Here is a 144,179-nt window from a genome sequence, read left to right as displayed (position 1 = left end):
ACTTCTATGGCTCTCCTGTTGTAGCTGAGTGTCTCACAATTCTTAATTTATCACCAGAACACTCCCATGAGGTGAGGAAGTATCCCCACTTTAAAGATGAGGAACTAAGGCAAAGGTTAGATTGAGTGACTTGCCTAAGGTCACAGAGGACATCTATGACTGAGACAGGAACTAAACCTATGTCTCTAAGACCTAATGCAGTGCTCTCACCACAAGACCATCCTGCCAACCCTCACTATTTGTGGTTCTTACAAAAGTCTATCTAGAACACTTTTTAGACTATTCATTGTCATGGCATAGGGGAAAATAAATTGCTTTAAAGAGAGTGCAATGTAGTGTTGGAAAGAAGATACTGGGTTTCAACTTCAAGAAGCTCATTCAAAAGATGGAGGGGAACTAGTATAGATAGTCTCTTCTAATTCTTAAATTGTTTTATTTTCCATCTAAGATCTTCTAACCAAATCACATAATTAGGCTAAATCCATTCCTCATGTCACTCAATTTTACTGGAGATACACTCAGCAGGCTAAATTTGCCATAATAATTTTCAATTAGTCTTTCAATTTCACATTTCAATCTGGCATAATTTCAATTTTAATAATTTAAACTGTAATGTCAATTTGGAATACATTTTCCCATTTATTCTTTCCCATTACTTTTTCAATTCCTTAACACCTTCATTTCATTTGCCCTGAGAAATATAGCAAGAATTGTAGTATTAAATTCTCTCTTGGGAATATCTATTCATTTCTCATTCAAACAAATCAATTATTTGAAAATTTACTGACAATGATTTCATTGTGATTGGTAGTTTCACTTATGTTTTCATGTTATAATGACTTATATTATTTGTAAACTCATGTAAAGGCACAATCTGCTCTGCACAATTTCATAGCCTCCCATGGTTTAACATGGGAGAATATGCAGACCTTTCACTTTTTATAGTAATTTAAAAGAGACAAACAAATTTAAATAACAATGTTCACGCTTCCTAAATATATGAAGCAATTAAATGCTTCCATGTGTTATATACACAAAAATCATGAACTTGAGAAGATGTGTAATCAGCAATTTTATTACAAAGGTAGACAGATGGAATATTTTTTTCCATCTCGGAGCCTGTGTCTCTATACTGTACTTGGTGGACTGGCAGGGGAACTCAGGCCCACCATGAATTCTGGCCCAGGAACACTGTAGTCTGAAACACTGAAACTCCTGAGGTCTGTCTATTGGGACCCATTGCTGCCCTGGCTTCTTCTTACCTCATCTGCCTCTAGGCCTTTCCAGATTCACTCCTCCACAGATCCAAAACAAAAATAGATCTATTATGGGGTACACGGCAAATGTGAAGATCCCGTGCTAGACACAGCTGCCCCAGGAAGGCTCTAGCATCTAACAATCTCAGGATACCCCTTGTCCCCAGCCTTCCTTCAGGGGTTAGCAGATGCAGTCTAACTCCTGGTCAGCCGCTCCTGAGCTGAGCTTTTTATCTTTTAACTTCTCCCTTTAGTCTTGGCACCTCTGGAAGGTGTAACAGAGAAGAGCTGACAATGCCCACAAGCTCCCATTTAGTTCTTCCTTTTCATTTTGGGGTCTGTATACCCAAGAATACTGTAGAGTTATCTATACCATGATCATGTGTGAAATAAAGGTGTGATAGACAGGAGTGCTGTTAAGAAATTGCAAGATCATTTTTTTCCCTAGCCACCTGACCTGGGTCAGAGGTCCAAAGATTAATGTTAACATAATCACAAAAAGGAGGTTCAGGGGTGAAGTATGGAGGAGATTATCTGAAAATCCTCAGAGACAAAAGGAATACTCACCCTCTGACTGGACGTTTGCCAGTAACTACTCTCTCTGAATCTCAATGGCTTTCTGATCACACTGTCTCTTCATGTTCTCAAAATACTTATTTTTGCTTTGGCCTGTTCAGCTGCTAAGGTTGTTTCGTGACCAATAGCCTCTGTTTGCTGCTTCTAGTGTTCAGCAAGGCACTAAGGACATAAACTAATAAATGACACAGGGTTTTTGAAGTTTTAATTACAACTGAATACATATTAAAAATGCTAAGCACCATTTAGATTTTGCATGTCTCACGCTAATGCTAAATTCCATTTACCTTTTCTACGAGTAATACCTCATTATCTTCAAAGAGACTAACTTGCCTGAGTAGGGTTGGGCCTGAATCAGTTTCCATTGGTAGATCTCTGTAAATACAGAAGTCAACAGAGAGGGAGAAAAATTGAAAAAGAACATTTCTTTTTTTTCAAATGCTATATTTTTAGTATGAAGAAGAATCAAATTTATTTACAGATTAAATCAAATGAAAAGAATACAACCCTGACAGTGAATAGGTAATCCTAGTTTGTTGTGAATTGTTAGTTATCTAAAAGATTACTTTCTAACAAACACTGTTATAACAAACCTTTCCAAATGAACTTTGAAGCCCCTAATTTATTGTACAGAAGCAAAACCAATATATAACAGATGGAAAGAAAAGCATTGCCCTATAAAGCCAAGGGAAGAAAAAAATATATAAAAGATCAGAAATATTGGTGGAATGACTAAAGACCACTCAAGCCATCAAACTCATCCCCTTTTAGCACTCCATGTCTCCTAGGATGCCATCTAATTGCTGCAAGAATGGCTCCAATGTTTTTGCCTCAACAACCCTGCTTCATAGGCCATTCCACATTTTTATGGGTCTCTGCATGATCAAATGTTTCTTGACATCTGTTTTCTTTTTTCCCCCAAATCCATTTGTGACCCATTGTTTTATTGACACTGTAGCACTGAAAATAGCAACACGATCTTAAAGTCTTCATAGCTTGCTTTTTATTTTTAAATGAAACTTAGTTTTGAAAAGCACTTCCTTACTACCTTTGTTAAATGTTATAGAACATTTCATTCGTTTATTTTAATCTTGTTGCTCTAGCTCATCAATTATTTTCTCTCTTATTGGTCAGTCTTCATAATTATATCTCTAAGGTACTTCTGAATGCATAGTAAACTAGGCTCACGGAGGCTTTACAGACATCTTAAAAATCTTTTTGAACTCTATAAACTGTTTTATGAATCTATAATTCTGATACTGAGAGTGACTATGGGCAAACAAGTGTTTCTACCAACTAGAATAGGATCGTTGAGAAATGTTTAAAATTATGAGTATGACACATTATTATCTAACAACATACAGTAAGAATGAACATGGTATGAATAAGGAAACTGAAGTAAAGCTGTTGTGGCAAATGCTACAATGAACTTTCATTACAGTAACAACAGAAAGCAAGAGAACAAGGATTTCCGCAGGAGCTGCTGCTAATGCATTATGGGTGTCTTGTTAGGGGGCTTATTCCTTCAACCACTTACTTCCCTGGTCCGTCTTGCATGAACAGAGAGCAACAATACCCGAAGTCCAAAGGTGCAAACAATTCGATGTTTATTGAGGTGAACTTCCAGCAAGCATGATTCCAGTTTCCTTCCTTAGTGTCCCCCTTCCCAGCTCTGACACCCAGAGCCTTACCTGTGGCCCTGTTCCCATTCCCCCCTTAGCAAAACATGATTCCAATTCCCCACCCCCATTCCCTGTTCTCATTCCCCCCCTTACTTCCTGATTGACTGCAGACTATATAGTAAAACTTGAGTTCTGCTTAGCTATACCTTAACCTATTATTTTACTGAAATTTAACTAACCAATCCTAACATATTGTAACATGAATATTTAACCAATTATATCCCACCACCTTAATTAGTTTACACCCAGCAAAATTAATTATACAGCAGACAGAAACAATCACAGAACCAGACAGACACCATGCAAATAAACAATAGCAAAGTGGGAACTATAATGACAAAACAATACAGAAGTGAGGATTTCACAACTACATCTATTGATAAGTGAGTTCTTGCCAGACAGGATGCTATCAAACTAAGTTTCCTTTTACATTTTCTAGGCACTTCCCTTTCTCTGGAGGGGATAGGCAATATCAGAACAGGATTGTATTCCTAACAGCCCAATAGCACCTTCTTTCAATGTGACTAGTTTGGAATGTGAGGAGGTGACCGGTCGCTTCCCAGCTTATGACTGCCTCTGCTGCTTAGCCAAAAGCCTTAGCCTAAGAACAGAGCCTCAGACTGTCACAGTAAGAGAAGGCCCTTACACCGGCAGACAGTGATTTTGATTCTCTCTTTTATACCTCTATAACTAGCTAAGTGATAAGAATACACCTAAATTAGAGTATAGGCCTTTACAGACAGGCCTGAATATCTATATCCTAACATGTCTTTGGACAGAACACTGGATTTTTGGATCTAAAAGCAAGCCACAGATTTTGCAAAAAGATCAGATTCTATGGAACTCAGGGCATGATTTTGTGAGATACTGAACACTTGCAGCTTCCACTGTCAGTGCAGTATTCCTGAATTTCTGTTAAAGTCAGTGTTATGTTTACAGCATACAAACAGGGAAGTGAGAGTAGTTTATATTTAATTCTTTCTGGACAACTGAAATGTAACACCACTTTATTTTTTTAAAATACAAAACTTTTAACACACAAGAACTAAAACCAAAGAGACAAAGAATACTGCTTCCTAAAACACGGAGGAACACATCATACCATCTCACTCCAGGCTGGCTCTCTGAAGACTGCCTTCAGTTCTTAAAGACACAGATTTCACAGTTTCCTGTAGAGCACCCAAGCCTGCAACCAGGATCAGGAAACCCCTTACAAATTAAAGTGATAGCTTCTCATTTTAACATAGTTTTCAATACATCTCACTCAGAACATGCCTATTACATACAATATGGAGACATCCCAGAGGGCAAACAGAGGGTCTGAATCCCAAAGAATAAGCAATTGAATCAACTGATTATATACAATATTATTGTACTATAAAAGTGCATTGATTAAAGTCTTTTATGAAAGACATACTGGTCATGAATATCATTGTGTGGCATAGGTATAAAGAGATCTGTATGTGTGCTAGAATATATTCATACAATATGCTGTGCAGAGAGTTGATAAACCAGCCTGATTTAGACAAAGAGATGTAGATTTACCTGTCTAGGTCAATCTTTGAAAGCCAGAGGACACTGAAAGTATATTTATATATGTCAAGGTTCCTTCCCCACTCTGAACTCTAGGATACAGATGTGGGGACCTGCATGAAAGACCCCCTAAGCTTATTCTTACCAGCTTAGGTTAAAATCTTCCCCAAGGTACAAATCACCAAGCGATTTAAACAAAGAACAGGGAAAGATCCCACTTGGAGAAGCCTTCCCCCAAAATATCCCCCCAGGCCCTACACCCCCCTTCCTGGGGAAGGCTTGATAATAATATCCTCACCAATTGGTACAGGTGAACACAGACTCAAACCCTTGAATCTTAAGAACAATGAAAAACCAATCAGGTTCTTAAAAGAAGAATTTTATTTAAAGAAAAGGTAAAAGAATCACCTCTATAAAATCAGGATGGTAAATACTTTACAGGATAATCAGATTCAAAACATAGAGAATTCCTCTAGGCAAAACCTTAAGTTACAAAAAGACACAAAAACAGGAATGCACATTCCCTCCAGCACAGTGAATTTTACAAGCCAAAAAACAAAAGGAAATCTAACACATTTTCTAACTAGATTACTTACTAACTTTACAGGAGTTGGAAGGCTTGCATCCTTGATCTGTTCCCGGCAAAGGTATCACACAGACAGACAAAACCTTTTTCCCTCCTCCAGATTTGAAAGTATCTTGTTCCCTTATTGGTCATTTTGGTCAGGTGCCAGCGAGGTTACCTTAGCTTCTTAACCCTTTACAGGTGAAAGGATTTTGCCTCTGGCCAGGAGGGATTTTATAGCACTGTATACAGAAAGGTGGCTACCCTTCCCTTTATATTTATGATAATATATAAAGCAAACAAAGCAATCAAGCTAGCAAGCAGCAGCTTGGTGAGCACACCAAGTGGGGACAGAGTCTGCCTCGCCACAAAGTCTTCCTGGCTCTTGAAACAAAGAAAATGCACTTTGGAAAATATAAAGGCGATCAAACGGACATTTTAGTTAACTAGTGTTGTGGAAAATGAGTTACACCATTTCTTTGGTTTAAACAGTTTGAGTTTTTTTTATTGAATACAAGCATGCAGGGAGAAGGAGACAGAGATGGTTACACACAGGTGCCACCCTGTTTGTTTTGTTTTGTTTTTTGCCCTGCCCCTATAGTACCAGACTTATATAGGTTTAAATTTAAGCCAAATGATACATTTTTTTTTACCACTCAAGCATTATTAATAAAGCCTTATAAGGAATTAATGAAAGGACAGTTTTATAACTAGCACAGTGCTGACACACCATGTTATTATCAAGATCTTATTAATGTAAGGGGACTGTTGCCCCCTTACTAATATTCATTGGGGGTGTTTTGGTTGGCCAGTACTAAAAGGGGAAGGGTCTATGGGAAATCAGGACCCTGAGACTGATAGTCCCTAGGAACAATGGGGAGAGGCCACTGCTCCAGGTCAGCCTGAATGACAGGGCGGGCAGGCTAATCAGGGAGTCAGGAGGTCAGGGAGGTCCCGTCCTCCGTGTGAGCTGGATTTGCCTGGGTCAGACAGAGTGGGGCCGAGCTAAGGAAAAAGCAGGGGCCCGAGCTGAGCTGGGGAACAGAGCTGTGCCAGATCCAGAGAGAGCAGACCCTGTCCTGGGAGCAGAGCTTCAGCCCCAAAGCCAGAGGTACAGCCCAGAGAGAGCAGACTTGCCCTGGGAAGAAAGCTGCAGCAACCAGAGCCAGAGGGGCCAGAAAGGCAGCCCAGGAAGCAGGTCAGTGCTGGGAGCAGAGTCACAGAAGCAGCCTGCAGAGCAGACCTGTCCTGGGAGCAGAGCTGTAGCAACCAGAGGGGCCAAAGAAGCAGCCCAGGGAGCTGGAGGCAGAGCAGCAGTGGCAGCAGTGCTGAGACAGAGTGGTGGAGCTGGGGCTGGAGCAGTCTGGAGCTGGGTGCGGTGAGCAGCTGGGGAGAGCAGCGGGCCCAGCACAGGGAGATGCCTCAGCCAAGAGGCTCTGCAGGCCAGGCTTGGATCGTAACCCCAACAGGGCGGGGGGGCGACACTGGGCAGAAGGGTCCTACCACTTAGAGCCTGAGAGCATGAGGCCACCACCAGAGCAAGTGTCCAACCCACAGCATCCCTGCATCACAGCCAGGGCCTGAGAAGAAGGCCTGGGACTTACAAGAAACAGACTGTGAACTGCCCTGACATTCCAGAGACACTGTTTGTGATGTTCCCTGCCGCAGAGCGGGTTGATGTGTTTCCTTTTACCTTTCTCATTTTCTCTTATTCTTTTTAAAATTAATTGTTGATTACATAACTTGCATTTGCTTTAACTTGTATGTAATGGTCAGTGGGTCAGATACAGAGGGACCTAGACAAATTGGAGGATTGGGCCAAAAGAAATCTGATGAGGTTCAACAACGATAAGTGCAGGGTCCTGCATTTAGGACGGAAGAATCCAATGCACCGCTACAGACTAGGGACCGAATGGCTAGGCAGCAGTTCTGCGGAAAAGGACCTAGGGGTGACAGTGGACGAGAAGCTGGATATGAGTCAACAGTGTGCCCTTGTTGCCAAGAAGGTCAATGGCATTTTGGGATGTATAAGTAGGGGCATAGCCAGCAGGTCGAGGGACGTGATCATTCTCCTCCATTCGACATTGGTGAGGCCTCATCTGGAGTACTGTGTCCAGTTTTGGGCCCCACACTACAAGAAGGATGTGGAAAAATTGGAGAGAGTCCAGCGAAGGGCAACAAAAATGATTAGGGGTCTAGAACACATGACTTATGAGGAAAGGCTGAGGGAACTGGGATTGTTTAGTCTGCAGAAGAGAAGAATGAGGGGGGATTTGATAGCTGCTTTCAACTACCGGAGAGGTGGTTCCAAAGAGGATGGTTCTAGACTATTCTCAGTGGTAGAAGATGACAGGACAAGGAGTAATGGTCTCAAGTTGCAGTGGGGAGGTTTAGGTTGGATATTAGGAAAAACTTTTTCACTAGGAGGGTGGTGAAACACTGGAATGCGTTACCTAGGGAGGTGGTAGAATCTCCTTCCTTAGAAGTTTTTAAGGTCAGTCTTGACAAAGCCCTGGCTGGGATGATTTAATTGGGGATTGGTCCTGCTTTGAGCAGGGGGTTGGACTAGATGACCTCCTGAGGTCCCTTCCAACCCTGATATTCTATGATTCTATGGTAAGTGCCCAGTGCAGAGAGAGTACCCTGTAGCTGGGACACACTAGCCCCTGTCCTAGGTGACCAGAGCAGGGTTGGGGGTCGAGCCCCCCAGGAATCCTGGGCCCAGCCTTGTTGGGGTTATGAGGCGTCTGCCATCCAGGAGAGTGGAAGGGGAGTCCTTAAGGGCAGGGAGGCCACTGGGGAAAGGAAATGGGAGCAAGGACTCAGATTCTTTTGCTAGCCCACTTCACCAGGGTAGTGCAGAAGCCAGGAAAGTTCTCCACAATAGCGGGACTATTCCCCCGCTTACATAATGATCTGTGGTTTGCTGTGGCAGCATTCTGAGTAGGGACTTTTGCAGGGTGGAGGGTGCATATAATGGACAGCTAGGGACTCTTCTGGAGGTCCTTTTGGTTTTTTTTTAATTAGAGATTGGCCTAGTTCATTACTTGGGTCAAGTGCCACAGCCTAGCATACGTAAATGCTTTAGCTTAAGCCAAGTCTTACAGGATACAGGCCAGTAGGCCTCTTGCGTTACAGTTTTTGCATATAGTGCATAGATTTTTGCCACAGAATGGGATGGGGTTAGTTTTAACAGCAAGGTTAACAGCAATTTTGCTCACACCAGGAAACAAAGGGAACAATACTCTTTGATTCCGTGAACATTGTGTCCCCTTGCCTGGAGGGCTGGAGATACTGGTAACTAGATGTGAGAAAGATAACTGCTTAGGCAAAGAAAGTTTTACTCACTAGAAAGAGTGTTTTATTTGTAACCATACCTATCTCTTTTTCTCTTGCTTAGTATCACTTACATCTCTGCTCTTTGTTAATAAACTTATTCTTGTTTTATTACAAATCCATCTCAAAAAGAAAAGGAGTACTTGTGGCACCTTAGAGACTAACCAATTTATTTGAGCATAAACTTCTGTGAGCTACAGCTCACTTCATCGGATGCATACTGTGGAAAGTACAGAAGATCTTTTTATACACACAAACCATGAAAAAATGGGTGTTTACCACTACAAAAGATTTTCTCTCCCCCCACCCCACTCTCCTGCTGGTAATAGCTTATCTAAAGTATCACTCTCCTTACAATGTGATAATCAAGGTGGGCCATTTCCAGCACAAATCCAGGGTTTAACAAGAATGTCTGGGGAGGGCATGGGGTAGGAAAAAACAAGGGGAAATAGGTTACCTTGCATAATGACTTAGCCACTCCCAGTCTCTATTCAAGCCTAAGTTAATTGTATCCAATTTGCAAATGAATTCCAATTCAACAGTCTCTCGCTGGAGTCTGGATTTGAAGTTTTTCTGTTGTAATATCGCAACTTTCATGTCTCTAAGGTGCCACAAGTACTCCTTTTCTTTTTGCGAATACAGACTAACACGGCTGTTACTCTGAAACCTGTCATTATGCAAGGCACTGCATTTAGCCATATGGAGTGGAAATCTATCAACTGCATGAAAAAACTTGTACAGGTACAGACAGACATCATCTTCCTTTCCTAATGCAAACAGATGGACATCGTACCAAAAGGACTGAAGGTAAAAAATCCATTACAATCTACATACCACACAGACTATGCTGACAGCTTGTGCCACACACTCTCAAAGAAACTGCGGAACTACCTGATCAATATCCTCTACAGCAAACAGGGAAAGAGAAAGAATGAGCTCTCAAAAATGGATACTCTCATAAAAAAAACAACCTTCCACACAAACTTCCTCGTGGCTGGACTTTACTAAAACTAGACAAGCCATTTACAACGCACACTTTGCTTCTCTACAAAAGAAAAAGGACACTAAACTTTCTAAATTACTACATGCCACAAGGGGCCACAGCAATGGTTCCCTCAACCCACCCAGCAATATTGTTAACCTATCCAACTATACTCTTAGCCCAGCAGAAGCAGCTGTCCTATCTCGGGGCCTCTCCTTCTGCCCCTCCACCCCCACGAACATGATACAGTTCTTTGGTGACCTAGAATCCTATTTTCGACGTCTCCGACTCAAGGAATATTTCCAACATACCTCTGAACAACATACTAATCCACAGAGACCTCCCTACCAACACTACAAAAAGAAGGATTCTAGGTGGATTCCCCCTGAAGGTTGAGACAGCAGACTGGACTTCTACATAGAGTGCTTCTGCCGACGTGCACTGGCTGAAATTGTGGAAAAGCAGCATCACTTGCCCCACAACCTCAGCTGTGCAGAACACAATGCCATCCACAGCCTCAGAAACAACTCTGACATCATAATCAAAAAGGCTGACAAAGGAGGTGCTGTTGTCATCATGAATAGGTCGGAATATGAACAAGAGGCTGCTCGGCAGCTCTCCAACACCACTTTCTACAAGCCATTACCCTCTGATCCCACTGAGAGTACCAAAAGAAACTACAGCATTTGCTCAAGAAACTCCCTGAAAAAACACAAGATCAAATCAGCACAGACACACCCCTGGAACCCCGAGCAGGGGTATTCTATCTTCTACCCAAGATCCATAAACCTGGAAATCCTGGGCGCCCCATCATCTCAGGCATTGGCACCCTGACAGCAGGATTGTCTGTCTATGTAGACTCCCTCCTCAGGCCCTACGCTACCAGCACTCCCAGCTACCTTCGAGACACCACTGACTTCCTGAGGAAACTACAATCCATCGGTGATCTTCCTGATAACACCATCCTGGCCATTATGGATGTAGAAGCCTTCTACACCAACATTCCACACAAAGATGGACTACAAGCCGTCAAGAACACTATCCCCGATAATGTCACGGCTAACGTGGTGGCTGAACTTTGTGACTTTGTCCTTACCCATAACTATTTTACATTTGGGGACAATGTATACCTTCAAATCAGCGGCACTGCCATGGGTACCCGCATGGCCCCACAGTATGCCAACATTTTTATGGCTGACTTAGAACAACGCTTCCTCAGCTCTCACCCCCTAATGCCCCTACTCTACTTGCGCTATATTGATAACATCTTCTTCATCTGGACCCATGGAAAAGAAGCATTTGAGGAATTCCACCATGATTTCAACAGTCTCCATCCCACCATCAACCTCAGCCTTGTCCAGTCCACACAAGAGATCCACTTCCTGGACACTACAGTGCTAATAAACGATGGTCACATAAACACCACCCTATACCGGAAACCTATTGACCACTATTCCTACCTACATGCCTCCAGCTTTCACCCTGACCACACCACACGATCCATTGTCTACAGCCAAGCTCTGCAATGCAACCACATTTGCTCCAACCCCTCAGACAGAGACAAACACCTACAAGATCTCTATCAAGCATTCTTACAACTACAATACCCACCTGCGGAAGTGAAGAAACAGACTGATAGAGCCAGAAGAGTTCCCAGAAGTCACCTACTACAGGACAGGCCTAACAAAGAAAATAACAGAACGCCACTAGCCGTCACCTTCAGCCCCCAACTAAAACCCCTCCAATGCATTATTAAGGATCTACAACCTATCCTGAAGGATGACCCAACACTCTCACAAATCTTGGGAGACAGGCCAGTCCTTGCCTACAGACAGCCCCCCAACCTGAAGCAAATACTAACCAGCAACCACATACCACTCAACAGAACCACTAACCCAGGAACCTATCCTTGCAACAAAGCCTGTTGCCGACTGTGCCCACATATCTATTCAGGGGACACCATCACAGGGCCTAATCACATCAGCCACACTATCAGAAGCTCGTTCACCTGCACATCCACCAATGTGATATATGCCATGTGCCAGCAATGCCCCTCTGCCATGTTCTTTGGTCAAACTGGACAGTCTCTATGTAAAAGAATAAATGGACACAAATCAGATGTCAAGAATTATAACATTCATAAACCAGTCGGAGAACACTTCAATCTCTCTGGTCACGCAATTACAGACATGAAAGTTGCGATATTACAACAGAAAAACTTCAAATCCAAACTCCAGTGGGAGACTGTTGAATTGGAATTCATTTGCAAACTGGATACAATTAACTTAGGCTTGAATAGAGACTGGGAGTGGCTAAGTAATTATGCAAGGTAACCTATTTCCCCTTGTTTTTTCCTATCCCCCCCTTAGACGTTCTTGTTAAACCCCGGATTTGTGCTGGAAATGGCCCACCTTGATTATCATACACATTGTAAGGAGAGTGATCACTTTAGATAAGCTATTACCAGCAGGAGAGTGGGGTGGGGGGAGAGAAAACCTTTTGTAGTGGTAAACAAACATTTTTTCATGGTTTGTGTGTATAAAAAGATCATCTGTACTTTCCACAGTATGCATCCGATGAAGTGAGCTGTAGCTCACAAAAGCTTATGCTCAAATATATTGGTTAGTCTCTAAGGTGCCACAAGTACTCCTTTTCTTTTTGAGAATACAGACTAACACGCTGTTACTTTGAAATCCATCTCAGTGTTGTCTATTTAACAGAAGTTTGAGTCTTCAGCTAAACTAACAGATGATATGTGCTCTGTCTCTTTGGAGGCAGCAAATAATAATAATTTTGGAAAGTGTCCAGTGAGAGAGACTAGACACTACAGGGAGATGCCTCGGAAGAACTTGGGACTGGGGTTCACTGATTGTACCTTAAACGCTAGGTTCAGACTGGCAGAGACTTGAAAAGTTTGCTGGCAAGGCAGACAGGCTGGTGTGTCATGAAGATGACACATAGCTTAGCAACACCAAAGCGCTCACTGTGGCTAAGGCAGATTGGTAACAGTGGAAAAGTTCTGGGTGTCCTGAGCAGGACATCACATCCCCAAACCTGCAAACAGGAACAAAGAAAACATCACACTTGGAATTTTCTTACTACACACAATAAAGAGGAAACAATACACTTAAAGAAATCATTTTAATACCTCATCTTTACTGTCTTTAAAAAACACTGACACTACCCTAGCCTACTGATCTTTTGCAAACAATTCTCTCTCCACCTACCAGAAAAAAACAATAATGGAAAGCAAGCCTATAAGCTTTGTGAACACATTCTGTCTAAATTTTTCTTCTTGACTAAAATGATGCTAGCCCATTCATTGGCTCTAGATTCAGCCTCTGGGAGAAATATGTTTTCCTATTTATTGAGACAGTTTACGCTGTTAGGAAGTATGGGGTATTTTTTCTCTCTCCCTGACAAGCCCTCTTGAAGCTTAAAAGCCTGTGGAAAAATCCTGTTATGAAAATTATCACTTTTCTTCAGAAGAGACAAAAGCCTCTGTTTTTAACAGTGGCCATGCTTTCGCTCCTCATGCTTCTTTTAGGTGACCTGCCAAGCTTAAATGCCACCTTTGAATTACTGCATTTTCAAATACAACTGAGAAAGTCCCTTTGAAGTCTGATGAGGAGAGTACTGGGAGAATCTTTTACAATGTTTCTTTTATAGATTTCTCTTTGGATAATTGATCCATATTCACAAAATGGAATCCCCCTGTTGTCACAGTTCATGCAGTGCTTGCCATTAATTGTGTGTCATCTTTCCTAGAATTCGAAACCATCTCTTCCAGACAGAGCATGTTGCATGATTATTATTTTGTAGCTTGACAAAGATTTGTGGAACCTACTGTGGACCAAACTCAGTGACATCCCTGAAAATGAGAGCACAATGTATAAGGGGATTCAATTCTGTAATGCTTTGAAAATGAAGTCTATTTAACTGCTTTCAATGATTATATTTGTTGTAATGCAGTTTATTTTTTGTAAATTAAAAAAAATATGGATGGAATTTTTGAAAACACCCAATTCCCATTGATTTTCAATGAAAGCACAGTTATTTACTTCCTTTGGCACTTCTGAAAATCTCACCGTTAATCTTTGTGGATATTATGAGTTTTGCTTTGTTTTCAAACAACATATAAACCCTCAAGGTCTCTTAGACATGGCAGCTTCAGGGTGGAATACATTGTACACACTGAATGGAGGTGGGGATTGTGGGAAGCAGCGGCCAGCACATCCCTCAGCCCTCACAGTTCCCGCAGCACCACTTGGCCTGGAAGGGCGAACCACGGCCAGTGGGAGCTGCAATCACCCGAACCTGCAGATGCTGCAGGTAAATAAACTGTCCCAGCCCGCCAGCGGATTTCCCTGGTGGGCCGCGTGCCAAAGGATGTCTATCCCTGTTCTAGGATATTACTGCCTGATAAAACATGATCCTTCCAGAACAACCGTAAAGAGCAAATTAAATGATAAAGATCACTTTGGCATTTAGTTTTGTTTATGATCCAAAACTCCAACATATGAGGAGGAAGATTAGATTGTTGCCATTGTACATTAAATTCAAATGTTAAATTCCCAACATTATGACTGTACTTGTATCTTACATTGTGCTTCAGTGATCCATGTAAGCTGTTGACATGTTACCTTTGTATGAGGAAACAATTTATTTGGGGCCATTTTAACACAATCTTGTTAACACATCTAGTTCTCAAGCTCCAGTTAAGCGGGGATAAAATTGTGTGATTTCAAACAACATGTAATCCTAGAGCACCTAGCAAGGAAACACCATGACTACTTAATTGTTCATTTATCAGTCTTGGTGGGCAGTACAAGTTAGATGGTGAATTGTCATAAGGCGCACATGTACATGTAAGCAGAGTCAGGATGAGCTCTACCCTGACATCTGGTGGCGAGTTGTGGCAGGTTGTGGAAAAGAACTTCAGGGGCTGATCTCATTTGCAAAGGAACACCCACCCCACCTAGATGGTCACTTCGGCTGCTGTAGGAGCCCCAGTTTCTCTGTTATTGGGGCAGGAAGAATAAACTGTTATTATCCTGATTATGTTAATCAAGGACAGTGGAACTGTACTTGGCCTTTTGTTATGAAGGAGGGACTCACCACCAACTAAGCTGCACTCACTAGGCAAGGGTCATGGGTCCAAAACCCAGTGAATTGAGAGAGGCTGGGGACAGTTATTATTACTGGGTGGTATGGGCCCCAAATGCTAATTGCACCCCCCTCTTCTTTCCCCCCACCCCCCACTGTGGAATATCAGAGCTAGTTTTGATTCCATTAGCAGTCTAGTTACATGCTGCTGAGCTGAATTCACTTTGGGTCAATGCTGCACCAGCACTGAGGCTCCCCTACTACAAGCTGAAATCACTAAAGAGCTAAAATTACTAAAAGCTGAAATCACTGAGTGCTGTGTTAAGTAGTGGGGGGGGCTGAAGATATATTGTGGAGCAGGTCACAGGATGGCTGGTGGAGCGGAGCGGCTGGCGGAGCAGAGCGATTCGTGGGACACTGGTGGAGCAGAGTGGAGTGGAGCCCCATGGAGAGGTGGGGCAGTCGGCTTTGAACCACGTAAGGTGCCCATTAACCCCCTCCCGTTTCCACCCAGGCTGGGAGGTAAAACTCTGCAGATAAACTCTGGGGCTGCACTGACCAGGGACAGAGACCTTTGGGTTATTGGACTTTTGGGACTTTGGGTGACTTTTGGGTTACTGGACTCAAGAACCAAAGGGAAAGGACATGGCCCAATTTGCTTGGGGAGGGTTTTTGCTCATGGGTTGTGTTATGAATCCTGTTGGTGGTGTTTCCCAACATAATGTCACATTGTTTCTCTCTGTTATTAAAAGGCTTTTGCTACACTCAGACTCTGTGCTTGTGAGAGGGGAAGTATTGCCTGTTAGAGGTACCCAAGGGGGGTGGTATTTATTTGTGCCAGGTCACGGGCTGGGGGCTCGAGCAAGTTTTGCATTGTGTTATTGGAATGGAACCCCTAGATACTGAACCTGGCCCTTGTTGCTGCCAACTCTGACAGGCAGAAGGGTTACATACATGTAAATCAGGGGAAAAAAAGTAGCAAAATCGACTGGGACTGTAATCCGCAATAAAGAGCGACTTCTGGCAGAGACATACTTATCGCAAGGTTTCCACTGAATTGGTGTAAATATTGCTGTCTTTACAGTCATAGTATAGTGCTGATGGCAAAGGATTGGCAAAACGATTGAACCCTAAGATTAAAAAAAATATATAAAGTACATTTAGCTGGCTAAATATTCAAACTACCAGGCTAGTTGAACGTAAGAATGGCTATACTGGCTCGATCAAAGGTCCATCTAGCCCAGTAGCCTGTCTTACAAGAGTGGCCAATGCCACATGTTTCCGAGGGAATGAACAGAATACATCATCGTCAAGTGATCTGTTGCCCATTCCCAGCTTTGGCAAGCAGAGGCTAGGGACACCATTCCTGCGCATCCTGGCTAATAGCCATTGATGAACGTATCCTCCATTAATTTATCTAGTTATTTTTGAACCCTGTTAGACACTGTGGGGGGTTAGCAATGGCCCCTTGTCCTCTGGGTCAGTGGAAGGCCACTCCGCCTCACTACGTCATGGGGTGTTGCTCATGTTTGGGGAATTAGCTGAGTCACTCTCAGCCTGTAGCTCTGGTCGGCAGTCCAGGTAAAGAAAAAGGCAGTTAGGGTCTCTTGTCCATAATCAGTGCAGTGGCTTGGACCTGTATTCAGGGGCGAGTGGCAAATAAACTGTTAGTAAGCCAAGCCCTTAGTCGGGCCAGGGCGGTACAGAGTCTGGGTCTCAGGCCTGCACACAGGGTCGAGCAGCAAACAAATTGTTGAGAGTCCAGGCCCTTAGTCAGGGTGGGGCAACAAGTCCTTCAGACTCAGGCCATGATAGAGCACCGGAACACAGACTAGGGCAGGGTAGATCACCCAAACACAGTCTAGGGGAACTTAGGTAGGGTTAGAGCCTAGTGTCCTCACTCGGCTTTTGGTAGATGGATGCAGATCCTCTGGCTTATGGAGGGGGAGTACTGCCACCCCCGGGGTGGGGTGGCAGGGGTGATGCAGGCCTGCCCAACTCCACCATGTCCCAGCCCAGGGCCCTAACAGTGGCAGAGGGATCCACCACTGGGTCAGCGGGATCCTCCCACAACATGCTGACCTGGTCGCGGGCCAGCTCTTAACCTGACGGTTGTCTAGTTCCCCTGGGCTACTTTCGATCTCCCCCTTGGGGCATACCTGGGTCTGTAAGGGATCCTCTGCATCATCCGGGTAGAAGGCTAGGGGCAGTCCTGGAAATTTCTCCTCAGCTTGGTCACTGTGTGGCTCCGGCAGCATTGGCCAGTCCTCAGCATCACAGGGGTCCATGGCAGTCTCCCAGTGTGGGAGATGGCAGGAAGTGACTGGGTCCTTCAGCGGCTGCTGCCCAACTGAGCTTGCAGACCAGCCTTTTGTACTTCCTGTCCCGCTCACTGACTTCCACTGGGAGGGGTGAGCACGGCCTGGCTCCACCCACTGGGACTTTGTGAGTTGTCCCTCCCCTTCTGGGACAGTGGGTCCACTCTGCCTCACTACAGATACCAAAACTATTTGCAAATCAAGACAACTTTGCAAATTTTTCTGGTCGGAAAAAAAATGGAAATATTGAAATGGTTCATATTAGCATTTCCATCATAAAACACATTGACTCTGCTTTTCAGAAAGAAATATAGTTTCAGAATTTTTCCTCAATATTGTTTAAAAACATAAAAAAAAATTAAAAACGTCAGAATGAAACATTTATTTTCTGGTTCAACCTGAAGCAAGACTTGGACATTGTTTCCACTGAAATTTCAAACAAACTGTAGTTTATTATTTTTTTGTTCTGCCATCGAACTGAAAAAATTGATTATTCATTAAGTTTTGTCAGGAACCCTGAAAACCTGCCTGCTGCCTCCACCAGTTTATACACACTAGCACCTTGTTCTCTACTTGAGGATGGATCAGGCAGTGTAGAGTCCCCCTAGAAGTGAGACCCTATTCCAATGTGCTCCACATTTCAAGATTATCATTTTAAAAGTAGGCCATTCTCCAGTTTTCTGGACAGGAAAATCACTTAAGAATTTTCTGAACTTGTAAAACACATACACACACACTCTGGCTTATATATGAATAACATTCAGGTAACTCTGTCTAAGCCAGAGAATATTGAGAGCACTCAACAACTTTACAGCATCAAGCAAACAGACTAGCAAACACACGGAGAGGCATACCTGGAGATGTAGCTCTGAACTTGGTCTTTAATATAAAAATAGGTATTCAAGTTTGCTAAGGATTTGTAAGAAACAGAGTGCCACCTAAATGGCTTCCTTCTAATAGGATTAATGAGTGCTGAACTTCATTAATTTTAAATATTTGCTCTGAATTAAGAGCTCTGCTCATACGATTTGTAATGCAAAGCTCACTGTAATCCTTAAGATGGAACATTTTTTCTTTACTTTATATTTCTTAGATCTAAGATCCGTGTGTATTTTCCTGCCCATAAAACTTTATTTTTTTAGTGCAGTACATATTTCAGCACCTTCATCAAGATTAATAATTATAATTAAACGTGTTGTATGCACTATCAAACAACTGCTGGCAAAAATTAGGTAGACTGGCAAAGACTGTAGAGATTTCAGATGTATCAACCATAGCTCATGGAACTAGTTTGTGACTTGATTCTGCAACAAATACTATTCTCAGTGAACCAAACTCTACACTCAGCAATACCAGTGTAAATTACTTCAGATGAGTTAGATTTACATCACCGAGAACACAATTTGGCTCAATAACTTTATTCTTTGTTCTTCAGTGTAAGGATATTCTGCAGGGCTGGCCCTTGACTGGCTAGCATGTTAGGATACTGCTTGTCTGTGTGTATGGTAGAAGGTAGGGGTGCCCTTTAAGGGGTAGATTTCATATTAAGCCGACACAGTTGGAACTCACTCCAATGATAGACCAGGAAAGATTAAAATCCAGGCCACATTTCTAGAGAAAATAGAACAACCACCACCCAACTTTTCTACACTCCCTGCAGGGAGTCCTTTGTGAGATGAAGTCAGAATACTGCTGCTGGCTCCCATTCATGGCTTCCCAGTTGCTGGAACACTCCCATTCCCCCTCTCCACCTCCCATTCCTCTCGATATTCTAGCAGATTTAATTACCCTTCCTCTTTGGTCCCACCACAAGCCAGGAGCCCCACCAAAGCTCATGGAGCCCTATCACTCCTCCCAAGATATCAGACATGCCCTGTATTCTAACACCCTTCCACTTCTCAGGCACCTGCCTGACCCATTCTCCTCCCTAGCTTTCAGAGCCCTCCCATTCTATCCTGGACATCAGCCTGGATAGGGCCATTGCAGCTCATCCCAGAAATCTGTCCTGCCACACCCAAATAACTGGTCCAGCTTCCTAAACTCATAGTTGTGTATGTGCACTGCACACCAGCTTGTGGGGTCTCCTTCTCCTCCATGGCCCATACCAGAGAGTCTCCTCCTTCCTGCTTCTTGACCCTTCACTGGGCAGAGTGATATTCCCCCCAGAGTTCACAGATGGAAGATTTAAACAATTATTAAAACACTAAAATATAGCCATAAGGTAACCACATTTCAGCAGCACTAAATTCTGGCTCATTAAGCCCTGGTCTACACTACAGGGTTAGGTCGAATTTAGCTGCGTTAGGTTGATTTTATAATGAATGCATCTACACAAGCAACCCCGTTCCGTCAACCTAAAGGGCTCTTAAAATCAACCTCTGTACTCTTCCCTGGCGAGGGGAGTAGCGCTAAAATCAACCTTGCTTGATCAAATTTGGGGTAGTGCGGATGCAAATCGACGTTATTGGCCTCTGGGAGTTATCCCAGAGTGCTCCAATGTGACCGCTGTGATTCAACTCTGATTCACTAGCCAGGTACGCAGGAAAAGCCCCAGGAACTTTTGAATTTCATTTCCTGTTTGGTCAGTGTGGCGAGCTCAGCAGCACAGGTGACCATGCAGTCCCCCCAGAATCAGAAGTGAGCTCCAGCATGGAGAGAATGGGAGACACTGGATCTGATTGCTGTATGGGGAGAAGAATCTGTGCAGGCAGAACTCCGATCAAAAAGAAGAAATGCTAATACATATGCCAAAATCACACAGGGCATGATGGACAGAGGCTATTACAGGGACACACAGCAGTGCCGCATGAAAGTCAAGGAGGTCAGGCAAGCCTACCAAAAGGCAAAGGAGGCAAGTGGTCGCTCTGTGTCAGAGCCCCATACATGCCACTTCAACGATCAGCTGCATGGCATTCTAGGGGGGGACCCTACCACTACCCCACCACTGTCCATGGACACCTGCAAGGAGGGAGTCTCATGCAACATGGAGGAGGATTTTTTGGATGAGGAAGAAGAGGAGGAAGAGGAAGAGAATGCGCAGCAGGCAAGCAGTGAATCCATTCTCCCTGGCAGCCAGGACCTTTTCATCACCCTGGAGCCAATACCTTCCCAAGGCAGGATCCCTGACCCTGAAGGCGGAGAATGAGTGAGTGCACATTTGTAACTACAGTACAGGGTTTAAAAGCAATAGTGTTTAATCTTTCATTTGCCCTGAAGAATTGGGATGCATTCGCGGCCAGTATAGCTACTGGAAAAGTCTGTTAACGTGTCTGAGGGATGGAGCGGGAATCCTCAATGGTCATCTCCATGAAGCTCTCCTGGAGGTACTCTGAAAGCCTTTGCAGAAGGTTTCTGGAGAGGGCTGCCTTATTTCGTCCTTCATGGTAGGACACTTTACCACGCCAAGCCAGTAGCAAATAGTCTGAAATCATTGCAGCAGAAAGCATGGCAGTGAATGGTCCTGGATTTTGGTCGCATTCAAGCAACATTCAGTCTTTATCTTTCTGTGTTAGCCTCAGGAGAGTGATATCGTTCATGGTCACCTGGTTGAAATAGGAGAATTTTTGTAAGGAAACAGTAAAAGGACTCCGTTCATGCTGGTTTGTTTGCGCTTGGCTAAAAGGGATCATCCCATAGCACGCGGTGGGGGGAGGGGATCATCCCAAATAGCCACGCAGAGAGGTGGGGGAAGGTGTGTGCTGCACATCCACCCAAAAACCACAGTCCCTCCTTTTAAATGGCAAAGCCAACTGGAATTGCTTGCTATGGGAAAGGAGGATGCTGCAGTTTGAAACATTCCCACATGTTATGAAAGCGTTAGAAGCCAAACCCACGTACCCTTTGGCTTACCATGCCTTCCTGGAAACCAAATTCTGTTGCCCAGCTGTGTGTGATGTGTCACCATACTGGCAGGCGCTCAATATAAAAGGCAAAATGTGACCTTGTACCTAAAGCATATGTGCTGTCTGCTGTGAATTGCTTGATCCACTATGAAAGAGTCTCCCTTTTGTTCTCAGAAATGTATCATCTTAAATTTTACTCTCCCTTTTTATCCCCCTGCAGGTGCAAATGTTTCTATGCTCCCCCTATCATCTCCATCCCTGAGGTTATTGCAGATTAGAAGGCGAAAAAAACGCACTCACGGTGACATGTTTTCTGAGCTCATGCAGTCCTCCTGCACTGATAGGGCACAGCTTAATGCAGTCCAAGAAAGCATTAAATGAGCACGCTGAAAAGAGGCAGGATGCAATGCTGAGGCTAATGGGGGAGCAAATGGACATGCTCTGGCATCTGGTGGAGCTGCAGGAAAGCCAACAAGACCACAGACCACTGCTGCATCCATTATACAATCGCCTGCCCTCCTCCCCAAGATCCATATCCACCTCACCCAGATGACCAAGAATGCGGGTGCGGGTGGGAGGCAGGCTCCGGGTACCCAGCCACTCCACTCCAGAGGACAGCCCAAGCAAGAGAAGGCTGTCATTCAAAGAGTTTTGATTTGTAGTGTGGCTACCAAAAGCAATGTGCCCTTGTCCTTCCCTCCTCCTCCACCCGGGATACCTTATCAGTTATCTCCCTTTTAAAAAAAAATAATAAAGACAGAATGCATAGTTTCAAAACAATAGTGACTTTATTCCCTTTGCCAGATGTGATCAAAGGGGGAAGGGTGGTTGGCTTACAGGGAATTAAAATCAACAAAGGGGACGGGTTTGCAGCAAGGAGAAACACACACAACTGTCACACCGTAGCCTGGCCAGTCATGAAACTGGTTTTCAAAGCCTCTCTGATGCGCAGCGTGCCTACCTGTGCTCTTCTAATTGCCCTGGTGTGGGTATTCAAAATTGGCAGCCAGGCGATTTGCCTCAACCTCCCACCCTGTCGACCCCTTACTCTCACAGATATTATGGAGCACACAACAAGCAATAATAACAATGGGAATATTCGTTGCGCTAAGGTCTCACCTAGTCAGCAAACAGCGCTAGCGAGCTTTTAAATGTCCAAAGGCACATTCTAACACCATTCTGCACTTGCTCAGCCTATAGTTGAACTGCTCCTTACTACTGTACAGGCTGCCTGTGTATGGCTTCATGAGCCATGGGAGCAAGGGGTAGGCTGGGTATCCAAGGATAACTATTGGCATTTCTACATTCCCAACAGTAATTTTCTGATCTGGGAAATAAGTCCCTTCTTGCAGCTGCTCAAACATCCCAGAGTTCCTAAAGATGCGAATGTCATGCACCTTTTCCAGCCATCCCACGGTGATGTTGGTGAAATGTCTCTTGTGATCCACCAGTGCTTGCAGCACCATTGATAAGTACCCCTTGCGGTTTATATGCTGGTTGGCAAGGTAGTCCAATGCCAAGATAGGGATATGTGTTCCGTCTATCGCCCCACGCCAGTTACGGAAATCCATTGCAGCAAAGCTATCCACTATGACCTGCACATTTCCCAGAGTCACTACCCTTGTTAGCAGAACGTCAGTGATTGCATTGGCTACTTGAATCACAGCAGTCCCCTCAGTAGATTTGCCCACTCCAAATTGATTCCCGACTGACTGGTAGCAGTCAGGTGTTGCAAGCTTCCACAGGGGTATCCCCACTCATTTCTCAACTGTCAGGGCAGCTCTCATCTTGGTATTCCTGTGCTTCAGGGCGGGGGAAAGCAACTCACAGAGTTCCAGGAAAGCAGCCTTATGCATGAGAAAGTTTCGCAGCCACTGGGAATCATCCCATACTTGCAAGTCTATGCGGTCCCACCAGTTTGTGCTTGTTTGCTGGGCCCAGAATTGGCATTCCACTGTATCAACTAGCCCCACTGCTGCCATGATGTTCCAATTGCCACATCCCGTGCTTTCAGGAATGTCTGTGTCCATGTCCTCCTCACAATCATCTTCATACTGTCGTCTCTTATACTGCAGTATAATGGGCAAGGTGTTTACAATGCTCGCAACAGTGAGCTGAGCGGGCTCCATGCTTGCTGTGCTATGGTGTCTGCATGGGTAACCCAGGAAAAAAGGTGCAAAATGATTGTCTGCAGTTGCTTTCATGGAGGGAGGGAGGGAGGGAGGGGAGACTGACGACATGTACCCAAAACCACCCGCGATAATGTTTTTGCCCAGTCAGGCATTGGGAGCTTAACCCAGAATTCCAATGGGCAATGGAGACCACAGGAACTGTGGGATAGCTTCCCACAGTGCACCGCTCCGTGAGTTGATGGTAGCCACAGTGGTGAAGATGCACTCCGCTGACTTTAATGCGCTTAGTGGGGACATACACAATCAACAGTATAAAAAAGATTTCTAAAAATCGACTTCTATAAACTCGACCTAATTCCATAGTGTAGACATACCCTTAAGACATTTTCTGACCTAACTTTATTGCAGTGTTTGTAATTAAACCTTATAAGGAAATTAAACCCAAACTTGTCTTTCAATTTATATTTAGACTCAAATTTAAACTTAATCCTAACATGTAAACCTAAAACTTGAGAGAGAGAGAGAGAGAGAGAGAGAGAAAGACAGACAGAGACAGAGACAGAGTGATCCATTCAATGCTGAGACTCAGCTTATATGCATTTTCTTTTTTTTAAATCACAAGGACAAATTCTGCCCTCAGATATGCCCATGTACCTCTTGCTAATGTCAACTGGAGATGCAGACAATTATCCAAGGACAGAGTTTGGTTCCAGGGACCTGTACCAAAGGCCGGATGAGCTCCTTGTTTTGCAGTCCATTTAAGAAGATTAGTTTGGAGGTAAAATTAAGCCCCAAATGCCTTATTACATCATATGAAATATCCAATATGAAAATAAATAATTTAAATTGTGGTATTATGTCTCATAATATTATCACAAGCACTTCAGACAGCATTGAATACGTTGTTTATACATCCCACACAATGCTCCGTTGAACCTCCATAAACTAACTCACAGTAGGAGAAGAGAGGAGAAGGAAGATGTTCCTTCCTGCTCCTGCCTAGGCTCCAGATGAATGCTAGCAATGTTGGTGCTATCTCAGTCGATTTGGTATTATCCACTGGTCGCCCCGCTCACAACCAATTTCTGGATTATACTCCAGTGGCTGGGAACTATGGGCATAATGTGTCCTTTACGTCCAGCCTTCCCATTGCCTTTACATCTCATTATAATCATCGAGGCCACTTAGATGCCTGGGCATATCTAGGTTCATGGTACAGAAGAGATTCATTTTTTTCCTCTCATAAGACAACAAGAACTTGGTGACATTGTCTTAGATCAATTGCTGTGTGGAGTAGCAATAGGATGTGATCACTTTGTATCTCGAAAAGCTGCATAGAAAAAAGAAATAAATTCCTTCTTCTATTTAATACCTTATTCTACAAAGCTTTCACATAAAGGTACTTGTATAAATGGGGGTATCTTATGTAATGTTAGCTCCACAGAGGGTTTCACTGTCTGACACACAGTTATTCTTTAATCCTTTTTCTGTTCTCTCATTGATAGTCAAACTGTATGTCCCTGTCTTCCCATCCTCCCCATATTTTTAATTTGCAATAGACATCAGTATAAAACACAAACGAAAGAAATAAAATGTGCACTATCAGAGATAGGACTGCTGCATGAGGTACTGTATAATGAAGCTAGTCTAAACCACAATGAAAATTCCCTTAATCAGCACAATGGGAGGTATATAAAAACAAGGAAGGTTGAATAAATGTATTCACTATTGTGGAAATGCCCTGAACTATATCAAATAGACGAAGCTGCCACTTAACACAAGTGCACCAGATAAATCAGAAAAAACAAACAACCCAAAAACCTTTGTATAAAATAATATAAAACAACTACTCAGTTAAGATTTAAATCATGGAAGGACATGGAAAAGATTAGTGAACAAGAAGTTATGACTCTGTGGACAGAGACCCTTATTTTCCACAGCCACAAAATCTGTGAAATCCATCTTCACAGAAGAGCTGTACTTGAGAACATTAGCTTTAATTTTAAAGAAAATTAAGCTTCCAGTCTCTAGTTCAGTGGTGGGCAACCTGCAGCCCGCAGGCTGTACACGGCCTGTCAGGGTAATCTGCTGGCGGGCCGCCAGACAGTGCTTACATTGACTGTCTGAAGGCATGGCCGCCTGCAGCTCCCAGTGGCTACAGTTTACTTTTCCTGGCCAATAGGAGCTGCGGGAAGCAGTGGCCAGCAAGTCCCTGTGGCCTTCACCACTTCCCGCAGCTCCCATTGACCGGGAATGGCTAACTGTGGCCACTGGGAGCTGCGGGCGGCTGTGCCTGTGGACGGTCAATGTAAACACTATCTAGATTTATGAACAACCTTGATGCCCTTAAGTACTGGTCACAATAAACTCATATCATGACATAACTGTTTTTATTCAAAGCTGCTTCTTTAGGAAGTGCTTAAAATCACCATCCAGTTCTTACTGCTTCAGCTTCAACCTCATCAGCTTGTAGAGGTTTCTGTTCACCACAGTTAGGAGGGTTGGGATGCAGTTTGTGTACAGTGCACTACATATACTTCATGTAGCCACAGGTGCAGTATAATGGGCATAGTCATGGCCAGGGGGGTGTTGTCAGAATTCTGGTATTCCTGACCATCTGGGGCTCCTGCACTAAATTTGTTAGTCTCTAAGATGCCACAAATACTCCTGTTCTTTTTGCGGATACACACTAACACGGCTGCTACTCTGAAACCATAGACAACTCTGTCATTTAGTATAGCTAGAGCACAGAAACTCACCCTCTCCTGATCTGCCCCAAGCCATGCCTCCAATTGGCCTCTAAACTGGGGTTTGTATGGTCACCTATGCCAGTTGCTCTCAACCTTTCCAGACTACTGTACCCCTTTCAGGAGTCTGAATTATCTTGTGTACCCTCAAGTTTCAACTCACTTAAAAAAACTACTTGCTTACAAAATCATACAAAAATACAAAAGTGTCACAGCACACAATTATTGAAAAATTGCTTACTTTCTCATTTTTACCATATAATTATAAAAATGTATCAATTGAAATATAAATATTGTACTTACATTTCAGTGTATAGTATATAAAGCAGTATAAACAAGTCATTGTCCATATGAAATTTTAGTTTGCACAGACTTCTCTAGTTCTTTTTATGTAGCTTGTTGTAAAAGAGAGCAAATATCTAGATGAGTTGATGGAAGACATTGGCGTACCCCCAGGGGCATGCATACCCCTGGTTGAGAACCATTTACCTGTGTTATCCCTGGGGAACCCTTCTGCGCTGAGGGAATTCCCAAGGGCCCTGATCCACCTGCCATTTAACACTGCAGTAGTGGCATAAAGGGGCTATACAGAGGGAAACAAACTCAGGATGAAAGCATGAAATGCATTGATGTGCAGACCCCTCCCCCATCAAAAACTGTGTGTGTCACTGAAGTCCCACTTAATCTCTGTTTTGAGGGCTTAAGTGGGACATAAATAAACCACAGACCTTGTGTGACCTGTGCTTTGGGGATAAAAAAATAAATCTGTAGACATTTGGGCTCTGGCTGGAGCCTGGGATCTGGGATCCTCCCCCTTTCCAGGGTCCTAGAGCTCAGGCACCTGTCCGAATCTGAATGTGTACACAGGAATTTTACAGCCCCAGAGCCTGAGTCCGACTAGCCTGAATCCGCTGACCTGGGCCAGCACGGGAGTTTAATTGTTCTGTAGACATACCCTTTGGGAATGCCCCTCATGTGACATGGACCAGAGAAGAGACTATCATTTAATTTTCCAAACAATTTCATACTTGAAGTAACTTTTAAACCATGCTAGGATTTACAGTGCTATTAAAAGCTCTATGAAGTCAGTGGCAGTGCTGACCCATATTTGCAGCAATTAAGAAAATACAATTAAACACCAATTTTAATTAATCCTGCCTCCCCTACATTTCCCACATATAGCACAAGTACAATTATTTTATGGTTCTTTGAAGTAGGAGAAAACACATTAACCAAGAGGGAAAATATAAAGTACAGCACAGTAGCTACACGCAGAAAGTCATTTTTGCATGATTGTATAGAAAACCTCATGGCAAAAGCTGAGATATTAAAAACACCTTTCATTAGATTTCTCAATTCACTTTTATCTTTAAAAGTCTGCTTTCTTCCCCTAGGACACTTTACAAAAAGATCAGCAAAAATTGTGCTTATTTGGAAACCAGCTTGTAAAAGTTTCAAAAGGCTTGCTTGGTGTGAAGCTAGGTAGATCTTAAAACAAAACAGAACAAAATAATCCTACCACCTTTAATTATTCAGTCAAGTAAATTATAATCAGCAAAAAAAAAAATAGTGGGGAAATTAGGTCAAAGAGAACAATAACAGAAAAGACAAAAATAAAAAAGTGCAAAGAAAAATGTGTTATCTGAATATGCTGCGTCAGTGAATGAGCTGCCAACAGGCTGAAAGGGTGATCTTAAAAAAAAAATCACTAAAAACAGAAACAAAACAAAAAACACTGGCAACAATGTTTTCAATATGAAGCCTCTATCAACAATTTGTATGGGAAAAGGAAGAGTTAATTGTGCTCAGCATTTAAATAGTAATGGAATCACCTTTCAACTGATTTACTTATGGAGCAAGGACTACTAGAAAAGCTTTACCAAGAGTAATTTAAAATTTCTCCATGCCCCTCTGAAGTAGTTATTATTTTGCCCATTTTACATATTAGGGCCAGAGTGACTTACCAGGGTTACTCAAGTGAATCACTGGCAAAGTTAGGAAGGGAATCCAGAAGTTCTGAGCTCAAATCTCCTGCTACAGGAGTAGTAGCAGCCTGTAACCACTAGACTATGCTCCCTCCATTGATGAGACAACATAATGAAAAAGCTCCGTTCCTGGACTGAGGATAAACACAGTTCAAATGAGTAACTGAAATGTGGAGGTGGATATTGCAAATTGATCAGCAATAGCAGTACACACATCCAGCATACTAGAATCTTCTTTTGTGTTTGTTCTAACAAGACCAGAGTGGCGGAGATCCAACCATCAAAATCGTTACAGAGATGGAAAATTCCCCTGGGCAATGATAATCAAGAGTCAGAAAATAGTTGAGGTCAAAATGTGAGGTTCTAGATTTCCTATAAATTATAGGTTTTATGGGTCTTCCTCTCCCTTCTCTCCAATACATTTGTCTAGAAGTTTCTGGTGTTTTCTTTTTAGATCTAATTAGTTAGCAATATTTTCCTGGAATTTTTTTCTCCCCTGTCAAAGCATGAAATCCAAATCATGTGTTTCTGTTACAGAAACTGAGATTTATATTATATATATTTAACATTTGCATCTCAACATACAGGGCAATATTTTCTTAAAAGTAGACATATTTATCAGGGGTTGCAGATCTTCAACACCAACACATGTTTTCATCGCCAAATGTTACTTAGTAAAATCTTAATCAAAGGAGAAAGAAAAGAGTTGGATCCGATGCAATTGTATGAAAATTGACTGAGTTTCAGAATAGTGCCATTTAATGTTAATGAAGCAACTGTACATGTTACAAGCAGTCAGTCATCCAGTGGAAGAAAACAGAAGTCAAATTAAAGGGAAAGGGGAGGGACTTGGAAAAAAATGGCAAGGGCAAAAACACAGAAGATGGATGGTAGGAGAAGAGAAAAAGAATCTGGGGGTGGGGGTGGGGAATGGAGAGTTGGATAAATATTCAGCAGCAAAAATAGACAAAACAGAAGAGTATGGGAAAAGTTTCATAATTTAATGAGTATAACACAGATCTATGGCACATATGCAAGTGTGAAACAATAGTAAATTTAATATAGTAATTAACTAGATCAGTAATGGTAAATTTAATAGTAATTAACTATTATTTATCTAGTTAATTAATAATAATGTCATTATACTTGGTACTCATTTTTACCCTAAGACCTCTAAGTATCTTTATAGTAATTAAAGTATGGTTCTACTCCATAAAATTACCCTCTGAAACTGGCACTGAATTTCCATGTTCACAGTGACTCACAAAATTTATGTCAGATTTACTCAGTGTCGAGATAAATAAAAATGTGTTTCTTCTAAATGCTGTTTACTCATGTTTGGTTCTCAGAATCAAGCTGGATATTTTCCTTCATCCTTTATCAAGTCTTGTTAGACTTAGTTCAACTTTTTCATCCATTCAAAAGAAAGAAGTTCCATTGAAAGAAATGATTCATGAGAACAAATAATTTTTTTTTTTTTTCAAAATTAAAAAAAAATCATTTTTGTGTAAAATGAAAATTTTAAATTTTCCATTTCACTATAATAAGGTAATTTCCAGAGTGGGGGTGTGTGCAAGGGTTGTTTTTTTAAAAACAATTTCCCTCTCTTTTCCTGCTGGAGAAAAAGTAAAATAAATATTAGAAGAAATCGAGAAAAAAAAAACACTCTTGCTTGCCTACTTATTTGTTCTTATTGGAAAAGTGTGAAAAAAAATAAAAGATGTGAAACAAAGTTTGTTTCTCTCTCTCCACATTCTCCCACTGAAAAACAAACAAACAAAAAACCAAACATAAAATCCATTTTTTCCCACTAAAGTGAGGGGAAAATACACATTCAAAATGGAATTTTTCAAAGAGAAACATTTTTTGAAAAGTAACATTTTCATTTCTAAACAGTTTCATTTTTCAAAAATCGAAAATCTAAAAAAAATAATCTGAAAATGTTCAAGTGAAATGAAAACTTCCTGTTTTTTTTCACTGCTCTCCAGAACCTAAAATGGAACTCAAGATTCCTGCATCTCAACATTCCTCTGCAGTCAGCAAACAGCCATAGAAGATAAAGGCAAGGAGAGAAGGTAGTCAATCTTTTTTTCAAATAAGTGAAATTCACAGAAAAATACTTAAGAAAATTCAAAGTACTCATGTTCTATTATTCCTGATCCCTGCCAGAATCAGATTCTGTCTAAACAGTTGCCACTTAGTACCCTGAAAAAAAGTGATATTCAATCTAGTCATCTCTTCCACTATTTTCAGTTGGTTAATCAATTGTACAAAAAAAAATTAAAAATAATAATTTTACTATAGTAGAACCTCAATTGTATGAACATGAATCTTACCAACAATTAGTTTTGCAAGCCATTTTTCCTGACCCCAGGGGGCGGGGGGTGGGGAGAAATAATAAAGAAAGTTATGTTGCATATAAAGAACAAGTCGCATCCCTGGATATTCAAATGCCTCACAGACTCATAGACTTTAAGGCCATAAGGGACCATCATGATATTCAGTCAGACCCCTGCACATTGCAGGCCACAGAACTCACCCACCCACTCCTGTAATAACCTCTGGCTGAGTTATTGAAGTCCTCAAATCATTATTTAAACACTTCAAGTTACAGAGAATCCACCACTTTCAAGTTATCCATGCCCCATGCTGCAGAGGAAGGCGGGGCGGGGGAGAAACCCAGGGTCTCTGCCAATTTGACCTGGGGGGAAATTCCTTCATGACCCCAAATATGGCAGTCAGCTGTAACCCGAGCATTTTGGCATGACCAAATAGTGCCTTCAATGAACTCAAAATATCCTTGCAGTGATGCAAAGGACAAGAAGAAAGCAATGCAGTGCACCATACTGGCACTTATACATTGTTTCTATTGTAATTTTAAGATGTTCAGTGTTATGACCTTTTCAATTTTATGAATTTATCAGTCCCCAATTAGTTTGTAAAATAATGGTTCTGTTGCAGTTAAACAAATTCATTTGTAAAAGGATTATTTATATGTTTATGCAACACTATGAATACAACTATTGATGGCTGTTTGCCATCTTTTGGTTATTTATTAATTATTATTAGTAGTAGTAGGACAGCACTTATGAGCCTCAATAAAGCAGGAGTTTGTTCAGTACTATACAGACCACCAACAAAGAAGAGAGTTCCTAACCCAGAGAGTTTAAAACCTACACGCCAGACAGACTGCAATATGAGGAGGAAACAGAAAATGAAGGGGGGCTAGGTTGGGAGGGTGAGGTTACCACACAGCAAACAGAGTTTAGCACAAAAACCAAAGTTTCAGCTCACCAACTGTACAGCCAATGTCAAATAGGAGATGTGGGCTCAGAGCCAAGAGGATCCAGCAGATTCAGTGTCAGCCCATTGTGCTTTTTGGAAAGTCATTCAACCTCAAGCAGCTCATATGAAAATCTCCTGCTTCCATAGCGAGGTACAGAAATTCATAAAGCAATTAAAAATGCCTGCAGATAAGACATTCCAAACCCTACAAACAACCTTTAGCCAGTTGTTTTACAATGGAAGGAGGGAGGTGGAGTATGACAATGAGTAAGAAGCTGCTGAAGCCACACCCAAATGAAAAACAGAAGTCACCAATTACCTGCCCATTTCTGTCATGCAGTCATTCCCAAATGGCACAACCATATTGTCGTCTAAATGATCAGAGCCCAGAGGTATTTTCTATGTCATGATATAGACATAATATAGACATGATATAGACATAATAGCCCTTGGCCATTATCTTTGAAAACTCGTGGCGAACGGGGGAAGTCCCGGATGACTGGAAAAAGGCTAATGTAGTGCCAATCTTTAAAAAAGGGAAGAAGGAGGATCCTGGGAACTACAGGCCAGTCAGCCTCACCTCAGTCCCTGGAAAAATCATGGAGCAGGTCCTCAAAGAATCAATCCTGAAGCACTTACATGAGAGGAAAGTGATCAGGAACAGTCAGCATGGGTTCACCAAGGGAAGGTCATGCCTGACTAATCTAATCGCCTTTTATGATGAGATTACTGGTTCTGTGGATGAAGGGAAAGCAGTGGATGTATTGTTTCTTGACTTTAGCAAAGCTTTTGACACGGTCTCCCACAGTATTCTTGTCAGCAAGTTAAGGAAGTATGGGCTGGATGAATGCACCATAAGGTGGGTAGAAAGCTGGCTAGATTGTCGGGCTCAACGGGTAGTGATCAATGGCTCCATGTCTAGTTGGCAGCCGGTGTCAAGTGGTGTGCCCCAGGGGTCGGTCCTGGGGCCGGTTTTGTTCAATATCTTCATAAATGATCTGGAGGATGGTGTGGATTGCACTCTCAGCAAATTTGCGGATGATACTAAACTGGGAGGAGTGGTAGATACGCTGGAGGGGAGGGATAGGATACAGAAGGACCTAGACAAATTGGAGGATTGGGCCAAAAGAAATCTGATGAGGTTCAATAAGGATAAGTGCAGGGTCCTGCACTTAGGATGGAAGAATCCAATGCACCGCTACAGACTAGGGACCGAATGGCTAGGCAGCAGTTCTGCGGAAAAGGACCTAGGGGTGACAGTGGACGAGAAGCTGGATATGAGTCAGCAGTGTGCCCTTGTTGCCAAGAAGGCCAATGGCATTTTGGGATGTATAAGTAGGGGCATAGCGAGCAGATCGAGGGACGTGATCGTTCCCCTCTATTCGACACTGGTGAGGCCTCATCTGGAGTACTGTGTCCAGTTTTGGGCCCCACACTACAAGAAGGATGTGGATAAATTGGAGAGAGTCCAGCGAAGGGCAACAAAAATGATTAGGGGTCTAGAGCACATGACTTATGAAGAGAGGCTGAGGGAACTGGGATTGTTTAGTCTGCGGAAGAGAAGAATGAGGGGGGATTTGATAGCTGCTTTCAACTACCTGAAAGGGGGTTCCAAAGAGGATGGCTCTAGACTGTTCTCAATGGTAGCAGATGACAGAACGAGGAGTAATGGTCTCAAGTTGCAATGGGGGAGGTTTAGATTGGATATTAGGAAAAACTTTTTCACTAAGAGGGTGGTGAAACACTGGAATGCGTTACCTAGGGAGGTGGTAGAATCTCCTTCCTTAGAGGTTTTTAAGGTCAGGCTTGACAAAGCCCTGGCTGGGATGATTTAACTGGGAATTGGTCCTGCTTCGAGCAGGGGGTTGGACTAGATGACCTTCTGGGGTCCCTTCCAACCCTGATATTCTATGATTCTATGATTCTATGATATAAATGATAGATTTCGCCCTGACCCATTGACATAAAACTGAGTTAACAAGTACCATGCAATTGTTTCTTTGCATCTGAAGGTTTTGTATAGATACCTATCACAGTCATATTTCCATATAAAAACAATGAAAAGAGGAATTAAAAGAATTGAGCCAACCTCACAGAATGTAAAGGAGTACTTGTGGCACCTTAGAGACTAACCAATTTATTTGAGCATAAGCTTTCGTGAGCTACAGCTCACTTCATTGGATGCATCCAATGAAGCGAGCTGTAGCTCATGAAAGCTTATGCTCAAATAAATTGGTTAGTCTCTAAGGTGCCACAAGTACTCCTTTTCTTTTTGCGAATATAGTCTAACAGGGCTGCTACTCTGAAACCTTTCACAGAATGTATAATTAGCAGCAAAACGACACAATCAAAGTGGAACAAGGTGCGTGCATTGTCTCTCAGATATCCTGGGACCAACATAGCTAATACAACACTGCATACAACAATCAAAGTGGGTCTCACCCAAAGACACATTAGCTAGTTAGTTAGCTCCTGCCTAGAAAAAGAAAATAACTATCACAATACAGCAAACTCAGCCACTGGATAAATACATTTCCAGATCACAAACATAAAGAGCACATAAATATTCAAACTTTGGAGGCTATTATTTTGCCAAGGCGGGGCCAGACCAATCCCTTTAAGTATTATGTCTGTGTCAGCAGGCAGCTGTTCTTAATTTACTAGCTACCAGAAATGCAATAAGATTTAGCAGTACTAGAGACTGAACCAACGTTGCTCAAAACAGAAGGCTCCCTCAGTGCACTGAGACATATCTCTGGCATTAGGCTAAAGTTTTAATGTATGCTATTGCTATCTGTGATATTCCAGGACTGCCTTGGGGATGGAAAAAATAAACAAACCCATACAGACTCATTATGCTGGTTCCAACGTGATGACATTTTCGACAACCAGAGGGTTTTTATTTGCTTCTTTGTTTTCCTGAGAAAAATGTGTTTGGTATAGCCTTTCCAAATACCAAACAATCACTTAACAACTTAAATTTAAATAAGATTGAGCTTATTTATAGAGCACTATTATTCAAGGTTGTTGTACATAGTATTTTCCTTTTTATTTGCAATGTGCTTTGTTATTACAAAAATGTGTTAAACTTACACTCCAAAACATTCATTTTGTAAAACTGGACTTTAATAAGCTGGTCAATTTCAAACAAGAAAGAATATGAAGCAGAAATATATATTGATGTCCTGCTTTGTATGTACTCACCACAACCATGGTTATAACAATGCTTTGCACTTAACCGGGAGCTCTTTGCAAACATTTATCAAATAGCTGAGAAAAAAAAATAATTGGTTGGTGCTCTGTGGTAGTTCCTTCTCATTCAACAGCTGCCCTCTAAACAAGCCCACTGTGGAGCGGTAGGTGCATTATGACATCAGAAATACCCCCCCCTCCCCGCTGCCACTCCCTCATCTCTCTTCCTTCTTCTCCCATGTTCTCCTCTTCCTTTTGTAATCCCTGCCCTCTGGCACCATTTCCCAGCATGCTTGACATTAAGTTGGGAGCAGAATGGACTAAAAACTCCCACTGAGGCCAATAGGGAGGCTTCTGCTGGGGTCATCTGGACAAGCAGTTTGCTGGGCCATAGATGAGCCAGAGCTACTCAGCCCTTCAGAGTGACTGGGTTATGTTAACACCTTTAGCCCATTTATTCCATCTAAATTAATACAACAGAGGTCAGCCAAGTTTCAGGTTCACTGATCTCACAGTAGAATTCCAACTATAAAAATCTGTGAGTTCCATCAATGCTTATCTGAACAGAGAAATTCATTTAAGTGTGTTCTATCACTCAACACCTACATACTCAAAATGCTTCCTGAACCATTAACAGTATGAATGGACCCAGTAAGAAGTGGATTGTATCTGCCAAGAAGAGGTATATTCTGAGTGGAATGGTCCCATAACATCTCACAAGTTAATGGCAAAACAAAATCTGGCCACTTAAGGATTTGCCTTTACATCAAAGTCTGTGGGGTTATAGAAGCTAAGCAAAATCTTCAGCCTTAAAAAAAATATTATTTAAGATTTTGTTTATAAATACCATTTTTAGTTTATACACAGATTCAAAGTTTTGTTCCTTAGTAAGAGTACAGACATTAGACAAGATCATATCAATTAGTAGTTGCACTGTTGCTCATAAAGGAAAGAACAGCTTATTTGAACGCATGTATGACTTATTACTTATTATTTTGGATCATATTAATACAGCTGGACATTCAAGAGCACACAATACTGTTTTTTGACCAGCTCCATTCAATAAGTAAACATTTCAAAAGAAACAAAAAATGTTTATTTCATTCAGAATATTTAACAGATGTTTTTGTTTTGTGTTGGGGAGAAATTCTTTCACTTTTTTTCCCTCTAGAAAAAGGGACAGGCAATAATAGCTGAGAGCATGTTACCTCCCCTTTCTCTCTCTCATTTACTCCTTTCTCCTTGTCCAGTGGGGAAAAGATAGGGGGAAGGTGAAAGTGAGCCGAAAGGGGAATTTTCCCAGAAAATATTTTTATAAAAGTTTGATTTCTTTTTCTATTTAAAACTTTATTTTTATGGTTTGCATATAAAATATAAACACATAAAACAAAACATATAAATATATGCACAAGATTGAAATATGATACAAATAATAACATTTGACATTCATTCTTAGTAAAAACCTGGAAAATGACAAAACAAAACCTGAACCCATAGAGGTCATGCAGAGCATTAATTATTAAAGTGACTAAACAGATCAATAAGTGAGAACATAACCTATGAGTATCGGAAACTAATATATAGTAAACTGCAAAGGTCTGCAATAGTTTCATGTGTGTCCAGACCTCTTCATATTTTTTCCTCGCCACAGTCATTTTTCCCACTAATGCAGCAGTAGAGAGCTCACTAAGCCAGTCTGTTTATGGAGGAGGAAAACTGAACATTTTCATTTTGAAACTTTCTTTGAAAAAAACAACAACAAAAGTTTAAAATGGAAATTGTCTTGTGAAGATTTCTATGTAATCGAAAAAACTTATTTCTTCTAAAAAGCTTTTTGTTTTGTTTTCATTCCTTATATGTCCGGTTTTCTAATTTTCACAGTTTTGTTGCTGTCCTCTGGACCCTCTCCCATTGTCTACATTTTTCTTAAACTATGGTGTCAAAACTAGATGCAATACTCCAGCTAAAGCCTCACCAGTGCCAAGTACTGAAGGACAATTATATCTTGTGTGTTATATATAATACTGCTGTTAATGCAACCCAGAATATTAGCCTTTTTCACAACTGCATCACATTGTTCATTCATATTCAACCTGTGATCCACTATAACCTCCAAATACATTTCTGCTAAGCCAGTTATTCCCCATTTTGTAGTTGTGCATTTTATTTTTTCCTTAAGTGTAGTTCTTTGTACTTGTCTTTGTTTAATTTCATCTTGTTTATTTCAGACCAATTCTTTAATTTACAAAGGTGCTGTTGAATTCTAATCCTGTCCTTCAAAGTGCTTGCAACTCCTCCCAATTTGGTTTCTCTATAAATTTTGTAATGATACTCTCCACTCTATTATCCAGGTCATTAATGAAAATATTGAATGAAACATGACATAGGACAGAACCCTGCAGGCCCCAATAGATAGATCCTTCCAGTTTGACAGTGAACCATAGATAACTACTGTGAGTAAAAGGAAAAGGAGGACTTGTGGCACCTTAGAGACTAACCAATTTATTTGAGCATGAGCTTTCATGCTCAAATAAATTGGTTAGTCTCTAAGGTGCCACAAGTCCTCCTCTTCCTTTTGCGAATACAGACTAACACGGCTGTTACTCTGTACTCTGAGTACTGCTTTTCAACCAGTTGTACACCCACTTTATAGTAATTTAATCTAGACCACTGTCCCAAAATACATCCTCATGTGAAATATGTCAAAAGGAAGTCTGAAGATGCATAATTTTCAGGGAATGGTACTATGCTCAACTTCTGTAGTTATGGAAAAAACGGTCATCGAATCCTCCCCACAAAAAATTCTAACCCTCACGATGGGACATCTAAGTCCTACTGCCTGGACAAAGCAAAAGAGATGCCATGATCTTTAGCAGCTGTACACCACCACCGACCTTGTGTAACACACCAGCTAAGTGTCACCTTCTTCACATAGACATATGGCCTATGCAGAGAATAAGAATTCATTTAATCTGTCTGTATCCATCTGTGTTTCCTGTTTTATACTTAGATTGTAAACTCTTTGGTCAGAGACTGTCTTTTCGTTCAGTGTTTGCACATTGCCTAGCACAGTAGAGTCATGGTCCATGACTGGGGCTCCTAGGTTATTACTTATAGTGTTTACTACTACTACTATCAGCTAATGGAGATACTACTTTATCCTTGGTTTCAGAGTAACAGCCGTGTTAGTCTGTATTCGCAAAAAGAAAACGAGTACTTGTGGCACCTTAGAGACTAACACAATACAAGTCCAGATTTCTCACTCCACTCTCAATCTTAGTGATAAGGAGATGTTTGATTTGCAACCAATTTTTAATCCTAATCTTTATTATCAGATTGAAAACATCTCCCTTGTACAGGAGATGCCCACCATCGTGATGAAAGAAACGTTCAACACTTACCGATACGGGGGCCCAGAAGGGGCGGGGCCTCAGGAAGAAGGGGAGGGACTGGGGGTCAGCATCCCCCAGCCAGCCCATCCTCACTGTCTGGCCCACGCTGCCTGGGGCTCCAACATCAATTTAAAGGGCCGGCCTCTCGGGGCAGCTGCTCCTTTTGCCCACCCTCCATCAGTGGACAGGAGGGGCAAAAGGGGCAACAACAGCACTTTAACATCATTGCCCCTTTTGTGCTGCTCCCCATCAGCAGCCCGGCTTACTTTCACCCCTGCCCACCATCTGATGAAAGATTGCAATACAATCATAGGTAATGGCCTGGTGTTTCAGGCCCTTCAACACAATATGTGAAAGCCCTAACTGCCTGGTTAATGCAATTCCATAAACGGCATTCACTGACATTGTTCTGCAAGTGCCTCCCTAAACTTGCGGCATTAGCTTGGAGAATACCAATGTGGTTGATGAGAAAAACTACCTCAAGTGCAACCCTAATTCTGTTTCATGCACCCAAACACCTCACTAACCTTGTCCCTGGACAAAGTTGTTGTCCCTAAAATGGATGAAGACAAAAAAGGCAGGAAGGGATATCACCATAAACCATACATCAAGGTCATTAGGTGGTCCAAACCTGAATGCTCTGATGACCTCAGCTGAAGGAACTGGGAAGTTGATATGGCAAACAACTACAAAAGTCTGACTACCAGCATCTTCTGAGGAGAAAGTTCATAGTCACCAGTCACAGCAGAAAGATTTGCATATCCACAATACAGCTAAGAAATAACTAGAGATTATTCAAATCAGACACCCACAGTCAACCAAAGTACAGGGAGTTGCAAAAGTGAGGAAAAAACTGTACAGTAATTTTACAATATTCCTATGCTCCTTCATTCCATTTCAGTATGTTTCACTAAAACAGGAACTTAGATGATACACATCACAGCTACAGTTTCCACAAAAATAGTATAGCAATTTTCAGTAATAATAAAATACATCCACACTTGTAATATTTTACCATAAATGTACAGCTTGGGGCCACCCCAATCCATTTTTTTTTCTGACCTAAATACACAAAAGCAAAGAAGCAGGCAAAATAGCAGTTAATCTACAGGCACAGAGTATCTGTCACATTTGGCTGAAAGTCATATTTAATGCGGTGGCTGATGCCTGGCCGCAAGGAAAGTATAATTGGTTGAAGAGTTTATCTTTGTGGGAATAGGGGGATAATGTGCTTTATAACGTGCAGTATTTTCTTCTGTTATGTAATAATGTGATACATACATTCTGATTAAAGATATGAAAGGATAACAGAAAAACTTATTCCTTTTGCTCCTCATTTATACCACATGAAAGTGCTAGGGGTAGAATACTTGTCCATAGAAAATTATGAGTAATAAAATAAATGGTGGGACAAAGTACTCCAATTTATGTGTTGGGATTATGGATTTCCTTCTATTTTTCATTGGTAGTTTCAAAACAGTATTCTTCAAGAGTCTTTTTCCTCCCCTTCATCTTCTTTTTTTGTTACCTTATTGAAAGACACTTCAATAATGATAATCCTTGGAAATATTTGGCCTTTGGGAAGGCTAGAACACAATGTAGAGCAGGCATCTGCATATCTCAGCCTCCCTGTACTGAAAAGTAAACTAGCCAAAAAACAAGAAAATTAACATGTATGATCTTCCCTTACTCTCTTTAAATAGATCTTTAACTAATATTAGAAACTCTAAAACCTCCTTTTTGAATCTTTACTTTTCATCACAAGAGATATTATGGTGGTAATAATGAGATCAAAACATACCTAGAAAGCATAGCAGAAATAACATTACCATAAAGAAAATCTTCTCACTTTCCCTATGCCTAACTACAGTGCATGCACAATAACTGATGCTGACAGGAAAAGATATGGTTATGCGCATATGCAAGTAAGGGGAAATTCTTCCTTCTTTCCCTCTCCTATCCTGATTAAACAGCAAGCTATTCCACATGTAACCCCACAGAATTACTTGATCAAATTCTCATGTTGCCAAAAATTGGCAAGAAGTTGTACATACTATAATAAAGGCTCAAAAGGGAGGAATTGTCAAAACTATTGTTCTCTACACAGCCTTTGTGTGTATGCATTATAGTGCATTGTCTTTAACTAGATGGTCGCACAACTTATTCAAGGGCAGATGAAATTGAAGTATATAGGACCAGGACTATACATGGCATGCTTAAGTAGATTAAGATGTGGGGATGATTAGGCATTTTTGGGTGAAATGTTTTTTCAGTGGAAAGTGTGATTTCCATAAAACCAAAAATGTCTACAAGAACATGCCAATTTTGCAAACAAATCTTTCTATTTTCTATCAGGAAAATCAAAATGAACCTAGCGTGGTTCAACCAAATTGAAACTTTTAATCAAATTGAATTAAAACATCTAATTTTCAGTCAGTTTGATATCAATCTGCATCTGTTCTGATGATGTATCATGAGGGATGTAGTCTGGCCAGGGACAATGAGGACATGAGGGACCCAACTAGAACTCCCCTGAGGCACAGCACTGGATCAGGATAACACAGTTTAATGTTGAAGTGACCCAAAACATGTAGACTATTCTTACTGCTCAGGATTAACTATTGCACTTTATCACAAGAGTTTAGGGAATCCTAATCTTCCCAATTTAGTAGATTAGTGCTCCAAAACTGGCAGTTTTTTATAAGAGTCAGTGACCACCAAAACATGGGAAAAAACATTACAAATATGTTTTGCTTGTAGTTCTGGCAAACAAAAATTAAAATTAAATGTAATATACCTATACATTTGGGGGTTTGTTTGTTTGTGTTTTCATAATTAGTACAATTTATAGCCATCATGTGGCATGTTTGTTTATGACTTTGCTCTAAACACTATGAGTATAAGTATTATCCCAGAGTATGATAAATTGCACTGAAAAATATTGAATAGTTGTAGTTACCAAAGCATAAGAGTACTATGAAATGTCTTGCTCTATTTTATGAAGCATTAAACTGTTCATAGTAACTATGGCTTCTAGATGTCATCAATAAATCAAGCCAGGCCAATGGCAGCAAAGTGATGGATATCCAACTATCTAAGGGATTTGATCATAAGACACAAGCTAAAATGGTGACAAGGCGGAGATAAATGTTTGTGTTCAGATTAACATCCCAAGGTCAGAGTGCCCAAGCATATCAATGCGGAGTATTCAGCCAACACTTTGAGAATATTAATCTAAAAAGGTACAACAGCTAAGTGGAAAAGAAATTGAATTTTAATGAAGTCTGTTATGATTGTCTAAGAAAACATTTATAGTAAATTACTCACAAAGAGATTGAGTTTGTTCATGCAAAGGGCTTGCTCTTTTAAAATATCAGACACTGCATAGTGATTATTTATTTTATTTTATTTTAAGTAACTTTACAAGGACATTGATAAAACATTAGAAAAACACAGTAGCATATTCTTTATTTCTTTAAGGATGGGGAGGGGAGAAATGAAATGCAACTCATGCACAACTAATCCTCAAATGAATTTATTGGCACACAAAAACTTATTAAGGTTGTGCAAGATGAGTGTGTGATATTTCCATTCGCAAGGTAATAATGAAAGAGAGTGGGAGAGACACTGAAGCACATAGCACACTGGCAAAGTATCACACACAAGCTTTTCTAAAGCTGATTGTTTCATGTATCTACATTATGTAGTATTTTACTTTTGTATCTGAGATACTGTAAATATCATTTTCACCCTAAATATTAGAAAATTGGAAAATACACTTAGGATTTGGTCCTGATCTTAGATTCTCCATGTGTATGCCAGTGTAGCAGATGATTTAACAAGATGTTCAGCAAAGCATGTTTATCTATTTAAGATCAGGGTTAGACCCATAGGGCACATTTTTCTTCTTTCTTTTTCAAAGTAGTATTCTTTGCATTTGCTTCTGTGTATTCTACGAGCAGTGGCAGAGAAAAAATATCTGAAGTCATGAGTAATTCAATTCAATTCAATCTAGCAAAATTGATTTTGTGAACTAGACTGAACAGCATCACTTAAACCCTTTATACCCATAATCAACATGTGCTGGACTATTTAGACGTGGGTTCTGAGTCTTGTGTAAAATAAAGATGAAATAAATAGAAATACTTGCCTCTAAGCTTTCAAAGAAAAAACCTTCTCTTTAAATAATGAAATCAAAGTCTAAGTCCTATTATTTCTGAGCATAATGATTCATTTGTAACACTAGATTTCTATCTTCCAGGACAGTAATTCATTTTTAACACTTTTGATACTGTCTCATATGACCTTCTCATAAACTAACTAGAGAACTGTAGCCTAGATGTACCTACTGTAAGCTGGGTTGCACAACTGGCTGGAAAACCATGCTCAGAGAGTAGTTATCAATGGCTCATAATCAAGCTGGAAGGAAATATTGAGTGGGGTCGCACAGGGATGTGTCCAGTTCTATTCAATATCTTCATAGATTATTTAGAGAATAGCATAGAAAGTACACTTAACATTTATAGATGATACCTAGATATGAAGTGTTGCAAGCACATTGGAAGAGAGGATTGGAATTCAAAATGATCTTGACAAACTGGAAAAGTGATCTGAAATAGATAGGACAAAATTCAAAAAGACAAATGCAAAGTATTTGCATGTAACAAGGAATAATCAGCTATACAAATACAAAATGGGAAATAATTGCCTAAGAAGGAGTATTGAAGAAAAGTATCTGGGGGTTATGATGAACCACAAACTAAATATGAGTCACCAGTGTAATACTGTTGCAAAAAAAGTGATCATCATTCTGTGATGTATTAGCAGTGTTGTAAGCAAGAAACAAGAAGTAATTCTTTCACTCTACTCAGCACTGCTAAGGTCTCATCTGGAGTTTTGTGTCCAGTTCTGGGAAGCATAAGTCAGGAAGGATGTGGAGACACTGGAGAAAGCCCAAAAGAGAGCAATTAAAATTATTAAATATCTTGAAAACATGACCTACGAGGAAAGGTTTTTTTCCTCGTAGGTCATGGGTTTGTATAGCCTGCAGAAGAGAAGACTGAGGGGGAGGAGGGTCTGATAATATTCTTCAAGTACTAAGAAGTTGTTGTAAAAAAGGTGATAATTTGTTCTCCTTCAACACTGAGGATAGGACAAGTAGTAATGGGCTTAAATTCCAGCAATGCAGATTTAGATTAGACAGCTGGAAAAACTTCCTAACTGTAAGGGTAGAGAAGCACTGGAACAAATTACCTGGGAAGGTCGTGGAATCTCTGTTATTGGAGGTTTTTAAGAACAGGTTAGACAAATACCTGCCAGGGATGGTCTAGATCAGTGTCCCTCAGCCAGGGGTATAGGTACCCGGGGGGGGGAGGGGGATACACAGAGGTCTTTTACAAGGTACATCAACTCATCGAGATATTTGCCTAGTTTTACAACAGGCTACATAAAAAGCACTAGCAAAGTCTGTACAAACTAAAATTTTATACAATGACTGGTTTATACTGTTCTATATACTATACACCAGTGGTGGGCAACCTGCGGCCCTTGGGACACGTGGCCTATCAGGATAATCTGATTGTGGGCCGCAAGACATTTTGCTGATGTTGACTGCCTGCAGGCATGGCCCCCCGCAGCTCCTAGTGGCTGCGGTTTGCTGTTCCAGGTCAATGGGAGCTGCGGGAAGTGGCGGCCGCTCACGGCCTGCAAACAGATTACCCTGATGGGCCGCATGCGGCCTGTGGGTCATAGGTTGTCCACCACTACTATACACTGAAATGCAAGTACATTTATTTTCCAATTGATTTATTTTATAATTATATGGTAAAAATGAGAAAGTAAGCTATTGTTCAGGAATAGTGTGCTGAGATACTGTGACTGGGATCCCAGGGGTCCCCCGCTGAGGTTGCTCGCTTAGGGCAAACTGCAAACAATGGGGCAGACAATCCCCAAAACTGGTGGTTATTCCAATACTTAGATCCACCAAGCCAGCAACAAAATAGCTTCTATAATACCTTACTAGTTTCACAGAAGCCAAAACACAGTTCCCATAAAGCAACTCAGCCTTTCTTTGGGCTTCCTTCCAGATAGCCAAGTAAAATATGATGGGGATTATTGAAAATCTTGTTCAACATATAAAAAGTTCTACCAATCCCAAAGGTTACCTCCAGTTTAATGACTATTTTAGATGATACCCAAATACAGGCTTACAGACAATTTTTTTTAAATAAACAAAAAATATTTTAAAAAAGGAAAGAGAGAGAGTAGTGGTTAAAAGATCATTATACATACAGACAAATATAAATCTTAGGTCAGTTTCATAGCAGAGATGGTGGGCTTCAGAGTTGCATAGAGTTCTTTCAGATTTAGTCCATAGGTTATATAGTCCAATGTCCAATACCAAAGTGATCCAAATGAATTTGGAAACCTCAATCTTGCAGCTCAGTGCTTCCACTGATAAAGCACAATCAGATCTGAGATGAAAGGATCAGGTCTCAAGAGTCCTTCATACAGTTCCTGGGCAGCACAGAGTCCTCTGATGAACAATAGGCTTTTGAAGTAACCTTCGTTTCCTAAACATCATCAATAATTAATTACATGGATTAACATAAGGTAATTATCCATTAAGCATTTTATAGACAGTTTACCACAAACTGCAAAGAGACATATAGACAATGACATTATGTCACCTAAATGTTAATATTTCTTTTTGATCTCTGAATTAACAGAATACAGTCCTAGACTGGAACTGTTGGGTTACATTGTTAACCTCTAACCAGATATAAGTAAACATAGACTACTATAGTCACTATCTTCTTCTAATTCTTTAATAATACAAGTTTACATTTTGAAGTTCTAGCCTATCTAACGTGGAATGGCCCTAATTATCATTTACATACTTTTCTATAATGTCTCTAAAGGTTGAATCTGGGTCAAGTAGCAAGCAAGCTGCTTAAGCCTTTCTGGCCATGTGTCACAGACACTTTTGCGTGTTTATGTCCGATTTTGTAAGCAAGTAGTTTTTAAGTGAGGTGAAACTTGGGAGTACCCAAGACAAATGAGACTCCTGAAAGGGGTACAGTAGCCTGGAAAAGTTGAGAGTCAGTGGCCTAGATAATACTTATACCTGCCTCAGGGCAGGGGACTGAGCTAGATCAGTGGTTCTCAAAGCCAGTCCGCCGCTTGTTCAAGGAAAGCCCCTGGCACCCTGGACCGGTTTGTTTACCTGCTGTGTCTGCAGGTTCAGCCGATCGCGGCTCCCACTGGCCACGGTATGCTGCTCCAGGCCAATGAGGGCTGCGGAAGGATGGCCAGAACGTCCCTTGGCTCGTGCCGCTTCCCGCAGCCCCCATTGGCCTGGAGTGGTGAACCGCAGACAGTGGGACCCACGATCGGCTGAACCTGTGGATGCGGCAGGTAAACAAACCAGCCCAGCGCACCAGGGGCTTTCCCTGAACAAGTGGTGGACCGGCTTTGAGAACCACTGGGCTAGATGATGTACAGAGGTCCCTTCCAATGCTATATTTCTATGATTTCTATAAAACATAAGTTTTAAAATGTTGTCCTTTGTTTGAGGCATTTTGGATAAAGAAAGAGGAATGATTTGGTCACTGATGTTAGTCTGTCATGCTCAGTACTACAGTCCTGAAGCATAGATAAGTCTTATTGTAGTCAGTGGAGTTCTGTTCCCATTTTGTAGGATTGGTAAATATATATCTATTGTAGCTACTGCAGACCTAAGCTTGAAGCAGAGCATATGTGCAAAATGTGCTTACAAACAAAACAGATGTACATGAGAAAATATTAAAATCATATATTTAAATACTAAAAAGATAGGCCCAGATTCTTAGTTGCAATCAGAGCACAACAGTATGAAGGAACAACATGGGAGCCAATTGTTGCTATGGTAACCAGATCAATTCTCATTCAGGATTCTCACATTCCCTGAGGATTCACTGATGGTGAAATCTGGTCACTTTTGGTCTCCCTTATGAAAAAGCACCTGAATTGGGCTAGGGAATCCATGTATAGAAAAAAGAATGTCTTTCAGATGAAGAACTTTGGGCCTAAATCTGTAACTCTTACTCATATGTGTAGTCTCGGTGAGGACAGATGCATGGCAGCGGACTTCTAACGTAAGTAGTCAGGGATGGTGTCCGTAGCCTCTGTTTGCCTGGGAATGGCAACAGGATGGATCACTTAATGATTACATGTTCTGTTCATTCCCTGTGAAGCACCTGGCATTAGCCACTGTCAGAAGACAGGATACTGGGCTAGATGGACCTTTGGTCTGACCCAGCATGACGGTTCTTATGTTTTTATGAATAACATTTGGGAAGCTGAGCCCTAAATTTCCTTATAAGAACTCTATATTTCTCTTTTTAGTGGATTATTTCTTTGTTTGACTTTCTGTGCTTTACAGAAGGAGACATACTTCTACAAGCTGCCTGATTAGTTAATTTGACTCTGAATCCTTAGAGATCTTTATAGAGAAAATCTCTGAAACCTTCAGACGACCAGTTTTACTGCATTAAACCAGTGCAAGAAGAATTTGGCATTAATTATTAATCATTAAGGATGGAAAAACATAAGCAGCAGGAACTAAACACTAACATGACTGCCCTCTTCCTGTCTATTTCATTACAATGCTGCAAGTATTTCTGAACATTTGGGAACTGTAAAAGAACATGGTGTTCAATGTTACAAGAAAGGGAAATTGGGTAGGACACTTGTTTCTATTAAAAAAAGAAGCATTGGTATTACTTTGTCTGCAGGGAGATCAATGAAATAATATAGTGCATTTAAATGTTTCATCCAAGAAAAAGAGAACAATATTAATTATAGCCTTTAGCTCTTTTCATGGAACTCCTTTGGTAATTATAGTGCAAGAGAAAGAACAGAAGTAATTTAAAGACATATTTCTTTATAAGAAATCTATTTTTTTAACTTACAAAAGGGTACATTTCAAAGGAGGACTTTGTCTTAAAGATGGATCTGCCTTATTTGCACAAAGCCAGTGCAATCATAAATTGTAAAAGGACTTTAAAAATGTTTCTGAGGTTACATTTTATCGCTGCATCAACAGTGGTAGACCTACTTATTGAGGGAATGTTAAGTGATACCAGCACAAATGACAGCTGCAGAAGACTTCAAAGTCATTGCTGGCAAATCATAAATAACAGAGAGAGCATTTTCTGCCATCGTAGTCCTAGGAAATGTTATCTTGAGATATGTTCTTGAATTAATCTTTAGGTGGAAAAAATCTTTTAAGAAGTGGTAACAAGCTCCAGAGGGCCTTATTCTACACATTTTTACATCAGTTTTATGCTGGTTACATTAGTGGAAAGCTGATTAACAACAAGGAGAATCAGTAACTCAGTGGAAAAAGAGAAATCCAGTTCAACTTCTTGAGCTCCGGTTCAACTTGTATTGAAATTAACAGGAGTTTGTTGTTGACTTTAAAAAGGGCAATTTATTTTTATGTGAAACAATTCCTCAAAACATTAGTGCAAAAGATTCCTTAAAAAGATCCTCATTGGCTTCAGCTGATGATCACGTTTTGCCATTGGCTTCAGTGAAACTATTCATGTGACCAAAGACTACTCCTCAGATGAAGCTTGTCATTCTCCCTTATTTTAGGCTCTGGCTTAAAAGCTGCAATAGAACCTTCAGCCTGTAGTGCTCAAAGACAATACTTGCTCTTTGGCCAACTGGAATCTGTTACTTCATCATGTATGTAGTTAATAATAATATTCATAAAGTGCCAGTTGGTCAACTGGTGTCTTTCGTGATGGAATTTAAGACTTCTCTGTAAGAAGATTCACTTTAGATTATTGATCAAGAAGAAATCAGATAACTAAGTTTAATCAAGATATGAATTAAAGTTTATACTTCAAAAGATTAACTAGCACTGTATACAGCAGGTGTTAATATAGTTTACACAATGTAGGGAGACAGGTTGCAGCTTCACTGGGTTCCAATTTTTATATCTCTCGAAGAGAGTTTTATAGCCTGCTTGTTTAGAATATTTCACTCACCAATCACATTTTGTGGTTGGTGGCACATTATCCAGTCATGTGTTAATGTTACCTTGTGGTCAATACAACTGGTACAGGTGATATGATTTACCTTTCAAATATATTTTTCCATGTACAATACAAAGCTAATCTGCAAGCAATTTTCCATTGTTCTCTTAGCATAACTATGCAAACTTTCAGGTATTTAACACAGTTTCTCCAATTACATTTGTGTCTACCTACTTATTACTTTCTTGTGGTTTTAGTTACGATTTCATAACTTCTTACTCAAATTGCAGAACCAATCACACTTATTTGCTATTACATATGCAGTTAAAGTTACCTTAGGTAGCTGTTGAAATAGGTTATGAAAATGGGTCATGCCACATCATATTCTACATAAGTTTAATATGCTTAAAGTCATGAACACTTTTAGCTCGCTGGACATAACTTGCGAGGGATTCTGGGAGCTCTAGGCCTATATGGCAACAGCTCTTATTTCTTCCCTTTCTTTCCCATTACCAGCCCCCTCCCCCCCGACAATTGGGAAATTAAACATGAACACCCCTTCCAAACTTAATGCAGCATTACAGTTGCACAATTAAAGACGACAGGCCAGGAAATGCTAATAATACACATTTCCCCTCCCCCCCCTTACAGGTATGCATTTTGAAATAGTCTTTAAATGCACATTTTATTAGAGATACCCTTTTATCTAAACCTGTGGACAAATGTGTTATGCTCTGCACGTTAGTGAGATATAATGTATTTATACACTTAGAAGACTGATTCATAATGTACGTGCCATGTGGATGCAGATGTATTCACACAATATTAAAATGGTATGTTCTATTTTAATGTTCATATTCCTTGAAATCTGAATATCCACACGTGCAGCCACAATGCTACTTTAAAGTATTTTTTGCATTTAATATAGGAAATATTTTATATTGACTATTGACTGACCATATTTGCTTTCCTAAGTATAAAACCTGTACATTGGGTTAGATATTTGGAAATTTTAATGTATGTAAAGAGCAAATTGCAGAAGAGAAATTTAGTATGAGTCCTGCTGGATTAGCCACAAAGAGACTCCTTTTGGCTCACATGGAAAAGCTGTTGGCCACAAATTCTGGAACAAATCTTATATCCCTTACGGGCCATATCTTGCAGTGTGCAGATGCTTGTGTGTGCAAGAAAGCAACTGGCAGCCATACATTCCCTCCCATTAATTGACAGCTCCCTCAGATACCTGTCTGTAATTCTTGAAAGGGGGAAAGGAACAATTAGTTGCAAAATAGAACGTTCACTAAATACCAGAGACATGGTTTCTAGACTGGGAGTATGGTCACACACTCAACCACCTCCACATCTTCTTTTCTCCAGTGCCATACGTTTTGTGCCCCATTACAAAACACAGTACAACCTTCTGATGTATAGAGGGTGGGACAGGTGTATGTGTGTTATGTGGTTACCCCCACAGAATGTGGAGTGACAAACTGGGACTCAGTACTCTGATGTACAAAAGCTATGTTTGACTTTATACCAATTTCCCAACCATACCCAATCGTGGGGCCAACTGGAGTACTAATTTAGAATATTTTTACATTGGTAAGGAGAGCCTTTATATCAGTGGCATAAGAGGAGAATCCTCAGTTTCCCAATAAGTAATGATCTAAAGACTATTGAAATCTATATACTTTTCCCATTGACTTCAACAGACGTTGGCATAGGCACTTAAGGCAGCATTAACGTCCCCCTTAGCCACGAGAATGTGAAAGTGAGCCATAGATTGTGCCTGTATCAGGCACAAGGCCTGTTTGTTTACTTATGCACCAAATATGGGTGAGGTAATATCTTTTAGTGGACCAATTTCTGTTGTGGCAAGAGACAAGCTTTTGAGTTACACAGAGCTCTCACCTACAGAGGTTGGTCCACTAAAAGATATTACCTCACCCACGTCATCGCTCTAATATCCGGGGACCAACACAGCACTGCATACAACAATGTATTTATTGACATAAGTAAAGCACTTCCAGCATCAGCACAGTATCTAAGCTTTTAAACTTTTCCTGTTTGAAAATCAGTGGTTATTTTGCCTGTTTATGAAGGACAGAATCAGGCCATGGGGAAGTAGACTATTGGGGAGTGGGTTGGCCATCACTGAAACTTGGGTACTGTAATGGAGCATTCATACTATATTCAGGCACCAGATGGGTGATGTTACTGATTGGTTAAAGTGAACTCTAGTACTTGGCCAGAATATTTAAACCTCTTAACTACTTATTATCTGAACCTTGAATGAGGGTAATTTCCATTCAGAACATTTAAGACAGCTATGCTAACACTGGATTGAAAGCATTCCCTTTGAAACATGTACATGTTCCTAATTTAAATACATATTTTAAACTAATTGCTGAGTGGTGCTTTGTAAACACCTTTAATTTATTAGCAGTGTCTGTTCAGAAAGTGCAAAGTCACAAGTGAGAGAGCAAGAAATCGATACTGCATTTTGTGCTATCCACATCACATTCTAGTGACAGACAAGTAAATATATGTTGACCTACTGAGAACTGTTCTGGATAGCCACCCATTGTATTCACTTGATCTAGGAAAGTTTAACTATTACTAACTGAGCACAAGAATACATTTCCTGCTAGCTACTCACCTTCTTCAACAAAGATTTCCTTATCAAATAATGACACCCTGCATGCATGCTCGTTTCAATTGCACTTTGTGAGGTATTTTAGGGTTTTGTGATTTTATTATTTTTCTTGAAACAGTATTTTTTGATGGAAAATAGTTTGGACAAAAGTGTCCCAACTGGTTCTACTCATGGTGATAAGACAATAAATAAAGTACAAAGAGCAACAAAAATGATGAAAGGTCTAGAAAACACGACCTAGGAGGGAAGATTGAGAGAACTGGGTTTGTTTAGTCTGGAGAAAAGACGACTTAGACATGACATGACAACAGTTTTCAAGTACATAAAAGGTTTTTACAAGGAGGGAGAAGGAAAAACATCTTCTCCTTAACCTCTGAGGATAGGACAAGTAGCAATAGATTTAAATCGCAGAAAGTGTAGATGCTAAACTACTAATGGACTGATACAGCAAACCCTTACTTATGCAAATAGTTTTGCTGGCTTTTAGGCCTGCTAACATGACTGAGAGCTTGCAGGAGCCGGCCACTTGTCAAAACACTTTAATTGTGGTATCCAGGAGTAAAGAATTATACCTTTACATTTACTATATTGCGATATAGTATCCTATACCAATATATTCTCTACCAAACAACTACACTTTTACTATTACAGTGTCATTCAGTTCTCAAATTATTAGACTCAATCTCTCAGACACACTAACCTCAAACATACAGCATCAGTAGCAGGCATTAATACATAATTTTATATATCATGTTTCAAGGCTGCTTAGAACAACCAGCTAGTTAGTGCTGAATCCATTTAATAATGTATTTTGTAAAAGAAAATCAGTGATGGGAATAAAAATTGACCTTTAATTCTTTGAATTAGTGTTCCTTTGCAGTACAAGTAATTATTTCTGACTCTAATTTTACTATTTGGTTTGTGAAGCAGTACCAGGCAAATGTACATCTATTTTTTTCACAATGTTAAAAAAATAAACAAGAACTAAATAATTCTATTAAATAGTGGTTTAATGTTGTTACAATCACTCTGAGTTATGTTATTTCTGTACTGCATTTTTATTACTTGTTCATTGTTATTAAAATTGTTTATCCAAGTATATTAGAATATTTTTCTATGTATCAAAAATGAACTCTATTCATCCACAGGTACTGATTAAAGATATGATCTGTACTCACATAACATTACTTAAAAATTGGAGGTGAAGCTAGGTAAAAATGTGTTGCTATTTACAAGGAACAAAAAAAACCTTTTTGTCTTAATGAGCCCAACTACATTTTAGTAGAAATAAACATATTATATAATGCAAATATAAATGTATTGCACAACTGGAAGAACATTCCCAGAAGCCTTGATATCTTCTTATACATATCTTGGATAATCACACTTTCTTTGACTCATCACCATCATTACTAGAACGTTAGATAGCAATGTTCTGACTCTTTCCCTTAACACTCATCTGCTGCTCCAAGGGTCTGATCGGATACCACTGAAATAAATTTGTTCATCTCTAAGGTGCCACAAGTACTCCTTTTCTTTTTAATGGGAATTTTGTCATTCACTTTAAGAGATGCAGGATTGAACCTTAAATGGGGTGCAGACAGAGAATCTGTCCATCTTTGGGTATGTCTATACAGAGGAATCTGTGCATGGGCTAGCCTACCTAAACTAGCTTGAATCTAGCTAATGACAGTAGTGAAGACAATTCAATGAAGACCTGAGAGCAGGCTAGTGAGTCAAGTGAGTTGGTGGATGTGATTGCAGAGCCTTTGGCCATTATCTTTCAAAACTCATGATGATCGGGCGAGGTCCTGGATGACTGGAAAAAGGCTAATGTAGTGCCCATCTTTGAAAAAGGGAAGAAGGAGGATCCAGGGAACTACAGGCCAGTCAGCCTCACCTCAGTCCCTGGAAAAATCATGGAGCAGGTCCTCAAGGAATCAGTTTTGAAGCACTTCGAGGAGAGGAAAGTGATCAGGAACAGTCAGCATGGATTCACCAAGGACAAGTCATGCCTGACTAACCTAATTGCTTTCTGTGATGAGATAACTGGCTCTGTGGATGCGGGGAAAGCAGTGGACATGTTATTCCTTGACTTAGCAAAGCTTTTGATACAGTCTCCCACAGTATTCTTGCCAGCAAGTTAAAGAAGTATGGGCTGGATGAAAGGACTATAAGGTGGATAGAAAGCTGGCTAGATCATCGGGCTCAACGATGATCAATGGCTCCATGTCTAGTTGGCAGCTGGTATCAAGCGGAGTGCCCCAAGGGTCGGTCCTGGGGCCGGTTTTGTTCAATATCTTCATTAATGATCTGGAGGATGGTGTGTATTGCACTCTCAGCAAATTTGCGGATGATACTAAACTAGGAGGAGTGGTAGATATGCTGGAGGGCAGGGATAGGATACAGAGGGACCTAGACAAATTGGAGGATTGGGGCAAAAGAAATCTGATGAGGTTCAACAAGGACAAGTGCAGAGTCCTGCACTTAGGAAGAAAGAATCCAATGCACTGCTACAGATTGGGGACTGAGTGGCTAGGCAGCAGTTCTGCAGAAAAGGACGTAGGGGTTACAGTGGATGAGAAGCTGGATATGAGTCAACAGTGTGTCCTTGTTGCCAAAAAGGCGAACGGCATTTTGGACTGTATAAGTAGGAGCATTGCCAGCAGATCGAGGGACATGATCATTCCCCTCTATTCAGCATTGGTGAGGCCTCATCTGGAGTACTGTATCCAGTTTTGGGCCCCACACAACAAGAACAATGTGAAAAAATTGGAAAGATTCCAGAGAAGAGCAACAAAAATGATAGGGGGCTGGAGCAAATGACTTATGAGGAGAGGCTGAGGGAACTGGGATTATTTAGTCTGCAGAAGAGAAGAACGAGGGGGGATTTGATAGCTGCTATAAACTACCTGAAATGAGGTTACAAAGAGGATGTATCTAGACTTTTCTCAGTGGTACCAGATGACAGAACAAGGAGTAATGGTCTCGAGTTGCAGTGGGGGAGGTTTAGGTTGGATATTAGGAAAAACTTTTTCACTAGGAGGGTGGTGAAGCACTGGAATGGGTTACATAGGGAGGTGGTGGAATCTCCTTCCTTAGAGGTTAAGGTCAGGCTTGACAAAGCCCTGGCTGGGATGATTTAGTTGGGTACTGGTCCTGCTTTGAGCAGGGTGTTGGACTAGATGACCTCCTGTGGTCCCTTCCCACCATGATATTCTATGATTCTGTGTACATGTAAGGGGCTAGGATCAATTCCATGCTTCTACTATCTGTGTTGAAGCCTGATCTGTGCTGTTTTCATGGCTATTACCCACATTAGTTAGATTTCAGAGTGGTAGCCGTGTTGGTCTGTATCAGGTGGATACAGCAAAAAGAATGGAGGAGTACTTGTGGCACCTTAGACACTAACAAATTTATTTGAGCATAAGCTTTTGTAGGCTAAAACCCACTTCATTGGATGCATGCAGTGGAAAATACACTAGGAAGATTTATATATATATATATATATATATATATATATACACACACACACACACACACACACACACACAGATACTCACACCTTCTTGTCAACTGTTGGAAATGGACCATCCAAGGTTTTTTTTTGTTTGTTTTTCTGCTGCTGCTAATAGCTCACCTTAACTGATCACTCTGGTTATAGTGGGTATGATAACACACATTGTTTCATGTTCTCTGTGATATATATCTACCTATCTTCCGACTGTATTTTCCACTGCATGGATCCGATGAAATGAGCTGTAGCCCACGAAAGCTTATGCTCAAATAAATGTGTTAGTCTCTAAGGTGCCACAAGTTCTCCTCGTTCTTTCCACATGAGTTAGATTCAACTTAGTTTGGATAGGGTAGCCTGCGTCTTTTGCTGGGTAGACATACCCTTTGTCACATAGCATCTCCTTCTCTTTCCACAACCCAGTTACTTCTTTTAATAACAATTAAATTAGGCTGCAGCTACGTATATTTAATTCTGCTTGAATTTTTTTTAACTGAACAGTTTGCTGTCAGAAAATGCAGTTTTGTCAAAATTGAAATGTTTCAGAGACAAATGTTGATTTCAACAACATTTTCCATGGGAAATATCAAAATAATCATTTTTATTTTCTCATTTCAACAACATCAGAATGTTACATTTCAATAATGTAAAACCATCTCATTTTGACTATTATTTTACTTAATTTTGTTTCAACTTTTACATATTAAAATATATAATATTTTATATTTAATATACTATGTTTAAACATTATTAGAACAAAATGTCTCTACCTTATCAAAAACAAACACACAAATCAGTTACTTTCAAAATGTATGTTTCACAGGAAAAATCTAAATTTTGACCTTTTGTTATAATTCAGAATAATTCTCACAGAGTTGGGATTCCATTTTCCAAAAAGATCTACTTAATTTATATTCTTATTTTTTTAGATTATGAGGTCAAGATTTGTGTCTAAATATTTTCTCCAGTGTTTAACAACTTAGCTTTGAGATAAACCATTTACAGAAAGTCTACTAAATCATACTTTGTAAAAGGCCTGATCTAAAAGTCCACTAAAGTTGATGAAAGACAGTTGACTTCAGTAAGCTTTGGATCAAGCCCTTAAATCGGACAGTACGTATTTTACCCATACCTTGAAAGATAGCTTATTAAAAAGAAAGAGAAGAACCAAGTCTGCTGAATGAACACAGGGGAATGAGTCACCAGCAGATTGAATGACTAGTTTTATCATTCAAAATTTATTAAATGTATTACCTGGAGGAGGACTTTGGTAGTGAATGACCCATATGTCTTTCTTTCCTGAACTATGGAGATTTTCTTTTTGTGGCACAGGACAGTCAATAGGTGTGATTAAGTTTAAGGATGCATGTGATGCTACTGCTTAAGTGATTGCGTGGATATAGGAATGATGCATAGAGATGGAACTTGAAGCATCATCAAGCTGCTCCTTAAAAAAAAAAAAAAAAAAACTTGCTTGGCAACCATGCACTAGGGCAAAGGCTCAAGTAATTTTTCAGTGGGCACAGTGCCATCCTAACAGATTGGCATGAGCATAAGCATCTAAGTGACCGTACTATACACACATTAAGTATGGTTGTTGAGATCAGGGTTCCCACCTGGGAGTGTCTAAATGACTGCCTGTCCTGAACTTTCCTGCCTGTGTTTCTGAGGATATGCAACAATAATTTAACAATCAATTTTAAGTGTCAAAATTATATTTTAAAAATTACCTTTTAATTCAAATAAAAATCCACCTAAGTGGAAACTGGGGTAGAAGATCATCTGGACTCTACCTGCATTTTGTGGTCTGTGGACTATAAATGGCTGCTTGTATAGATGACATAATTATTGTATAGCATGAAAAATAATCAAACTAGCCATATAGAAGTTAAGACACATTATGTTTGGTCTCTGTTATGTTCTGTTGATTTTTAATCAGATTGTTTGGTTAATGTACGGCATCCAGATGTCTTAGCAATGGCAACAATAAAAAGTCTAAAAGAAAATCTATTTCAAATGATCTTTGTTCTGCCACAGAAACTACCTGGTGCATAAGACATATTTTTTAACGGGAGAACCACGTCCTCATTGCATCTCAGGATTGGCCCCATAATTTGTGAATATTCTGTGAATACATTTGTAACTATGAAGGACCAGATTTTATGATGGTGTAACTTCATTGCCGTCAGTGGAGTTACACTAGAAAAGAATTTGAATGAAAGGCATTTTGCTACCTGTGCTTTGTATCTGCAAATAACAATATTTTTAGTAAGAATTTGTAGTCACAGGACCAGATTTGTTAACAAGTTAAATGGACAATTGTTTACAGAGATATGTATACAATGGTGCTGGAATAATTTTTATAGTGTGTTGGGGGAGGGGGAGCAGAGGGGGCTGAAGGCAGAAACCATGTGTTTAGGTTCGGGGGAGGGATAGCTCAGTGGTTTGAGCATTGGCCTGCTAAACTCAGGGTTGTGAGTTCAATCCTTGAGCAGGGCCATTTAGGGATCTGGGGCAAAAATTGGGGATTGGTCCTGCTTTTTTGAGCAGGGGGTTAGATTAGATGACCTCCTGAGGTCCCTCCAACCCTGAGATTCTATGAACTCCATAACTACTTCAAGCCAGAGGATGCAGCAGCACCCCCAACATCCTAGAGTTCCAGCACTTATGTGTGTACATGCATTTAACACAATTGTGGGTTTGTGCAAACAGGACCAAATGGATAATTATGGTCATTTTCACATAGTTACTTTCTTTTTGTGCCCAATCATAGCGATTGCATGCACATTTTGCACACACAGTTGTTGCATGCCTGAACTGTTTACAACTTTAGCTGAGAGATGTCAGCTTCCAATTTCTTAAGATTTTTTTTTCCAGAACAGATTCTGCTGTGCCTTTTGAGAAATTGAAATATAAAGTTACAGAGGAAGCTCAACTGAAATAATTTAGAGATGGTAATTACCTTCATATTATTGTTATTATAGTTCTCATTCACACACCATGGAGCAGAAAATAAGAGTCTTAGACTCATAGAATCCTTTAAAGATATTGTTAAGATTTCCCACAGTGACTTTCTGTGTGACACCTCATTGAGGAAATTAGTAAACAGATAATAGCAGTCATCTAGCTACACATCTGGAAGTCATAATTTACAAAACACCATTTTTATATATAAATGCACATTTAAATGTATATCTGGTTGATATCTACAAATCTCTGTATTTCATTAAACAGTTATTTATGTGCCCCACAATGTCAGTCGACCTTTTTAGATACAAAAACTCCCTAAGAGTCTGGACTCTAATACTATCTAAAGTATATTTCAGATGCTCTAGGTGGAGCATGAGGTCAGGATAGAAGCACAGGCAAAATCAATGACAAGTGTGACAAAGCTCGGTCCTTGTCTCCATGGGTCCCGCGTTTCCTGGTGGATTTCGCTACCCTCAGAGGCTCACTGTGACCCTCCATGTAACCCTTCTCTCTCTAGAGACAAGGCTCACAGTCTCCTGAGCCATTTTCATCATAAGCCAGCGAGGGAGGTAAGGAGAAGCTGTCCTCCTTGCACAGTCTCTGTTGTTTCCCAGTCTCAGTGAGTAATCGGGGAGGGGGCAAAGTGGGGAGCCCGGGCCTGCCCTCTACTCCAGGCTCCAGCCAGGCACCCTAATAGTATCAGCTATGATGGCTGACATTTTAGAAACAGGACACGTACAACTCCCTGGGCTACTTCCCCACAGCAGCCCCCACTTCCTCAGGCTCCACCCTTACCTCAGGGCCTCCTTCCTTGTGCCCGATATGGTGTGTACTACTCAGTCTCTTCAACAGCGCAACTTCCTCCCACAGCTCCTGACATCCACCCCCACCTGACTAACTGGGAGGCTTTTAACTACTTTTACCCAGTCCCTGATTGGCTTCATGTGTCCCAGTCAACCTAGCTTTCTCCCTGCCTTCTGGAAAGTTCTTAATTGGCCCCAGGTGTCTTAATTGGCCTGGAGCAGCTGCCATTTCACTTATCCTGGTACCAGGGATTTGTTTAGCCTGGAGCTGATATATCTATCTCCCACTACTTTTCTATAGCCACACAAACCAAAAGTGAGCATTAAAGTAGACCAAATGAATCAGGAAAAAAAATCAGCCCTCCATGAGCCTTCATCTATTTGTAGAACCAAATCAAAACCATACCTTTTGGTTTTGGTTTTTGATCCCGGATTATTCTGATAAACACTTTTTTGGTTTTCTCCCATTTTCTGTATTCATGCACAAAGAAGAGAGACAGACTAGACAATGTTTTGATAGCTTGTCCATCACACTGCCTCATGTGGCTGTGGATGCTAGAGAGGAAGAGGAATAATAAACTATTTAATCACTGGGGTTCTCCTCTGCTCCAAGAGACAAACAACGTTTCCCACCTTCCACATTTTCCTACCTTCAAGTAGTATCTAATTCAGGATCACTTTATTGGAAAAACAAGAATTGAACATTGGTATGCTGGTGGCCGTGAAAACACTGAAAAGACACACCTCCCACTTTGAAGGGCTTACAGTCTGAAGTCTCCTCCCACATTATTGCTTTTTATTAAATTATTAATTACTATGTAAACAGAAATAAGGCACTCTCTTTTGCATCAATCCCAATACTCTTGTATTATTTAATATAACAAGAATGTTAATGGATAGCAAAGGTGATGACCTTACTGGTAGTACATCATCAAAGCAACAGACTTCAGCAGATGAAACAGCTAATTATATTAGTCACTATACATCAGATACTCAGTTTAATTCTGTCTGATTTATAGAGTGAGAAATACAAATACATATGCACTTAAATACCTGTCCAATTTAAGAAAACATTATGTGGAAGTCAAAGTTCCTAAAGTTGTGTTTCATTAGTATGGAGCTAGTCCACAAAAAAAAAAAAAAAAAAAAAAAAAATCAGAATTTCCAACCTGCAGGAAATTCACAGAGTCAAGATCTGTTTTAAACATAAATAAAGCTAAAAAAGTCAAAATATTTATTTTTGTCTTTGTGTGGAAAGTTATGAAACAGTTCAATTCAGAAATGTTTTAATATTTTGTTTCAATTAACATTTCCAAATTGAACTATTCCCTTTCAGCTTGGTTCACCATTACTCTGTGCTCCCATGAGGTGTCATGGTTTCATAGGAGATGTAGTTCTTATGCTTCCATTCTGTAGATTTATGCTCTCTTTCTCCTCTATGGGATGAGTTTCCTATCTGGACTATATCTCCCAAAATGTGTCATGGTCACATGACTCCCATGATGCATTGTGACAGTTCAACCAGAAGGAATACCGTGGTGCAAAATAGGAGATATAAGCCAGGCAGGGAGCTTGGACCCTTCAGGGGAACAAGGGTAAGAATCATCCAATCTACAGCTCTCATGAGGCAGCATGGCAGCTCAGGCACAGAGAGGTAGGTTAATGTTGGACTGACCTGAAATGAAACATTTAAATTTGGGTTGGCAAACCAATATGTTCAGGTACATGTCAGCCGAATGTGAAAAAATATTTTGTTTAGATTTTCGTGACTGAAAACCTAAAATATTTGGCAAAAATCATTTTTTTTCAAAAGAAAAAGTTTTGATTTGGCAGAAACTGCATTTTTGTTGAAAAAACCTTGATAGAAAATTTTCAAGCAGCTCTGTTGCTAAGTGAAATCCTATCACATTCAGTATACAAGCCAGATAACATTTTTTGCATGTTATGTTAAGTATGGCAGGTGGGATTTTCTTGACATTGATCTAACTCTGTTTCCATTGAAGTCAATGGTTAAACTCCCTTGGACTTCAGTAAGAACGATACCCCAGCTCTCCTACTATTTCATCTCTTCTTTCACTTTTGCAGCCAGCCCTGGTGACTGCCCTCTCCTCCTCAGTTACACCTATGGAATACCCCTCCCCCCAGTTCTCTTGGTACCTCTCTTTCCACTGATATTCCTGGGAAGATGCTCTCTTCAGCTCCACTAATGTTGTCTGATGGTTATCTAAATTTAACACTGTACCCTTCTGTTCCCTCACAATCCTTAGTGGTTGCCACACATCATTGTATTCCCTATTTTCACCCACCTGGTAGCTCCTTGGAAAGGAGACGCTTAGGTGAGCTTCTAAGTAAGCTTTTCTAGGAGAGACAGACATGCCCAGGGCTGGCTGGAAAATCAGGCAGAAAGCACATCTTGTTACCTACGTGTTATGTTAAGATTACAGGGCTTCTGATTCCCAAACACTCAATCTCAGTGCCATTTTCCAGGTTCTTACATGCAGTTCATTAGCGAATGTAGTTGTAAAAGGCAATATAAGTGTTACATATCTTATTTATTATTAATAATTCAGATAACCCTGCTAGCTCCACTAAGCTCTACAATATACCGAGTTTTAAAATGTGTAACTTTACAAAGAGGATAATTTGTTAGGAATTCTTCTGCAAGATGCTGAGAGACAATGCAATTCTGCCTCAGATAACCCCTTCATTTGATGAGTGAAAAATCCATTATCTCAACTGTGAGTGATTGTATTATGAAAATATCAAGAAAATATATCGAGAGCATACTCATCTTTTTTTTTTCCTTCAGAAAACTGGTATCGCCTTTTGCACTGTTTTATCCATGCCTTTTCACACCCTAATAAAAATAATCCTATTGTAAAAAAAATAATCACCTTCAGCTTGTAATGTAAACTTCAAATAAGGGCAATTTGACACACATAATGTTGACAAGAGTTTTGTACAGCACAATTCTTAAATATAGTGTGTTGTACAGACACTTAGTCTCCTTAAGTGTGGGAGAAAGGAGCCAAACACTGAAGCATCATTCATCTCATATGGAACCAAAAACAAGTTAGCCAAGTCAACCCTATTGAGTTTTCTGTAGGAGTTCTGACATATAGGCCCAAGTTCTGCCCTCAGTTGCACCTAGGAAATATTTATGTGGAGTTGCTTTAGTGTGAGTGAGGGCATAAATTGGCCCATAGAAACATATAAAAGGTGATGTAAACTCCATACTGGATGAAAGCTCATCAGAAAACAGATAAGTGTTTGCAGAAAGCAACTCACTAATTTGCCATATGCAATGTTGTAGCCATGTTGGCACCAAGATATTAGAGAGACAAGGTGGGTGACATAATATCCTTTATTGGACCAGAGTTCTTCAGGTCAGCTCCCTCTGAAGTCAATGAAAGTTGCTATCACTTATGCCACAGTTGAATTTTACCCCCGAAGAGAGTGAAATGGTGCAGATGTAGTTAAAGCATGATGGAGAATGAGCTGCTTTAGTTTATATATTCTTGCTGGGTCTATTTTCTTATTTCAGTACACCTTATGTTCCCACCACATATTACTAATTATGCACCACTAATGTCAACAGGGCAGCTGAATTAAGTCACCCATAAGATGTGCATGCTTTGCATGTCCAGTGAATGCTGCATTGGTGAAAGGTACACTGCCATGTCATTTACAGCTGTGTGCTGAACACCTTATACCTAATGGCCCCAATATTTAGGAAGGCTTTGCCTCATCTTCAGATTTTGTAAACAGTTATTACCACGTTTTGTTCTGCTTTAGACACCTAACAATCTGATTTGTGGGAGTAGTAGTTGGGTCATTAAATCCTACAAAAATGAAGAATTCTTCTGGAGCTCAGTTTTAGTGCTGGCAGAATTCAATTTTTATTTTTGTAATAATTTTGTCAAATAATATCAATGTTTATTTTAAAGCATTTTTTGAATTTGTATCAACTTAAATTTTCACAGCTGTTGGCAATTAGGGGATATGTCAGAAAATAAGCATTTAATGATAGATGTTGAGATTAAAAAATAAATAGTTTTACAATGATTAAAGCATGAATTCTTAACATCACATCTCAAAATATACAACAAACATTCTTAAATCAAACTCTAAATTCTTAAGCTGTATTTTTCTTACTTTGCCTATGTGTAAATTTTTATTATTATCAGTGGGAATTATATATATATAGTTTGTGTGTGTATGGTTAAATTGATGTTTACCAACACTTATCGCTAAAAGCTAAACCTTCCAAACCTATATATAACTTACTCCTGTGCTTCCCAAACTGAGCACCATGTATCCCTTGGGGAGCCACAAAGGGCTAATAAGGGAGCAATGAGTGTTTGGGGAAACATAATCGGATTTGCCTTTTTCTGACAAAGACTATTAAAGTAAGCTTAAAAATCACCTTCATCTTATCTACGTGTCTTATGTGGTTGCTGCTGCTACTGCTGGAGCTGGAAGCCTTCCTGTGCTCCCCACTTCCAAAAAGAGCCCTCAATAAAGAGACTTTCTTCTGGGGGAAGCACCAGAACTAGCAGATAGGGGCAGCGGACTGAGGGAAAGACAGGTGTGTTTTGTCTGTACAATAGAGCATATTTTTATGAAGTATTAAGCCTACATGTGCAAACATTCAGCTGAAGATGATGCTTTTAATAAAGTTAAACAGAAAAGGAAAGAATAGGATGATAGTTACATTGTTTGCATTTTCATGTCTCGGTATTACTGTGGAAAGTCCACAGCCACAATTTATCATTTGTTTTCAATATTAGTAAACAAAAATATGTGACTAAGGAAACTACACCAGTATTTCAAAACCAAACCCCTATAATTCATAAAAAGTGTGACTTTTTTTCTCTTTGGAAACAAGAAGAATTAATATTGTAAAAAAGATCATGTCGAAAGAAGCAACTGTCCTCAAAAAGCCTTAGAAGCATCTTATGCTATGGCCTTGTGCATTGCAAAATGCAAAGAAGCATACACCATTGGCCAGACCCTCAGCAGCAATAGACACATGTAGAATTCTGACTGGGGAACTTGCAACCATAGCACTGAAAACCATCCTTATGTAAAATAATACCATCCGCAATGAACTGATGACCTAGGAGAGAAAATCCAGAACCAGTTCATAAAACAAGTTAAGATGAGTCAGTATTTAACACTGCAACTTGATGAATCCCCAGGCTTGGACAACATGGCTTAGTTTCTGTGTTACATGAGATTTGTCAAAACAGGTAAAAGTTTTAAATTAAACTATTTTTTTATTTCCACAATATTTACTTCACATTTGAGCCAATGATTGACGATGCTTACTTTGAATCTCAGTGTCTAAAAAGTCCAGACATTTCTAAAAGAATATTTGACCAATAAGCAATCCCTTTAATGTCTGTCAACCAGTCCTGTTCCCACCCATGATAATAGCAAAACTCCTGTTTTTACTGATATCAGAGGGAGCAGCATTCAGCCTTTACCATTCATTTGGTTCTTTGATTTCTTTCCCAGAGGGAGCAAGGATATATAAAAAAATGCTAGGCCTAGAGTTGGTTGAGGATGTTCTGTCAGAAAATCATTCCAATGGAAAATGAAGTTTCCACAAAAATCAATTTTTTTTGGCTGGAAAATTTCAATTTTGCCAAAATGTTTTGATTTTCCATCAGGAAAATCAAAATAAAATATATTGTTTTATGTTGCACCAACCCAAGTCAGAATATTGTATTGAAGAGAAAAATAATATATCACATTTTAAATAAGTTAAAACCCCATTAAACTGCAATTCCCTAACATAGCCTTATGGGAGCTATAGTTCGGTTCACCATTGTTTCCTATTAGCTTTACTCCTTGTAGTTCTACATCTACCACAACGCAATGTGGATCCAGCTGACCAAGCTGTGTGGTACTTGAGGGAGTTATAAGATTCTGGGTTTATCATAGAAATATAGTTCATTCCTGGAGCCTGTTGTCCCCATTCTCACATTCAAACTAGGTTCTCCGGTTGGACTAAATCTCCCATGATACACCCAGAGTCATATAACTCCTCCATGCATCACAAAACTCAGTCAGCTGAGGACATATTGCACTGTGGGAGATCATGTCCTCTTTTGGGTTGGGCTCCCTAGAAACTATGGGGGCCAGAACTACAACTCCTATAGGGCAAGATAAACAATTTAATGCTGAATTGACTCAACAACTAAGTGTTTCAGATCAATTCAACAAAATAAAATGAAATATTTCAATTTTAGGAATGTCAACATATTTTGTTTCAATTGAAAACGACAAAATGAAATGTTTTGACATTTCCAAATTGAAATGTCTTGGATTTTCTATTTCACAAAAAATATATAAAATTACAACTTTTCATCCACTTTTGAGATGAAAATAAATGTTGAAATGTCAGAATTTCCTACAGGATGGAAATTCCTAATTTCACTCAGCCTCTGTCTAGGACAGTGGTTCTCAACTCTGGCCCACTGCTTGTTCAGGGAAAGCCCCTGGCGGACCGGCCGGTTTGCTTACCTGCTGTGTCGGCAGGTTTGGCCAATCATGGCTCCCACTGGCCACGTTTCATCGCTCCAGGACAATGGGGGCTGCAGAGAGACATGCTGGCCGCCCTTCCAGCAGCCCCCATTGGCCTGGAGCGGCAAACCGCAGCCAGTGGGAGCCTCAATCAGCAGAACCTGCAGACGCAGCAGGTAAACAAACCAGCCCGGCACTCCAGGGGCTTTCCCTGAACAAGCGGTGGACCAGAGTTGAGAACCACTGGTCTAGGACATACCTCTCCTCTAATTTCTTTTGCAAGATGTGTTCCAGGCTTGGAATGAATAACAAAGGTTCATATGAGTATTCCGAATCTATACCAATTGCCTTTCTCTTCTGCTGTTGAGAGGCAGTAATTCAGTTTGGTTGGAGATGCTATGTACACTGTTTGCCACTGATTTAGTTTAATCACACAGGGCAAAATTTTCAAATGGACATAAGTGACCTAGGAACTTAAGTCCCATAGAAAATCAATGGGATGTAGGCTCCTAAGTTGCTTAAGTGGTTTTGAAAATGTTAGAGGACGCAATTATTTTTTTTCCTATGAAAACAGAAAATATCCAATTAGTGTATATCCAGTCACACCTCTGTCTAATTAATTAAATGTTTATGAACAGCAGTTCTTTACAGAGGAGTAGGACAAATTTGGGATGGCAATTATTTACTTGTGTGCTGTATTCATGTATGTGGGGGGAGATAACAAATATTCCATTCTGAATTATCTTGTCCACTCAGCTCACCAGGGAGCAGTCTGAGAAAGCAAACCAACAATGAAGCTGATCTTAAAATTAAGATTTCTAGTACAACAGAACTAAATGTTCATAACACCTAGCCATACTATTGTATGTGAAGTGACAAATGCTATAATGCAATTAGGCAGGAGGACAGTCTGAAGAATCACCAAATTCCTGCACTGAGTTTATTTTAAAGCTAACCTTTACCTTGGTTTAAGCACAGAAGATTACATGAACCTACAGCTCAATACAGCAGTGTAACCAATTCTACACCAGCAGCTCTCAAGCTCTCTTTTCACATACCTCTGCTTCCAGACCAAGTGAAACTAGTTAAACGCCTGTAGAACCAGAATACAGGATGCAACAATGAATATCTTTTAGCACTAGCCTCAAAGAGTTATAGTAAGCTAGTTCACATAGATTGTAGCCTATCCCGTGTGCCTACTGTTACACTGGCAAACCAGGTGACAGCTCATGCCAAAGTCCTCATGTCTCAACTGAACACACACAAGTACACAGCTGGAATCAGTCAGGCTCACCTGTGTGTTAGTATTGTTAAAACAGGTATCAGAATAATAAGAATAGGTTTAGCATTTATATTTTATTGAATACTCGTGAGTTGCTGCATCCATTCATCTCAGTTATAACACCTGCATCCCATATTGTAAGATAATATTTGAGTGGATGTACTGTGAGCCACTGTGACTTGGCAAATAACCAGACAGGACAGAGACATTAACTAGTGTGAAGTACTGATCTCCAACAGAAAGTGCTACATTCTGCCCAACAAGGACTATTGTGGGACATTAAAAAGGACAAAATATGTTGATTGTTCTGTCCTTCCCTGCCCTGTGAAGATGAATCATGCAAGTGGATTACTGCTGTCAGCTGAGTTTGCAGCACAGAGCACAAGGGAGGAGGGGAATAAAAACCCCTAGCAAGAAGGAACTCTATCTCTATGATGCTTGGACTTGGGGGTGGGAGGTGGCACAAGGTTTATTAGGCATAAACAAGAGATCGTCAGTGCTTAGATTGAGTTAGCCCTAAAGGATATATAGAGTTTACTTATTATAGAAGCTTCTGTTACTTTTTGCAATTTAAGATTGTAATTTATTTGTGTATATATATTTACCTTCTTTAAACTTGTAAATAACTCTCATGTCCTTTTCCTACAAATAAATCTTTATACAGTTCATTATAAGGCTGGCTACAAGCTTTGGTGTAAGATCTATGGTACAATTGACCTGGGCTAAGTGACTGGTCCTTTGGGACTAGGAGTAAGCTGAATATTGATGTAAGGGACCATCAATCACAATGGTATGCTCACCTGAGTCGTGAGATAGATCAGAGTACCCAAGGGGACTGTCTGTGGCTCCCTGTTTAGGCTCGTTTACTGCCTCAGGTGTTTACCCTTGATTATTGGTTAGTAAAATCAAGTATAGAACTCACAACCAATTTGGGGTTTCTGCCTTGCTACCTAACAGTCTTCCCTGAGGTTGGTATTCATGCTCTTGAATCACTGGCAGCTTCACACATCCAATATGAGATAGTTAACCCTTTGATTACAGGTTTCAGAGTAACAGCCGTGTTAGTCTGTATTCGCAAAAAGAAAAGGAGTACTTGTGGCACCTTAGAGACTAACCAATTTATTTGAGCATGAGCTTTCGTGAGCTACAGCTCACTTCATCGGATGCATACTGTGGAAGCTGCAGAAGACATTATATACACACAGAGACCATGAAACAATACCTCCTCCCACCCCACTCTCCTGCTGGTAATAGCTTATCTAAAGTGATCATCAAGTTGGGCCATTTCCAGCACAAATCCAGGTTTTCTCACCCTAGAGACAAACACCTACAAGATCTCTATCAAGCATTCTTACAACTACAATACCCACCTGCGGAAGTGAAGAAACAGATTGATAGAGCCAGAAGAGTTCCCAGAAGTCACCTACTACAGGACAGGCCTAACAAAGAAAATAACAGAACGCCACTAGCCGTCACCTTCAGCCCCCAACTAAAACCCCTCCAACACATTATTAAGGATCTACAACCTATCCTGAAGGATGACCCAACACTCTCACAAATCTTGGGAGACAGGCCAGTCCTTGCCTACAGACAGCCCCCCAACCTGAAGCAAATACTCACCAACAACCACATACCACACAACAGAACCACTAACCCAGGAACCTATCCTTGCAACAAAGCCCGTTGCCAACTGTGCCCACATATCTATTCAGGGGACACCATCACAGGGCCTAACAACATCAGCCACACTATCAGAGGCACGTTCACCTGCACATCCACCAATGTGATATATGCCATCATGTGCCAGCAATGCCCCTCTGCCATGTACATTGGTCAAACTGGACAGTCTCTACGTAAAAGAATAAATGGACACAAATCAGATGTCAAGAATTATAACACTCATAAACCAGTCGGAGAACACTTCAATCTCTCTGGTCACACAATCACAGACATGAAGGTCACTATGTTACAATAAAAAAACTTCAAATCCAGACTCCAGCGAGAAACTGCTGAATTGGAATTCATTTGCAAATTGGATACTATTAATTTAGGCTTAAATAGAGACTGGGAGTGGCTAAGTCATTATGCAAGGTAGCCTATTTCCCCTTGTTTTTTCCTACCCCCCCCCCGACGTTCTGGTTAAACTTGGATTTATGCTGGAAATGGGTTTCTGTGTGTGGTTTTTTTGGGGGGGTGGGGGTTGGTGGTGAGGAAACCTGGATTTGTGCTGGAAATGGCCCAACTTGATGATCACTTTAGATAAGCTATTACCAGCAGGAGAGTGGGGTGGGAGGAGGTATTGTTTCATGGTCTCTGTGTGTATATAATGTCTTCTTCAGCTTCCACAGTATGCATCCGATGAAGTGAGCTGTAGCTCACGAAAGCTCATGCTCAAATAAATTGGTTAGTCTCTAAGGTGCCACAAGTACTCCTTTCCTTTGATTACAGGATCAACTCACTATGCAAAGCACATACAAAATTTACTCAGTACATGGGCCAAACACAAGCAACCCTCTTTTTTCATATATATAAGTGCAACTTATGGCAAATGTGACCTCAGCATGTAAATATTGACATGAAAACAATCAAAAATATTATTTTAGAAAACAAGTACAGGCACAAGAACTACCGGGTATAAATATGATTTTGTGTGTACAGTTTATCACTCTAAAAAAAGCTTTTAAAAGCTTGCATGAAAACAATTATTTTCATTAATACTACATGTTTACATGCACCAGTACTGAGCCTAGTTTTCAGTACTGCAGCTTGGTGAGTTACATAAATGGATTCTTGAAGGTTAGGAAACATTACCAGAAGCAAAGAAGGGGGGAGAGAGAGGAAACTGGAAAAGAGCTGGAAAGAGTAGAAAATGGAAAAAAAGAAAACTAAGGATACTTAAGGAAATGGATGATATTGACAACACTTGGCAGGTAAGTTTCATGAGTTAAAATATGATATTGTGTTGAAGGTCTTAGGAGAAGACTAAGGTCTTGTCTACATTGCCCGCAGGATCGACAGGCAGTCCTAACAATAATAGAGTTCTTTTAAAGAAGATGTTGCTATTACTCCTAATCTAGGAGTATCTTCATTTAAGTCTAATAGGTACTATTTAGCAAAGCAATTTAGTTCTCACATAATGTTGCATGTGGGGACCAAATCTCCATGGAACATTTTTCCACATAAAAGCCACAGGTAGCTGTGATCAGTTCTATGCCAATTTGATGTGGTCCTCTAGTTCCTGGCAGGTTGTTAATGACACCTTTTACTGTGTATGTTTTGTGCATGCTAAGAGTAAGGAGTTTTTGATCTCACAATATTGTGGGAGTTAACATGGTGTCCTTTTTTCCCTCTCATTTAAATAATCACTCTCAGCACAGGAATATCATCCACAAAGAGTCTGGGATACCGTTGGACTCTAAACCACCTGGATAATAGGTGTAACCAGTAATAAGCCACAATCTTTCCGTTTTGTTACTTGTAATGTTCTTGTTCAAACTCATCCCTGGTGTCACTCCATTGAAATTATACCAGGAATGAATTTAGTTCATCATTTTCTCCCAGGGGGTCGCTAAAGCATTCCAATTTTACTTATTTTGTCCATATCATCTTATAAATCATAAATTAAATCCTTTTATCTCCCTGAAAATCATTCTGTATTCCTTCTCTAAAATTGTTTTTATCTCTTTAAAGTAACAGTGGAACAGTGGAACTTGGTGCACAAGATCATACGCCACCTCACTTTGTGACTCAGGAAGATAATTGTTGTTTAAATGCTTCAACAATGGGAAAGACAGTAGGCCTGTTGAGAATAAGCAAGTAATAGTTTCAAATACTGGCATAGAAAGCAAATGTAGCAATATTTAAAACCTAAGGCCTCTGAAAATTTTGCATTAGTATAGATACGTATCTATTTTGTAAATTGTAATTATTAGCTAAATATCTGCATGTGTTTGTCCAAGAGGCTCTTCCTTTAAATTACTTTTCTTAAAGTTGCTACTAAAAGAAATTCTACACATTGTAATGATTTCAGAAAATACTTTATTCAATTAGTACTGCATTAAAATTTGGATAAATACTATCCCTCTATTATCTTCACACAGAAAACAATGTCTGGTGCAATTTATTGGCTTTATTTATATAAAGCTTACTAGGAAAAGAAATGGCCTGAACAGTAAACTTTCTTTAAAGGAGGAAGTCCACTACTGAATCTGCACAATCTTTTCGCAAGGAAATTTCTTTTGGGGAGGAGGAGATTCCTTAGTTCAGGCAGCAACAAGACACTCTGATATCAGACTCAGGAGTGAAGCATAAAACCCAGAGACTTTGGATAATGAGACAAGCAGATAATGCCATTTGCATTATTTCTGAGAGTACGCTGATTAGGTTGGCACCTTTGTAACATTATGCCAATACTGTTTTCATGATCCATTTTTGGTATCTGTCACTGAGAGAACTGAGATATTTTGCCACAGGAGAACAATATAACCCCAATTTATTAAGGACCTGATCCAAATACAACTCAAACCAATCAAAAGACTCCTACTGATTTCAATATGATTTATATCAGGTCCTTAATGTCCCACTGTTCCCACCAGTATATTTTCAGTACATGCTTTTTAAGGTGCTCAGCACTATACAACATGAACTCTAGTCACGGTCTGTAAAACAATACTAAACTTGTATTACTTGATTTCACTGACCCTCAACCCTTCTTATGACCTTTGATCTTCCCTAGTGTCCTATTCTGTGTTAAGGAAGTGCAAATTGGAAGAGATAGAGAAGTTTGACATGGAAAATTGTTTTTAAAGAAACACTTCCTAGTTTCTCTTGGGAGAAAGGAGGAGCTAGTGCAATGGTGGGCAACCTGCGGCCTGTGGGCTGCACGCGCCGAATCAGGGTAATCACTGGTGGGCAGCAAGACAGTGTTTACATTGACCGGCCACAGACATAGCCGCCCATAGATCCCAGTAGCCGCGATTTGCTGTTACCAGCCAATGGGAGCTGCGGGAAGTGGTACGGGCTTTCCTGCAGCTTCAGTGTACTAGGAAGCAATGGTACACACAGAACAAGACACTTTGGCTAGAGTTGTCTGCAACTCATAAGAACTTGGTAATTTTTTTGTTTTGTTTTGTTTTAACTGCAAAAAGATGACTCCCTCAGCTTAGAACAAATATCACAACTAATTTCCTAGCTAACTGGCCACTTATATCAACTTCTCCCTTTCCCCCATTTAAGATGGACTCTCCAAAGGTCTTAACCTTTTATGAAAATATTATTATTTTTCATTATTATTATTAATTTTAATTTCATATAGATGTTATGATTTAAGTTCCTTACTGCATTTTTGCTACATATTATCAACTTCCTCAGCAGACTGAAACAAAAAGGCACTGAAGCCTGTTTCCCTACTTAATATGAATCTGAAACCTTTCTTGTCAAGTATGTTTGTATTTAGTATTGTTTTCACTACGTCAGAAGAAATAAAACAATATAAGCAACTCCATTAAAAATAAATGTATTTTTGCAGATGGAGCTGATATTAAACAAGATCTTAGTCAGAGGAGACTGTGTCACATCCTGTTGGATTAATTTAAATAAAGTACCAACACTTCATTTAACCAAAATTTAATTAATTATTATATTACTTTCCATTGTGTAATGAGATTATTCTAAAAGGCTTCAGTAATTGGAAGCTAAAAATGCTGACAAAGGTAAAGAGCGAAAGAGAGAGAGAAACACACACACACACACACACAAATGACTACCATATCATATAGGCCCTGAATAAAAGCCATCACATTTACAAAGGATGCCTTTTCCCTTCTTTTACTACCTTTGCCTCACTGCTAATTTCGATCAGAGTATCACTCTGGAGTTCTCCTCCGTCTTGTTGCTGCTCCATTATTTTTTCTTCACCATCTTGATGAACAGCAGGTCTCCTACCTATAAAGATGCAAAATGTGGAAGTTTATGAATGACATCAGTTTATTTTTGTTGTATACATCATATATGTATATATAAAAATATTCTTCATTCAGGGGCATTACGTAAATAATTTAGAATGTAAAGAACTGCATTATGATCTCCTTCCCTTACATCCTTGGTGCAATGCTGGACTGATGGCTTCGCCATAAAATTCAACCTATTGTAGACACTCTTCTCTTAGGAAAAAATGGTGGAAATGATAAAGTAAACATTCATTACAGCACATGAGGATAGGTCTTAATTCCTAATAATTTTATGGGAACTTCATGGGTAAATCCAAAAAGAAATAACAATTTTAGCTCAGTCCCTGTGTATCAAGATGTTGGAGTACATATGGTCTTCTGTCACAAAAGAAGACAGATGTTTAGAAGTTAGAACATGCAACTGGGAGTTAGGAAATCTAAGATCTGCCACCAGATCACGATGTGAGTTTGAGCATATCACCTGAACTCCCTGGACCTCAGTTTACCCTGAAGGCCTTGCAGGAGCCCGAGGCATAATTAACATTATGAACCAAAGTCTATGAACAAAAGTAGGCCTGGCCTTGGCAGAATAGTAACACACCAGGTATTGGTTAATCAAGTAAGCACATTCCTGACTGGAGAGGATGGTACAAGAACACACCAACCTCTCCAGAATCTATGACAGGTTTCAGAGTAGCAGCCATGTTAGTCTGTATTCGCAAAAAGAAAAGGAGTACTTGTGGCACCTTAGAGACTAACAAATTTATTTGAGCATAAGCTTTCATGAGCTACAGCTCACTTCACCAATGATGCAGTAGTAACTAACAACATCTGAAATGCAATACATAACTTGTTTGTATCAATGTATAAAAGGAGAAGCCATAGTAGGGGCATGTTTGAACTGGTCTAGGGGACAGCATCCTGATAAGTCGATTGAACTGGTACCTTGTTGCAGCCATACATATGTTAGTATACTCGTAGCTCCTATGGGGCACTAGTACCATACTTTGTCAACAATTAACCTGGCTGAGAGCCTTTGCCACCGAACCAAGTCTGTGGTCTCTCTTAATGAACAACCTTGAGGTCTGCTGAATCTTCAAGCTGCATCTCTGCTAGTGCAGCTAATACCAGTGTTCCAAGAACAACAGCACTAGCAACAATCTGCAGTACTAACAACATACCCACTCATAAAATATATGTGAAAGTCTTTGTAGGTTGCTTTGAGATCCTTAATTAAAGGGGGCTATAAAATGCAAAGTATGTGTGAGGAGCTGTGGAAAAAACAGGAGTTCCCAGAGGCAAGATGACTGATTCAGCACATTCAAAAGTGGAGAGATCCTTATTAGGAGTGCCTTGCCACAGCTCCCTCTACATCTAGGGAGCACAGGTTCACCACCTCTGCTGATCACAGCAACATTAATATGAAGAACTGTACATTTCCTGGAATTTCCACATCACAGGAAATTTGTTTTCATTCAGAATTTGAATTTCCTGTGAAATCATTTTTTTTTTAAGTATTTTGGGTCAAGCTAAATGATTTCTTTTGATAAAATAGAAATTTTTAGCTTAGAGTTTTACTTTTTACTTTACATTATATTATAAGCTATAATCTATATTTCAAACAAAAAGCCCTGCTGAAATTAAACAAATTCAAAATGAAGAATTTTGATAATGTCAAAACTTTCTATTTTGACTTTTTCAGAATGAAATTTAATTTATTTCATGTTCCTGATAAAAAAACAATAAAATTGTAGTTTGGACAAAATGGTTGTTTTCCAGTTTGAAAACACTCCATTGCAACATTTTTGACCAGTTCTAGTAATCTGGAGGGAGCAGCAAGGTGGTATCTCAAGTAAAACAGACTCAATCCATTTAGGGCTTGAAAAATCAAGCCATGAACACCAACTCCACCTGAAAGCTTGTTTGTGTTACCCAGTTCTGTTCCCAGAGCAACTGAGTTAATTGCTCCCAACAAAAAGTGCCTCTAAGCAAACAAGTGGTAACATTCTAAACTAAGAAAAGCACCAACTTAAGCTTGAGCCATACATGGGAAAATAATATTGGTTTCCCACTTCTGATAAGAGATAGTTCCCCTTTTAATACTAGAGCTATGGTTAAATCAAACTGAAGCTTTTAGAAATCCATTCAGTTTATCAAATGCTGCTCATTTACTCAAGAAAGTAGTCCCCCTGAAGTCAATGAGATCACCTGGATGAATAAAGTGAGCAATGGTTGTCTAACTAATTATATCATTTAACATTTTTCTAAGGGTAGAAGACATGTTAAAGCTGATCAACTTCTCCATCTTAGCTTGTAGTTTAATAACATGAGGTTTGTTACTGTATCATAAATGAAAATGAGCACTTAACTACACAGAAAGGGAATTCCTTCTGCTTTGGGTGGTTTCTTCTAGAGTACAGGTTATTACAACAACAGCACATCCCTTTCCATATTAAATTATGCTTTCAAATAAAAATGTCAGAGGTTTTTACCACTCCCCCAGTAATAAATTCATGTTCTTTGTAACATCATTGCTACAGTGAAAGATGGAGCCAAAGCCTAAACCTCTAACTCTAGAGCTCTTGAAACTATTTAATGCATTAAGTTACCCAACAAATTTAATCTTGTTTTTCTGTTCTCAAATCATTCTCAAATTTCTACTAAGATATCCATTATTTTCATGCAAGCACCATCAGTAAAACTCTCATGACCACATTTTGGTTTAAAGATCTCTGACTGTAACTTCAAAATATTCAGTCACAAAACCGTAATTCAAAATTAACCAATAGTTACCTGGTGGCCCTAGTCCTTCCAGTCACCATCTCTCATAAGCCTTGAAAGATTAAGGGCATCCCAGTGTCCAAACACCTCGGGATTTCTGCCTCCCTGGACCAGAATCCCCATTAGCCTCCTTCCCATGTAGATAGGAAAAGGAAATGCATCCTTGTGTAAGAGTTATAGGGCTTATAGAGATAGAACTCTGCTCCTTCTATGGAGAAAAGAGGAAAAGTTCTCGGCAGCTTCATTGACATGAATATGCTGCTTACCCATAATTCCACATACAATTTTTTTTGTTTTAGATGGAATTTACGTATGTTCTAATTGTATGAATAATACTAGACTGTTTAACTGTAGGTATGAAAAAAAACATAGAAAGGGTTTGAGCTGTTCTCTGGAATTAGTGGGTTACCCTGAATGTACAGGTTGTGGACTCTGATTTGGAAATAGGATTCAAGTTCAAAATGAGGGTAAAGGCTCTGTCCTAGAGATCAAGAGCTCTTGCACAGGAAGCAGGGACTCCATCCCAGGATTCATTTTGTGTTATTATATGTAACTCAGTCCAGTTTTTCTCTGGGTTCCAACTAGAGATTCTGAACCCTGTGCAGAGTAATTCTGCAGTATTGGCATAAGCTGAACTGTCAGGAGCAATGCCGAGCTGGTTTTGGAGCAGGGCCTGACCAGACCAGCAGTGGTGCTGTAGAGCTGATTTCACAGCAAGGCTCAACCAGACTAGTAGTGGTAGAGCTGATGTCACAGAACTGGGCGAGGTAGGTGCACATTGCAGCAAGAGCTCATGGTACAGGTTTCTCTGAATTGGAGCAGACAGGTGACAAGCCACCCCCAACACCCTCCTGAATACCAGTGAGTCCAAGTGGACCACTGAGTGGATTTTATGGGGTGGAGGTTGTTGTGTGAGTTCTGGAACTCAACAAGCCAGACAATTAATACCTGGAACTGTGCCATGACACATTAATTGGGTCATATTATATATCCATATCTCTTTATAATTATTGTGTTTCTTTTATTTGTTCTTTTCACTTTTCCCACAAATAAAAAGTATTTGTGGATCGTCCTTCCTAAGGACTGCTGAATACCTGTGGATGGGAATAACAGCTAGAAAGGTGAAAAGGGAAATGTATTTTAATTTTCCAGAGTCAAAGTAAGAATATGGTTCTGGGTAGGGACGGGAGCCGTAATTTTATTTATTTTGAAAAGGGCCCAATTATAGACTGAACTCAGCCCTTATTTCTGCCATTAGAACCTACCAGAAGAGTTATACTTGAACAGAGAAAGTCATAAGAAAGGAAGAGGGAGGTGCTGTGTTAGCGTTTAATGCTGACTGACTGATAATGTGAAAGCAGAATCCTATTTACGGTAATTACTGCATAAGGGAGTAATGTTTGGCAGAGTTCCCATGCACTGTTACACATGGACTTGTTTTTGAAGCATATGCCTAAACAAAGTGCTTTACTTAGCATATATGTTGCTATATTTCTTTTACTCTATTACTGAACTGAAACAACTAACCTAATTAGTGAGCTCATTCACCTTTGAAGCAACTAATTAGTGGATGTTCTACAAAATGACATATATTGTTGTGCATCAGCTCCAATCAGAAATTAACAAATCTTTCTCTGTCCCTCCCCACAAAGCTTTCAAAAATAACTCATGATGTGCCTAAAAGGATAATACAACCTTGAATCTCTGAGCAGCTGCTGCAATAAGAAACTTCATATAAGAAGTGGAATTAATGGCCAGCATGCAGGAGCAACCTCTATCATAAGATCATTATTCATGTCAGAATTTTAAATAGTCATTTCTTGGCACTTTCCGATGGGTCACATTCAACTCTCAAAATCCAGCCACAGATAAGGAGGATTAAAGTAAAGTTATACAGAACTGTCCTTTTAGTGAGGCATCTGAAGAACTAGCAGCACTGAAGAAGCTCCAGTTTCGTTATTGGTAGCAGACAGAGCTCTTCCACCTTCCAGGACAGGAAGATACTGAACAACTCGCACTAAAATTGTATGCTCAGTGCAACAAGTGTAGGGTTTTGAGGGGACTATCTGACAAAAGTTACTTTAAGAATACATAGCTGTCTCATATTTCCAAGCATATAGCTCACTTCATAAGTGAATGTTATTCTTCTAGTTACTGGATCAAGCATGAATGTTCACAAAGAAAAACAAATGGTAAAGTTTCAGGTCTATGTGTTTGTGTCTTTATAAATAGCAAAGCTAGGGAAGGGGCCAAGATACAAAGTTCAGATCTGGATCAGTGCGGCTGCAGCCTCTGACTTGAAGTAGTAATAAAAAAACAAAATATATGGGTTCCAAGCAGCACACCCACAATAAACATTGTTCCAGCACCACAGTCTGAAAATTGGATACAGATCAAACTATTGGGTCAGATCCAAGTGGTTAGTAACAGTTTCTATCTATAAATACTCAACATTGTGGTTGTCATACTGGAAAAGTTTGAAATGGAGCAAAACTTAAAATACTGTTATATATAAATATTTAAACTTAGCCTGAAGAGCACACTAGGGAATATACTACAGGGAACAATCCTTCAATGGCGAGGGGGGGGGGTCCACATGGTCACATGATGTAATAGGTCTTTTGCATCTCCAATTCCATGATTTTATGAGAAATGTATTTATAGATTGGAGTATTTATTTTGCTAGCAGAACAGAATATTCTATACTTTGTGAATGAATACGGAATTTGACATATTCCATAATGCAAGAAATGGAATTATGTCTTTTTCTCTTCAAATACTGTTGTGATTTTGTTATGAAGGTTCCTTTTTTGCTCACTTTTCAGTGGCAGCAAATATTTGTAGCCAATTCACACACAGGGTTTGTCTACACGGCAATTAAACACCCATAGCAGTCCTGTATCAGCTGACTCAGGCTCACAGGGTTTGGGGTTTAAAATTGCAGTGTAGAGGTTTAGATTTGGGCTGGAGCCTGGGCTCTGAAACCCCACAAACACCTACTCTGCAATTTTACAGCCCAATAGCCTGAGTCATCAGACAATGGACCGGCCATGGGTGTTTAATTGCAGTGTTGACATACCCATAATCTCCTGAGAAATGGGGCACATAGTGTTGAACTGACAGAACATTTAACGTTATGGTTTTGGTGGCATTATAATAAGGTAGCACCAGAATATGCATTCAAGTTGTGCTAACGACAACAGGGATCTTTTTGTGTGCCCACAGCATATATTCATTGTGCTACTAAAATGCTAGTTTCACACATATTTGTGAAGTTAACATTTGTTCAACAACTCCCAGGTTATCGTTAACATGAGAATCCAATGTTTTAGACTGGCTTCCAGCACATATCGTATTCAGGCAATCACTCATCTCAATTTAAAAAACTCAGACTTATTCATTCAACTAAAACATTGTTACCAGAGCTTCAGGAATTTGTTTGCCAGGAGTTCAAATTCAGGTGGACCATTCCCTTCAGGCTCCTTTGAAAAACTCTGAAAGATTAATTACATTTACCTGTTAATCTTAAAATAAAATGCAAGGCTTAACTATGCCAATGTTTAAATATTCAATCCATTCCCACCACAATATCTGTCAAGGACAGAAAAGAACTGTGAGACCTGAACAAAAATACCACATTAATGTATCTATTTCTTTTCCTCTGGAGTTGTCTCTAGTAATTCATCAATTGTCTCTAATGATTTGTCAACAATATGTTTAGAGCTGATTGAAATAAAATTGTATTTTGACATTTTTCAGCAAGGAAAAGGAGCACTTTTAAAATTCAACTTTCTGAGAAAAATGTTTCCTCTTGTACTTTTGTAACTGTATTGCATATGCCCTGAAGGTGAAATGCAAAACAAGAATATCCTGAGAATAGGATACAAAACAAGAAACCCTTTAAAAATACTCAAGAAACATTTGGATCTTTTAATACCATTCTCTATTGTCCTGTTGGGCAAGTAGTTCTGACCAGACATGGGACTGAAATGGGGGAGATGGTGGAGTTTTGGAGGGGAAGGAAGAAATGGAGAGAAAGGAAAAAAATTGCTCCCTGTCACAGATTTCAATCCCATGTCTGGTCAGCACTTGCCCAACAGGACACAGCCAGAAACATGTAATGGTAAGAGAAGGTCACATTACGGAGGAGCAAATGTCTCCTGAGTGTTTTTAAAGGGTTTTGTTTTGTTTTTTAATTTAAGAGTTATAATTAATTCACTATGATAATAATAATTCTCTTGTTTGTCCCAGCTAATCAGAACTAACATATCTTCCTGAAGTGGAAACATTTTTTTGTAATTCACCTTCTACAAGGGTATTAAGAGTGAATTCCTTTAAAGAAAGTGCAATCCAGAAGGATTATAGGTAGGGCCCTACCAACTTCACAGCCATGAAAAACATGTCATGGACCAGGAAATATGGTCTCTCCCGTGAAATGTGCTGGGCAGGGGCAGGCTGGGGGTGCCATAGCCGGGGCTCCTACCACATGCCAGGCTCCAGCTGCTAGTCCTGGCAGGGCTGTGGAGGGACAGGATTTCCTATTCTCCTGCAGGGGCTGTTCCCAGGGTTGGGTCAGAACCACCTCCAGGAACTTCCCCCAGCATCAGGAAACTCCACTCACCTGCCCCACTTCCTGCCCCCATCACTTCCCAGCTGTGGTGGGAGGGGTTGCTGTACAGGGAGCAGCCGCAGAGCTTCCTTCGTCTGGGGGAGGTTCCCAGAGGCGGGTCTGACCCAGGCCCAGGAGCAGCCCCTGCAGAAGAGGAAGTGCCAGCCTTCCACAGCCTGGCTGGGACTAGCAGCCAAAAGCCAGTGTGTGGTGGATTTATATAGAACAGTGCTTCTCAAACTTTCTTTTTTCATGGACTACTTGAAAATTGCTGAAGGTCTCAGCGGACCACTTAATGATCTTTCCAAATCTTTCCAAAAGCGCTATATATAAAAAAAAACCCATAATAATTATTTTTTTTTGTTCTACAAATAAAAGCACACAACTCATATTTTAATATCCATAGTCTTACCATTCTAATGTGATGGATGTGCCCTCTCTCCCCTGCCAGAGCAGCCCCCGAGCTGGGGCAGGGAAGGAGGGAGGGGTCTCTCCCTGCCAGGCACAACCCTCGAGCTGGCGAAAGTCGCCTCTTTCTCTGGCCGCCGCAGCCCTACACCTCCCAAATTCCCCCACCCCCTCTTCTCACCCCACTGCTCCCTCCCACTTATCCTCTGTTCCCTGCAAGGCCACCACCTCACGTTACATGAGAGTCTTCTTCAGGGTCCAGGCACCTAATTAGTGGAGCCATGCCTGCGCGGCTCCACTAATTAGGTGGGTGGCCGTTCATTTTCTCATGTGTGGCTGCCCAGGGAACTATCCGCTGACCACCTGAATGGAGCTCATGGATCACTGGTGGTCTGCAGACCACAGTTTGAGAACCTCTGGTATAGATGTTACAGTAATGAAGTATAGGTAAATATTAGTATTGTAGAAAGAAAAGTTAATTACAAAGGAGGAGATCAAGATATATTTGCATCCACAACAGCCCACACTGGAAGTGGAATAGAAGCTGCAGTGCCCCAGTGAAAGCACGGGAAAAAAATTACCTCCCTGGATAATTTTGCTTTACATTTCACCATGAAGGCACATGAAAGACCGTTAGAAAAGTTTAAAAAAATATCATTTTTTTTCATTACAGACATGTCCCTTTTTCTTGTTGAAAACATTTAAAATATATATTTTTTCAAGCAGCTCTAAATACACTGTTGACAAATGAAAGGCATTGGAATGCACACTGGAAGGAATAATTTGAACTATACATATACATGGCTGGGTTCTAAATTGTCTGTAACCACTGAGGGAAAAGATGAATTTCATTGTGAACAGCTCATTTGAAATATATGCACCATGTGAACTACTCATCCAAAAAGAAATCAGAAGAATAAGATAGAAAATATTAGTGAAAATTTTATCATACCATCATATAAGTCAATGGTATGCCCTTACATGGAACAGAGTTAATTTGTGGTACACTTATGTCAGATAACATTTAGCAGCAATCGAAGGGATCCAGAGACAGATGAAAACACAGAAATGGTTGAACACAGATTGAAGACACAGAAATGCTTCCATATGAGGACAGAGAAAAAAAGATATGTGGTGAAATCCTGACCCCATCAAAGTCTAACAGAAAACTACCACTAACTTCTGTAGCGCCTAGATTTCCAGCAATGTGGAGGATAGGATTATAATTCAGAATGATCCTGATAAATTTGGAGAATTAATCTGAAATCAACAAGATGAAATTCAGTGAAGACAAACGCAAAATTCTACACTTGGGAAAGAAAAAATCAAGTGCTCACATACAAAATGGAAAGTAACTGGTGAGGCAGCAATACTGCAGAAAATGATCTGGGGTTATAGTGGATCACAAATTAAATATGAGTAAACAGTGTGATGCTGTTGAGAAAAAGGCAAATATAATTCTGGGATGTATTGACAGGAGTGTTGTATGTAAGATACAGGACGTAAATTGTTCTGCTTCACTTGAGTATTGTATCCAGTTTTGGGTGTCAAACTTTAAGAGAATCCATAGGACAGGAACAAAAAAAAGGTAAGAGGTTTACAAAATATGACCTATGTGATAGTGTATAGAAGAAGGTGGTGACTTATATTATTGATACCAATATTACAAAATTACAATCAATCTGATATGAGATATGTCATCTAAGGTATCAGTGGAAAGTTATGATTTGCTAAATATAATAATCATGTATACGTATGTATCATCTTTGTATTGTGAAGTTATAAATGTCTTGTATATTTGTATATCAAACTTGTGCTGTGATACCCCAGACCAATTGGTATCAGCACCCTGCAGCTTGCTTGATGGCCCATCAAGGACAATCAGCTGTTACAATGAATCCTTTGAAAGAAACCAGTGGTGGGCAATCTGCGGCTCGCGGACCACACACAGCCCATCAGGGTAATCCGCTGGCAGGCCGCGAGATAATTTTTTTACATTGACTGTCTGCAGGCATAACTGCCTGCAGCTCCCAGTGGCCGTGGTTCGCCATTCCCGGCCAACAGGAGCTGCAGGAAGTGGCGTGGGCTGCAGGGATGTGCTGGCTGCCAGCAAACTCAATATACAGACTCTATCATATGTATATATCTGATTGCTTTGACCATTTAACAACTCTCTTCTAATTTTTTCCCCTTTTATTATAAACCTTTAGTTTTAGATACTAAAAGATTGATGGCAATGTGGTATTTTGTGCAAGATCCAAGCTAGTATAGATCTGGTAATGTGACTGGCCCTTTGGGCATCAGAAGAACATTCTGTATAGTGAATAGAGTTTTAAGTAACTTCTCACTTTACTGGACCTATTTGCTGATTGGGAGCCAGAGACTGGAAAGCAATAAAGGGGCTCTGTGATTATATTTTTAAGCTTCTTCCTAATCAGTGTGAGGGATCAGGAGCACAGTTTGTGACTAGTGTTAACCACTACAGTAGTTAAAACTACAGTGTTAACCACTAGTTTGGGGAGAATCTGTTCTCCTTTTTGAAGCCTGCCCTGATCTTGGCATTTTTAGTGTGGGCTTCTTTAGGCACCTCGGGTAACAACCTATAAGGAAATGTTAAAAGATGTGAGCTTGTTTAGTCTAGAGAAGAGAAGGCAGGAGTAGTCCATGATAATGGTCTTTGTATATGTAAACGGTTAATATGAAGAGGATGGTGATCAATTGTTCTCCATGTCCACGAAGGGTAGGACAAAAAGTAAACAGCTAAGTTTGCAGCAAGGGAGATTCAGGTTAGATATTAGGACAAAACAAACTGTAGGGATAAGTAAGTACTGGGACAGGTTACCTAGGGATGTTGTTGAATCCCCATCCTTAGAGGAGTTTTAAGAATGGTTCTGACAAACATCTGTCAATGATGGTACAGATATATTTAATCCTGCCAAAGCAGTGGGGTGGGGTGGGGTGGGGTGGGTTGAGGAGGAATGGATTAGATCAGTGGTTCTCAAAGCCGGTCCGCCGCTTGTTCAGGGAAAGCCCCTGGTGCGCTGGACCGGTTTGTTTACCTGCCGCATCCACAGGTTTGGCCGATTGCGGCTCCCACTGGCCACAGTTCACCGCTCCAGGCCAATGGGGGCCGCTGGAAGTGGTGTGGGCCGAGGGATGTGCTGGCCGCCCTTCCCGCAGCCCCCATTGGTCTGGAGCAGCGAACCGTGGCCAGTGGGAGCTGCAATCGACCAAACCTGCGGACGCAGCAGGTAAACAAACCGGTCTGGCGTGCCAGGGGCTTTCCCTGAACAAGCGGCAGACTGGCTTTGAGAACCACTGGACTAGATGACTTCTTGAGATCCCTTCCAACCCTACATTTCTATGTTTCACCTAAGGATAGTTTAGTTCAGAGAGGAAACATAAGAGTTAACATGACACACTACAAAATAGTGAATGATATACAAAAATAAGTGGGAACTCCTATTTTCCTTTTCATAACTGGTGAAGAAGGGGCCACACTCACTGAAAGGCAACATATTTAACACTGATGAAATAAAACACCACACAACTAACTTGTGGAACTCTTTGTCACAAAGGGTATTACTGAGGTCCAAAGTTTGGCAAGATTAAAAACAATCTGACATTTTTATCTAGAGAGAATATAATTATCATTTACATTGAACACAGCAAAAGGGAAGAGAGAGATATCCTCATGGTTTACAACACAAGCCAATCACTAACTAAAAGGAGTTGGGGGACGGGGGAAAATCGCTTGGGAGCAGGATATTTTGTAATTGTCTGTAAATATCTTGCACCTTCTTCTGGAACATCTGGTATAGGCAACTATTGGAAACAGGACCCAATGTCACAGGGGAAGGAATCAAGGGTGCTCGGGGTTGGGAGTGCACCTGTCATTAACCCACAAGGTGAAGTTAGGGTTTGCCTAGCTCCGAACAGAGTGTTTGAGTGGTGGAAAGGCTGGTGGTATGAGGGAGCTGACACCCAACAACTACAAAAATTCTCCCCCTGGGTTGACTCAGAGTCTTAAGTGTCCTGAGAACTGTCACACTGACCTAAAGAAGCAATTCCATGTTTCTAAGCAAAAATATCATGCCTACCCCTCCCTATACACAAAGTGCTTTTAAAACTTGAGCAGGAATATTTCTGATTCAAATATGCACCACAATTTATTTGTGCTAGTATTTGTGGTGTTTTTGCTTTCTGCAAACATTTGTGTGAATAAAAGCATGATTTGCTAAAATATTTGTGAATAAGTAAATGGGGTAGCAAATAGAATATCAGGGTTGGAAGGGACCTCAGGAGATCATCTAGTCCAACCCCCTGCTCAAAGCAGGACCAGTCCCCAATTTTTGCCCCAGATCCCTAAATGGCCCCCTCAAGGATTGAACTCACAACCCTGGGTTTAGCAGGCCAATGCTCAAACCACTGACCCAGAGAAACAAATATGATTTCACTCTTAAAAACCATGTGTAAATATATACATTTTTATTATATTCCCCCACTTCTAAATGCAATATTAAGGTTATGAATTGAAATGCTCAAGAGCCAGGAAATGAAAAGTAAAGGTTTTCTGAATAACAGTATCTACATTGCAAATATCTTGTATTTTCTATTCTTGTTTTGCACAACACAGATTGTTGATAAAACATCAATCACAGATATCCATTCAAAACCACTACATGCACTAAAGTACTATAGGTATCGTAAGAAAACTGTCCCTTTTTTACACCATTGTCATAAATGCTAAACTTGATCAGTGTACAAACATATCTGTTTATTGACATTTTCAGTATTGTGGTAAGTAATTCTACTGATATGTGCCACATACAATATTAAACTGATTATGTATATTCATATTCTATTAAACGTAGAAGCAGGTGATATGCCTCAGGCTAGCCTAAGATCAAAGCCATTAATGCGTGCTAAAACCATCAATAAACTATAGTTTTTATTATCTTTTAATTAAACTCACTGTGACAGTATATGAACTGTAAATTTGACCTTTGGTATCTATCTACCCTGTAATGTGGATGTGGCATTTTCTCTACACAGATTTAAAAATTAGAATTTAAAATTAGCTTCCATACAATACTTCAAAAGTCAAGTTCTAATTACAACAGGCAACTGTGTGTGTGTTTTTTTTAAATAAACCACAGTAATGTTTTACAGCAAATGACAGGTACAACATACAACACTTTCTTATCAGACTGTGTGTGTATGTACTCTGTCTTTCCCTATTTCATGTGTACATAGAGACATAATACATACATATGCAATATTGTATATTTTGCCTGCCACTTAGAATGTGTGTGTGTAGGGGTAGGGAAGTAATCTGACTGGGTGAGTTGGCTCACAGGAATTAGTCCATTCCAATTACCAGTATTAGCATTTTAAAATTCCAGGAAAGCATAAAAATCTTGAAACATGTGACAAATATAGAGTAGTCAAATTTAGCAATATGCCTAAATTGCAAAATTCAGACCACATTAACAGTGCACAAAAATTTAGGGGATTTGGATGTGGTGTTCAGTTTGGGGCACATTTCTAGTCTGTAGAAAACAGAGCTCTAAAAAAAATTTTACAATAAAATTGTGTGTTTTCAGATTTGGACAGAACAAGTCAGTAAAGTTTTGTCTAAGAAAGTTTACATCTACACATTCCTTTTGCTGAGAGTGAATGCAATTAATTAATTTCTCAATCTAGGGACATGATAATCTTTAGAGGTGTAATTTGTAAATCTCTTCTGGGTTTGCTGGAGAAGAGCACATGGTCCAGTCCAAATCATATAGTAGGTTTTCTGTGACTGTCTGACTTTTCCCCTTTGTGCTTTGAGAAGGTCAGCTAAAGCCCTTCATATTTTGGTGAGGGAAGAGCTATATTTAGTTAAGTTCTAAAGTACTAATCATGCAATTTGCCCTTCTGAATGCATATGCCAGGGATTTGCAACCTTTGGCACACGGCCTGGCCGCCGCTTCCCGCAGCCCCCATTGGCCTGGAGTGGCAAACCGCGGCCAGTGGGACCTGCAATTGGCTAAACCTGTATACACGGCAGGTAAACAAACTGGCCTGGCCCACCGGGGGGTTACCCTGGCTGGCTGTGGCATATCCCTGGCATATGCCACCTTTGGAAATTGGGTCTGGCAGCTCGGCCCGGGGGCACCTTCAGGGGTGGGAGAGCCAAGCCGTCAGGGGGATCAGGCCGTGCGGCGTGGCACAGGGAGGCTGGGGAAAGATGACCGGGGGCTGGGCCCAACAGCATGGCCCGGGGAGACTGGAGGACGAGTTGCCCAGCTCTCTGGGGCCACGGGGGCTGGGGCCTCGCTGCCTGGCTGTCCGGCGCTCCAGTGGGGAGGACTGGGGGCACTATTGTGGGGCAGGGGCCAGTGGCCACAGTGCGGACTGGGCTCCGGTGGGCATGGAAGGGGCAGGGCCTCAGGGGCCTCCCCAAGCCAGAGGTTCACCCACCACCCGTGTATGTTACCATACAACGTTTTGGATTTAACAAATTATCATTTTCTGATAAAACACTGTTTTGTCAAAAGTTTCTTGACCAGCACTAGCTATTAATGGTTTCCAAATAATAAATACTAGTACTAACATGAACAGCCACCTGTAAAAGTAATTAAAACTACACCTCAAATGTTTGGAAAGTTAGTTTCATATAAAACTGGAAATTTATACATTTATCTGCAAACTTCCATCTCCCTTCAGTTTGCTGATACACCTCATTCTTCCTCTTCATGTAGTCTCCAAAAATATGATTGGGTGGCCAGGTAGCAAGCCATTGCAGCCCTCCCCCACCCCATTGTGGCTTCCTACAGGCCTACCAAACTCAAGCTCTCTCTCCTTGTACTGAGTGGCATCCAGCTTCTCTGTTAAAGGGGAACTGATGTTAAATGATGCTGTGCACCTCTTGCAAACTGCTGACAGGCCTCAACTCTCACTATAGTCAGTGAAAGTGAAGGGCATGCATCATGCCCCAAAGGGGTTCAAACAGCTCAACATCAATCCCAAGGAATCCAATCCCATGGAAATAAGAGCAAGTCCTAATCTTACCCAGCTCTCAGTCAAGTCTTTCCTGCCCCCTTCCACCCGCCATCACCCCCGATTTTAAAAATGGGCTTCAATAAACCCCTTCAACTAATTTTGAAAGACGGAAGCTGGTAAATATTTCATTCCTTAATGACTCTATCATTAAACAGAATCAGAGAAGCAAAGTGCATTTCCTTCTAATCAATGTAAATTCTGTGAAGTTTTCCTTCTCCCTCCTACGCTAAACAAAAATAAGAATCAGGAGAGACCTGGGAGATTTCTTAAACCACAAATTAAGCAAAAGAGTTTAGACTGCTTGAGATGTCAATCTGAGCTTGTTTGCATGTTGCAGACAAAATTGCTGTTCAAAGATCTGACCTTTACAGCAGATACCAACATTTGAACACGTTTTACCATCCCAAGATGCACACTTATTTGCAATGAATCAAGTCAGACAGGCTGCTTTGAACAGTTGCTAAAAATATGAGCTTCAACTTCCTTAAATTAATAATGGAAATCATTTGGATGTGAAAACAGCCTTTAGTTCTGTCCCTGACACTGCAGAGAGAAATAGAGAGAGAGTTTGTGTTCACCAACCTCCACTCAGATAATCTGAGTAATTCTGTGCCGTATCATTCACTTTTCAGGAGAGGAATTCTTCTAAGATAAAACATGGCAGCACAGAGAAACATTAGAAAATATCACATAACAGCAAACTGCTTGGACATCCAAAATATTAACTTTGCTCAGTAAACTGGAAACAAAAGTTTGAAACAAAATTTTGATGAAAAAGGATGGTGGGAGGAGAGGAGGAATTACATTTGTCATTAGTTTCCTCCATCCATTTTGTGCTGCAAACAACAGAGTGAACTCCAGTTCAATGAAAAGAAAAGGAGTACTTGTGGCACCTTAGAGACTAACAAATTTATTAGAGCATAAGCTTTTGTGAGCTATAGCTCACTTCATCGGATGCATACAGATTGACAGAGTCTTTTCCCTGATTTGATTTGGAGCGCAAATGAGCCCTTAAGGATGGAATAGGATATGGCAACTGAAGCTGGAGATTGATATTCAAGGCAGTGGAGAATCAGGCTTATTGTCTTTCTGTAGTGTCACATTATTTGCCTTTTTCTAACAATTTATATATGTTTATCTACTAGAAAGGTCTTTTCAAATAAAAAGGAGATTTTACAAGTCTTGGAATGTTTGCTTCCTTCACTGATTTGAAACATCTATTGTAATAATGAAAATAGCTAAGTACTTTGGCATGTTTCCCAGCCTCTGTTAAACTTAAACTACCCACACTACACTCTTTTCATAATGGAGAGTAACTGTTGCTGAGAAGACTGGATTAAGGTTCTCTAGCCCTAGCACTAACAACCCTCAAAAACAGCGATGGCAAATTAGGTATAGCCATTGTGTTTCATGGTCACTCTACCAAGTGTGGGAGAAAGCGGTTTTGTTCAGGAAGAGTTTTAAAACATAAATAAAACTAGTCACAAAAAGAAAAGTAATTCTGCAAATACTTTGGCTCCATTTTAATTAATTAAAATAATAAATAGACCTATTCATTGCCTCATTTAGGGTCTGATCCTTGGCCATCTGCAAAATTATGGCTAATTGATTTCAATTGTGCAGGATCAAAGCCATATTGAAAAATCCATTATTTTATTTATTATTAAGTTATTGAAAAATGAAAATAGGCTTAGTACTGTTCCGAGCATAGAGTAGACAAGGCTCCTCTTACAACCAATGAAGTAGAACAGTCATATTTGGGTTAGATTCCCCAGTATGCTCTGGCTGCTTTCCTCCCCTGGCCCCCTCAACAGCACAAAGCAACCAGAAATTATTGGTAAATCAAGCCTTTGAGGTCAAATACTTATCTCCATTTCACTGAGGTAAATTGCAATTAACTCCAGTGAAGTCAGTGGTGCTAAACATATGTAGGAGTGAGGTACATGTGAGGCAAGAATAAGGCCCATCACTGCTTATGCATTTAGAATTTTATTAAGAGTGAGTCTTAAGTCAGGCTTGACAAAGCCCTGGCTGGGATGATTTAATTGGGGATTGGTCCTGCTTTGAGCAGGGGGTTGAACTAGAGGACCTCCTGAGGTCCCTTCCAATCCTGATATTCTATGATTCTATGATCACTGTTTAGAGTGGAGGATTGACAGTGATAGATCCCATGCTAGAAGGTGGCTTAGAGGGAAGATTTGAATGAGAAGAAAATGGCAGCACACTGGGGTGGGGAATGAAGGTTAATATCTAGGGGACAAATGGAAGAAACCATGGAGATGCCAAGAAAGAGAAGGGTATAAAGAAAGTAGCTGTGTGTGCATGCAGAATACACTTGGTATTTGGACATAAAATAGCATACTACTGTAATATGAGAAAATGTTGTTAGATATTCTCAAGGTAGAAAAACACAGTGGAAATAATCCTAAACACAAATTATTTAATTTCTAACTCCTAGTAAAATCTCTTCCATAGTAAAACTCACTGATTAAAATAATTTTAAGGCAAACTATACAGGCTATTGTGCAGTGTGGCTCTATCAACAAGTATGTCATGGTTCAAACAGACGTTCCTGTTTTTTCAGGTCCATTGATGTTAATGCTCAGACTCACATGGCCCTGAGGAACAAGGGAACAAATAGAATGTAGTTGCAACATTAGTTTGCTGAGAAATTATCCAGCTATGCTAGATATTTGCTTTAGTAACAAAGACTCTTACTCAAATTTGTATTCTCACAGTGATCATTACACTTAGATATCCACAAATATCTCTGAATGACTCTAGAGTGCAAATGAAGAAAAACAACTAATGACCTGACTTACATTGCAGCTCATTTCCCAGAGATGGAAAACAAACTTTTAAATATTTTACATATATGTTTTAATTAAAACATTTTAGAGCCTAAACATAATGTACTGCAAGCAAATCAAGGATTGGTTAATTCCCGAAACCACCCTATTCAAGGAATGAAATCCCATCGTGATGTTGGCAGACCAGGTGTCAGCTCATGCTGAAGCCCCAGGTCTATTCACTTGTGTATAAGTATAAATCAAACTAATTGTTAAATGTATAAGAGTATATTTTATGAAAACTAATAGGATATTACATGCATTGTTTTCACCTATAATACCGTAATAGCAAACATTTTTATTTGTATAACCCTTTAACTAAATAACCCATCAAACAAGAAAGAAGCCTTGTGAAAAGCAAATGAACCTTAACAGAAAAGTACTAATTTCAAAGCAAGTGGTCATTTTGTGTGATGATCAGAGGTCAAAGACTCAAAATGCATTCCCCACTCTCCATCACCAAAGGATGTGGACCTGTCAGCTTGTTTTCTGTGAGAAGAAGCTATAAGTAAGGATTCAGCGAAGAGCCTTCATTTCTGGACTGTTTGGTTTCTAACAGGGCGGAATAACTGAATGAGAAGAGGGAGATCCCCAGAGTTATTCTGGGCAGTCCTGAGAGACTTTTGGGAAACTGACAGATAACTACATTTCTGCCACAATTCAGAATGATAGATTCTGACTCACCTGTACATATATTTTAGCTACTTTAACCTCTCATTAACTCTCACTTCCTTTCTTAGCTAATGAATCATTAGTTAGTTTACTATAGAATTGGGCACCAGCATTGTCACTGGTATAAGATCTAGAGTACCAATTGATCTGGAGTAAGTGACTGGTCTCTTGGGATTGGGAGCAACCTGACGTGGGGTGATTTTGGATTTACGTGACCTTATATTACAAAATCCAGTTTCTCTAGGTAGCAAGATAGACTAGAGAATCTAAGGGGACTGTCTGTGACGCTATGGTAAGAGTGGTATAGTGATCCAGAAGTTCACACTTGTTACTGGCTTGGTGAAATCTAATTATAGAACACACCATCAGCTTCTAACAGACTACCCTGAATTGGGCACTCTCAGTCATGAGCCACTCCCGATAGCGTGACATACATTTATTGCTTTTGCTGCACATATTAAAGAAACCTCAAGAGCTACTCCAAAGAATGGAACTCTTTTGCACAATGCCAGTCTATTAAAACTACTCACCTTAAAAGAGAACTCACTGTAGGGTAGAAAGGGAGTTGACTGAACCCTGGCGACACACCACCATTGACTTGAACTCTATATATGTGTCAATGGTGTTATCCAAAGACATGCTATATCTTGGTCAACAGACATAAAAGGACATTATGCCACCAGTTATTATTGATATTGTGCTACCATCTAGGAGACCCAGACACGGAGCAAAAACCTTTTGTACTAATTAACACAGAACAAAAAGATGGCACCTTCTCTGAAGAGCTTACAGTCTAAATAAAAACTATGGCCATAAACCTTTGCCTGGCAGATCTCTTATACATGAGAATCTAATTCAAAACTATTCATTCCTTGATCTCTCTGCTGAAACTGCCAATTGGTCCTTTTTTTATTTTATGTGGGCACCTGACCATTAGGGATTGGATTGAATCCATTACCTAATTTACCTAGGTCACTGAACCATCTATCTAATAATAAGAGGTGTGGTCTAAACATCTGAACAGAAGATTGAGTGAGGAACACTGAGTGCTAATCCCAATTCTGATAATCACTTATATCCCAAGACTCAGTTTCCTGTATGCTTTTCTAACTCAGAAGGGTGAAGACTAATAGTAAACACTTGTACAGTCCTTTAAAGATGATGAATAGGGCTATACTGTAAGGTTATGCAGTATTAATTCCTTTCAGTCACCACTAACCTGACATTTGAACACGTGAATTGAACTGGGTGAATTTTTTAAGAGTGTATTTGATGAAAAATGCAATTTTGCATGACCCAAAGCTCATCATGAATTTGACATGAATAGTTTTGGCCATTCAAAAAATGGCTAGAGGAGAGGGAGGAGGAAGTGGTAGTGATATGGGACCACTGCTTCTCTCCATCCCTGTACCTTTATCCTAATGGTTAGGGCACTCACATGAGATATGGAAGGTCTGGGTTGAAATCCTTGCTCTAGAACAGACCCAAAATACACATTTTTGAAAATTCCCCTTCCCCCACAAAAAAATCAATCATATTCAGTTGAAACTGAACAATTATTTATTTTAATTCAGAACTGCCCCCAAACCAAAAATATATTTTATTCATCCAGTTCTAAACATGATTAAATGGTGCAAAGCTCTCTCTTTCATACCCAATGTCCAATCTATAGAGCCATCTGGTCCCTTTGTAAATGCAATTATCAAGATTCAGATATAATTTTTTAAGGATGTTATGAACTATCTTGACATATGTTAACATAGTTAGAGGTTATTTTCAAAGGGGTTCAATTTTTTTGGAAAGTATATCCTTCAAAATAATCTTCTGAAGAACAAAGGTAGGCAGAAAGTAACACTGTTGAAATTTAAACAACCTTTAATAAGAAACAATTTCATTATTCGTACCACAAATGAAATAACTTTCGGGAATCACATTTTTGGGAACCAACAGGCCCTTCTAATTCTCACTGGGAGATCTGGTCATCAATCTTTGCTGATTCTTCTCTACTTTTTGTGGTAGGAAAAACCAATGGCCTGCTACCTCCTTAGTCTTCTCTCTCAGAGAGTGAGGGAGAAAGGATCTCATGGCTGCTCTCTAAAAACAACTGAGGAGTGCAGATATCTTGGCTTCCTTCACAAGAATTAATAATCATAGAAGAGTGGTCCAGCATTGGCAAATGATTGGATCTACACACCCATACTCTAGAAGGGATGGTGAAAGCTTGCTCTTAAATACAAATTTCAGAACCTCAAATATAGTCAAATTTTGTTTAGTATAAGTGTAGGCAAATATTCCCGCAGCCCCCATTGGCCTGGATTGGCAAACCGCAGCCAGTGAGAGCCGTGATCGGCCGAACCTGCGGACGTGGCAGGTAAACAAACCGGCCCGGTGCGCCGTGGGCTTTCCCTGAACAAATATTTGGGGTGGTGCACTGGGAGAGTGGTTCTGTTTTTGGTCATTTCATTCACTCCTAATTTGCCAAATTTTATAGACTACATTAAACTGTTACGCACCGTATGTGTTTGCTAAGTATTGTGCTCCAAACTCCACCTCTTAAGAAGAGTATTTGTGATATCTGAGAAAAGAACAATTCCACTAAAAAGAAAATTATGTGTACATTTTACACTGTATAGACAAATGAAATTTTAATTGTCACATTGCAAAGCATATAGCATCAATAGCAAAGTTGGAGGGGATAAGTTAGTTCTTAGAATCCCCTTAGGGCAATGTAGATGGCCCATTTAAAGTAAAAGTAATGTTGTGGAACCTTTAGTGATTGATTAGGTACTGTTTGCAGTTGCAAATTAATGTACCAAGTAGATACGTGGAAATAATACTTTATCTAATTTACAAAAAGGGACAATAAAGATAATCCCATTAAGGAAGTTAAAAAGAATATTTAGGCTATAAACAAGAGATGTTATAAGAGGATGTATTTTCATTACTGCATTTCAAATTACTAAACGGCAGCATTGCTTCTGACTACTAAAATGTAACTCAAAATACGCATTTTGGGATAAAATTATAGATAAATGGTGATTACTCTAAATACTCATCTAGCCCATAACAACATAATATTTAGTGCGAAATAATCTAAGACTAAAAATATGGTATAAAAAAAACCCTGTATGCTAAGTATATTTCTTTCCAATATTCTTCTCCGATTCACTAACCTTTACTTTTGCATATGTCAGTGATAATAGAGATCTATGCTGATCTATGCACAAATGAATTCCAATTAAAATTCTATAATCTTAGGAATATTAGGAAGGTGATTTCCATCCTTTACTTCTCATAGGCAGTGACTTTAATGAAGCTGCATCTATTTATATCATGCAGAGAATTTGGACCCGTAAGAAGTACCCTGGGAACAAGATGAAGTATTGCAACAGCCTCAAAGAATGGCTTAGGGGGAATAACACCTACACAAACATTCCCTATATATATATATGTAACAAGCCAGTATACTGAATGCTAAATCCTGTTTTGCCCAGCATTGCACACAGGAACAAAAGATGCTATGTGATGCATGTTCTGCTACAGGAGTCCTTCTGTCAAAAAGGAGGATTCCACACATAGGCTGGAGGGATGCACTATGGGACACACTTTTCTATTACTCTGAACAGGAACAATGTCCATCCCCTTAACTCAGTGGTTCTCAGTGGCCAGCACATCCCACTTCCCGCAGCCCCCATTGGCCTGGATTGGCAAACCGCAGCCAGTGAGAGCCGTGATCGGCTGAACCTGCGGACGTGGCAGGTAAACAAACCGGCCCGGTGCGCCGTGGGCTTTCCCTGAACAAGCGGTGGACCACAGTTGAGAACCACTGCCTTAACTGCTCCCTAGCACTGTCTACTAACGGTAGACAAGACCACTTCCCCTTGGAGACATATGATATGAAATTATTCTGCCCTAGTGATAGTTTGGAGGAAAAGATTCTCCCTTCCCTCTTGCTCACTTGCACAGCAGAAGTTAGGATTTTGGCTGATATTTAATAAATCTTTAATTATTTTTAGTGTGATAAGCAGGCCATTGCCAGTAAATCTTTGTGCTAAGACCTTTGAATAATCACAGGCAGATAGAAAGGAGCATGACATACAGTAGCCAGGAAGAGGCAGGAGAAGGGTAATAAATACTTGTATTGCATAAATTAACTATGTAAAGAACTAAATGGTTTTGAATCATTCTCTGTTAGTTTAAATCAGTTCATCTTCATTGTGGTCAGTTTCACATAGCACATGTCTCCAGCAGAATGTGGTCTTCAGTAGGTGAAGCATGTCAAGAGATTTCCCTAACTATTGAGCTGCCATCAGTAGAGTACTAAGCAACAGTCATATCTGCATTGCTTCTACTCCCATTAAGGTCAATGCAAATCCACCAGTTTAAACTAGTTTATTTAATATAAAAATATCCTGATAATCCAGTACTCCTCAATGCATGTCAAGAACACACATTTAGAGACAAAACCTAGTTGCACACTTAGTCACTACTTTAATTTCCTTTCTCCACCCTGATCCCTGAGCTTCTTCCATATAGATCCTGTGCATTTAACCCCTTTTCTGGTCTTCCCACTATCCCTGTACCTTTCTCTTTCAAGAATGGACTTGAAAGACTAATAACTGTAAAGAGGGTTATAAACTCTCATCTGCCACTCTGAATTAGAGCTGGGTGAAAATTTTCTGACAAATACTTTATTTGCTGAAAAAAATGCAGTTTCAGTCAACCCCAAAACTATTCAGAAATTTGACATGAATTCACCCAATAGTTTCAGAACACTAAAATTTTGAATGGACTTAAATGGGTGGTGCTAGCCTCCCTTATAACCTTTAGCCAGTGGTTAGAACACTCACTGAGATGTTCCTGATATGACATGGGATTTGACCCCACATCTTTCATCTCTTATGAGAGTTTCCTAGTTACTGGGCTGTGAGGTATTTAGGGGCAAGTCTCTCTCAAGGTCTCCTGTTGAAGCGATTCCACTTTGTATAAATAATTAATCATTGGAGCAGGAATGTGAACATAGGTGCCACTGCCAAACTAAATCCCCCCCAAACAGAAATTGGGGCTTAAACCATAAATGATATTGTCATTCACAATGAAAATGAATTGCCATTATCAATGACAATGAATAGTCACTGAGCTAGGGAAAAGAGTGAGAATGACTCTTACCTCAGTGGTTCATGAGCCAAATTACTGATCAACATTACCCAAAAGAGCCACAGTAGTGTGAATTCATTGATTCATTTACTATTATATATATAGAATTCTCACAGCCAAATAACCAAGTATTTTACGATTGGTTAATAACATAATAAAAGCATCCTTATTGGTTAATAATTAAATCATAGTGTTTTAATATCATAAGCTGCAAAGAGCCGCAGGAAACACATTACAGAGCCACTTGCAACTCCCAAGCCTCAGTCTGAGTATCCCTGCTCTATAGCCTGGTTTCATTCAACTAAAATAGATGTTTTTGATTCCCCTTTTTTACAATTATTTGATTCAATATGGGTTGAACCCTTCTTTTTTTTTGGGAACTGCCAACTGCCCAAAAATTTGTTATTTGCCCAATTCTACTCAAAGTAAAATTAATGCATACAATTACGTCTAAAAAATTAGGTCTTTGTACACAGATTCTCACTGAAGATAGGATATCATATTTTTATAAGCCTAGGACTACCCTAACCTTTAGGACACTAACCTGTGCTTGGTTTGTTTGTTTTCATTTTTTTTTGTCTTAGCCTAGATCCCAGTCTTGTTCCCAATGAAGACAATAAGAAAACTCCTTGAGCCAATTTATGCTTTCAGTTACACCAAAGACACTCCTCACAGAATTCAGCAAAGTTTTTCAAAATCAGTGTAATTGAGAGTAGAATCTGACCCCTAGTTTGTAAACAGTTCAAGAAAGGTGCTTTGGCCAAGATTTTTAAAGAGTGTCTTGTGATGTTGGGTGTTCTACTCTGTATACCTTAAAGGGGCCTACATTTTCAAAGGATGAATGGCTCCCCATTGTCTGCAAAATCAGGCCTTTTGTAAAGTGTCTCAAATTGGGCATCTAACTATCACAAGGCATAAACATCTTGGCCTCTATTTTTCTCTGTAGAATGTCATGAACATGTATAATGCTAGATAAATAGAACTGTAATAATGTAAGTGTTGCTTAGACAAAAACAGTGCAACTGACAGAGAAAAATATAGTAAAACAATAAAGACCTCTGCAAAAATAAAGCAGAGGTCTACGCTGAGTACAATGAATTTAGTGATTTTTCCCCAGATTTCCCCCTTTCTTTTCCCTCATATCTGTCTCTTACAATATACTGTATAATTAATACTGAAAATAAACAAATAAAATGTCTAAAAATATTTCTGCATGAATTTAAGGGGATATGTTTCTACTCATATAGGAAAAAATAGACAGATTCCTTGTCATAGGAAGTCCTACTAATGTCAATGAGAACTACTTGCGTGGGTAAGGCAAGCAAGATTTGGCCCTGTATCTTAAGACAGCCCAGCCTTCCTATATTCACCAAACTCCTCATACACAGAGGCATGTTGGTATTGTTTGGCTTATGTGCCATCTTTGACTGAAATATTTACAGGAAATCTTCTTTCCTGATCCTGGGAAGGATTGAACAGTAGCTATAATATGGTTACTGGAAAGACAGCAGGAGTTGGAGGCAATTTTTTAATGAAACCATCAGAGGGTTTTCAGAAATTATGTGTGAAATCTATTTCATGCTTGAAGCACGTGACTAGCAGCTGGGGAGGTCTTCTCTTAACAACTACATTACATTACAAAGGCTCTGAGAGAAACAAATATATTTTTCTTTCCCTGGTTGCTTTTTACTTTGGAGTCTATTCTGGCTTTTCCAGCTAGGGGCTATGAGGAGGAAGTGCAGAGATTACTGTGCATCAAAGACAATCAAAAAATCCCCAGGGGAGATAGGGGATCACATGCCAATGCAATGCTGTGACTCCCTTTGAAAGACTCCCCTCATCCCCTTGCAATGCCCTGTTCTGCTGACTAGATTAGAATTGGGTCTGGGACTATGCCTCTGTATATACCCTCACCCACCTTATTCCATCACACCATTTTTGCAGTGTCTAGTATCACTATGAGAGGTAGTGCAAGATACAAAATTGTGACTGCTCCTTTCTTTGGGGGTATTTCTCCTTGCTGCTTCTCCTCCTGGCTCCTCCGGCCGCCCTTCCCGCAGCCCCCATTGGCCTGGAGTGGTGAACCATATAGCCAGTGGGAGCTGCAATCGGCCGAACCTGCGGACGCGGCAGGTAAACAAACTGGTCCGGACTACCAGGGGCTTTCCCTGAACAAGCGGTGGACCAGCTTTGAGAACCACTGCTGTAGGTCACTGAAATATTGTGGGAACTGAAAGGCAGTATTAGAGAACATAAAAATATAAAACTAACCAATTCACTGTTTTGATCCTATTTGTATAAGCTTTTTTTTAGTTACTTTGTCTAAATATTGAATTATATTTTCCAGTAAAGGGTAACTTCATTAATCTAGTTTTCAATAAGGCCTGCTTTAATGAACTAAACCAGGAAGCCTGCTGAACAGGAATGCATTGATGACTGTACTGACAGCTATGATTACTGAGAATATTTTTGCATAATGACAGGTTTCAGAGTAGCAGCCGTGTTAGTCAGTATTCGCAAAAAGAAAAGGTCAAATAAATTTGTTAGTCTCTAAGGTGCCACAAGTACTCCTTTTCTTTTTGAGAATATTCTAGAGATGTAATTTTACACAGGAATGACATCAAACAAGTGAGAAGAGCATTAGTTCTCAATGAAGGGAAGTAGCTTCTTTACTATTAAAGTGGAGGAAAAGATCCAGATTTTCAAGTGACTTGTCATTTTGGGAGCCCAACTTCCAACACCTTAAAAGGATCTGATTTTCAGAGGGAGATGGTATAGTAATTTTTAAAAATCAGGCTTCTTCAATGTGGATCAGGTTGAGTATCCAAAAATTAAGGTACTCAAAATCAGTAGTAACTTCTGAAAATTTAAGCCTACTGCATAGTTCTTGTGCCCTTCTTTATTATGTATGCTATATTTATTTAGGATAATCTTACTGTTTCCTTATCTAAATTATTTAAACTTGCATTCTTTTCTTTGTATTCAGAAAATGTATCATTCCAGGACACGTCATTGTAGTATAATTTTCATTTAACAAATGCCATGACATTTGTCCTCCAAGCCGATTTGTATTTTCTGTCCTCATTAGCATTTCTACATAGTGACTCTTTGTGCTCTCCTACTGATTCCTGTGCCAACTCATGACACCTGGTCATGAGTTAACCTTTCAAACATTTTTTTAATTTGGAATTCCCCAGGTTTTGGATGATCTTGGTACATGGTTACGATCTTGCATAGTTGGATGTGTGCCAGCTATTTCATGCAATTCCACTATCCATTATAACTTTTAAATGTGAACATTTTTAATCATTAAGGATGGGTAATATTTATCACTGATTCTTGTAAAGATTAATGCACAGTCAATGTGATGCCACACAACATGTAGGGGTCCACCCTTGTACAAACTGTTGCAGGATCGTGACCTCAGATTGTAAACTCTTCAGATCAGGCTCTATGCTACCAGCACTCCCAGCTATCTTTGAGACACCACTGACTTCCTGAGGAAACTACAAATCCATCTTTGATCTTCCGTAGTGGCTAGGATGGTGTTTTCAGGATGTAGAAGCCCTCTACACCAACATTCCACACACAGATAGACTACAAGCCATCAGGAACAGTATCCCCGATAATGTCACGCAAACCTGGTGACTGAACTTTGTGACTTTGTCCTCACCCATAACTATTTCACATTTGGGAACAATCTATACCTTCAAATCAGCGGCACTGCTATGGGTACCTGCATGGCCCCACAGTATGCCAACATTTTTATAGCTGACTTGGAACAACGCTTCCTCAGCTCTCGTCCCCTAATGCCCCTACTCTACTTGCACTACATTGATGACATCTTCATCATCTGGACCCATGGAAAAGAAGCCCTGGAGGAATTCTACCATGATTTCAACAATTTCCATCCCACCATCAACCTCAGCCTGGACCAGTCCACACAAGAGATCCACATCCTGGACACTACGGTACTAATAAGCAATGGTCACATAAACACCACCCTATACCGGAAACCTATTGACCACTATGCTTACCTACATGCCTCCAGCTTTCATCCAGACCACACCACAAGATCCATTGTCCACAGCCAAGCTCTACGATACAACCGCATTTCCTCCAACCACTCAGACAGAGACAAACACCTACAAGATCTCTATCAAGCATTCTTACAACTACAATATGCACCTACTGAAGTGAAGAAACAGATTGACAGAGCCAGAAGAGTACCCAGAAGTTACCTACTACAGGACAGGCCCAACAAAGAAAATAACAGAACACCACTAGCCATCATCTTCAGCCCCCAACTAAAACCTCTCCAACGCATCATCAAGGATCTACAACCTATCCTGAAGGATGACCCACCACTCTCACAGATGTTGGGAGACAGGCCAATCCTTGCTTACAGACAGCCCCTCAAACTGAAGCAAGTACTCACCAGCAACCACACACCACACAACAAAAACACTAACTCAGGAACCTATCCTTGCAACAAAGCCCATTGCTAACTGTGTCCACATATCTATTCAGGGGACACTATCATAGGGCCTAATCAGATCAGCCACACTATCAGAGGCTCATTCACCTGCACATCCACCAATGTGATATATGCCATCATGTGCCAGCAATGTCCCTCTGCCATGTACATTGGCCAAACTGGACAGTCTCTACGTAAAAGAATAAATGGACACAAATCAGACATCAAGAATTATAACATTCAAAAACTAGTCGGAGAACACTTCAATCTCTTTGGTCACTCAATTACAGACCTAAAAGTTGCAATTCTTCAACAAAAAAAACTTCAGAAACAGACTCCAAGGAGAGACTGCTGAATTGGAATTAATTTGCAAACTGGATACAATTAATTTAGGCTTGAATAAAGACTGGGAGTGGATGTGTTATTACACAAAGTAAAACTATTTCTCCTTGTTTACTCCCCCCCCCGCCCACCCCACTGTTCTTGTCAACTGGAAATGGCCCAGCTTGATCATCACTACAAAAGTTCCTCCCCCTGCTCTCCTGCTGGTAACAGCTCACCTTTCCTGATCACTCTTGTTACAGTGTGTATGGTAACACCCATTGTTTCATGTTCTCTATGTATATAAAATCTCCCCACTATATTTTCCACTGCACGCATCCGATGAAGTGAGCTGTAGCTCACAAAAGCTTATGATCTAATTTGTTAGTTTCTAAGGTGCCACAAGTACTCCTTTTCTTTTTGTGGATACAGACTAACACGGCTGCTACTCTGAAATCTTCAGATCAGGAAACTGGTTTTACTATGTGTCTGTACAATGCCATCCTAACTGGAATCTTTAGCATTACCATAATAAAAACCAAGTGCTTTTATTGAAGTCAGTAAGAGTTTTGGCATTCACTTTAATAAATAAAGTAAAATAATAAATAATAATAATAATGGAAAAAGAATTAGCCCCTCTGATTTCATGAAGCAAAGGAGGTAAAACTGATGTCACTAGTGCTTTCATTAACAAATCAGTGGGAAACTGTAATACAATGTTACTTGTAACTACCTAGACAAATATCACACTGAAGAAGTCAGCAAAAGTAATGGGAATATATGTAAATAAAATATTTAAATATGAATTTATATCATTTTTATAATTTAATTGTGGAGACAGTTGCAACTCTACAGCTAAAGTTGAGTTCCATTTAGCACTTAAGCAGGGATTGAACCTCTGTGTTATGTATAAGAAAATATAATATTTCCTTTTCAGAATTATAGCACAATTCTTTCTTCAGCAGAGAATTAATTTTCACAATCTAAAAGTATATCCATTAATTATTTCACAATGTAAAATTATTTTAAAAATGGGTTCTGTAAGATGATGTTTAACATCGTGTGTCAGTCTTTTCTTGGTGCCAAATCATCTTAATAATGGAACAACACAAACTCTTCAAACTTGCCATGTGGTGACATTATGAAGGGAAATATTTTTTTTTTAAAAAAGCAAACTTTATTTTGTCTTTAAAAATACGTTTAATTTAAGCTGTGAACACAAACCCTAACAAAGTTTAATTATATTGAGATGGTTATTTTGAGGTATCACTAAATGGCAGGGTTAAGATTGTTCTGGTGCCTTAACTGTACATTTCCATACCTTAACATGGTTGGATTTCTTGTAAGTGTAACCTTAGCTGTTAATTTCCTGGGTTTGTAATACTTGGTTTGGGATACAACATTCTGTAACTGTTTTACCCTCAAATAACATACATTAAAGACAATGAAGCAAATTTATCCCTTACATATCCACTGAAATAAATGGAGTTACAACAGAGGTAGACCTGCCCCCTCTGTCTTTAATCAAAAGCATAGCTCTGAAACTGAATTTAAAACAAGTTGCTGTAGCACATCTCAGAAATGTTAATTTCGCATTTAGAGTTTGGGACTGATTTATATGTATACTGCCGTTGTGGAGTTTTCAAACAAAGCATTTTGCATTTGAATTTTCCTTAAAAGTAACTGGAGATGAACATCTGTGCCCTCCTCAAATGATGACATTATGAAAGTAACGTTCAAAAAATGCATAAACAGATATGGTGTCTATAACAGATTGCTTGTTTGTAGCAATATGGTGACCCAGGTCTCTGACAAACTAGAGTTTTTTGCCTTTCTTAAACTCTGCACTCTGTCAAAGAACACAAAAGACAGAGGACATGCAGAAATGAGGGTGTAGATATTAAAGCCCAGGTTCCAAATTCCCATTTATTTTAATGGGAATTAGACAACTCAGCATTTTTGAAAATCCCACTAAGCACCAATCTGTATTTTTAGGCACCTAAATACCTTTGAAAAATAACTATCTATCGTATATAACAGGCTTGATTCACTCCTGGTTTGACTTCATCAAAGATAAATTTGACCTATTTGGTCTTGCAAAATGGTTGACATGATGATAGTACAGTAATCACTTCACAACAGCTACTGATCTCTATATTGGAAAAACAGAACAACTAATGAAGTGTAAGAACTACCTATCTTACTATTGTAAGCAGGGTCTGAATGAACTGTCCCCTGTCACATAGTTGGGGAGGGGGAGAGGCTTCAGGAGCTAACTGTATATACATGACACACATACTCTGCTCCAATGCCTGACCCCCAGGAAGTGCGGACTCTCCCTCAGGGTACCTAGTCTGGTTTAAAGAAAAGGAGTACTTGTGGCACCTTAGAGTCTAACCAATTTATTTGAGCATGAGCTTTCGTGAGCTACAGCTCACTTCATCGGATGCATACTGTGGAAACTGCAGAAGACATTATATACACAGAGACCATGAAACAATACCTCCTCCCACCCCACTCTCCTGCTGGTAATAGCTTATCTAAAGTGATCATCAAGTTGGGCCATTTCCAGCACAAATCCAGGTTTTCTCACCCTCCGCCCCCCCCCCCCCCAAACTCACTCTCCTGCTGGTAATAGTGAGTGAGTTTGTGTGTGTGTGTGGGGGGGGGGGGGCGGAGGGTGAGAAAACCTGGATTTGTGCTGGAAATGGCCCAACTTGATGATCACTTTAGATTATCTATTACCAGCAGGAGAGTGGGGTGGGAGGAGGTATTGTTTCATGGTCTCTGTGTATATAATGTCTTCTGCAGTTTCCACAGTATGCATCCGATGAAGTGAGCTGTAGCTCACGAAAGCTCATGCTCAAATAAATTGGTTAGTCTCTAAGGTGCCACAAGTACTCCTTTTCTTTTTGCGAATACAGACTAACAGGGCTGTTACTCTGAAACTAGTCTGGTTTAACCTGCTTCTCCCCACTGTTCAAAGATACAGCTAAATAGGCTTCATTGGGAGCCTTTTGTTATTTTAAATGCTGAAATCACTTGTGGTGGAACAGTGTTTCTGCCCAGCCTGCTGAGAACTAAAAATCACTAAAGAGTTGACAATCACTAAAGGGACTGACATACAGAGGTCACAGCAGAAGGTGGCGGATGGGAGCGACCAGCGGGAGGCAGCGAGCAGTTTGTATAATGGCTAATATGACAGGCTTGTTTGGCCCTGACTCAGCAGCCCCAAGTTCGGGGGCTCCAGCCTTGGCCGATGAGTGGGCAAAAGCACTGGGGCAAGCATTGGAAAAAAGTGGTGTTATCCCATGCTACATCAAGCTCCTACCATAAGTTAAGGTTATTTGCTGGGATCCCATCCCAATGCCTGGGGAAGAGGAGTTTGAACCCTGGTTGGAACATACCACTGAAATGCTGCAGGAGTGGGCTGTAGCAGATGGAGAAAAGCAAAGATGTCTAGTAGAGAGCCTCAGGGGCCCAGCATTAGATATGATTCGCACCCTGAAGCTCACTAACCCTGGGGGCCTAGAGGCCCTCGAGCACACTTTTTGGAGAGTAGAGGGCTCTGAGGTAATTTACTGTAAGTTCCTTAATTCTCGACAGCGAAGGGGCGAGAAGGTCTCAGCCTAGATACAGAGACTGGAGAAACTGCTTCAGTCTAAAGGGGAGCAGTGACTGCTGAGCAGATGGATCAGACCAGACTGGCTCAAATGGTAAGAGGAACTCAGTATCAGAACCCAATTCTACTGGTTAAGAGAATGACAGGAAGTCCCCCAACTTACTCCCAGCTGATAAAAGAGGTCAGAGAGGAGGAAGAAAGGCAGGCTGCCATTGAGTTTTGGGAAGCCCAAGCATCTGAGCCAGCCAGCACAGCACCCCAGCGAACAGCCAGCATACTGATGGTGAGCACCAGAGAATAACTAGCCCAACAAGTGCAGGTCCTGACAGAACAAAAAACTGAGCTGCAAAGCACCACTGACCAAGCTGAGACTTCCAGGCATAAGGAGCCTTTGGCTGTGGTGATGGAGGAGTCAGCACCTTCCCAGCTGGGCGAAGGGGGAAAGGACAATTCTTCTGTTACCAGTGTGGACAGGTTAAGCACAGTTTTGCTCCCCTGCTTTCAGTACTAAAGTTATTTGTAACCCAACACCAGCCAAAGTTGATCACTTGGAGCTGCACAGCTCCTGTCTGCTAGATACCTACACACAGTAGGTGTAAAGGTAAATACGTGATTGCTCATGTAAATTCATGTAAATACGGCTTGCTCATGAAGTCTCTCCCCCTCCCCAACTAGCTGTTAGGGGAGAGTTCATTATACTCTACACTGCTTAAGCTATATAGCAGTGGTGGGCAACCAGCAGCCCACAGGCTGCATGTAGCCCATCCGGGTAATCCGCTGGCGGGCTGCGAGACAATGTTTACATCGACTGTCCGCAGGCACAACCGTCCGCAGCTCCCAGTGGCCACAGTTCACCGTTCCCGGCCAATGGGAGTTGCAGGAAGCAGTGGCCAGCCGACACAGTTCCCATTGGCCGGGACCAGTGAAGTGCAGCCACTGGGAGCTGCAGGCGGCCATGCTTGCAGATGGTCGATGTAAACACTGTCTTGCGGCCCACCAGCGAATTACCCTGATGGGTTGTGTGTGGCCTGCGGGCTGCCCACCACTGCCATATAGCCATCTGGGTACTTCTAGGGAATCTGTCACTGTAGATCTAAGAGCCTAGTGTTTGTTGGCTGAAAAGCAAATACAAATTGTAACATACATACCCATAAGATTATATCTATATCTGTATCCTATATCCATCTATCTTATCTTAACAGCTCAAAAGGCAATTAAATAATCATGGTCACAGTCTTCCCTCCCTCCACATTCCCCACCGCAAAGGGTAAAAACTATATAATTAGACTTCACTTTTCACATACCAAACACTTACCAAACAAGCTTCAAAATACAAAGAGAATATCATAATGCTCCTAGTGCTGGAAAACCATTCCCTGTTTGAAAAAAAATGACCATTCCTAATATGGAAGATACAATTAATATATGGGATATTTTTAGGATTAAAGCTTTTTTACTGATTTCAAGAATTGCACTGTGATGCAGTATTTTCTCCCACAAATGCAGTAGTTGTAGTGAGGACAGAAGCTTACGCTTATCTGAAGGAGTTCTATGTGGACAGAGCGAAAGCAGTTAGATTACAAGCAATTGGGGTGTTCAATAACAAAACTGAATTGAAGTTATCCCATTCTAGAATTATTGCTATTTTTGTGGTAACAGATAACTGGTAACAGAAGAATCCCAATGTACGTTACAGACTTTGGGCCAAACACAATTAAGCCACAGTGGGTGTAATTCAGTGCAGACTTTGACCCATTAATAACAAATCATCATTTCTGTGTCTCGTCTGAAAGATGGCATCAACAGTAATAGGGCTTTTCAAGACAATGCTGCAGGTGCTGGGTCCATAGTAACCAAGAGAGAAGAAAAGGAGTACTTGTGGCACCTTAGAGACTAACAAATTTATTTGAGCTTAAGCTTTCGTGAGCTACAGCTCACTTCATCAGATGCATTCAGAGAGAAGAGTGACACCTATTGAATCACTGACATCAACTTTTTGCAGCACTTTGGATTTTGTATCTGTTCTCCGCAAAGATATCACTTGAAAATATGGGAGAGAAAATGCAGTAGTATAAACTAATATAGGTATAAACAATCACACGTATTCTTCCAGATCAAGTTTTGCAGAATGTTTGCTCAGAAGCACTCCTTACTGTTCTCATCTGGGACTGATCCGGTTTCCCATTGACTTCAGCGATACAAAATCTGGACCCCTGTTGGAAAAGCTATTCACCTCACATTTTCTGCATCCAAACCCAGAGTGTATCCCTCCCTTCATACATATCGATTACTCCCAATTGCTCATAACCTTTTAGCTTCCACTGCATCAGAACTCTTAAAATAAAAGTGGTGCATCCACTTTTTTTGGTCTTTTTAGAACACCAAGCTGTGAGGCTGGTCAAAAATGCCTAAGTGCTTTTGCGTGCAAGTGTGTGTGTGTGTGTGTGTGTGTGTGTGTGTGTGACTGCACCACAACTAAAAGGGGGCAGAATTTGTCTGGGCTTACCCAAAGAAGGGCAGCTCTGCTTTGTGGTTGGGGGGTGGGGGTGGAGAGGAATAAGGTCAGAAACTGCTGTAAAAGGTGCTCTGTGGTCAGCTTTGCAGCAATGACTCACCTCCCCCCATCCCCACCCCCCCAGGAATGTGCATAAAGGTATGAAACCTGGATGGAGCAAGTCTCTATGTCCAAGCAGCGAGGAAGCCGGCAGTCTCTGGGGAAGCACAATTAGGATTGTTTAAGCAGCATGGCTCCAGGGGCACGGAGAAAAGGGTGAGCTTGGGAAAACAGGGGCCTGTTTCCCCCCAACCCTGGAGGCAGGTGAGGGCAGGCAGAATATGCAAGTAGAACACATTGGGGTAAGTTAACAAGAAAATCTCAGCGTCTCCTGCAGTCAGGAGACAGCATGGATTCAGGCTCTCAGCGTCACAATCAAAGTGCATTGGGAGGGGGAGGGAGCAAGGCAAGGGACTCAGCGTGGTGGGGAGGAAACCAAGCAAATGGCTGGTGCCTCCTTGTGGTGGATGTTCAGTGCAGGTACTCCATAGGGAGGGCAGCTAGTGACCAGGTAAATGGCCTGGTAAAGGACCTAAAAGGATGTATTGGATAAAGGAAAAGAACAGAAGGGCGTTCAGGGACTCCTATGATTCGTACAGCAGGGAGTCAACCACCCTCCCCTCCCCCATTCTCATAGCCCTCCTTAACCCTCTTATGAGGCTGGTGGATGGTAAGGTCCAAGCCATGGGTCGGCTGCGGGACCTGGATGGAAACAAAGGAAGACTGGTGGAAGCCCTGGAGAATTGATTTGAATAAGCATGGATTTGCCTGCACTGTACACTTCATCTGCCGGGTAGTTCCAGACATCTATATAGTAAAGTTGTGGCCTGATTAAAACCCATAATAAGTCTCCTGTCCTTCTTGCAGTATACCCAGACAGTGTGTGTTTTCTTTTTTACCCATCTTAGTACTTTTTATGTTGGGGAGTCTTGAACATATTTTTGTATGCAAGAGCTAAAATGCACACTCTTCTCTTTGTTTCTGACTAGTCTCATGGAACTATTTACAAAGCAGCCTTTCTGCTTTCTCTCTTACTTAATACAGCAGCATCCTAAATATTTCACTAATTATGCTCAGTATAAAGAACTACATTGTGTCTTTAAGGAACATCTTTGCAGAGGAGTCTGTGGAACAGATTGAACTGCACCAGGAGCATAGAAGGGATTCTGTGTGATTCAGGCAGAGGTCTTCTGGGAATTTGGGAGACCACATGTTGCAATGGCAGCTCCATCATCTTCCAGCTTCACTCTTTTCCCTCCCTGCTCCCTTTGTGGAAGCCATATTCTGCCCTTATCTTAACATTGCACTTTTCTCTGTAAATTACACACACACACACACAATTATGTTAAAAGAACACAAAGATTACAAAGTCAAGCACTGCAATGTTAGGAAATGCTAGAATTAAGATTGCCTGTGTAACCTTAATTTGGTCCTCTTGTGCATATGCGTTATGATTAAGTCTTAAATTACATGAGCACACACTATTTTTGCTATATGCTTTTCTGCCTCATTTAATGCACACTATGGACGGTGTGTTTACTGAATGAGCAATGGTTCAATATTTTATTATAGCCTCATTGTTCAACGTATAGTCCTAGGCCTTGTTACCACACACTGTTCTAATGTTGCTCCGAAGACAGAATAATTATTTTCCTCTTGGGCTTTCGATGGTGCTCATTACTATAATATCTGAGTGCTTCACAGACCTTCATGAATTTATTTTGACGGCATCCCTGTGAGACAGTGATATTATTATCCCATTTGCACATGGGGAATTGAGATATAGAGAGATAAAAGTCAAAGGTATCAATTAATTTTGGGTGCCCCATTTGAGCCACCTACGATCTGATTTTTCAGACTACTTAGTATTATATAGCATTTTTTTATATTCAAAAATGTAATTCCCACTGACTTTATTTCCATCTATGAATGCTCAGCTTCCCTGCAAATTAGACCCCAGGTTCTCAATTTGGGGATCCAGAAAATGAGGAACCCACATGTGAAAAGTTTTGATTAAGTGATTTGCCTAGTATCACATAAGACCTCTGTGGAGGAATCAGGGATAGTATCCAATTATCCAGGGCAGCATGCACCTGCCTTAACCATAAGAGCATCTTTTCTCTTCTTGTATTTGTCTCATTTGATGCCTCATTCGCTACCCACCTTCCGCAACAAATGAGGTAAATGTCCTACAGACGATAGTCTCATGCACTACAAAACCTGATTCATCCTCATAGCATAGAGTCAGACAACCTTAACTGAAGTAAACAATTACCATTTCTAACTAAAGCCCTAACGTTCTGCTGCCTAGCACCTTTTACAGTCCTTTGCACCTGTACAAAATGAGCGGAAAATTCTGTCATTATGACATGTCAACATTTTATACTCACATCATACAAGATTCAAGGCAGTGGAAAATCAGGCTCAGTATTCTTTAGCACGGCAAACACTACAAACACTGCTTCATCAAATTTCAAGCTTCAACTGTTGCTCCACTGAGACATTAATAAGTTTACAAGCATGCATTTCCAGAGAATTTGATAGAGCTAAAGTGTCATCACAGTTGTTGGAGATCTTCCAAACCTATCTGAAATCCAGAGAAATAAGATCCAAACCTAAGGCAAAGAAAGTTAGTTAACTGAAACCTTTCAATAAATCTTGCCACTATAAGTATTTTGTGCTCTTCTGTAACATTTAACATATTAAAGTCTATTGCTTTGTCACACTCTTCTGTTCTCTATTTGGAAATGTTCTAACTACAGAAGTGAGACACAAAAATAATGCCAGCTGCATAAATGTTAGCTATATTTGCAGTGATTAGTGCTGACAGTAGGAAAAGCACAAAATTCATTCCAAACAGAGGAAAAATTTAGAGACAAGAAATCAACAGGAGAGGAGTGGGCAGATACAGCATTGTGGCATGCAATGAACAAACAATCAATGTAATATCATTCATAGATCTTATAGCCAATCAGACAAGACAAATAACTTTTAAACTCAATGGAGTAGGAGTTTACCCAGGACACCTAGCAATTATTAATATACTTTATAGTTTGTAAATTCTCATCATCAAAATGATGCATCAATGCTATGCCTACGTCACAATACATTTGGGGCCAAATTCTGCTCCTATTGAATTTATGGGAGTTTGATATCGACTTTAATAGAAGCAGGACTGAGCTCTCAGTAAAGGAATGAAACCTACATTTCTGTAAATTGTTCTGTAATCCCATTTTGCAAGCTCAGTGTACCTCTAAAGCACACCCAGATTATTTATTCCCGTATTGTATGGCTTGTCTACAGGGCAAGTTACCAACCTGTAAACCAGGGTGTGACTCTTCAGAGCAACAACTTCCCACACAGTAATGTCTGATGTAGACACTGCTACAGTGCAGTGAAAGTCATCAGTGGTATAAGATCAGATGGATGTGGTGGTAGAAGAGTATAATGGAGTCAGGCATGATGGAACTGTATAGAGATAGCAAAGGATCAGCCACATAAAAGTTGGACAGAGAGTTCGGGAGACAAATAGATTCTGTAGTGGAGTCAGAGTGGGCAATGAATATAATAAGAAGTGAATGAGGTGGGATGAGATTGATGGATTATAAAACATTACTAAACTGTGATTTCACTCATATTTCTTCAGTCTTAATGTCACATAGCTAAATGATGGTCATTTGCATGCTAATTTTGAAGTTTCAAGCAAAGCCTATGTAAGTTATGCAAAGGCAGGTGAAGTATGAACAGTTTCTGAAAAGTGTAAAACTTTTTTCCCCACTCTAGCAGAAATGAAAAATGGCTGAACATGTGCTCAAACTTTCCAAAAATGATCAAGCATTCAGTTTACATCAAGCATGAGAGGGAAACAAAAGAAACTGTTGAGACATTAACAGCAGCTGAACAAAAAGTTTTAAATGGAATGTCTATCTCACCTTTTGCTGTAGCAGAGCTAGTGTACTCTGTTAGTATATAGGTCAGTTTGGTAGCCTTGGATAGAATTTTGGGTTTGCCTTTTTGATACTCTTATACTAATATGCAATATGTGTAAACAAAGGACAAAGACACTGTGATGTTGTTTCTGCCCAGTCAGATGGATTTGTTAGTACAATGGGAATAGATAAGAGCAGTTAAAGTGTTACTCAGAGCACACTTTATGATTGCCTCAACCCCTATCTCAAAGCAAAAATCAAGCAACCAGCCCGTAGAGGCAAAGGAGCTTGGGCGGGGCGGATGGGGTGGTAAAAAACACTAAAAGACTAAAGAAATGCCCATCCCTGATCGAAGCACAACCTTACTCCTTACCCCTCCCATGGAGTACAAAGAGGTGGGATGAAGTCCCCAAACCCAGAATGGCACGTGACCCTAAATTGTAAGGGGTGGGACTGTGGGCATGCATAGGAGGCATAATTATGCCTCCTGAAGAGGGGGGAAACGAGACACTAGGAAACAAGGCTCTGCGGTACCAGACTTATGGAGCACATGTTTGCTGGAAACTAACCCAATAAACATTGCATTGTCTACACTTCGGACTTCTGGTCTTCTACTTTCTGTCCGCCTGACAAGAACCTAACATACTGCTGAGCACCATATGCAATCATTGACAACCATTGATTCTATAGATTATGTTAGACCAAACCTTCGAGCTTCCTGATCATGCCCTTAGGTGCACCTGTGTCTCATAATTGCTTCAGAAAGAGGTAGGTATATGATTCTAAGTAAGAATTTGGCCCACAATTATGAGGTTTCAAATCCTGCCAGGTGCTAAGCACACTTAACTCCCATTGACTCTTTCAACTCAAGTGGGAGTTGAAAGAGTCAGTATCTCACAGTATCAGGCCCATACTGGATATTATAAATCTATTCTGCTTGGTCCATGAAGATGATGTACATTTTCTGATTTCTTTTCCATGCACTATGAATGGACACTGTTTATATTTTGAGGAAAAGGTCTGTTCCGGACTTAATTAGATTGACTTTGTATGGAAATGCAGAGGTATTCAAAACATATTCCACACTTAATTGATAGTTGTTGGCTTGGCAGTATACCAGTCAAATATATATATTAAGGAAATATATCAGAACACCCCATGGCAATGAAAACAAAGGTTTTCAATTTCTCATTATACCCCTCAGCATGTCACAAGTCTTCTGGCTAATGGAGCTCACTTTATATGTATATTTCCAACTTCATCACCTGAAATTCACTGAGGGCAATCACTACAGTATTTCTTCAGACAATATGACAATATATCTACCTTAGTAATCGCAACATCAATCAACATCCAAAGTAACCAGCCAAGTTCGTTTTTGCTACTATTCCTGACCTTACTTCCAAAAGGCAGACTCTGTGGCCTATTAAGCACTACTAAGGTTTGCCAAGACAGTTTCTTCTTTTTCAGAATGTAAACTACTGTCTAGCTTTTATATTGTGAGATTCTGAGAAATTGATCTATGAATGTGCTAGGTGGAAATTACATCCAGTTATATGATAGGATTTTTTTTCTTTTAAAGTAAAAGAATCCAGATTGACTAAGCAAGCAATCATATTATGGGTTGAAAGATTTCTGATCCGCTGAAGCCTACAGCACACTGGGCACTATTGTCTTTTCTTTTTCCTTTGTGCTCTCCTGTCTGTTTCTCTTTTTGTTTTATCTTAGTACAGCCTAGCCTCTGGGGTCCTAGTCCCATGTTTGGAACTCTTCGGCACTACTGCAATACTAAATTCGGGGTGTGGGGGGGTTAAGTGTAAATATAATATGATGTATTTCAAGTGGTCAAGAGACAGGTTATTTTGTAGTTGGGAAAGAAATGAATTAACAGATATAAAGGCTTGTATCAGAGCCAGTGCTAGTCATAAGCAAACTAAGCTATTGCTTGGCTCAAGGGGACCCCCTATTAATTATTAGTACATGTTGTGCATGTAGGGGGTCCCCAAATATTCTTGCTTAGGGCTCCCAATGAGCTAGCTCCAGAATTGGATTGTATCACAAAGTTATTTATTTAAAAGTATGTACATTATTCCAAAGCAGAAATATTAGATTGCAAAGGCAAAATTCAGTTTCTAACTCACAGAAGCAGCACATCAGAACTCTAGGAAAACATCTCCAAACTCTGAGCCACGCAGTTTCTTTCTCTGTCAAAAACAGCGCTCTAGTTACTGAAGTTGGCCCTTCTAAGCCAACTCATTTCTGTAGTTTGTTGGTGAGGTGGAGCTCAGAACATTGCAGTCAAAGAGCAAAACCAAACGGAACACTAGCTACATTTGTGACTGCACCATACTAACTCAAAGATAGTTTTAACAAGATGCACTGATCAATGAAATATATGCAGATGTATTGCCCAATGTGATCTACTGAAAAGAGTCATACAAAGTGTTAACAAGTTTCTATTGTTTACTAGACCAAAAAGAATTTCACAAATATTTTTGTTTCCATTTTCATCCATATTTTGTTTTTGATCAACTTTTCCAATTACACTTAGTATTAGTAGACAATAATCCTCAGGTCTGGCACATTATTAATCAAATTGTTCATATTTTCAAACAACTCTCTCCTGAACGATGAGTTAAAAAATATAAAAACAATATTCACTATCCAGGAAATCAGTATTGTTTCAGTTAGAAATTTGTCTTCATCTTCTTGTTATTTTTTTTTTTTTAAAACAGGTTACTACTTTATAAATTAATGTGCATGATTTCCAAATACTTTTGATAACATTCAAAATCTAATACCAGAATGAAAGTTGATTTAATATAAGTAGCCATATATTTCACTGGGAGTTGTACTTGCTTACACCAGAATATAATTTGGTCCATTAACTTAATATTTTAATATCCCTCAAGTTAAATAATGGCCTTGACTTCATGTCTGTAGACAGAATCTACCACTTGATATTCATCTCCACAGGATTCAATATCTGCCTATAACTTATTTCTTGTGGACATCAAACAGCAATGATATCTTCTACTTCAGCAATATAATGCAGAGGTTTTGTATATCAAATCATATATAATGTCACCATATAGAGTTCTTTATATCTCAACAAGATATCAATGCTGTGGTTATTTAACTGTTGCTAAGAAAAACAACAACAACAACAAACAAACCACTTCAGCAGCCTTAACTTTACAGAGCACAGCTTTACATTTGCAGAATTTTAAATAAATAGTTTACATTTGCATATTCTTACTCTATACTTTCTCTATCTACTTTAAATGTAATATGAAAGGAATCATCATAATTAACTAGCCAAGAAGCATGCCTCACTTCACTTTCCTTATACTGTTATCAATGTCACTATCAGCTCTCTGCACATGGACACTATTATTGCATCTATCACACAATTAAATTAAATCTTTTCAGCAACATCTGGCTCCTAGAAGGAAAATATGAATATTTTGCCAGCTTTGCCAGCTAAATTCTAATTATGATGTAATGGAGGACATCAGCATGTGGCAGACTTGGTGATTAACCTAGGGCAGCTGAGAAATAGGTCTAGTGAGATGAGCAAGGCACTTGGATCAGCTCAATTAATTATCTTTTTTTGTAAGGCTCTTAAATACAGCAATGACCTTGTGATGGGTAACAGTAAGTTACACTTGAACCCATTTAGGAAGTCAGACATCTCACAGTACATTACAGGAGCTAAATGCTTATATTTTTAAATTCACTATTATGAAAAACATATATTATATGTACATCTGCTTGTCCTTACTTTACAAACTAATACATGTATCTGCTCTCTCTCTCTCTCTCCCCCATCTCTCAGTGTATTTAGACATTTTCCCCTGTATGGGCTGCTGTACTAGATAAGCTTCTATTTCCATATACTAGAGAGCCATGGAAGTAAGTAATGTGGGTCTAATGTTAAGGAAAGGGGAAGAAGAGTAAGAATTCCCAAAGGATATTCCCAGCCCTCAGTCACTGACTCACCCTGTAACTATGGGCAGGTCACAAACATCTGCGCCTCAGTTTATGCATTTGTAAAATAGATGTAATTGTAGTGTCCTACCTTCCTGAGGTTATGAGATTTGATTAAATTTATATTGGGAAAGCACTTACAGATTCCTGCATGGAATGCTCAATGCACACCCAAGCAATTATTCCTATGCAGCCATAAGGCTAGATTCAGTTATATGCCCTGGCTGTTTGCACCATACCAGCAACTCAAAACAGCCATAAACCCCCCGCTTCCTGCGGCTCCCAGTGGCCAGGAACAGTGAACCACGGCCACTGGGAGCTGCGGTGGGGCATGCCTGCGGACGGTCAACATCAGCAAAATGTCTCGCGGCCCACAATCAGATTATCCTGATGGGGCCACATGCGGCTCGTGGGCCAGTTGCAAAGCCTTTATGGTCAAGTATGTTTCTGCCCGTTACCAGAGGTAACTGTACTGAAATTGTCAAGCTGCGAGTACAACGTTGCTCTTTTCTTTTAAGACTGGGTTGAAAGTTATGATCAAAATGAAAGTAAAGAGCAATATAATAAAATTAGCAAAATAAATAATTTAGCCCATTACCTGTGTCGGGAAGGAATTTCTCAAAATATCACATTTTGTTAGTTTAGGAATCTGGTCTCATGAAACTATATCCGGAATCTTAATGTAAAAATGTGATCAATCAAATTTTCAGAAGAGGGTGCTAATTTGGGTGCCTCTTTTTTTTCCTATTATTATTGTAAATAAGAAGAGCAGATAAAGCAGCTAATCCGAGTGTGATATTTCAGCTCAGAGAAAAAAAGCATTGCAAGAAGTTTGCTGTAAAGAGTCTCTGGGAAAACAACAACTAATTTCCTTTTTCACAGTTCCTGCCAGCTGTGCAACTAAAAACAGACGTGCAAATTAATATGCAATTTTAGTTGGGAAAGGCACAGCTTGAATTTGTGGAGAACCTCTTACACTTTTGTCTTATCAGCAATATGCTTTTCTGTTTTGCGATCACAAGTTTTTTCCTCTGTCTCATTTTTAGTGAAAAGGCCTGCTGTTTTCTTCTCATACAGAGCAAGTGTTATGTCCCCCTAGGCTACAATATTAAAACATACTGACACACGCTTGTTTTAGTTCCCTTGACGGTGCTTTAGACTGAAATGGGTTTATTGGGTTTCCGCCAAGCTTTACCAGCGTAATGCCTTTGAGCTTTTTGCACATACAGTATAATTAACATCTAAATTTTTTAAAGACCAAGGAACAGGCCAAAAGCTGATTTTTAAAAAAATAATAAAGCATTGTTTAAGATTTAATGAAACAGCAGCACCAGTGTCAACATTTCTATTTTAAATGAACTTTGTTGTTTCTTGACACCTTAAATGACTGCTTCTTGGAGCAGCTAGTCCTGGAACCCACAAGAGGAGAGGCAATTCTTGATTTAGTCCTAAGTGGAACACAGGATCTGGTCCAAGAGATGAATATAGGTGGACCGCTTGGTAACAGTGACCACAATATAATAAAATTTAACATTCCTGTGGTGGGGAAAAACATCACAGCAGCCCAACACTGTAGAATTTAATTTCAGAAAGGGGGACTACACAAAAATGAGTTGGTTAGTTAAACAGAAATTAAAATGTACAGCACAAAAAGGGAAATCCCTGCAAGCTGCATGGAAACTTTTTAAAGACACCATAATAGAGGTTCAACTGAACTGTATACCCCAAATTAAAAAACATAGTAAGAGAATAAAAAAAAAGTGCCACCGTGGCTAAACAACAAAGTAAAAGAAGCAGTGAGGGGCAAAAAGGCATCTTTTAAAAAGTGGAAGTTAAATCCTTGTGAGGAAAATAAAAAGGAGCATAAACTCTGGCAAATGAAGTGTAAAAAATATAATTAGAAAAGCCAAAAATAATTTGAAGAACATCTAGCCAAAGACTCAAAAAGTAATATTAAAAAAAAATTAAGTACATCAGAAGCAGGAAGCCTGCTAAACAACCAGTGGGGCAACTAGATGTTCAAGATGCTAAAGGAAAACTCAAGGATGATAAGGCCATTGTGAAAAAACTAAATGAATTCTTTGCATTGGTGTTCACTGCTGAGGATGAGGGAGATTCCCAAACCTGAGCCATTCTTTTTAGCTAACAAATCTGAGGAACTGTCCCAGATTGAGGTGTCATTAGAGGAGGATTTGGAACAAATAGATCAACTAAACAGTAATAAGTCAAGAAGACCAGATGGTATTCACCCAAGAGTTCTGAAGGAACCGAAATGTGAAATTGCAGAAATACTAACTGTAGTCTGATACCTATCATTTAAACCAGCTTCTGTACCAAATGATCGGAGGATAACTAATGTGACGCCAATTTTTAAAAAGGGCCCCAGAGGTGACCCTGGCAATTATAGGCCGGTAAGCCTGACTTCAGTACTAGGCAAACTGGTTAAAATTACAGTCAAGAACAAAAATGTCAGACACATAGATGAACATAAGTTGTTGGGGAAGAGTCAACATGGTTTTAGTAAAGGGAAATCATGCCTCACCAATCTACTAGAATTCTCTAAGGGGGTCAACAAGCATGTGGACACGGGAGATCCAGTGGATCCAGTGTAGTTTGATTTTCAGAAAGCCCTTGACAAGGTCCCTCACCAAAGGCTCTTAAGCAAAGTAAGCTGTCATGGGATAATAGGGAAAGTCCTCCTATGGATTGGTAACTGGTTAAAAGATAGGGGGGAAAAGGATAGGACTAAATGGTCTGTTTTCAGAATGTAGAGAGGTAAATAATAGTGTCACCCAGGGGTCTGTACTGGGCCCAGTCCTAGTTAACATATTTATAAATCATCTGGAAAAAACGGTAAACAGTGAGTTGGCAAAATTTGCGGATGATACAAAATTAAGTCCCAGGCAGACTGCAAAGATCTCTCAAAACTGGGTGACTGAGCTCCAAAATGGCAGATGAAATTCAATGTTGATAAATGCAAAGTAATGCACATTGGAAAACATAAACCCAACTATACATATAAAATGGCGGGGTCTAAATTAACTGTTAGAATTCAAGGAAGAGATCTTGGAGTCATTCTGGATAGTTTTCTGAAAACATCCACTCAATGTGCAGCAGCAGTCAAAAAAGTGAACAGAATGTTGGGAATCATTACAAAAGGGATAGATAATAAGACTGAAAATATCATATTGCCTATATAAAATCCATGGTATGCCCACATCTTGAATACTGCATGCAGATGTGGTTGCCCCATCTCAAAAAAGATATATTGGAATTGGAAAAGGTTCAGAAAAGGGTAACAAAAATGATTAGGGGTATGGAATGGCTTCCGTATGAGGAGAGATTAATACGGGGGGCTTTTCACCTTCGAAAAGAGTGATAGTTCAAAAGTTGAAGTTAGGTGGTTTTATTATATTATTATTTCTTATTCATATATTTATTTTCAAAATGGCCCGGGGGTCCTAACATGCAAATAGACTAGGCATGGCACACTTTCTGTCCTCAAGAGTTTAAAACCTATTTTTATACATGACACAATGAGTGGCAATAACAGAAAAACTTGGGCCTCTGAGTTACAAGTAATATCTACATATTATTAAATGTTAAATTATCGTAGTTTCCCGAGACCCCCGATCACAATCAGTGCCCTTTTGAGTTAGGTGCTACGCAAACAGGGATAGCTGTGTTCCCTTACCCCAAAGGGCATACAATTTAAGACTTAGAGTAACTCGTAAAACACAGAACAGTTACAGGACAAGTTTACAGCTAGACTTCCATTCTCAGCCATAGGACACAAAACTGCATATCCACAGACATGGACATGCACATACCCGCACACAGACAGACATGAAAATTCCTAAACTTCCTCTCCTAAAAGTAGTAGAATTTGCACCTTCCAAACCCACTTGTCCAAGTGGCTTTTGCAGATATCAGTGTTAGAATTTTTCAAGTATGCACACTGGTGTTTAAAGACGAAATACAATGTAATCGCCGTGTGCACAAAATGTACATACAAGAAGAGGCCAGGGGGTTTACTTGACTTCCAACAATAGGCAACTAATGGATAATAAATAAAGAACAACTTAGATTCCTGAGAAATGGATAGTAAAAATCCCTCAAGTCATGCTCTGGCTATGATGATCTTCAGAATAAATCCAGTAGTCACCATTAAATTGTCAAGATTTAGTAAGTCACTCCCCATTGTATCTGATCTATCTCAGTATAGGGCTTTAGTGAAGTATCTAGTGAAGTAACTTGGAAAGTGTTGACTATTTATTAATGACCACTGTAACTACTCCTATCATGGTATTCCCTTGAAACCAAGGTGTCACAAGACTGGTTTGTATATAAAAGTTTCCCTGGTGATGTCTGCATTGAGGTCTAATGTTAGAGGCCCCTTTTGTAAATATGCAGGGTGCATTCAGAATAGTAGCACTAAGCTCTGGAATAAGAGTGCTGCTGGGTGTTGCTAAAAAAAAACAAAAGAACATCTCAATTCTTCCTCTTCCTTTCCAGGCTTTGAGCTCTACTGAAGTAAAGGATTAATGACAGAGCTATGGTGTCAGGGTAGTGCAGTGGTAATTCACACTGGGAGTGAGGAGTGTTATCTCCACTGCAGACAATTATAGTCTCTGCTTTATAAATCCTCCTTCTTCTGGTTTCCTCCTTTATTCATTCCTAAATCACCCTGTCACTTGCTGCTGATTTCTCCCTGTATTCTGCTGCTGTCTTCCTAATCACTCATCACTGCTGTTGGCTCCCTCCAGTATTTTCCCCTTACATTGTTCCTGGCTTCCACATTGCCTCATCTTGGACTGCTTTGGTCACTTCTAGAAACTGCCGCCTCCAGGATCCAATGTGTAGTGCTGCAGTCCCAGGAGAAGTGCAGTTTAATACAAATCAAGATGCAACACTTGCTGGAGCCTCTGCTACATATTAGGGGAAATTTTTAACAACAAAAGAAATTTAGCAGTGCAAGGCTAACAGGAGACGTTCCTGCAGTTACAAAACCATCCGCTAGGTTTGAGGAAGACATTTCCCTCGTGAGGTGCTATTGTATGTTTTGGTACATAATGGTGGTTTGTGGCTAGTTTCTGCCTCAGGCAAAGTCTTTTGTACAACTTCCATTCACTTCAGTGGGAATTGGATGAGGCCCTTCATTTAAAAATTGCCCCTTTTTTGCCAACAAAATTACATGGACAACTGACTACGACAATTCCTGAGTTTCTAATGAAATAGCAAGTGGTTTGATAATTATCTTTATTACATTTTTCCATTGTAGTAACACAGTGATCCCCACCAGAAACAGGGTCCCCGCATGGAACATGCTGTACAGATACATAGAAGTTATGATCCCTGATTTGAAGTGCAAATGCTCTAAAGTCCCAAGCCTGTAAACATTTATGCATGTCTTCACTTTAGCTGCCATGAGTAGAACCACTTAAAAAAAAAAATCAATGGAACTATTCATAGTAGTACAGTTAAGCGTGTGCATAAAATGTTTTCAGTATTAGGCTTAATTGAAGATGAGAGGCTGCCAGAGAATGTGAAAAAAACAATGGGAAGGATAAAAGGAGCTGGAAGCAGTAATAAGATTACACCAGTCCACCGACTGCATTTGCGCACAACTTGCTTGTGCAGAATTATTTAAAGGCTTTTTTTAAGGTCCAAAAGTAGCTGTCATTGATTGGGTGGTTTTTTTCCAGGGGTCACAATACAAGTGAACCTTAAGAGAGGATAAAAAAAAAGAGAGGGTTGTGGTCTTAGAGATTAGTACATACATTCCAAGCAGATAGTACAACAAAGAGGAATGAAGTCGGTTGTGCAACCGATGCACAAACATGTGGTTAAGACTGGTAGAACAGATACAATAGGTGACAAACTGATGAATAGGGAGAGGCAGAGCTGTGAACAGCCTTGAATATGGGGACAAGAAACTACAACACGATGTGGTGGAAGACATGAGATCAGTGGAAAACCCCAAAGAGGGGGTTGCGATAACTTGGACAGAGTGACAGGCCAGGAAGATACTCTTAGCAGCTGTATTTTGTATGTACGGAAAGGGGAGTGGCATGACTGGCAGAGAGATCAGAAAAGATCACACTATGGTAATCAGAATGTGTGATGTACAGGGCCTGGAAGAAAGCTTTCGTACTGTTGATAGGAAACAAAGATTGGATTTGAGAAGTGGTATAAAAAAAAAATAGCAGAATTTGGCCAGGGCACAGTTGTTTGTGGGTGTTGCTTATTCCTTTGCCTTCTGACAGGACGGTTTAGCTTTAGTGGCATCTTGTGTTGTTATCTAAAGTCATGTGAAAGTTGGCCAATTAGCCAATCCTAATGCTTGTGACCACGCTCAGCAGCCTGCAAGATTCCCAAGGTTTCATTGTGTTCAATTTGTATTTGTAATATTCTTTTTCAAAATGTTACACTTATACTTTGGATTAGACTGGAGCAGCTAATCTCCTGAGTGTATGTTTTTGTTTATAGGAAGGTATTCTGTACCTTGCAAAACTTTTATTTGATTAAATAATCTGAAACAAGCAGCAATACAAAGTACCATATGAATATTTTATATTTTAAACTTTTAGTCAATTCAATTCTCTCTTCCTAATTTGGAAAATGATTTGGAACATTTTCAAATTGATTTTTGCATTTTTTTTATCATATTTGGGATATACTTTAATCAGTTCCCTCAAACAGCCAGGGTTCTTGTTTTTTTTAAACTAACTATTCCCATATACCATACACCATCCAAACCTACAATTAAAACAGAACCCTCTTTTTGAATGTTAATTGAATTACTATGAAGTATAATGTTTCTAGACAGACAAAATATTTAAAATAATATCAGTCAGCTTGCTGTATATTTTTTATAAGCTTTTCAATAAAACCTTTTAAATTCAAGACAAAAAACCTTATATTTATTTCACATTGCTGACTAACAAGCTACAGTACTGTTTGCCTTTGTATCAAATGAAGTTAGTATTAAGTGCTATATTTTATACACATTTGGCTTGTAGTGAACTGAAGACCTTAGGTGAGTTCTCTGATAAAAACTAAATGGAAAAATAACATTCAGTAGTAATTTTCATCTATGTCAGTTAATTGCAATGAGGATTATTTTATGTTTTTGATACAAGTGTTAAAAGTACAAAAAAAGAGAATAAATTCATAGAAAATGGATTGAGAAAAATAGATTAATATAGCTAGAAACCCTTTCAAAATATGATATCCTATAAAAAGGTACTGGAGGCTGACATTTTTCTATTTTGTGAGCCAAATGAATAAGGTAAGAGGTATCCATAGCAGCTTTATTTTGTTTGTTTGTTTTTAAAGTTTCAGTATGTTTTGCCTTCACTTGGGGGTCATTTTACAAAGTGTGTATAGGAGGGCTAGACATGAGTTCACTGTCATATGAACAAAGACATGATTCAGCAAAAAATCTTCCATAGCAGACCCCTCATTCAGACTTTGCTGAAGCTTCAAGTTTCAGAACTGTGAGAATATGCTATCTCAGAATTAAATAAGAAGGAAAACACAACACATACAGTACTTACCAGCATGAACAAAATCAGAACACTTTGCAGCTGCCAGTTACAAAATGGCTATTTTAGGCCTGCAACTGCCAAATTTAAAGGGCTAGCCCCAGAAAGGAATCATAGGGGAAAGTCCCTATAATGGGCAACCTTGTGCATGAGAGAGTTAAGAAGGGCCTGAACGGTACTCCTGGGGCAGAGATGCATTGCACTTGTTCCTGAATAGAGGAATGGCATGCTTGTTGCTGAACTAAATCACTAATTTGTGATTTCCGGTGCCTTGATTTTTCAAAACTTAAACTTCAATTAATATTAGCTTAAATATTCTATAATGGTAATATTTATGCATTAAAATATTAAAGGCTACATTGTGGTTCTGAGATACAAAGTTATATTGAAGGTGATGCAGTGACATAACCACGATGTGAATTTTAGAGAGGGTGGGAAGAAATGTTTGCTAACAAACCATCATTTATTCCTGGGGGGTTATGTGGTTACTAGTATTACAAGCAGAAGAGCTGCTGCTTCTTTGTTGGGAAAACTGAAGCATTAAAAGCCAAGTCTGTACTTAGCATCTGTACTCATCTGGCAATGGTTCCCCAGAAATTCCTCAACCAAGCAGTGAGGAAAGCTAGTTGAAAAATGTTCAAGAAAAATCTTAGCCAACAGGGAGTTTTTATTTTTTTCAAAAAAACAACAAACACTCTATAAACTGCCTCCCCCTACCCCCAAAGCAACAAAATTACATGGGGGGGGAGAAAACTGATAAAACTTTGCATTTTTTTCATTGAAAATATTTACATTTCCAATCTGCTCAAATGTTAAGTTAAGAAACCGAGTAACCCTGGTAATTGAAAAGAATCTGGAAGATCTATTTGTTCTATGAAGCACTTAACTACATATTGTCTTTTGAATCAACTCATGTCTTTAGAATGTACTGCCTTTTGGGCAGAGATTCATTAATTTATTTGGAACATGTTATATATTGAGACCTAGGTACATATAAGATGTATTAATATTTACAATCCTAGAAAAAAGAACCTTGAAAACCTGGAGCTTTGTGTGACAACAAGGATGGTCCAGAGATTAGGGTGCTGGCCTTAGACTTTGGTCCCTGCTCTACCACAGACTTCCTAGGTGACCTCAGGTAAGTCATTTAGGCCCAGCGGTTTAAAAGGTGGCATTTAGATATTGCTCTACTCAGTGTTGCAAGGCTTAAGGGATTAAGACAGCACTGAAAGTCAGTAGAATTTAGGCTCCTAAATCAGCTGGAAGTTAGATGTCCACATCACTTAATCTTGTAATAGCAAACAGAGCAATTCATAAATACCTTTACAGTGCGAGCCTTAGTCCCCCTGTATCTCAGCTCCTTGTATGTAAAATGTGGAGAGTACTTCTCTACCTCACCAGGGTATGGCGAGGATAAATAAATAAGATTCATAGACTCTCAGAAACTATGGTCTTGGGGAGCATATACAGACATAAGATAGAAGATTTAATTTCCTAACCTAGCTAACAATTTATAACTTTTGCACTGCAATTTGATTAATGACAGATATTCTGAAAATGCAGTGGAAGATGTTAACTGTAGTTAACTGTTTCTTTAGAGTAAAGAAAGAATAGGTGTTTAGACATTGAATGCACTACTGTTCATCTTGCCCACATCTGATGAATCTACAGGATTCTTTTATCAAGTGTGTCATCTACATTTTGATTAGCTTGGATGAAATTTCAAGGGTTGTCAATTTTCAGATTTCAGAACACAAGATGTGGTTAAACCCAATGGCACAGCATCACATACTTAGATACAATACAGGCATTTTTATGACGAGTATAGCATTGGCCACCATGGAAGAAGGACATTGAACTAGATTAATATTAACTGCCCCAAACCTTCATTAATGCAGAAGTAAAGTTGCCCAGTGATGACTGGTGCTCTTCTAGTCTCTTTATCTAATCTGTTCTTAAACACCTGTCAGGGATGTTCTAGATAACACTTAGTCCTGCTTCAGTGCAGGGAACTGGACTAGAAGGCCTACTGAGAGCTGTTCCAGTCCTACATTTTTATTATAAGTTTTATGTTATGATAATGTGTCCCTTATAACTTTAACAGGCCTCTTCACCATTTTGAGAACCTCTTTCCAGTAACACGTTAGCACCCAGATCTACACTTGGCTCTGGAGAAGCCAACCCTGGCCTCCACCTGTACCCCCTGATTTCAACAAGACTTTGTCAATGTGCAGAGCACACCTGTGTAGAGTTGCTTTCCCCATTTGAGGCAAGGAGTTACTTTAACTTTTGAAAACACAGCATAATTCCCAAATATTGCTAATAGTATAAGCAAAATGTCACATTTATGCAGACCACATGTTGTGCTTGTTAGCTGCATTATTTACACCAGATTGTGCAACTGTTCCTGTCTTGCATTTAATACCATTCAAGTCATCCAACTTCATTTCTCTCCACAGCTTTTTGTTTCCATTGCTCTACAGTGGATCAAATGCTTCAGTTAATTTTTCCAAGATTTCTAAAGAATATTTTTTGAATCAGTGTCTCTTTCTTCCTCCCTCCCCTACCCCATTTGTGTAGGTGAAATTAACAAACCCAAGCACTCCATTTTGCGATAAGAAATTAGAGTACCACAAATTGTAGCCCTTGCAAATCTTTCCTTAGCAGTAGTGTTAGCTTCCTAATATAATGATTTCATCTATCTGAGCATATAGAAAAATTAACTTGTTTCAGGGGAATCTGAGAAAAAAAAATGAATAAGTATTAGTTTCTATTACCATCATAGCACCTAGGAGCCATAGCTATGGAGAAGGATTGCATTGTGCTAGGCATTGTACAAACACAGAATAAAAAAAAAAAGTGTGTCCTGGCCCCAAAGAATTTACAAACTAAACATGAGAAAAAAAGACCCCATATGGATACAGGAGTACAATGAAATAGGATTGGTCATCATAATAGGCAGTGGTTTCAGCACTCTATTTCCATAGAAACTACTGTACAGTGTTAAATAAAAAGGTGCAAACAAAATATGCTATGTAAAGATCTCAGGAACCTGACCATTCATTTACCACCAAGCTCAAATCACTACCGTTCAGTATGCCTCTCACTTATGCTAGATGAGGGTCAACTGGTTCGGCAGATATTTTCCTCCTATTGTCTTACTGCAATGCTTGGGATATAGAAGTATAACCTGCATTCAATCAGGTGCGATGTTTGAATCCCTCAGTGAAAATAGTCAAAGCCAAAAGAGCCATAACAAGAAAAGATGGATACAAAATATTAACGTTGGCTTTAGGTACCTACTGATTTGCTCAGGACACTTGTATAGATTGAATGGAATTGGAATGTGGAATATGGATTGAATGGAATTGGTAAGTGATGCTGAATAGCATGTCATTTTGTTTCTCCAAAGCCATTTCTGTGTTACATAGTTTGGATTAAGATAATTCACAAAAACCATGTAAATAAGTCTATGGAGCAGTGTTCATTAGCATTTAGACTTAGGCTGCTCCTGTAGTTTACTTGCATAACTGTCAATGTTAGGCGAGTATACACATACAGTAGTAGTACAGTAATACTTTGGGGTTCATAAAAATCAAAGTAACAAAACACTTTCTAATCTGAATTGCTTTCCTGAATCTCCATCCTGAGAGTGAAGTATTGCACATTCTTAACTCCTGAATTTAAAAAGGTTTCAAATACCCCCTGTGAATGCGAAAGACACACATACCCCACCGTGCCCAGTGGACAGAGTCCACTGCAGCAGGCCCGCTCAGCAGTCAAGCAGGGAACTCAGGCCCTCCCACTCCACCAAGTTCCAAGTGGCCCTCTTAAGCACAATAAGGATGGAGCTCACTACCTGAAATCTAGCTGACACCCTCCCCTGGGTCTCTTCCTACTGTTCTGTCCCTCCTTGGGGTGCATTATGGCTTATGGTTATCCCTTGCTACCTAGTCCATGGGCCTCTGCCAGCTAGAGAATCCCAGCTTCAGGCAGCAGCCCTCCTCCTGGAGATGCACCCTCCTAGTATAGTCCCTCAATAACTGTGAGTACAGGTCTGCCACCCTCCCCAAACCATCTGGCTATTCTGGAGAGCTTCCCTTTTCAGTCCCTCCAACAGGAACATGACCAGCAGGCCTAAGGGAGTAATGCTTCCCAGGCCCAGAGTTCTTGCTCTGTCTTCCTAGTGTGGTGTTTATCCACCCCATCACACTCCCAAAGGAAGTCGTTACAGTTAATATGTGACACATTTGTGACTTTTGAAGATAAGATGACAGTCTCTTTCGTGAGAGGTGTGTGGACACCACACAGAATAGTAGGGAAAGAGCTATGTTCTCTATGAAGAGAGAAGAAACCACAATCACTTGTCCTCATTGCAAGGATTATCAGGAATTGCAGCTTTGAAAAGCAGGTGGTAGGTATTGTACTATGAGGAACCTAGGAGGCAAGCTCCTGGCCAGCTGACTTTCTCTCTCTAGGTGGGTTGACTAGGCTGGACTGAACAAGGGGACTCTTTTGGGAAAGAAGAACGGTTGGCTGTAGAAAGCTCATTAGAGTTCCTTGGTAATACCTGGCTGTAAGGAGAACTTAAATATATTTATCCTGATTGTATGTTTTTCTTGTTTTAGTTGTACTTAGCAATATTATTTGTGCAAATACCAAGAAAATGTTATTTACCTAGCAGAAGTGCCAACTTTGAGAGTTCCCACCCACACTCCAACCCTCCACCTTAGCTCCCACCCAGCCCTGCCTCTTCCCGCCACAGCTCCTGTACCTGTAACACTGTTTAATGAATGCAACTCTAAATATTGTACAGTGTTTGGAAATATCTGCCAGCCCAAACATCTATGCTAAAAGCTCTCAGATATCATGTCAATGCTGAGAGAAATTAACGTATAATTTGTAATAAGCCTAATGAACTTTCTTCAGATCAAATTGATTTCTCAAAGGTCATCTTAAAATGTACGTATAAAACTTTATTCTTGTAAATCCATTGTCACTATTTTTGTATAACAATCTTTGACAGGCAGAAGAATTTTAGGTCTAATCCTGCAAATACTTATTCATGTTCTTAACTTTAGATAAAAGTGGTCCAACTGAAATCAAGCTAAGCATGTTTAAGCGTCTCCAGAATCAGGGCCTTCGTTTGACATTTTTGTGAAACTCTTACAAGATATGTATTACTGTCATATACACAGAGAACATTAAACAATGGGTGTTATCATACACACTATAACAAGAGTGATCAGTTAAGGTGAGTTATTACCAGCAGGAGAGAAAAAAAAAAACAAACAACCTTTTCTAGTGATAATCAAGCTGGGCCATTTCCAGCAGTTGACTCTTTGTTATTATTTATTTGTATTATCTTCAAGGGGCTCTGTGACCTGTGCATAGCATATATAAAAAGGCTTCTGTCAAGGTTCCTTCCCCACTCTGAACTCTAGGGTACAGATGTGGGACCTGCATGAAAACCTCCTAAGCTTACTTTTACCAGCTTAGGTTAAAACTTCCCCAAGGTACAAACTATTTTACCCTTTGCCCTTGGACTTCCACTGCCACCACCAAACTTTATCTGGGTTCCTGAGAAAACATAGTCTGGAAACGTCTTTCCCCCCAAAATCCTCCCAACCCTTGCACCCCACTTCCTGGGGAAGGTTTGGTAAAAATCCTCACCAATTTGCATAGGTGACCACAGACCCAAACCCTTGGATCTTAGAACAATGAAAAAGCATTCAGTTTTCTTACAAGAAGACTTTTAATAGAAGTAAAAAAGAATCACCTCTGTAAAATCAGGATGGTAATTACCTTACAGGGTAATTAGATTCAAAACATAGAGAATCCCTCTAGGCAAAACCTTAAGTTACAAAAAGAGACACAGACAGGAATAGTCATTCTATTCAGCACAGCTTAAAACAGCTTTTGAAAGTATCTTGTCTCCTCATTGGTCATTTTGGTCAGGTGCCAGAGAAGTTACCTTTAGCTTCTTAACCCTTTACAGGTGAAAGGATTTTTCCTCTGGCCAGGAGGGATTCTAAAGGTGATTACCCTTCCCTTTATATTTATGACAGCTTCCTAAAATTCTGGGATGAAGACCAATGTTTACAGCTTTGCTCCTCTAACACAATAGAACTCCATAATAAGCACACATTTTTTTTCTGCATGGGAGACAGAACTTTCTCTGACATCAATCTTAAATTGTGCAATGAACCCTCCCAGGCACTAAGGGCTATTGCAAACCTCACCCCTTTCCATTCCAAGTGCATGGTGCAAATCTTTGACCTTGTCCTCTCTAACATATATTATATGTTGATATATTCACGAAAAATAAATAAATATATAAATAAATAAATGCAAAAACCCTATCAAAACAAGATCATTCACTGCACACTCCTCCTGGGGAGACGAATGAACAGATAGGTGCCAGATGTTAGCCAAGTCATTTAATGCATAACTGGAAAACATTCAGATACCATGCTCATCACTGTACTATAAAAAACTTACTTAGAATAGAATAGACCATAACATCTATAATAATCTGCTTTAGAGTTCTGGGATCACTTTTGTTCTGCAATTATAATGATTAAAACTGAATAAGCTACTGATATGATTTGAGCTGGGCTGTCAGTAATTAACTTACCTTTCCTTCATGTTCATTTTATTTCTGCCTTATTCTGAAGAAGGCAGATTCAGTCTTTCACTTAAGCCAAAGAATGATATTACACTTATATTTGGTCAGGTCTAACCAAGCTGGTCTGCATTGAACACTGTTGGATTATTCCCATTAATAGATGTAATCTTGCTTCAAACACGTTATCAGTTATTTAACCTACTTTTTCTTTACCACCATTTTGGCAATCAATATTCTCCTCCTGTAAGCCTTAGAGATTTCTCAGATTGATGTTACTGAAGAAACTGAAACTCTATTGGACATGAAATCCTCAGTTTTGTTTTAAACTGTTTTTGAGCCCTGCATTCCCAAACATATAAATTTATCTTAATCTTACAGTTTTGAAGCCTTAGGTAATATTGACAAAGTTAATAACGCTTAGTACTGAGACATGCTTTTGATCCATTAATAGAGCTTGCCTGTAAGAAGCCATTGTGTCCACTTGTCTTTGAACTCTGTCTCTCAGAAGCTTTTTGCCTTAATTTAGTCAACTACGGCTGCAAAGTCCTTCATCTTTCATTTATTTTGAATCCCAAACCTTGGGTATTTGACCATTCACCCATTTTCCGTTTTTCTGTAATGTTTAATTATATGTGAGTTTATTACAAATTAAGAGTTGCTTGGCAAAAATATATATTTACACATGATTCAGTAGTAAGACAACAATATTGCATTAGGCTTGGCTAGTAACTTTACAGACTCTTTTTGTAAGCTTTTTAAGGGAAGAAAGTATCTTTTTTTTCCTGTCTGTTTCTACAGTAGCTAGGATAATGGGGTTTTCATCTGACATATATTATGAAGGTCATAGAAGTTTTCATCTGACATATATTATGAAGGTCATAGAAGTTCACTCAGAAATTCCTTCATCAAGTCCATAACTTCTGGTTGACTTAGAGCTTTTTTTTTCCCCCAGAAAGACACTGTGTGATGAAGAATCTACCTCATCTCTTGGTAATTCTTTATAATGTTAAAAGTGTGTCCTTGTTTTTAGTTTGATTTTACGTAGCTTCAGCTTCCATACACAAAATCATGTTATGCCCCTAATTACTAAATTAAAGAACCTTCTACTATCTGAAATCCTCCTCATGTAGGTACTTAGACCCAGATGCATGAAGATATTCAGGCTCCTAACTTCTATTGATTTCAATATAATTATTCTTGCAGGTTTTTTCTGCATTCTTTTTGACGTGTAGACACAAGAACTCCTTTCTATGATATAGTGCACCATCCTGTCAATGTGACCTGTATTCTTTGATCCTTGATTTTTGACCTTACATTTGGCTGTGTTCATTAGCATATTGATGAAATGAGCTCAGTTTGCCAAGTAATTCTGGGATAGATTTTCAAGTTTGCGGAGCACCTAGCAGTTCCCACTAACCCTAATTAAGAATTACAGGAGTTGCTGGGTGCTGAGCCCTTGAGAAAACTGGGCCCCTTTTCTCTTAAAAATTAAACACTTGAAGGATATTAATAGTCCTACAGTTACCTGACATGCATAAGCTACTCTGTGAACTGTTTCTGCACATACTCCTACAAATCTTGTAGGAATTTAAGAGATTTCCCTGACTTATGCTGTATTAAGTCCCTGGATAAAGTATCTAATAAAATAGGAAGATACAGTTTATGAAAGATTGAGAAGGGTTATAAAATTTGATTTACTGTAAATAATTCATGATACTCCTTTGCAGCACTGAGAAATCCTTTTCCACGGTTCCAATCTTTGAATATAAACAGACATGCAGTGAATATAGAACACAGCTGGTGAGTTTCTGATTGTGTGTATTTGCACACAAATACATGTGTATTGGGAATGTGTAAAACACTCCAGTTAGCTGAGCAAGATCTTTTGGAGTAGAACTAAAAGCCTGTAACTCAGGGAAATTTTGTAGTGTACAATTTCTCCCAGTTTTAAAAATTCACAATAATTTCTCTGTCAGAATTTGTATGATATTTTGAAGACACTTCCATTTTGCAAATTTAATCTTTTGCTTCTGGAAAATTAAGTTGTTCTGTGTTTAGGGTTTTTTTTCCTAATACATATAGAAATTAAGCAATAAACATCATTTTAACTGTATTTAATTTTCAAGACAGTCAAGGTGAGTGAATATATTTTTTGGGACCAGCTTCTCCTGGTGAGAGAGTCAAGTTTGTCAGAGCTCTTCTTGAAGTCTGGGAAAGATATCCCCTGTGTCACAGCAAAATGCAAGGTTGAACAAATTGTTTAGCAAGAGTAGTTAGCACATATTGTAAGGGACCATTTAAGGTAGAGTGGCCTGTTAACATCTCAGCAGTTATGGGACAAAAAGATGGGGTTAGTGGGTTACAGATGGTTGTAATAAGCAATAAATCCAGTGTCTCTGTTCAGTCCATGATTTTTAGTGTCTAGCAGAGTAATGAATTTAAGCTTCTAGGCTCATCTTTTGCAAGTGTTGTGCAGGTTTCCTTTGAGAATGAGGACTGATAGGTGAGATATAGAATTATTGCTTTGTGAAAAGTGTTCACCCACAGGTTGACAGGGTATTATTTTTCTTTTATTATTTTCCTGTGTGAGTTCATTTGAGAGCATAATGATTGTCTAGAATTTAGTGCACTGGATGACGTACACACATGTAATAGGCATGTGTAGGATCCATGGATCTTCAGAGGAGTGTTGATTATTGTAGCAGGGGAGAGATGTCTGCAGGTTTTGCATCTGTCAGGGTCTGATGCTCCTTTGAGTTGGTGTGTCTTGGTCTGTGAGGAGCTTAGGCAGCTTGAAGTGTGGAAGAAGGGGTGCAGGAAAGATTGTTTTTAGGATTTGGTCTCCATCGAGTATGCTTATAATTGTTTGATGATATCACGTATGGGTTCCAAGGTGATAGGTGACAACTGTGAGTGTGAGGTCAGAGAGGGTTTTATTTCTCTATTGAAGCAGGTTGTCTAAAGGTATTTGGATGGCTGGTTCCATGATGCCATCTACTTCTCTGGTGGACTGTCCTTATTTGGTGAAAGCCATTTTAAGTGTGTTAAGGTATATATCAAGGACTTTCTCTTCAGAGCATATTCCAGGGTATCTTAGTACCAAGTGCTGGAAATGGCCCACCTTGATTATTATTACAAAAGGTTTCCCCTCCCCCCCACTCTCCTGCTAGTAATAGCTCACCTTAAGTGATCACTCTCGTTACAGTGTGTATGGTAACACCCATTGTTTCATGTTCTCTATGTATATAAATCTCCCCACTGTATTTTCCACTGAATGCATCTGATGAAGTGAGCTGTAGCTCATGAAAGCTTATGCTCAAATAAATTTGTTAGTCTATGGTGCCACAAGTACTCCTTTTCTTTTTTGTAGGTAGCAGATTTATTGGTGTGTTTGGGGTGGTTACTTGGTTTCTGAAGGTAGGTTTGGTGATGCATGGATTTCTTGCATACAGTTGTTTGTAGGATTCCATTGTTGAAGCTGATTGTGGTGTCCAGGAAGTTGATGCTAGTGTGGAACCAGAGAGACTATAATGGATGGGTAACAGCTGGTGAAGTTGTGGTGGAATACTATGAGGGAATTTAAATCCGCTGTTACCTGTGGGTGAACACTTTTCACAAAGTGGTCACTCGATAGCTGAACCATCAGCCCTCAACCTCAAAGGAAACCTGCACAACATTTTCAAAAGGATAAGCCTGGGAGTTTAAAGACATTACCCTGCTGAACCCTAAAATGGATGGATTGAACAGAGACACTGAACTTAGGGTTTATTACAACTATCTGTAAACCATCATCCCCCTCTTTTTGTCCTATGACTTCAGAGGTGTTAATGGGCCACACTACCTTGAATGGTTCCTTACAATATGTGTTCACTACTTATACTAAGTAATCTGTTCCATCTGGCATTTTGCTGTGACAGTGGGGCTTGGTCTACATTAGAGGCCTTACAGCGGCATATCTGTAGTACTGCAGCTGTGCCACTAAGATCTCCAGTGTAGCTGCTCTATTTCGAAGAGAGAGAGTGCTCCCCTCCACATAATTTAACCATCCGCCAACAAGCAGCAGTAGCTATGTCAGCAGGAGATAAACTTCCGCTGACATAGCACTGTCCACACTGGTGCCTCTCTCCATGTAACAGACATCACTCGGGGTGTGTTTTTTCACACCCTTGAGGGACATAAGTCTTACCAACAAATGTGCTAGTGTAAACATAGCCTGGGAGTACTTTTCCCAGACCTGAAGAGCTCTGTGTGTCTCAAAAGCTTGAATCTCTCATCAACAAAAGTTGGTCCAATAAAAGATATTACCTCACTCACGTTGTTTCTCTAATATCCTGGGACTGACATGGCTACAACTACACTGCATTTCAAGACTGTGTAGTTGCTAAAACAAAATATATTTTTAAATGCCTTCTTAGTTTTGAAATTTTGCTCAACTACTTTCATATTTCAGATTTTCCCATTGTGGAATTATGGAATTTAAAACCCCAGTGGCATATAAGACTACAGTGAATGAGGTTGATTATATATACACACACACACACCTTCTACTGGATGGAATGTGAACTGCTAAACTACTCTCTACAAGTAGCAAAGTATACAGCTAGTAGGGGGCTAAGCTTTTCGAACAAGAGGCTCTGAGTTGTCAGCTCAGAGAAGAGTGAATTTCTAGGTCACCATGAATTTGTTCCTATGCTCTCTTTCTTGCCCTATGAATGTTCACAATGTGCTTTATTTACATATATTTGTAACGCTTCTACCAGGTGGAGTTGGCAGCAACAAAAGCTGGGTTCAACATCTGGGGTTTCCTCTTAACGCTACAAAAGAGAACCAGATCAAGCCCACACCCAGAAATCTGGTAAATCTAAACACCACTCCTGGGCACCTCTCAGAGGTAATACTTCCCCATTCACAAGCACTAAGTCTGTGTATAATTAAAAACAAACAAACAAACAAACAAACAAACCCTTTTCTTAAAAGTGAAAGGGAACCCAGCATTAATTTGGGATAACACCAAACCCCAATTCAAAAGCAAGTAACCTTAAGCAAACACCCACCCCATAATATCCACCTTGCATTTTAAAAGTCCAGTGAACAAATGTCCATTTACTACACCACTCCCCTTTCCCTTCACTGCACCCCACCTATAGTTGGTTATCCTTAGTCAGAAAAGACCCAGAGTTCAGAGGTGCATTCACATGGGTCCACCTCCACCCCTGAAAAAGGTGGGGGAGGGCAGGCAAGTCATGCTTCTGCTGCCGCTATCTCTACAAATGGCTCACCGCTGCTACCACTGTTACCTCTGCCACTTCTCTTCTGCTCTTATTCTCTGCCATCACTCATCTCTGCTGCTGCTAGTCACTCACTGCCACTCCAACGATGCTGAGTTCTGAGGTTCCCCCACTTACTCAGTAAAAATCACAAAGAGCTGAGCTATCAGAGAGCCTCTATGCTGCAGTCTCTTTGCTGTCTTTCACTGCAATGTTGTCCCTATACCATGTTTAAGATTTAGCCCCTAGGCTGGCTCCTCAGTGATTTCAGCTCTAGTAATCACTGAACAGAAACAGTCCAGAGCCAGAGTCCAATCAGTTGTCTTTGAATAGTAGAGAGGGGAAGGTCAAATGTTGTCTAGGACTCTTTAGGCAGAGTCCACATCAGATAGGAACACCTGTCCCCTCCACATCCCTTCACTGGGATTTGGCATCCATATCCCCTTTTTAGCAAATGAGGTTCAGTTTAAGGTGACACCATCAATCAGGTTGTTTGATTCAAGCATTGTTCTGCTGCCCTTTACTCATACAATAAAGATTCCATGTCTTTTCCCCTGCATTCAATCCTGAAGTGAATTGTAGTCTAAAAATCAGCCAAAACTGATCACTTTAGGCAGGCTGTTCTGTTTGCTGAACACCTCAGCAGAGTAGGTATGTCTATGCAAATATGGACAGCTTCTGAAGTCTTTTCTCCTAGTGTGTCACTAGACGTCAGGGGAGAGACTCTGCTCCTGTAGTTAAGGAGTTGACAGATGTCTGAATTTAGCTGAGAATATTCAGACATGCTGCTGCCATCTTGAAAAAAAAAAAAGGAGTTTTCTAGTGTGGTGTTTCTTCCTCCTTTTCATTGGAAGGGTCAATAAAAAAAATCAGAGAATGAATGAGTCACAAGCAACACTGACCTACATTAGAACATTAAAGAACATTTAAGAAGTATATTAATGCTGCCCACAAGTAGGATAGCTTGAACTCTATCTTCCACAGCTCACAAGGCTCCACAGAAGTCTCTTTGCACCATTTCTGCCTCACATGGGAGTTTGGAAGTGAGGAGGTCACAAAGCATCCAAACTCCCAGCACACAGTGAAAGGGTTTTCCACGTTGCCTTAAATAGGATGGTGCAGATTAGATGGGAGTGAGGTGGATATGTGGAAGTGTGATTAATACTTTAGCACCCCTATATAGGGAGCAACAACAGATTTCAGGTGTCCTAACACATAGACAAGAAGGGGCTGTACTGAAGCAGTGTGATCAGCCATGATTTAGGATGTATCTAACTTTCCTACCCCGCTTCACCATGATCACCATTTCTTTCACAATACAGGCTGTGTGTTATAAAGGGTGATTTTCATCTTTAGGCCTTGGATACAATAGAGAATTTTTTTTTTAGAACTATACGTACCATACTCAAGGCAGCTCGTGTCAACGTGGAGTTTAAACCCCTATGGCAGCCAGAACCCATCTATACTAGGGCTTCCAAGTCTGCTAGCACTAGAAGCACTTAAGCAGTGTGCACAATGGTAATGTCCTTATTGCAGCCTTAGGGAGATATCTGGTTACCTGTTGTTTTATATTTGTCAGCTAAAATAGAGATCCACTAATACAAATCTATCACTGAGGAACATCTGGACTTTGTGTTCACTCAAGAACTTTGAGTCCATACAACTACAAATTAGACCAAGTCAATATAGTATACTTTTTCCATCTATGAGAGACATTTGCTGCTTCTATACTGTTCATGCTATTGAACTAAAAACCATATCTATATCCCACGGAGCAGCACTCTGCATTGTAAAAGAAAAGTCTCTCTAAAAGTATCTCTATGAAGCTGAGAATCTACAATTAATTTGACATCATCTTTCAAAACTCCCCATTCTTCTGGGATAAGCAAAATGAGGATGATTTTCTCTTACCTACTGTGAGAGAACACAACATAATAGAAATTGTTTACCCAGACTGTAAGAAAGCTATGAAGTGACAGGCAGCTATGCATATTCTTTTCAGCTGTGCTATGGCTCATGCTAGTGTTTTTGTATTAAACAATTGACTTACCACAGATAAAGAGCATATGTGTAACACATCACTCACCCTGTCCCTCGACTTCAGAGCCAGAGCATCAGCCCAAGCCACAAGAGAGTGCTAGTGTGAGCTCTGCTAGCCTGTCAATGCAGGCTGAAGGATTCGCTTCCATGGTCTCTAAATGCTGTATAGACATAACCTTTGAGGCCCAGATCAGAGGAAGTTAGGGACCCAAGTACCTTTGTGAATCTGGTTCTAAGCCCCACCACTTTCTTTTGCATTTCCCTCCTGGATAGCTTAGGCAGCTCCCCACTCAGCTTATTACCTTCAAAGAATCCTTTACTTAGACTTCTAACTCACCCCGTGCATTGTCTGGGGAGCCTGGGTGCCGAACTCAGAGTTTAGGATTCCACAGGCAGCAGGGTGCACAGCAGTTAGGCGTTGCGATGCCTACGACATTCTCTTGAGGCTCTAGAGTTTAACGTATAGAAAATTCTCACTGGGATAGTAGAGCTTTGTATATCCTGATCCTAGCCTTACATTTTCAAAACACCACTGATGTTTACACGTTTTCTTTTCAGAGCTGCTCATACGCATTTCTGGACGCCAGAGCAGACTCAATGTTATATTTTATCAATGTTGTTCTTCTCTCTCTCTTTATTAGAGGGAAGTCTGCATAAAGGTGATTTTCCCTCCTGATTTGGGGTTTTCAAATATGTTGCATTTCTTGTGGAAAAATGTCACATATTGCCCAGTGAAAGAAACATGAAATTACACAATTTCAACTAGACACTTAAATGTGGAGTACTTCTCTAAAGTGTTATATGAAATATGTTTAATATCAAATGCACTTTCTGTGGGAAACTATTTTTTTTAATTGTCAAATTCAGTCTGGGTCTTCTGAATTTATTAAATGTCGTTCTTTCAAAAGTAAAGGCTTAGCCAATGTAAACAATAGAACCTCACTTTCCTTGAAACGTAAAATAAGCTTCCAGAAAAGCCTGAGATCAGTATCCCAGATATCTTAGTCACAAGATCTTGTCTGTTTGCTTTCTTTCCAATTTTATCTTAAATGGGTCTGAACTGAAAAGGATCTGAACACAACCAAACGTAGAAATTGTTCAGATCCAGATCTTTAAAGCCTGAAGCAATTTCTATTTGCTAAAAGAACAGATTATATCCTTTAGGTAAAAGGATTTGTTTTCCCTTGACATTTTATTCTGCCTGTTAATTATTAAAATAAACAAGAAGCATAATTTAACAGGTAATGGACAATTAGGGATTTTAAGCCTATATACCAGGAGTCAGGTTTCTTTTCCCTCAGCTTCCAAACCATACTAGGTCATTTTGACTGCTTTTTAAGAGATGATTAAACAATGGATGTTTCCATATTTTTAAAGTGTAGATCACTGTAGTAAAGCTTGATATTTGTTTAATATCTAGAAGGTAATCAGGATTTATCCTCTCTGTACTGAAAGGCTAACAAGAATTGATTAGGCTATTAACATTTTTGCTTTAGCTTAATTACTGTAATTAAGAGAATACTGTAAGAGAATACCTGCACTGAAGCACTGATCTGAAACTGATGTACCTTTGAGGTGACACACAAAGAAGAGGAGTGGTGGTTGTGGGGGCAATTCACGCACTCATAGTTCAAGTGGACACCAAAGGGCCTCAGACACTCCCTAACCTCACCCACCCCCCTTTTTTACACCGTTCTTACAGCTAGCAGAATTGCTTGGACTAGGAAGATCCCATCAAGGATTCTACAGGGCTATCTATTTACCACCCTCTAGCTCTCATCTAGTGTCATGGACGAGATGTAGCTTGGGAGATGTTAATCCACCACTCTTTCATATATTCTTCAGGCATTTTATTTCAAAGGTTGCTCCTTTGAGCATCTTGAAGACATTAGTGTTAGTGTTACTGCACAGAACTCCAGTAATGGTGCAGCCACCATTTTCCATTATAGGGCACACAATTCTTGCTTTACTTAAAAGGCTGATGTTGAACTTTCAAGGATAAATACCCCCAGGTGGCCCTCAGCTAACTACCTAATCATGATTGCTGCATTGGAATTAGGGTGTCAGTCTCTTGCCAACTGTCTGTCTCATAAGGTTCTCCCACCTCAAATCTCTATCTGGCAAAGGTTCCAAGTACTGAAAGCCACCATTGGTCCCCTGAGTCTCCTGGTCATAACCTTCTTTCTAAATTATCTTTTTTTATACCAAAATGAAATATCTAAGATATTTTCAAAATAAGTAAGAAATTATCTGCAGAGGAGCCCATTGTAGAGTTTATGACTAGCCTCCTACTGAGTGAGTATGGTACTAGCCAGTCTTGATTCAAGATTACCTCTCTGGTAATTTCTCTCTACCTTATATACCACACAGTGTCTTTAGTAAGAGAGAAGGACTTTCTCAGGCTCTAGATAGTTTTTGCCACTTCCCCCAATTTTCTTTGGTGAATATTCATTCATCCCATATTCTAAGAGGGATGTGTGCTTTTCTGTCTAAGACTCCGAGATATGCAGTCATTCAAAGCAGCAGGTCAGAACCATCTGATCATACAGCTAGTAAGTATACCCCAGTTCCGATTGTGCACAGAAGTAACAATTGGTGCACATAACTTCCCTGCATCCCAAGACTTTTAGCAGAAATGGCCTGGTACACAGGTGTCTCATAGGCCACCAATAAAAAAGCAGGACTATTGCCACTCTATAATCACAGGGACAGGTTCTGCCTGTCCCAATGACAGTGTTGGAGAGAGTACAGGGAACATTCCTCACTCTTGTGCAGCCCATGTAAGGCCTGGCACAATTGCAGGCCCTGTAATCATGGTACGGTTTCATCTCTATTCCCACAGAGCACTTAGCACCCCAAAGAGGCCCTAGCTAAGAGAAAGAATGAAGAGAGGGTTGCAATGGTTTGTGGAATAGACAGGAAACCTGGGAAGCAGATGCCACCTAGTACCATATGGAGGGACTGATCCTCCCTCTAGGCCTGTTAGTATGGAGAATGCTGCTCCTGTTGAGGTCTTCACAGCTAGCATCACATCAGTGTAATTAAACCTCTGTGGGATCCCAGGACTCAGGCTTACATGGAAAGCAGTGAAGATGTCTTTGAACCTGGCCTCTGTGAAAGCAGTGGGGCAAAAAAGCCTCTACAGGGCTATGGGTCATTACATAGTTTGCAAACAAGCTAGGTTAAGTCACTGACAACAGCAAAGTCTTTGTAACTTCACAGATTTTGTAATGAAAAAAAGCTGATGTTGCTTTACGCAAATGGGCACCCATCCATCTTTCAGGATGCTTCCTCCTTATTTAACCTACCAGCTTGACATTAGGTCATTGGTGAATTAACTGGTTTTGCTATTTGGAGGAAGCAACGCTTTCTGTCTTATATTGGTATGATCAGGGTGGTGTCTATGAAGTGCATACTGTACACGTTCTCCTCACAGAGTGTGGGGTCAAAGCTTTATCACTGCCAAGAACCATACTCAAGGATGTCTTCATTTTGATAGCTTGCCCTGACCGATTATATTAAAATGGGTTTTGTGACAATTGATATAGAATCAGAAAGATGATAGATCCCACCTTCCACTGGCCAGCAGCTCTACTTCCTGCCTTATGGGAATCCAGACTCAGCAGCCTCTGAATGTCAGCTGATGGTAAAAATGGTTCCTGAATTCTCCAGGATTCTATAATTATGACCCCCAATGTACTGCAGAAAAGATAAAATTTAAGAAAATAAATGAGTTAAGACCATCTAGGTGGATGACTTTTTTGGTCACAAGCTTTGTATTTGCTCAAGATCAATATGAGAGGGTTTAAAAATCCACAGTAATCACTGTATTCATGAAACTAGTTTGTGACTCCTTATTGCAGGTTTTCAAAGCAGGTCAAGAGGGTAAGGTCAGAAGCATATTTTTAATGCATGTCTTTAACTCATACTCGGCTAACTAATTATATATTTGAGTTAATTTAGATCTCAGAGGAGAGAATTTTTCTCTTGGTAACTAATTTTGCTTTTTTCTTCTTCTCTAATCTACGTAGAAGGATTTAAATTCAATTTAAAGAGATGAGGTTGGCAATTATAGGATTAGCATAACAGGTCATGGAAAAATTATTTCTATCACAATGGATACTGTATAGATACAGGAGAATTGCAAGCAATGCATTATTAATTGTTTTTGTGAAACAGATTTTCCTGCTCCTTTTGTAGAGGAAATTCAAGTTACTGCATATTATTTAACTGAATGTGTTTGTGTATATTCAGTTATAACTAAGCATAGCATGAAGGACTACATCCTGCTCCCACTGAAGCCAGTGGCAAAATTCCAATTGCAGTAATGTCAACTGCAACAGGATAGTGAGTCCAGCTATCAAGACATCAGTGGCAAAAAAGTTAGTTCCGAGGTTTAAAAAAAAAACCACAAACAAAAAACCAAGATATTTTATCTTTTCTATTAGAGCGCTATGATTATTATTAAACATTTATACTGCAGTAACATATAGATTACAACCAGGTTGAAGTCTTATTTTTTTAGATGGCTTACAAACATACAGTAAATGCCCCAAAGAGCTTACAGACTTTTTAGATTTGAAATGTATTAAAGGATTTTCAATATTAAAAGTTGTAATGGTGGATGCTGTTTGTGTCACTGCGTGGTAAAAAGGGAACAAAGGCTAACCTTTACCCCTGGGTTCTCTCTGGCTGGAGGAACCCATAGTAGGTGTAGAGCCTACATAGCTGCCTCTCACATCTTTCTTTCTGTAGCTTCCAATGCAAAGGACATGGCAGGACTGGCAAAGAGCAGTCAGGAAGAATGGCTATGTTGGAATCCACTCAGACAATCCTTAAGTGGCAGAAGGTCTGTGAGGGACATGTAAGCATGCATCCTTACCTCCAGAGCACCTCCTCCTGTCTTAATGCAGCATTGTAGGGTACTTTGTCTCTTACACTCCCTCTGTTGATCACTTTCTCGGCCACGATGACGAGTCCCGGGCAATCTTTTTGCCAGACTACCTTCCTGGATCTTCTGTGGCTCAGTCCTGTGGCAAAGTCACACAACAGTTCAGTCTCCTTCCGGGATTCAGCTCCAGACCAAAGGTCCTTGCCCTTCTTGGGTTCAACTTCAATTTTTCCCACTTATCAGGGTACTAACTCACCAGGTTTTTCCCTGCTAGGAGTTGTAATCTTATGCTGTAATCTTATGCTGTCCTTCTGCCTATAATTGGCCTTTTGTTTTTCCCGCATCCTCACAGACCCTAGCTTAGGGCTCTTCTCTGCTCTGTGGCTCACTACAGGACTTAACCTTATTCCTCTAACTTTGCTTCCTGGCCACAGCCACTCCCAAACTACTGGACCTTTCTTCAGATCCATCCCAGGGAGAAGCAATGCTTCTTAGCTCATCTCTACTAGCCTTCTCCCTCTCAGCTGACCTCCCTCAGCTCTTTATGAAGCCTGCCTCTGCCTCCTCAGGCTAGGATGGAATTAGTTAATCATCTCCTAGGTGCAGAGCATAGCTAATCAAATTCATTCCCCTGCCTTACAGCTGGTGGGGATTAAGCCCAATCACAGGACCACATCCAGCCCAAGGCTGGTGTCAGACAAACAATTAGGGAGCTGTAATTGGCTCCTTGAGAGTTCTCTGGCTCTGGTGTACCCTCCATAATATGAAGCAAGGTTACAGCACGTAGATACATTTAAACATTACACAAAATGACTAACAGTACTTCTGTAAAATCTTTTCTTATGTAAAATTAATTAATCTATTTTGGGAGCTTCTCCTGAAAACTTTTACTCTTAAAATGCATCCAGAATATTTACACTAATTTCGGTGCGATACTTGCGTGAATGAGGATAGCTGTATGAATGTGGTAAGTGTTTGCAGGATGGGGCCTGTAGAGACCATGTGCTCAAATACTACAATGTTAGTCATGCTACAAGAGCTCAACTAGAGTAGAATGTAAATAGGATGTGTTATAGATCCAGAACTCCCATTAAGAGGGCTTAGAGGGTTCTGGTATTAGCTACAGGCAACAACCTAGCTCAACTCATAGACAATTTAAAAAAAATAGAGGACTTTTTATTATAACGGTACCAACTTCTAAAGAGTCTCACTCTTGGGTATAAAATAAAAAGGAAGTCAGAAGGGGACAATTTTAGAGTATATCCATGTTTGGTGTTTTTGTTGTTATTCTTCATTTGTTTATTCTCAGAGTATCAAATGCTACATTGTTATGGCAGTAATGCTGAAAATAATAATGTAAAATCTCATACAATTTTAAAGGCTTTCACTTGGGAAATATGCTAAAAAACATAATTATAATGAATGTAACAGCAATAAATGAATGTGTTTAGCATCAATATCATCAACAACTAAAGGCCAGATCTTCAGCTGGTGTAAATCAACATTGCTTTATTGAAGTCAGTGGAATTATTTTGATTTACGTCAGCTGAGGATCTGGGCCTCTGTCTGGACTGTTTGAAATACATTACACACTAGTACCATGTTGTACAATTTAGTATTAATGTGTGTGGTTTCCTGAGGATTTTGAAGCTTGAGAATAATAAAGTTATCCCATGTGAAATGTAAACATGAAATCATAAAACAAAGGAAGTACCATTGGGACACGTGTAAATGTATTTTAAAGCAGTGAATTGTGAAATATAATAGAAGACGACAACAGCCGTTATTGGGACTCCTTAATAATAACCTTACTTTGGCTGTTGCAGAAGGTTGCTACCTAATATAGTTTGATCATCCACAAAAATATCTAAAATAAGTTATTTACACACTACTTTAAATGCACTCTGATTTTATGTTCGCACTTTATGCTGCCAATACAATTTATCATATGCACTTCTGTTCATTTTATAACACAAAATAAAATGAGCAAATAAACCACTGCTATAGCACTTTTAGACATAGGCTTTTACTTATGCCTATGCACTTTTTGCAATCTGACTTTGAGCCTGGAAAAGAGCTATATTTTACCCCTCATCAAGACGCAAAACAGGCAGACTGCCTGCAGCTGTTGCATGTGTCACAGTATGCCATCTGGGTTGTGGTGCCAACAGTGTGCTCATTGCTGTACAAAATGTAAGGGGAAGCAATGTACCTGTCCCATGTGGCTTACAAACAAAGTGAATAAATCATAAAATTCTGCCCCCCAAAATGTTTTTTTCCACTGAAAAAAGTATTTTAGAGCACAGTTCAATGCACAAAGAATTTGTTTAGTTTTTAAAAATAAAAATGTAACACTGCTTCTTACCTTGGTGGATGGAAGTTGACAGGCTTCACAGAAAGACCATTTTAGGGATGGAAGAGGTCCAGCTAAAAAGGTGATGATCTGGGGAATCTGTGTGTTCAGCTTATGAATACTAGTTGATGTTATGAAATTGCTGTCTCATTCAGTGTCCCAGTGTATGTGGAGTGAGCCACATGCTATCAGGACTGTGTCATGTATCCCCCAGATCACGGACACTGGATGGATGATAAATCTTGATGGCTCCCATTCAAATGCGATCACCACAGCACAATGCAACGGCCACATCCTATGTGACACCAGATTTCTCCAACTTCTCTGCTAGTGCCACATCCCCAAACAGAAGAAGAAAAATCAGTTGTTAACACTGGGTCTTAAATACCACAGTGTCTGAGACACTCTGTGGGGAGGACTTAGAGATACTCACAGAGACAATGGAAGCTTGGGTGGGACAGAGGAAGAGAGGTGCATGCTTCTGTAGCATGACTAGCTGGGAGGAAATGGAGCTGGCTGCAGTGGAAAGAGAGACTCCATGATTTTGAGGAGAAGCCATGTGCAGGAGGAGAATCCTGTATTCCTTAGAAGTCTCTCACTTAAGCCCGAAGAATGCTTAAGAGCAGTGAGGAAATTGAGGCAGGGAAATGTGTACTGATGTGTGCCGGGGAGGGGAGAGTTTCATAGATATTAAGGTCAGAAGGGACCATTATGATCATCTAGTCTGACCTCCTGCACAATCACCCACCCACTCCTGCGAAAAACCTCTCACCTATGTCTGAGCTATTGAAGTCCTCAAATCGTGGTTTAAAGACTTCAAGGAGCAGAGAATCCTCCAGCAAGTGACCCGTGCCCTATGCTACAGAGGAAGGCGAAAAACCTCCAGAACCTCTTCCAGTCTGCCCTGGAGGAAAATTGTTTGTTTTTGTCTAGATCTGTATATTTCTTGTGCAAGGTAAACGAAGGAGTGATTCATTTTTGGGAACCCTTGCAAAGGGTATGTCTTTGCAACAGCTGGGAACTATAATTTCCAGCATGGGTAGACATACTAACTAACATGGCCATGGCAGTCTGGGTGGCAGTTTGGGCTAGCTGCCTGAGTACAGTCCCATCCAAGACCCTCAAGACCCATGACACCGGGGCCACATTACAATTTTTAGCATGCTAGCTCAATCAGAACTAACATCTCTGCTTCTACCCTTGCTGGGAATTGCAAGTACCGATAGCCTGTGTGTCTGTTTACTTCCATTATTATAGGTTTCAGAGTAACAGCCGTGTTAGTCTGTATTCACAAAAAGAAAAGGAGTACTAGTGGCACCTTAGAGTCTATAAGGTGCCACTAGTACTCCTTTTCTTTTTCCATTATTATGTGTCCC

At 39.9% G+C, this 144,179-nt stretch overlaps 1 long non-coding RNA gene across 1 annotated transcript; it reads right to left on the bottom strand.

Moving 5' to 3' along the window:
* Positions 1–44,431: 44,431 nt before the first annotated feature.
* On the bottom strand, positions 44,432–140,510 carry LOC141982198 (uncharacterized). The gene is made up of 4 exons (XR_012637984.1): positions 140,442–140,510; positions 139,132–139,258; positions 71,544–71,653; positions 44,432–44,501 (listed from the first exon to the last, which is right to left on the bottom strand). It is a non-coding gene; the product is annotated as an uncharacterized LOC141982198 (long non-coding RNA).
* Positions 140,511–144,179: the final 3,669 nt, after the last annotated feature.

The sequence above is a fragment of the Natator depressus genome, chromosome 1, assembly GCF_965152275.1.
Source record: "Natator depressus isolate rNatDep1 chromosome 1, rNatDep2.hap1, whole genome shotgun sequence".
In the NCBI taxonomy this organism is placed as follows: domain Eukaryota; kingdom Metazoa; phylum Chordata; order Testudines; family Cheloniidae; genus Natator; species Natator depressus.
The sequence above is the reverse complement of the archived record's forward strand: the minus strand, read 5'-3'. Positions and strand labels throughout refer to the sequence as shown.